General features: G+C 39.8%; 3 protein-coding genes across 11 annotated transcripts; 2 read left to right on the top strand and 1 right to left on the bottom strand.

The window, feature by feature from the left end:
- The first annotated feature begins 4,351 nt into the window (after positions 1-4,351).
- Positions 4,352-65,744, top strand: fcho1 (FCH and mu domain containing endocytic adaptor 1). 2 transcript variants are annotated; one of them, XM_051375802.1, is made up of 27 exons: positions 4,352-4,449; positions 18,425-18,473; positions 32,766-32,859; positions 36,857-36,931; positions 38,214-38,355; positions 38,761-38,913; positions 40,581-40,685; positions 42,371-42,469; positions 43,423-43,519; positions 43,760-43,877; positions 44,057-44,081; positions 46,604-46,664; positions 49,110-49,303; positions 50,038-50,062; positions 50,180-50,236; positions 51,020-51,071; positions 51,691-51,815; positions 53,233-54,330; positions 56,499-56,605; positions 58,245-58,440; positions 58,775-58,889; positions 59,006-59,161; positions 59,402-59,534; positions 60,050-60,246; positions 61,645-61,709; positions 63,859-64,026; positions 65,160-65,744. In XM_051375802.1, the coding sequence occupies exons 2-27, from the start codon at positions 18,449-18,451 to the stop codon at positions 65,186-65,188; spliced, it is 3,711 nt and encodes a 1,236-aa protein (XP_051231762.1). In that variant the 5' UTR covers positions 4,352-4,449; positions 18,425-18,448; the 3' UTR covers positions 65,189-65,744. The 2 variants fall into 2 exon arrangements, with proteins under 2 accessions (XP_051231762.1, XP_051231763.1); XM_051375803.1 differs by lacking the exons at positions 60,050-60,246; positions 61,645-61,709; positions 63,859-64,026; positions 65,160-65,744 and having other exon boundaries at positions 59,006-59,184; positions 59,402-59,464.
- Positions 65,743-92,444, bottom strand: rfx2 (regulatory factor X, 2 (influences HLA class II expression)). Of its 7 annotated transcripts, none has more exons than XM_051375811.1 (18): positions 92,286-92,444; positions 81,589-81,697; positions 80,846-80,935; positions 79,397-79,479; positions 78,367-78,637; positions 77,015-77,089; positions 75,850-76,031; positions 75,530-75,649; positions 74,956-75,077; positions 74,543-74,661; positions 71,013-71,125; positions 70,614-70,765; positions 70,198-70,295; positions 69,682-69,831; positions 69,334-69,542; positions 69,042-69,195; positions 68,900-68,942; positions 65,743-67,935 (listed from the first exon to the last, which is right to left on the bottom strand). In XM_051375811.1, exons 2-18 carry the CDS (start codon positions 81,694-81,696, stop codon positions 67,814-67,816), a joined length of 2,211 nt encoding a protein of 736 aa, XP_051231771.1. In that variant the 5' UTR covers position 81,697; positions 92,286-92,444; the 3' UTR covers positions 65,743-67,813. The 7 variants fall into 7 exon arrangements, with proteins under 7 accessions (XP_051231771.1, XP_051231766.1, XP_051231764.1 ...); XM_051375806.1 differs by lacking the exon at positions 92,286-92,444 and adding an exon at positions 91,690-91,815; XM_051375804.1 differs by lacking the exon at positions 92,286-92,444 and adding an exon at positions 82,054-82,457.
- A 2,249-nt stretch (positions 92,445-94,693) lies between these two features.
- acsbg2 (acyl-CoA synthetase bubblegum family member 2) lies at positions 94,694-116,050 on the top strand. 2 transcript variants are annotated; one of them, XM_051376776.1, is made up of 15 exons: positions 94,694-94,843; positions 103,759-103,894; positions 104,417-104,538; positions 106,152-106,423; positions 108,295-108,383; positions 109,683-109,803; positions 110,378-110,458; positions 110,549-110,698; positions 111,169-111,345; positions 112,197-112,378; positions 112,691-112,933; positions 113,063-113,280; positions 113,494-113,633; positions 113,999-114,245; positions 114,983-116,050. In XM_051376776.1, exons 2-15 carry the CDS (start codon positions 103,782-103,784, stop codon positions 115,099-115,101), a joined length of 2,274 nt encoding a protein of 757 aa, XP_051232736.1. In that variant the 5' UTR covers positions 94,694-94,843; positions 103,759-103,781; the 3' UTR covers positions 115,102-116,050. The 2 variants fall into 2 exon arrangements, with proteins under 2 accessions (XP_051232736.1, XP_051232735.1); XM_051376775.1 differs by lacking the exon at positions 94,694-94,843 and adding an exon at positions 99,381-99,560.
- The last annotated feature ends 271 nt before the right edge of the window (positions 116,051-116,321 follow it).

Genomic DNA, 116,321 nt, shown 5'->3' on the forward strand with positions numbered 1-116,321 from the left:
TTTAATTTGCATGTTAAACAAAGCATACAATAAGTAATGCATACTGTACCCTGGGTGTCAAGTTTGATCTTCATAGAATTCCTACTTAAATGGGAGCGCTGTGACTGTCTGTCCATCTCTTTGCCCTGATGGTTCAAAGACATGAGCAGCAGTATCCCAACAGGCCAACAGGCCCACAGAGGGACAGCCAGCAAACAACAGTAATATCACTGCGACAAGGCACAAAGCACTTATTATCACAGATGGATGTCGTACACACTGGATCTCCAGGGGGGGATGAGAGGACCGCTGAGGGGAGAGTCAGCTTCTTTTTCTGGATCCAAAAACTGTGACGGTGCTTTGTGAGCAGCGGAGGCCATCTTCTGTCTTGGCAGCTTTAATCAGCCAGCCTGTTCAAGCAGGAGTTAAGCTGAATTGAAAGAGCCTCGATGAGAGGCTGAAACAGAGAGACCCACAGGGGGAGAGGTGATGCAGAGCATGTGGGTGTATACACTGCGTCTCATTCAAGTTCTGCTCTTGCCATCTTCAAGTTCAGTGACTGTCTGATTAGGTGCAAAATGTTTCTGCAAAACGGAATAAGTTCAAAACAGGAAATAACACAAGAGACTTAGCCTGCTATTATCATAGGACAAGCACAGCAATTTGTCTATTAGACTTCCTGTGTCTTTGTTTGATTTACATTCAAATCTATAGACATTTGTACTAAACATACTTAATTAGGCAGTCAGAAGAAGATCAGGTAGCTATGGAATGACGTCGCCAGAGAATCCCCTTCATCTGGCGCCTACAGAGATGAAATAATGAAAATGCCTGTCACAATATATGAGTTTACAGGGGATTGATATGGTGAATGAAACATGATCAGAAAGGACCTTTAGAGGGAGACAAATGAGAGCGTATGAGGCTGGTGTCTGAGGCAACACTCAGGCAGGATAAGAATAGGAACACCAACAGGTGGCAGGGACTGATGATACGTAATTAAATTCGACAGCTCATTTCATTTTATTTGGTGGATTTTTTTTCACCGTGGATCAAAGGCTCAAAAGATTATGCTCCGTTTCACTTGTGCATGCAGATGGAAGCAGGGGGGACCCTGTTTACAGAAAGATAGGGTTTGTGTATAACCACACAGCTCTAATGTCACCCTCCTGCATGTCATCTTACACTTAACATATGGAAGAGAAACACTCTACAAGATCTAAATCTTGTTTTATTTACACAGATATATTAGATAAGACATCTTGCCACGTGACTTTGTGGTAAAATGTTCTCTTCCTGGCTGAAGCTCAATTTAAGTCTGGAGGTGGAAGTGATAAACCATCTCAGGTTCTACACAGGAAACGTACACTAACTATAACCTTGTGCTGTGCTATTTCACTGTCTTTGACATTATGTTCCACTGCACCCCGTATTGATTTTAATATTGAATCACTAAGCAGCACGTCAAGCATCAACACTTCCAGCAGAGGCCTCTCACTGCTCATGTCTTTGATGTGTAACAGCACCTGAGAGGACATGTGAAGCTGAAGCAATGAGTCATAACAGCTGTGCTTGTGGCAGGGCTTTCGGTGTCAACCAAGACACCAGCTGCATGTACTTCTAGCAGAAAATGGCCACATTTATAGATTTCAAATAACATTGAAACCTAGTGAGTAGCTATTGTTTAGTATAGGATATAAGCAGGTATATACCCACTTCTAAATCCCCTCTTATGTGCATCATTTTTTTCTTAGAATGGAAAAGGCATAGACTTAGTTGTCCAATTTTCATGAGTGGATCGAGTAAGGAATAAGCAATTGCATCATTATGTAGCTGTCTGGACCGCCTGCGGGCAAGTATCGATTGCAAAATCTGCACCTTTTCTGTAGCTGTTGGTAATTTTATAATGATCCTCACTCTCTGAGGTCAAACAGCGGAAGTTAGGAGACAGTGTGCAAACACACCACCGGCCCATTGTTGGGTGAACTAAATATGCAGGAGTAGTCTTACATGACATTACAGACTTACTTACAGCTGCTGCAACCTCGGTATAAAGAGACGAGTTGTGAGTTTTTGCACAGATATTCAGCGACAACCACTTTATCTCAATCCACTATCTGGTTGTGGGTTGTGAGAACCTAATACAACAAAGTGGATATTTAAATGAATACAAAATTGCCTAAAACACAACTGTCCAGTTATAGAGGCTTGCCTTCATTTGATCTTACCTTTATCATCTAGTAGTCTTTATCCACTGCTCCATTTTCATTTATTCTGGGGACTTTCACTGAGGAGTGACGCTCTCTTTCTCAGTAAACAACCTGATCACATTCTCACCAGGAAGCTGCCCAGTACACCCATAGTCTGATCCAGATTGATTCTGCTGGTCCAGGGGGTAGAACTGACAAGCTTCCAGTCACAAGCTTGCTTCTCTAACCTCAAGGCTGCCACTGTCTCCTCCTGACCACCGTAATCAATCTTCAGCTTTTCTACTGTCAAAAAAATCAATAAGTGAGGGCTGTATGCGTGAAGCACATTAGATCTGCAGCAGGGTAATGTGGAGAGTTGCACCCTTGTTCTGTGTCCTGAGTCATTTAGGACAGACCCCGTACAGACTCAACTGTTTATACCAAGGTGACACATGTTTGTTTGCATCACACTCATGAAGATCTGAGCATCAGGAGTGTATTTTTGCCACCAATCATCCACAGCGGCGTGACTTAACCACCATATGTATGTTACAGGCCTCATTGAAGACTTGATGGAGAGGACTGCTTTACCTCCGCACTGTAAATCAACATGCACCTCACCAGCGCGGCTACATATTTTCCTGTCACTCACCCCCACAAATCCTGTGCCAGTATGACGGGCATGTTGTCTCATTATACTTCAAGCTGCGTTTCATGAATTTGGTGATTTTCGGGTCAAGAGCAGTTACATTAACAGCTATTTCAACAGCATTTTAATGACTGAATGTCATTGTGTAGGTGGTAATATCCAAATAAAGGTAGATAGATTCTTTATTGTCCTTATTGTTGCCACAGTCTGTACATAAACAAATACATATATACACAACATTACCACAGGATAGACATTTAAACACAACACGGGTGTTTACACATAACGGCTACCGGGGAGTTTTGTTGAGTAATGCTATGGCAGAAGGGATGAAACCTCTAGGGATGTGTGTTTACATGTACATACTTCTTTACTGCTTGTACACAACATTATACATTTCTTTATGGCCAGCAAGGAGGATATAGATGTTTCTTGGCCAGAAAAAGGTGTATCGCTCCCTGGCGACCTACAACAATCATGAACCAAACCCTTATTTTCACTGTGCTATGTCTTTTGATTATGTTTGTTAATTTAGTAAAATAAATACATAATCAAAAGAAAAATCATGAGCTGTACTGTACTAGAAATCAGTGCTGCAGTTGTTGTTGTTTATAAGTTTAAAGGACCAGGTTGTGAGCCACAAGTGACTGAAGGTCAAGTCTATCCCAAAGACACAAAACACTTTAACAAAGACATTGTGTTGTGGTTTTAAATAACACTTGTTGTGACTGTATGCAAAAGGTCACATGTATTCGTGTCTTTCTGTATTGGTGGTAAACAACAGGGTATATTAAGAGTCCCAAGAGGCCTGACCGCATAGACATAGATAAATCAATATGAGCATTGATTGAGGAGGAATTCTGTTAATTGAGTGTGTTTTCTCTTCTCTTCACTAAATGATTTCTCCTGATGCTGCCTTTTCTAACCCCTTTAAACCTCACTTAAACTTTATTCTAAATTCCTAGTTGACATCCCAAAGTTTCCAAAGTATAGCTACTGTGCAAAACTCAAGACATGAGTTTGAATATGTTAAAAAATATATTAAAAAATATATACATATATATGTATTTGTTAGATGTTAAGAAGTATATGAATATGGAGTTTGTGGTAAGTGAATCCATTCAAAACCAATTAAATCATCATCAAATGGCTTCATTGATGAGCTGGAACAAGTTGATACATAATATGTGAGATTGTTTTATATTCTACAGTTAAGTGAATTACATAAGTTATTAAATGACTGAACTTTACTTACCCAAATGTTTGATCTCATTAGATAAAGGCAGACTACAGAAACCGTCCTTCAGGTCCCTTATAGTTCATTTCTACATTATGTATTTTGTGGGCGTTGCCCTTGGAGTCGAACACCCAATAGGCTGCGAGTATACGCTCTAAGACCCGCCTTTTTGCGGTTGCTATGCCTACTACGCGTCTCTCGTTCGATTGACGGACGGAGTAGCCAATGAGCGTCGAGCTGGGCGGGAGTTTGCGCGCACACTGAAAAGTGTCTGGTGAATTTCTACTACTATGATCAGACCGCTCAGGGTGCACACAAGTGTCGGACCGCGGCTGCAGAAAGACCCGGGGGGGATGGAAAATGTATATTAAACCTGGTTGGAAAAGTCTATACAGGTAACAAATGATTAATTCTCCCTTTCACCTCCTTCTGTGACATAAATATAATGTATAAATTGTGTCGTAAACCTGAGCTAACGCTAGGCTATTACAAATATCGAGTTGGTCCTGCATGGCTGTGACATTGTTGAATTTGAAACTGGCAGCATTTTAGTAAGTCACGTTTGTTTGACATATGAACGGAGGGTGAATATGTAGCCAGCAATTGAAGGAGAAACTTACGGGGACACACAGTTAATGTGTGAGGTTAAAATCTAATGCAAGTCCAGGGTTTAAACTTTAATAGGTAATGTTCACTCTTAACAAAACAGAAATATGTTTCCATGGAGGGATTCAGAGTTAGCATCATCTGCCCAAGGTGGGCCAGGGTTTTATTGGGCTGCATTTGGGATATTAGTCCTACTGATATGAATTCATTTGGCTCCAACTCAGTGGATATTTCTGTCATTTGATGTTAACTTAGAGTATTTTTTGTGAGTTGAAATAGATAAAAAAAATGTCACTAGTATCCTAAGACTGAGCATGTTTTTTTAGTTTCTTATTAGAGTAGTACAATCATGTGAACCTATGACCTACCAGGATGTTTGAGGCTGATATTGATAATAATATTAGAGTATTAAATCAAATCTCCTATGATGCATTGGCCGTCATAACCTAAACATGTAAAATTAGTTTAAAGCTATGTGCTGGACATTTTAAAGCTGACAAAAACAAACATGTATGCAGATACAAATATATCTATATAATCAATATCTAAGCCCAAACTGACTGACGATATTAGACGTGTAGATGTAACAGTCAGGTTTATTTCTGACACTAGCTCTGCCTTGACTGACTATCCGGCAACTCAGAACCAGTTCTGGGTTTTCTGCTCACAGTTCAGAGACCCATTATGGGCTTTCTAGGTGAGATGGAGAAGAGAGATGGCCGTGCCTGCAAATATGAACTGGTCTGTCCTAGAAATGTGCACTCTAAGAGGAAGTATTTGTCTGCCTCCGTTAGAGAATGGTACCCAACTTGGAGACACTCATGACGCAGCTCTTGTAAACAAACGTCACACTCAGGAAGGATCAGATTAAACTGAGCTTTTGATCAGAAATTGCTGTAATCTTTATAATTCAGTTCGATACTGTCTTGATTTTAAATGTTGTGTCTGGATACTGGAGTGTTTTGGATTGACAACACCCAAAAGGTGCATTAATGTGGTGGCTTATTATGGAGAGGATCAGTCTGTAATCCAACAGGGCAACTCGTAAAGGTCAAATACAGGAGTGGAGCAGCTTCAATTTTCAGATATCAGTAATGTTTGTTAATATCACAACTTGTCTGGTGTGCAGATTGTCTATCATGTGTCAGCCAGTTGTATATAATTCCACTTTGTTTGATTCTACCAACATTTTATTGGTAAAGATATCTTCAAAAGCGAAAGTGGGAACGGTTATTTTGGCTTTCGGGTTGGCACTTTGCCTCATTGCATTACTTTTTAAGAGGTGCGAGTCACTGTCGCAACCGGGCTGGAATTCCCCTCAGACTGACTGGTAGATGTTTTAATTTCTAAAAAGCTATAGCATAAACCACAGTATTTGCATCTCCACACTGCAGCACACAGCTGTCTACATCTGCCGGCATTGTTTTTCTCTGCCCCTGAAAGCAAATGGCAGGAGCTAAGAGCTGCCAGGTCTTTTGATATCAAAGAAGTAAACAACACTCTCCCTGGTGCCTTGGCTTCAACAGGAGATGTACCTTTTTCCTTCCTGAATGCTCAGAAAGTGAGTCAGGGTGAGTGGGATGGAGGGGAAAGGAGACAGAGTGAAGGGCGGCTGTTTCACTTTCATTAAATAAAGAAAAGTGCAACAGTGTTGGGAGGAAACAGTCTTTTCTTCTTTCCTCAGTTGAAGAGGCACAATTTAGGCAAGTAATGTTTGGTGCTGGGTAGTTCTTGACGATCATGGTTCAAAGGTTGTTTTCGAGTACCTATATTTAAAGGTTTGATTATGCTTAGACCACAAGTTAGATCTCGACCTAGAAGGGGCACGTTTATTGGCCTAAATAAAGAACCTTGTTTTAATGATAATGTCTTTAGTCCACCACTTTGGTCCAGATGGAAATATCTCAACAACTATCAGATGGATTGTCTTGAAATTTTATACAGACATTCGTGGTATCGAGAGGTTGAAGCTTAATGATTTTGGTGATCACCTGATCTTTTCTTAAGCACCATCATGAGATTGACATTTGGGATTCAGAGTTAAAAAACTATTGGATGGATCAGTGGTTTTCAAACTGGGGTCCTTGAGTGTTTTGTAAGGGGTCCCTCAGCAAAAAGTGGAATCAGCCATTTTTATTGATTTTAATTTATAGTGATCCCAGTTTGATCATCGATTCACTATAAAGACTTCACATCCTCTCAAACTGGAGGTCCGTTGTCTCATGTGTATCTATTATGGGGGTCCTTGACATGAAAAAGTATGGGAAGCCCTAAGATAGCTGACAATAAGATTTGGTGTAGACATTTGTAGTCTATTTATGATCCTCTGACTTGTCATCTATCTAATACTTTGGTTTATGAGCCTCACAAAACCGCTAGCATGGCTGTAGACTCTAGTCTTATTAAAACTATCCATCATGTGTAGCTGCTTTGGGATGCTGCTGATACATGAATTGTAGCTTTTGTAGAAACGTCTTACAAGCTCACCAAAAACTTAAAATCACAGAATATTAAATGTAAAGATCTAATTTAACAATTAATTATTTTGGAGGTGGACAGTTGGCGAGAGAAAGCCTGGCCATTATGGTCGCTGAGTGAGTGAGTGAGTGAGTGAGTGAGTGGGCGAGTGAGTGAGTGAGCGAGCTCTGGGCTGGATGTTAACATTGTCACTATACCAAAGATTCAGATAAATATTGCATGGTAACATATTGCATAGTTCTACTAATATCTCAACGGTGACCCAGTACTGTGTGCCATGTTTACTGGGTTCACAGTAGTGCCAAGGCTTTGGTGATAACATGTAAAGTTTTTATTTTGGATCAACAACAAGTCGAGGTAATTTTGACTTTAAACCCAGAATCCTGTTAGGACCCATTTTAGGATCAGTGACAGCAGGCGTTACAGTTTCAGACTGGCTGTTTATTTAGATTTATATTATGATTCACTGGTGTTTTTTTGTTCTTGTCTTAGTCAAATGTTGTTGTTGTTTTTTTTTTTTTAGTATTCTGCAAGATATTGAGGCTATCACAGCAACAGAAATGCTGTCTGAAATCATAAAAAGGGACACATAGGATTCACTCCAGTTGAGATATTTAGTTACAGGTTGTCATTTAGGTGGTCAGAGAAAGGGAGGACGCCTGCCAAATAATGAATGACACCCTCAAACTTTTGTTGACTGGCTGCCTCCTCACAGCCTTGCAGCACATAACCAATTACTAAACCACAAACACTTCAAGTTTTTACTTCTCCTCACATCAGCATGGGAGGTTGACAGAAAGAAGCAGTTGAAGAAGAACAACTCCCTGTTTTGCATTTATATTTGAATGAACTTTCTGCTGTCTGTGCGGAGCTGACGGTTTTATCTGACGACAACCTGCTGAGCGGTCATTTTGCTTGAATATTCAAACATGCAAGAACAACTCATGTGCACACGCTTGCAGCCATGTATAGTTAATCAGCCGCACTGTTCAACTCCCCTGATGACTCCTCTTTCTTTCTCTTTGACCCATAAGGATCTTCTTACTATTACTTATTGTGATCGTGCCTCCCTCCTTCCCTATTGGCTCTCCTACAACACATTATATGGTGCCAATGACAGATATTAATAATACATGTGTAGCCTCTCATATGTAGGCTAGAGTGCTGCGAGGCCTCCCCTCGTCTTTGCCAAGCAGGGCAGAACCCAAAGGCAGGAAATATGAGGCAGGAAACAGTAAAGCTAACCTGTTACGTAATGAAAACACAAACAAAACTCTTTGTATTTTCAGTTCAGAGCTCTTGGTTTACACAGCAAAATTCTGTCATCATAAATGCCATGTGCAGTTATGTCTAAAAGTTCAGGTGACAACAGGTGACGTCCTGCTGTTGAATCTTGTACGAGGCCCCCCCGTGTAAAACCATGACCTGTGCCTGAGGTTGTGAATGAGCCCAGCCAAGGGCTCCTCATGGCAGATGGGAGGGTCCTGGGGCAGGATGGAGGAGCACGCCATCCCCCCACTGGCTCTGGTCCTGGATCTATTTCTGGGTTACTGGTTCATTTTTTGCTGTGCTGTGCTCAATAGGCAAGAGGGATGAAGGGAGGTGAATGCTAAAGAACATTATTCTGTTGATTTGCTTAACAGAAGCATGGAGGGTGATTTCAATTTGAGATTATTTTAATTAGCTCTGAGTTAAAAAGGAATCAACCACGGCCCACGAGGAGGGAAACCTCAAGTGTGATCATAGGCTTAAACTGTATTTACAGTTGGAATACAAAATGATGTTAATAATCTAATTTTTTAATGTGCTGCTTTATCTGGTTCCTATTCATAGAACGGATATCAGATAACTAAAGGTGCAAAACATTTCTCAGTGAATCAATCTGCAGGAAAATGATCTGCAGCCATTTTAATAGTAGATAAAGTTATTTATGAAGCAGAGGTGTCGAACACTGGCTGGTTGCAGCTTCTCAAATGTGAAGATTTGCTGTTTTTCTTTGATTTATATAATTGTAAATTGTATGTCTTTTGGCTTTGGGTGATTAGTTGTACAAAACTACAGATTCATGAACTTGTACGAGAACATTTTGATGGGTATTTGTCACTATTTTTGGATATACATATATATTATTCAAGAAAACAACTGGCAGATTAATCGATAAGGAAAACAACTATTAATTCCCGCCTTCTTTGGTTGGTGTATTTAAAATTTAATCAGATCCCTTTTCCTTATATTATTCATATAACAGATATCAGATAAGTAGGTAAATGATTAAGTGAGTATCAAAATTAAGTCATTTATCAAGTTCAAATGCCAAATATTTGCCTGTTGTACCTTCTCGAATGTGAGGATTTGCTGCTTTGCTCTGTTTTACGTCTTTTTTTGTTGTTGTTTTGGGCTGTTGTTGCTCAGACAAAACAAGAAACTAATAGTTAGTTGCTGCCCTAATTGCATTGTTGGTTTGCTTAATAGCAGTATGGAGAGCGGCCAGCAGTGATTTAAAGATGAGATCATTTTTTTAACAGAACAGAACTTCTTTTACAGTCTGAGTACACAGAAGATAAAACAATTCTATGAAGAGAGGGGGCCTTGTTGATGGGTTACTAAGAATATAGTCGAATACAACTGGAACACAATAAACTAGACTCTCTTTTCCAGCTCTGTCTTATTTCACAGCTGCACATCTGCAAACATGTTCATGTCTAGCTGTGCGTCTCTGGACGTCGACGTGTATAGTGAGAGTGTTTTCTGTCACACTGTTCACTCTCTCTGCTCTCTCACTGCTGGTCATGCCAGGGTTTGGAAGTGATGCCCGCCTGGCACGTTGTCATAGACTGGACTGGACTGGGGCTGTATGCTGCAGTGACAAAAGCACATTCAGGCCAGGACAATGGGGAGCTGACGGGCTGGGTTGTGTTGATCACTCTGCTTCTCACTCTGCTTCTCTCGCTCTCTCACTCTCACTGCCTCCTGTCTATTGTTTGCTGTCTCACTGTTTCTCTGGTTTGGTCTCTGGAGGCTCCAGCACACGTTCACCAAGCAGCCTGTTTATCGCTTTAAGAGAGTAGCTGTGTGCAATGTCTCTGGAGCTGCTTTAGTCATTAATAACAGGGTGTAATTTTGTCATCAAGTTGGCGGTGATGTGATTGTTGGTTTTGGCGTGTCATTGTTAAGTGCAGGCTCTGGTTTTAGTGTTTTTTGTTGATGCATTTGGCTTTGTAGGCTCGGCTGAATTTGTTGATGATGGTTGTATCATCTTTGTCTTCACAACAGAGTGATTCACCACCAGGTTACTGTATATCGGGTAAGATCAGGGTCCGATGCAGAAAGCTGATCTGATCTATATTTTAGCTTCATACACATCTTTATTGACTGACCTTTCTATGTTTTTTAATTAATCGATTGATCTTTCTGTTTATAAGATGTTAGAAAATAATGAAAAACGCTCTCAAATTGCAGTCCAACAAAATGCAAAGATATTCACTTCACAATGATATAGAACAAAGAATATGCTTGATTAAGAACTGAATGAATTATTGAAATAGTTTAGAGCTGAAAAGATTAGTTGAATAATCGAGTAATTGATCATCAGACAATTCATCTGTAACCTTTTTGCAAATCACTCGTTCCAGTCAAAACATTCTCAAATATGACTATGCTGAATGTTCTCGGTCCTACATGAAAGTAAACTGAATCATCTTGGACTGATCATGGTCAGAACAATTTGAAGATAACCCATCAATTCTTTAAAAAGTAATCAATGAATTGAGAAAATAATCTGCAAATCGGTCAATAATTAAAACAATCAATCACTAAAATTGTTTGATTTTCATCCCCCTATCACCTCACATGACCAAAGGTTCACGTTTAGGTCACGTGATGACTCCTGAACCAGCTCCATTCACTGAATGAAGACCATGAGATTCATTGAAAGCTCTGAATCATTTGTTAGTTGACCTTTTGAGTTTAGATTCTCCTCACCATATGTTGTACCCAAAGGTCAAGTGTTTCCCCACCACTGACCCTCCCTGGAGTCAATGGGGACGATGCAGACAGGAACTTAGTTATTAATAATAAGAATATGTTGAATAATAATAGAAATGAGTATGCAAAAACGTGTTGTGACTAATAGGAGGAAGTCAGTTGAACGACAGAGGAACTTAAACACTCATATCAACACACATAGGTTTTTATATTCATGAAAGAAACGTCCACAGTAAAGTCTCTCTCTAAATAACCAGCCACAGAAGCAGTGAGTCATCCCACGGCGGTAGATGTGGCAGCGGAGTGCAGAAGACTGTCGGTGGCGGTGAAGGGGAAATTAGGCCTGACACAAAATGATCTCTCCTCCACGCTTCGCCAAATCGGGTTTAAAACTAATACTGAAGGACAGACGAGTCGATCTGCAGTGCAGTAGACTTTCTCTGTGAGGCTGCAGCTGCTCTATAAATCCAGTCTGTTTGTCCTTGTCCTAACTCTCCCACTGCCTCACACCTGCACAAACCTGACTGCATAGTAATGATGGGTTTTAAGAAGTATATACCGTATGTATGTATGGACACTACGGGTGCAACAGATAATCAGGGTAATATCTTCGAGTTTTCCAAAACCCAAAGATTTTAAAAGACAATGAACAAATCAAAGTTCAGCATTTGTCGATGGGTTCGCACCTCAAAATCTCAACAGCTATTACTATTGCCATGAAATGTTATACAGACATTCATGAATGCCAGAGGGTGAATCAGTCCTATTGAATTTTATGATCCCATGACTTCTTCCTGAGGCACCACCGTGAGATTGACATCTGTGCTTTTGAGTGAAATATCCAGACAACCACTGGATGGATTTATTGCCAAGGTAGGTTCTCACATACAAGGAATTTGCCATAGTATATTAGTACATAACAATAGTATGCGAAAAATATAAATAAAGACAATAAAAGAGACAAAATATACAAATACAAAAAGTTTGAATTCGTTCAATCATTTGCTTTGTAACCAAATACCTGCAACACTAATGATTTTCCCATCATCCTCAACTGTAGTTGGTGCTAATTAGATAATGCTAGAATGCTTACTCACTAAGCTAAGACGACAAACACAATAAATATTATACCTTCTTAACATCAGCATGTTAGCATTTAGCTTAAAGCACCACTGTGACAAAGTACAGCCTACCAGAGCAGCTTGTGTGGCTGTAGACTCGTGGGTTTGTTTCTTAATAAATGACTTAATCAGTTATGAAGAAATCTGTCGATTCATTTTTCTCTCATTGTTTCAACACTGATGCAATAACAGTTCGTAAACTGGAACAGATTTAGAAACAGATTTTTAAATAAAATACAAACTGTAATGATCTCTCTTTGATGCTCTGTAACTTTGAATGTACCTCTCTTCTTACAATATTTTTGTCTCATATTTTCATCCTGTCCGCCACCTGTTTGGACGTTTGTTTATGTTTACCTCTCTGCTTCTGTTATATGGCTGTTTTAATCTCTGAGTCTCACCCCCGTAGCCACCTCGCCTCCCACCTCTCTTTATTTTCACCTCTACCTGTCCTTTTTCTTTTTTTGCTCTATTCCTCTGTGTCTTTTTCTTTCTCTCTCCTGCTTTCCCCCACTGTGCTTGTGACAAATGGGCCTGTTCAGAGGTTAGTCAAGCATCTTTATTCCACACTTGGCTGTGTCATTACATTTAACCCAGTTACATTTTTATTTGGCTCTTTGAGATGGAGGAGGAGGAGGAGGCTGTTCGGTGGCGTTTTCACTGACAGTGTTAGGAGAGAGATGGGGAGTAATTCCTGTCCAACCTCTCTATGCTCTTCTCTCACCCAGAGGAGGGAGAGAGGCAGGTGGAGGTGGTGAGGAGGTGGGAGAATGTGTTGACCTACCCTCCCTCCCTTCAGCAAGACATCTGCTAGTAGATCCCATTCTGGCAAAAGAGAGAGGAAGGGAAATAAAAACAGAAATGCTTAGTATGGGCGGAGAGGATGCACCATTTATTTCCTCCAAGAATTAAATGGATTGTGGGTAGTTTCTGTCTGTGTACGAGACTTTCTTTCACCCCTCCCCATCTGCTTTTTGTAAATTCAAATTTTTCATGGCAGCCATCTGTGTGTTGTCAGGCAGCGTGAGGGTGGCAGAGAGCAGGAGAAGAAGTTAGTGTGTGTCCATTGATAAGGCTGATTAGGTTGTCTCTCTGACGGACCTACTGTCTGTCTTTTGATGATAGGATCCTCAACTCAAACGTTGTGTTTCTTTATTTAACACTTTATCTGTGTGACAGTGCTGCGGCGCTGTCTCTCCTCGCTCTCTCTCTGCTTGTGTAACACTTTGACCTGTCAGATAATCAGCTAACAAAAAAAAAACAAGGGTTGATCAAGTGTGATTAAATGCAAACAGATTGGCAGAGAGTACAAGACATAGATAACTGCCATTTTACATTTTTCTTGGATTTAATGGGCAACAGGAGTCAGAATAATCATTTATAAAACAAAGAAAGATATTGCTCTTATCCACGCTGTAGGGATGGCAGTGTTGTTCTGCCATTCAACCACTTTATTCCAGACTGAACTTGAAATCTTCTACAATTTTGTCCTCTAGCCTTTCCTCCTTATCACATTCCTAAGCTGTACTTTGGTACTAATTTGGTACTAACTAGCAAAAGTTAGCACACCAATATGCTAAACTAGAACGACCAACTTTGTGAACATCAAACCTGCTAAACATCAGCGTGGTAGCTTCGTCAGTGTGAACACGTTTGCATCCTGATGTTAGCATTTAGCCCTAATCTCTGTTGTTTGTTATTCACGCCCTGAATGATATACCAGAATAAATAAAGGTCTTTTAATTTACCTTCTCCTTGCGCCTTGCTCTGCCTAAGAAGGCCTGAAAGCTGTTCTATTCTCTGACCCTTTTCCATCTTCTAAAGCAGCTTAATGTTCCCTGGATTTACTGCATGAGAATACTGAGAAGTGAGTATATCTTGGCCTCTACGGATTTTGCATTTGGCCACATATCTTGTCATAAAACGTGCACCTCTACTATTTAAAAGATAATTAAAAAGGCAATCAATTTAGTTCGACTGTTACAGACGTAGAGCTCTGTGCAGAGTTCGTTCCGCACTCGTCCCAGCTCTCGATTGATGACCAGACGATTGACTTCAAAACAACTGTGTTGCCTTTTTCTCAAGACTCCATGGTTACATCCCATTAGCTGTAATTTATTGATTTAGAAAGAAACTGAATTTGTGATCGAATTCAGGATTGAAGTGCTATCCACACAGCGAACAATAGCTTTAAAGAGCATAAACACTACACACACAACAACACACACACATTGATGACCTTGTGTAAACAGTGGCTGCCCGCTCCAGATGTGTCTGCAGCTTAACAGGAAAATGTATATTAATGACCTGTTACTGTTGTACATGGCGCGGAAAACCCAAATGAAAACCAGAAGGATATGGGTTCACCAAGTTCCTCAAAGTTTGTAGCAGTTAGGAGAATCCAACACTCCTACACACTACGAGAGTTATAGTCTTTTGAAGACAAGTCATAGTTGAAGAAATGGCATTTTTATCTGACATTGTACTTTGTCTCCCTTACAGTGCTAATATGCTGCATTGAAACTAATATGAATTTATCTGCTTGCTTGTGACATGATTACACTTGCAGTGTTCATTTTCACTCACAGGAAGACCTGCAGCTATTGTGAGGAAAGGTTCCTCGTTATTGGACGAAATTATTGGGCTGAAATGCCATCATTTGAACAATGGCAACATTTTAATCTTCTCATTTTCTGAGAATAATATATCAGTCACCAATGTGTAAACTGTGTTTTATAGCAGCCTCCAGTGCACTGAAGCAACTCAAAATGTGTATTAGTTTAGTATTTGTGGATGCTGCAGATTAAGATTGGCTGCTGTGGTTTAACCATATGTGCACGGGGGACATAAGCAGCAAGGCCAAAACCTGCGCAGGCATTTAATTTCTGAATAAAAAATGATCTTGAGCATGAGGAATCAAGGTCACAGCGTGTCCCACTTCTTCTCTGGGGGCTTTGTTTGCCTCTGAGCTGATTTCAGCTGAACGTTTAGTTGGAACCAGATGGAGAATGCTGGATGTCAGCTACTTCTATACATCCCACCGTGGCTGGTGTCCACATGGGGTCCCAGTGTACACCTCTCTCTGTCTTTGTGTTTCTGGATCGTGCTGCGTCAGAACCGTGAGGATTAAAACAATATGGCTAATTACCTCAGATCTACAGTGTGTTTCAATATGGCGCACCAGACTGTCACAAGAAGAAAACAAGTGGCTTCTGTTTCCCCTCACCATCACAGTGTGTTTGATTTTTATCTGGTATCCTTCCTCTGTCCCCTCTTTCTGCCTCCCTGAAAACCATCTGGTGGTTTGTCAAGATCAGTGTCCCCCTGCATGAGTATTTTGCCATGAAAATTTCACCAAATCTCACCTTACTGATTACTGTTTAATTTAATCATTGGTTTGTTTGTTTTTTTCTAGAAAGTTTGAATATATATAGAATTAATATAACTATTATGATCAATCATCATAAATTTGGTTATAGTGATATGAAGACAAAGCATTAGTCTTGTTCTGGTATAAAACGCTGCACATTAGAGTTTATTGTTAAGTAAAGACTGTTGAGAATAATGTAAACTGTCTCTAACTGTTCATTCAGGCTGCCATTACAGTGTTTGTTTAAACTAAATGTTATTTTGAGAATATTTAATTCAAAATCTTCTGAAATAACAATGATTCATTTCAAAATATCATTAAGAGTTTATATAAATATTGCGATTGAATACATTTAATTTATTGAATTACTGACTTAATGAATTTCTTACAGTTAACTCATATAACTTTACACAAAATCCTGTGCGATTAAACAGAGAATAGCTACAATAACCAGTGATATAATCAGATGTGCAACTAATTAATCAGCCTGTAGTCCAGAGGTCAAGAATCTTTTGGTAGTAACACTGAATTAATCAGAACTTGAGATTCAGAAATAATCCAAAACAAGCAAATAAATATGATGTGCTGCTATTTAAAATACTTTTTTTGAGTATTGCCTATAATTTATTATAGTTGTGTATAAAATACATATCATGTTCTTGTGGTGCACAGAAATTACAAGCATTCATTTGAAAAACCATAATAGAATATATTATTGTCACTCTGCCATGCCACTGAAAATCAATAAAGGGTAATACTGAATTATCCCCTAACTATGCTCTATGATAATATTTGTGTCTTTCGGCATCTTTCTGTCTTCTGTGCCGGACTAACCCTGTCTGCCAAACAGAACGCTGTCTGCAGGGGCCTCCAGTCCCACTGCTGAGCTAATTAACAAGGTGTGTGTGTGTGTGTGTGTGTGTGTGTGTGTGTGTGTGTGTGTGTGTGTGTGTGTGTGTGTGTGTGTGTGTGTGTGTGTGTGTGTGTGTGTGTGTGTGGTCAGTCTTGCTGTGTGTGTGTGTTGCTGCATGCCTGATGCCAGGTCACCAGGCGTGAGTCTGTGCCAATACAAGGAAAGGGCTGTTGTCAGCACACACACACAGAGTCAGCAGAATAACCGATAACAGGAACCCCGTATGAGGGCAGCCCTGAGGGAAACACTTTCACATTATGGATTCTCTTGAAAAGGCCAAATTCCTGTGTGTGTCTGTGTCTGTGTGTGGGTAGGGGGTCAGAAGATGAATGCAGTGTATTCCCTCCTGCCATCAGCCAATTTAAAAAGTGTCTCATTCATGAAAACACTGCGGTCATGACCATATAAACTTTAATGGTTTTTATTACTTCTTCCTATGAAAGGAAGCTCACAAGATTTTGTGACTTTGTAAGTTAGAACTTTTAGACTTTTGATTCATTTTTGAAAGTGAAAAAGGAGATAAATATAATTCAACATTATGTCCTACATCAGTGGTTCTCAAACTGGGGTCCTTGAGTGGGTTGTAGAGGCACACCAGCAATATTTCACATTTTAGCACATTTTCTTCGAAGGAACACGAGAAGAAATAGAGTTGGACGTTTTTATTGACTTTAATTCAGTGTGATCCCTTTTCAATCACGGATGTACTATGAAGACTTAATCATTTTGAAACCTAAAAATAAAAAGGTTTCTCAAAAGGGATTCCTTAAGATAAAATTCTCTCCAATTGGGGGTTTGTGGTCTAGTGTGCATCTTTTGTGGTGGTCCTTGACATGGAAAACGCTTGAGAACTCCTGTCCTACATAGTGAAATGATGTCTGTGGGCTTATTGCTTGTTGTGTAATGTTATCAAAAAGTAAAGCATGTCTACAATACATGTACTGTACTAATAAATGTATCTTCTGTTAGTTTATTATATTGTTAGTATAGCAGACTTTATTCAACTAACAGATCATGAAACCTGTAACAGTTCCTGTAGTTTCTGTCCAAAACACCTCATTTCAAGGTTGTCTTTTGTATTAATGGAAAACAATTTAGCTGCATAGAGATGTATGTTTGAATCATTGTAAGAGCACCACAGCAGTAATTGTTTTGTATCAGAGGATAAAACGAGGACTTCACAGCCTGCCACATAATACTTGCATAATAATACTTGACATTTTGGGAAATAGGCTAGCTGTTTCCCCTTGTTTCCAGGGTTTGTGCTCAGGTAAACTAACCAGCTGCTGATGGTAGCATCATATTGACTGTGCAGATATGAGACTGCTATCAGTCTAAATCTTGGTGAGCGAATAAGCATATTTCCCAAAATGATCAACCAATCAGACCCGAGCATGGCAAGCTAACAGTTTCACAAGCTGCGATCATCTCCTTTGAGGCTGCCTCCGTCTCTTCTGCCTCCTTCCCTCCATTGATTTATCTCATCTCCCCTGTATTCCCTCACTCTCCTCCCCCATCTCTCCTGTCTCCTCCCTGCTTCCTTCCTCAGCTCCCTCCATCCTCTGAGTTTATCCTTTGAAGTCATTTGTTAAGCTCTCCTCGGTTCTCCCTCAGGACCCCCCTTCCTACACTGAAGGTGTCTCAGGAGTTTTTATAAAGTCAGGACTTTCTGGAAGGTTGTTTTTGTGCAATTTGCAGAGACTTTAAAACTGCAGTTTATAGTCAGCGGGCAGAGAAAAGGCTGAACCTTTTTACAGATTGTTCCAAGGATCATTCTCGCAAAGCACTTAGACTGTGATGTGAAGAAAATGGAGGTCAGGCTGATGAAAAAAGAAAAGTCTTAATGTCACCTTCTCCTCTAATGCAGCCCTATTTCTTTTTCTCCACCTCCTTTACAGATTGCTGTGAACCTCTGAGTGAAGATGGCCTTCTTTCAGAACAACTTCTGGGTAAGTTTCTTTATAATGTCTGGAAATTAGTCAATACAATGGATGGAGATTATGTGGAAGGACACATGCCTATGATGAGGCTTTTGTATCCTGAGCTTTAATTGCATCATATTACGTATTCACCTGTTACAGCTGAATCACAACCATGAGTCACTGAGCTTTTCATTTATATTCTCAGTCAAGCAGCCAAGCTTCTGGCTCTGTGCTGCTCATCAGGTACACGCAGGAAGCGCTTGCTGTCTCCCTCCTCCGCTCTCTTGCAAATAATAGAGATCGATTTTGTGTTCAGCCCTCTGCTTAGATAAAAGGCAGAGATAATGCACTCTCTGCTGTGTTAATAAATAATAAATAAATGTAAAACAGTATGTTTGGAAGCGGTTTCAAAGGCTTTTAACTTGATATTTCTTGATATTTCTTGTTTCAGGGATATTTTTGAAGCTCAAGTCTTTATATTTGTGTGTTTTAACTCTGTGGTACCCAGTATGTGTAACATTGTTTTGTCTTTAGGGTCAGTATGAGATCTGAGTTTTAGTACCATAACAAATTCTTAGTCTGGGGATTATGAATTTGAAGAACCTTACTAAAACAACTAATAACTATTCTAAAGTTTCTTGATTTAGATCAGGAAATATCTGATCAAAGAAAAATTAAATAACCATAAAGGTATGTTCAGACAGCAAATATCATTCAAACATCCAGTGTACCAGACGTTAGTTGTACGCTAGCTAGAAACGGAAGTGTGTCTGCAAGTTGAGGTGAAGTTGCATATTGGATGCATGAATTTTTACTTCCCTGGGCGAGTTTGCATCTAATCACTATATATATGCAAAAATTAGCTTCACGATCTGCCTGAACACACAGAAAGACTCTTAATAATTAGTCAGAAACCTGATACTGGCTCACCAGGTGTTCCCACGTGTCCCACCTATGGTGATATAGCTGATCTATATTAGCCTCGTAAAGTCGGGATTTATTATATTGTGCGAGAATGATTTAGATTTTACACATGTACCCAATAAACTAGTAACGCAATATAGAAATACTAGTTAATTATGGCATTATTTAGCTTAATTTGTGCTGTAATTAATTGCCTCATTAGCAGCTTTCCACAGATGTGTAAAGCTGAGGAGGGAAATCTCTCTTTCATCCCCCTCAACACCACCCTCATTCCCAAGTGCCTTTGTCAGCTGTTACAAGGTCTCTTTCTCTCCCTCATTTTCTCCTCTATCCTCACTTTCTTGTCTTCGCTCTGTCCCCAGCACACCTGGTACATCTATTTCAGGTGTGCCCTACTTCCTCTTCCATCGTGCCTCATCAGACTCAGAAAAGTCCTCAGTAATATTTTAGCAGTTGAACTGAAATGAGACAGATTCACACACAGAAATGGGCACATATAACCTGGAGGGGTTTTAGAACATTTAAAAAGGTTCATACATAAAATAAATTCTCCCCTTATTGATCCTGCGTCCAGGTTTCTGCACCTGAGGCTAAGATGAGGAGGAATGGTTGGCATATCTGTCTGATATAAAGTGAACTCTCGGGTCTCCTTTTGTCTAAATGATGGTCCATCTTTGCTTTCTGCCCTTCCAATCTAAATAAAAAGGTGATTAAATAAGTGTAGATGTTTATAATTTAACACCAAAGCATTAAACAAAGACAATGTTACTGAAAATGCTGGTTTTGCCAGTGCGTTTTCAATGGCTGAGAGATTGTGAGCATAGTAATTGTAGCTGTGTGTTTGTTCAGTTGTACACTGTTCTATGATCAGTAGTGGATATTACAGGCTTTGTGCTGTGGGTAAAGTAGCAGACAAGCAGGTCTGCAGGCAGGAAGGCAAATGGAAAAAGCAAGAAAGAAAATGAGAAAAAACTGTTAGGGTGGGGAAACAAGCAGACAGGGAGGCATGCAGCAGAATCTCAGCCAGACAGGAAAACAAGGTCGGAGAACTGCTGTGTTTCTATCACAGATAATATTTTAGGCTTTATCACAGGGCCTCTGAAATACACCTACATTTTCTTGATCATTGAAGGTAATATTCTGTGCATGTACGTGTTCATAACTGTGTTTCCCAAACCAGCCTGGATGAAAGACACAAATAGCTGTGTAATACAAATCAACCCGTTAGTTAATTAGACGGCACAGCAACTTTGGAACAAGTCACACACAAAGCTTCGTCTTGTTTGGCTCAAGAACATTCACAGCCGCTCACAAAGCCTCCTCATTCACTATATAAGAGCTGTGCTCATGGCCCACAAGGGGGGAAGCCCATCAGCTATAATTAAGTACAACCTTAGTAAATTAAGGCACTGTTAAGTGTTAGGAATAGAATTTCTTTAAGGATTGTTGCTGCTTAGGAATTTTTGGACTATACATACATTATAAAGAAAACTGTATTTCAGCAGCTCTGAGATACTTCCTTAAAGAACGGACAACCAACTCACAAAGAGGGCAAATAATGGGGGACGGCTCGGTCATATACTCTCCGCAGTGTGATAATTTGTTTGGGATCATTTGATTTGCAGGAAATATGGAAATATTCATCACCAAAGCACAGTATTAACAAAAATGATAAAGACTTTTTGGCTGTTAGATGTGGGTGGTGATTCAGAGGAGGTTAAATCAGGCATCATTTTGTATATGTTTTGTATATTTTGCTATACCTCATAAGATACATCTGATAATCCTTTATTAATCAGTTCAAACATGTATATTCACTGAAATCATACATATGTGCCGTCACTATTGTGATAACATCCATGAATCTGGACAGACATGAATGTAAACTGCAACCTGACTTGTTGTTGGAGGCTTACAACCTTTCTGCAGTTATGAACAGCTCCTCCATTTCCTTTGTGGGACACTAGTGTCTTCAACAGCACACTCAAAAATCAAAGGCTTTTTAGTCTGCATTCTTACTGTTTTTACTATTCCTCACTCTATAATACTTAAAATGTTGCATGGAATTGGGACACAATGAACGAGAAGCTCACTCATCCAGAGAAACTCAGATTTTTGCTCTAAATAATGGAATAAAAGATATCATTTGATTCTTGTCTGTTGAGACACCACTGTACATTTCTGGCTGAACTGCATCAGACTGTATCCTCATTCTGGTGGGATTTTAGTCGGTGGAAATTAAAACCACATACAGTAACTGAAACATTTTCAATATTAAGATGACCTGTAGAATCGTATTTAATAATATTCCCATCTCTCTCAGTGCAGACTGTGTTTTCTCTCTCTGCGGTGGGGAATAGACCATGAAAAGTTGTTGAGTCTGCATGATATCCAAGGGGATTTAAATGAACTATTTCAAAGAATAACAGTAAAGATCAGCAAGCTGTTCTGTTTTTGAGGCTGTACAGTATCCAGTATCATCTTCTCTTCGCCCGCAGATACAGGAGTGTATATACAGAAACACACACAAACAGCACCCAGTGGGTGTTTATTACTACCTGTTTCTCAACTTAATGATGCCAACGTTGTTGCCCTCCCATCACTTTGAGTCGTGGTGTTTTCTCTCAGGCTGAAGAACAGTAAACACACAATGCGAAACGTTCTCATGTTATCTCTCCTCCCCTGTTCCCTTCTTCCACCCTTTTCCTTGCTCTCTTTCCTTCTTCTTGTTCTTTGTGGATCTACTCTGTGCCAAGTTAGATTAAGAGCTAGTGGATCTAAGAGTTACTATATTTATGTTCCTGTTCCCGTGTGTGAAAAAGAAAATTATAACGAGGGAAATGGGAAACTTTCAGCATGAAATTATCGTGTACAGCTTGGGGTGGGTCAAAATGTGTAAACCAGAGATTCTGCTACAAGTGATGAGTTACCTCAATTTAGTCTTATTAACTATTTATTTTACTGTATCGGACAAAAACTGATATTGTCGTGTGGTTATTCCACCTATAAACCCTTTTCTGATTTAAACTTTCAGTAAATATACTATATCATTATATCAATATGACAGAATAAGTACATATTTCCAGGAACTATGCATAGAGAGCCTCCTCCACTGAAACAAAGCAGGCAAAATAAAACACACTTAGATTAGCAGAGGTGAATGTCACATCCTGGCCCACACAGCAAATTGGTCTAGAGCCATCAGTGACGACAGGCTGCTGCTGCTGCTGCTGCTGCTGCTGCTGCTGCTACTGCTCTACCTGCTCCTGATGTTATTGACACCTCTCTGCTGTTGAATTGTTGTTCTGCCCCATCAGCAGGAAAAGTTTCTGTGAGTCAGCTAAAACTCACAGCAGCACTGACAGACCGGTCAGCTGGGGGATGGCTCAGTGATATACTCTCCGATGCAGAGGTGGAATGTTTTCTTTTGACAGCTGCCTGATATATGGTAGCTACATTATGTGGCACACAGAGAGCCGGATCATATGCAGTCTGTAGTTTGAATGATCCATGTGCAGCTTGTTAAAATTGCTGTGACAGAGAATAAATGTGATGTCATTTACTTGTGACAGTTTTGGCCCCTAATGGAAACTTGTTCAGCAAGGTAAAAACATTGCAATAAAAACCAAAATAGTTCCTAGGGACATCTGCAAATCAGATGTGTACAAAGGCAGCAGTGGAAACACATTTCAAAACTAAATTAGATGTTTCTATATTTATTGCACACTTGCAACATTTCTGTCAGTTCATTACAATAAAAATTATATCCTTAAATAGATGTATAAACCCCCAAAGGTTAATTTATAGAAATACATTTTTATCTGTAGATATAAACAGCTCATTCTAAGGTAATAAAACACTAATGACAACACACCTATCAATAATATATTACATTTCTGCCAATAGATCAACCTTACTCACTTGACTTTTAATACAGACTGTTGCTGCATTTACATGTATGTTAGTCCCTCTCTGGTGGACCTGCCTATACGTGGAATTATGCTTCTTCAAAGACACATGTAAACGTCTCTGGAAACCTATGCATAGGAGGGTGTTAACCACATATATCATGAAAGTTGTACATACAAGTCTAAAAGAAAACAGCCATGTGCAGCCCTAAGAAGCATAAATCTTGTCTTGTCTCTTTTGTTCTGTTCTGCTCAGTACCTTTTAGTTTCATATGACTGAAGGGCTGTGTTACAGAGCAGGAATGTCCTCAGACACTGGATCCAGTCTCACACAGACTATAAAGGCAGATTTTGACAAATAGCCAGAACTAAAGGCACCGCTCTAGACATTGCTAGAGAATGAAGCACTTTATTATAAAAGCCTGAGCCAAGCTGAGCAACACTTCACTCTCCTGGTCGCGCATATATTGAAATTGGAAGAAGAAAAACACACAAAGTGAAAACAAATGTTGAGAAGAAGCAACTTTTTCTCCTGGGAATGGTTGAGGGTATAGATAAACGACTTTATCTGAGATCTCAATGTAGTCTGCATCATCAGTGAGAAAGCATTGTCTAATCTTCATGTTGATGAATAATTTGAGTTTCTGATCCAAAAAACATTTGGTTAAATTAATGAGACATGAAGTTCTGTGCTCCCATCGGCTAATTCACTGGTGATGAACAGGTTGCACCGGTTTTCTTAAATATCCTCTGTTTTATTCCCTCAGGATGTTGGAGAAGAGACGTGCAACCTGTTTACTAATTTGATTATGATATGCTTGTGCTTGTTTCACTCACTGCACCTTGCTTTGTGTGTGTTCTCAGAGTTAGAAAGTACATACTGTCCTGACACAGAATCCATCAAGTAAAGCCTATTTCAGTCTGATCTTTTTGTGTCTCGCTTCACCACTTTTAGTGCTTTTTATGTAGTTGCGTCCTGGAAAACCTTGAATTATAGAGATAAAGTGTGCCAACGCAGAGTGTCACATAAACACTGACTACAGGTGGTGAGCAAGCGCTGTCCTCTAATGTCAAAAACAAATAAAGAGTTAGTTTATAAATGAATTTATGTGCCTCAAACGTATTCCAAAATCTTGTTTTGTGGGATATTTTATGAGAGATTTGATGTTTCTAAGACATCAGTTCAAATATGGGAAGCAAAGACCACCGTCAGTTCAGTGAGCGGTGTGTTCATCCAGTCAGGATGTAGGAGGGATTCATGCTGAGTTCTGAGTGAGCGAGACAGCTATCACTTATCTATTATTCAGTCTGTTTGAACACACATGCCCATCGGGTCTCAGCATGGCACAAGGAAAGCAAAAGATGTGGGCTTTTGTTGATTTCACAGGGTCTTTGGCTCTAGGTAAAATAGAGCCAGTTTTACTCGTCCAGAATCAGTTTTTATGGATGAAATGTTTGTAAGGCTACAAGGTTTTGTTCACGAGGAGCCTTCAGCAGACGTCCCTGGCCGCCCTCTAGTCCCTCACTGTCGTTTTTTGTGGTCGACAGCACATTTTAATGGCGAACATGCAGATAAAGATATTTTATTTGTTGTAGCGAAGCAGCTGTGAAGCAGGCCCTGCAGCGCAGAGTTTAGTTCAGTCCAGGTTTCCTCGCTGTCTGTAATTAGTTTCATACAAGCCTGAGGGGAAGTCTGAAGATGCGTCTAATAAGAATCAAGTGAGAGCAGTTAGATACACAAAACTCGAGGAGATGCATAAAACACACACAGGTTTCACGCAGGTACAGGCACACACAAGTAATACATTGATTACAGTGGAGAGATGTGTCTGTAGTATAGAATGAGAAATATTATATATCTAAAAAGTGCAGATACAGTAGCAGCATTAAACAGTAGGAAAAATTTGCCGGCCTTGTTCTGTTTTACTCGTACCGACGGTAAAGCTTTGAAAACCTTTTTTGTGTTATTACCAAAATATCCTCACCTCACCTGAGGCACATTATTCTTACATCTTATTTTTTAACAGCAGTTCTGAAGCTCTGAGACCTTCTTTGAGCAGCAATAAAGCAAGTTGATGTTTGGGATCGATGAACGGTTCCATGATGGCCAGATTTGGCCTTTCATCCAAATTATTTAGCCTGTCAGTGAAAGCGGAAACTTTTCTTCATTTGAGCTACATCTAAACTTTTAGGCACGTTTTAGAAATAGACTGTAGATATAAGAGTATAAATCCCAATTAAAATATGATGCCCCTTGGAAATGCTTCAATTCTGTGCCATGTGCTGTTGTCATAGCCGCTGCTAAAATAAGGGCAGATAACCCTAACAGATGAAAAATAAACCCATTTAAATCAGACATTTCTTTCACTCTAACATAGATTCCTCAGAGATAAAGATGCACTTAAAGGGATAAACTGTTCAGCACTTTGCATAGCTTTGAGAGAAACATGATGTCCTGATAAGAAGGTGCTTTCTTGGACTGTAAACTACAGTATTGCTTAACAGAAGCACTTTTTAATTAATCAGACATTTGTCAGTATCTTAAATTTAGGCGTATTAGGGAAAATAAGTTTAAGATGGACTACTGCACAAGTCAAATCTGCACTGAAACTTTAGGTAAATTAATTTAAACATTTTTCTAAATCAATGTTTTTGCGGAAAACCACAAAAACGAAATATTTCGATGTATTAATTAGTTACAAAGGTGTAGAGTGAATATAAACACAACACAACACATGTAAGCCTTCCGTGTCTCCACCACTGCACAGTGCTTAAAGAACTGACCCTTGGCTGAACCTAGTTGTTGACCCACGTTAATGTGTTTTTTCCTAAAGAACTTTGCCTTGGATTTGCATTTTGAAGTGTTTTGGGAACGCTCGGACATTAAATATACTCTAAATGTTAACATATTGAAATTTGTCTTGCTTTGAGATTTGACAGTGAAGAGCAGCACACCTGTTTTTTAAAGCTCATAAAGTTTAATGGCCCCTGAACGCCATAATGGCGAACAGTTTGAGGAAAGGGAGGGGACGAGGGATCCGAACTCCTCAACAGAGCAATGTTGGAATTTGATTTACTGAGATAAAATTATAATCTCCCTGCTGCTTACCCTCCCCCTTAACAAATTTCAGCAGATCCCCCACAGCTCTCAGTGGTCTTCAGAAGTCTTCATGAGAAAGTTGTCCTTGTACAGATTTTACACCTCCCCGTACACCCCCCCCCAACCCTCCCTCCACTCCTCTCTTCTCCTCTCCCATCATTTCCCTCATTGTCATGGTAATGGACTCCATCGTGCGTGACCAAAACGGTCAACTTAATTGATGAAAAAGAGATCACCAAGAGGGGCGAGAAGAGGGGGTTTGCATATATCAGACATGAAGGATTTTCATTCAAAGAAGGCTCAAGGAATACATTACGGCACTTGAAGACACTCGAAGAAGGCTGTCAGCGAGTTTGCAGCTCTCGTGTAATGTGCTATTAGATTGCTTGGCGTGACTCAACATCTCCTAGTACCAGCTCACAGCCGCTTGCTCAATCCAGAACATGCACACTTAAACATGAACAAGTGTAGTTCTGCATCGGTCAGTGGTAAACAAGGACTCGTCAGTGTGGTCACACTCTCATAATGCACATTTCATTTTTGTTGCACCTGCCAGGCATTTTTGTTCCCATACAATGAGCTGTCTTTATAAAGGGGGATTTGACTTGCTGTGTCTCCCTCATGTGACCTGGAGTAGTACATACTTTAAACAGCATATTCATTGTTGTTCGAGCATAAAGCTGATGATATTCTGTAGTCAGTCAATCCAGGAAGTTGTGATGTGGTGATTGCAACAATTAATGCAACTTCAAGCAATCCCTGTGAATTCTCAAATCTCACATTTACCCTCCAAACAATGCAATTTTGTTCCCACTGAAACAAGCCTTCAGTTTTTTTTTATGAATTATTTTACAAAATTGCAGCTATTTCTGCTATTTTTACTTATCTAAAATCATTGCAACATGTAGCAATTTGCAATATTTTATACAAGCTGCCGTGAAATCAGGAATTTTAGGCTGCACAATCCCCAAAAAGCCTATACCTGAATGAAAGCATTAAAACCAACAGTGGGTTTGTCTATCTCTGATATAACAAATAGTGTATATGTTGGGGACTAAGTGTGTGTGTGTATGGCAGCAGAGTGACTGAAAAATAAACTACAAAATAAACTTCAGTGCTATTGTTCATGGCAACGAGGGAACATGTCAACCAGTGCAACAGTGATGTAACCAGCTTTATCAGGCTTTGGATACAAAGAAAATACTTATTATTAGAATAAATGCATTGCTGTTTTTGTTTTGTCTGTTAATGGGATTTGTTAACAATAAGAAAAATACAGAATTATCACCAGGTTTATTCTTTAAGATTTTCCTGTGACATATAGTTTTATCTCTGCACTAAGTCAGTAGTGGTGCATTGTCCCTTTAACTTGTAATCTCTTCAGTGCTGTAGCAGCTTCACCTTTTTAAAATAACATCAACAGTGCTTTCATTTGGCACTTTTTTTTGTCCAAAGTGACTTTCCCTACATACATCAGGAGCAATTTGTGATCCAGTTCAAGGGCACTTGGACAGAGCTGGAGCTGGGGACCGAACCAGCAACTCCTATGATCATTAGTGAACATGTTCTGAACACAAAAGTGTATTTTGAACGCAGCACCACAGCACACAATCGAGATCATATCAGTAAGTGTAAGTTGTGTTTATTTTAGGGAAGAAATGAATGATGCAAGTCATGTGATAGAAACATCAGCATTTGTCATGGACCACACATATAAATAAACTGAGTGAGCATTAATATTGTAGTTCTCAGCCAACACTTCCAGGTACTTGATTCCTCACCTGAAGAGTTAATCAACAAAAGCTGGAAATGTTTGCCATTGCCTTTTTTTCCTCCTCTACCTCAACAATGTGTTTTCTTCGATCCAATGTGAAAGCTACAAGACCACAAAAGAAGACAGGGTGTCATTGATAAGAGAGGAAGAGAGCCGTTTTGAAAATGTGCTGCTTTTTACTGCCGGTTTATACTAGAAAAGTGGTTATTAGAAATCAAATCATTGTACACACCAAATGTGACAGAAATAGTTGTGTAGCAAATGAAATAAAGAGGTCCTGAGGGAGAAGTTTAAACCCTCTCTGCAAGCGAAGTGGGAGTGAAGGTTGAATCGCTTATTTCGGAAAACTACAGACATTGTCAGACATCATTCTCCTAACTCGACAATTGTCGACAATTAGAAATTACTTTATGCAGAGTTATGATTCATGTGTAAATATTAGAGCATTTGCACAAGTTAACGTTATATGTTGAACAGTTGCTGCTGCAATAAAGTTATGGCAGTACAGAGTGCTCATATTGTCTTTATCGAATATTCAACAAGGCTTCTTACTGACGTTATCATTATCAAATTCTGTTTGCAAAACCATTTGAGCACCTTCAAGAAACAATGCTGTATGGGCAAATGTATAAGTTCTATTTGCATACAGCTGACAGACTGTGTGTGTGTGTGTGTGTGTGTGTGTGTGTGTGTGTGTGTGTGTGTGTGTGTGTGTGTGTGTGTGTGTGTGTGTGTGTGTGTGTGTGTGTGTGTGTGTGTGTGTGTGTGTGTGTGTGTGTGTGTGTGTGTGTGTGTGTGTGTGTGTGTGAGAGAGACTGGCAGCTCACCTTTCTGTGGCGAGGGTAAAGTTTCAACAAAAGGCGTCTGCCAACTTCCCAGAATACCCGTCCATTGTTTATAAAATGCTGATGTCAAAGCATTCAACTATTGTCTGAAAATAGGGGAGAAAATAGGATTGAACATGGAAAAGAAAATGGAACTGTCACCCAATTTATTTTAATTATTATTATTATTATTATAAAAGCAGTGGCAGACAGGATGATAGAACCTCAATAAGGCTGCAAAATCATATTTTTATGTAGCAGTCTTTTTAAAACGTTACACCAGAGAGACAGGACTTACATCTTATTTGCATTATAACCTTAATGTTATATAGAAGCCTAAAGGGGTTAGTCCACACTCATCAGACACAAACAGAAAACATGTTATCTCAATATCACTAATGGCATCTTCCCAGATAGTTTTGTTTTTATCTAATAAAGATATAAGTTGAGATATATGAGAAGAAAAACTCACCACCATAATCTACAGCGTAAGAGCTTTCATTACAGTTTTACCATGTTTTGTGTTTTGGGGGAACTGACCTTTTATACTCAGCAGATTTGACATTTGTCTCTAATATTACCCTTCTTATTTTTTGCTGTTTTATTACTGAATAAAACATGCAGAAAGGCAGTCGTAGGCACGTCCTGTACTATATTTAATATGAAACATTGAGAGGAAATTGAGAGCAACTAATGGTTATTTTCATTATTAGTGGTTTGATTCCTTACAATCACATATTCCATCATGTAAGCAAAGACGAGAAGCAAATCCTTACAAATGAGAAGCTGGACCGAGAGAATATTTGACCTTATTGCTTGAAAAATTTAATCTTTTTATTGACTCATTGAGTAATCAACACATTTTTTTCATCCTGCACACATAATTGAACGTTTCTACCAAGTTTTGGGAGCTTTAAACCAAGTGTGCGGACGCATTTTTTTTCCTAACATTATGAAATAAAGTTCAGGGAAAGTGACTGATATCACAGTGAAGCTTCAGTAGATGAGCTCACTTGGTGTTTTGTGTCAAGTCTTGTGTCATCAACCTGTCTGAGACGCCTCTGAAAGCAGCTGTTTCTCCTCCTGACCGCTGGGAGTCTGAAGTCTGGTTCGCTTGACTGTGTCTCTGCTTTGCATTCTCACTGTGTGTGTCTGTGTGTCTGTGTGTCTGTGTGTGTCTGTGTCTGTGTGTCTGTGGTTTTGGGTGACCCTTCCTTGGCATTCCAGCCATTCCCCTGGTACCTGGGAACTGGTCTGTTCTCCTCCGACATGGTATTTTTAGGTCCTAAGAAGCAGCTGTCTGTGTCTCTGTCTGCACAGACGGCCGGGTCGACTGTTGACTGAAAAATGTGGTTGAGGCTCAAGAAACAACGGCCTGTTTGCAGTAATGCTGCATGTCAGGCTTTTTACGGATTATGAAGATTTAAGTTAATGCAGGTGTAGGTGTAGGTAATTACGACAGCGTTGGGTGTGAGGTGGAGCTGTAGTCTGTGTTAAATCTGCTTAGCCGCAAGGCAGGCAACTCTCAATGGAAACCCAGCGCTGTGCTTTCCTCACATTTTATTGAGTCATGTTCGCCTTGAGGTTTTTGTGCTCGACAGATGAACAACAAACAGTGAGATAATTTCCAGCGGAGTGCAGCAGCAGTTCAAAGCAGCATCTGCAGCAGTTGAACCTCTAATTCATCACAGATCTTGTTTAAACCCAAAGCTACAAATGTCACAAAGATTTTGAGAGAAGAACATAATTTTGGTTTAGTTATTTACTAAACCCACATTTAGAGAGCCAGTTAATGGTGTACATCAGATGCACAAGGTTACCAAGCAAGCAAAGTGTTTGCTTTCATGCATTGTGTACTAAGTGGCTAACAGATAACCAGTGTCAATATCTAAGCAAACCTGCTGCTGTTGTTGATTAAGTAATGAACATTCTTCTTTCAGTGTTACACATACAGTGTGCAATTTCTGCTGCTCGGGGGCTCACATCTAAACAATAACAATAACAAAAGTTTGATGATGTTGTGGAGTAGCGTGGGATCATGTTGTCAACACCATTGCTGTCATTATAGTCATCTTCTTAGTTAGGATTCCTTCAGTGTTTGTAGTTCAGGAGGTTTTTACCATGAGCCGAATTATCTGCAGTGGTCTCCTCCTCTTCAAAACAAATGGATCTGGTGATTAAAACTGGTAAAAACACAGAATAAAGCAGTTTCACCGTTAAAAATCAGCTTGTTTCTCTGATTTAAAAACAACCAAGATCTAAAGTGATTGTATTGTAAAGAATGTGGAAAAAAACTGGATAAAAAGTCAAAGTATGACAGTTTCCTGCAGACAACAACGCTGACTCGTGCGCAGAGGGAATATGACGCCATTGACTTTATCTGAATAAAGTTAGAGTTTTCTGGGTTTGAACATAGTTGTATACATTTGAGATAATCTAAGTGCTCAGCTCAGCAAAATACATAACGAAGCTACTGTTTATAGACAATTTAATGCGGAAATGTTATATATTATATCTTTAAAAGCCATCCTATTATTGTTATTATTATTATCTGTGCTCTTCTGTCATAACTCGACTCTGAAACCATGACAGAGAAAGTGGAATAAATCCAGTTGTAGAGGAAAAAATATTGTAACCAAAGTCAATGTGTGTAATGTTATTAGTCAGTAAATCAGTGGTGTCTGTGAGAGGATGGATGAATGCTCAGTGCTGTTTTAAAAAAAAAAAAAGCAATCGAAACAGAACAAAACCAAACAAAAGAAAAGAACGGTGCAAAAGGGAAGAGCTAGTTTCACAGTGAGAGGAGAAAGACTTGGGGATGTTTAATCTTCTAATATATTCTGTATGGACTAGCCAGTGGCACTAATACATTCTCCACCCACCAGGACCCAAATACACAAATACACAAATACATAAGCATCCACAAAGTACTGAACAGATTTATTTTTCTTAATTTGAACTTTGCTGCTTATTTAGACAGGGACTTTGATGATCTCTCAGAATATCTTTCTCCGTCTCTCTCCGTCCATTAATTCTCACACCACACAAATAAGCCAAGTTAGAAAATGACAGCGAGGAGGAGAGACAATAGAGAGTGCATTACGGAGAGCGGGAGAGCATAAAACACTAAACAGTAGTCAGAGGCTAACTTTTGGTTTGGTGGTTTGTGTTTCATTCTGATCACTTACTAAACTAATAATATATCTATTTTTGTGAGGTGTAAAGTGGTGATGGAGGACTACCTCGTGTCCTGATAACCTACTTTAGCTATTGTTGTGTTGTTTATGACAGTGAGTGATAATGTAGCACAGACTGTAGCACGCATCCTATAAAGTTAAATAATTATTATGCAGCTTTTTTTTGATGATTTATGATCAGCTGAGAGAAAATATAATTATTTTTCTTTTTAAAGTAAAAGTTTAGTTACATATATAGCTCACAGAAACCTAATAATATCCCAATCAGTCCTCTACACACAACTTAAAGGTGTAGTATTGATATTGATGAAACTGTCTCTTCAGTTTGTCACCTGGATCCAAAGCTGGTTTCATATAAATGTTTTAAAGTTTTGTGTAAGTGTTTCTGTATGCGACTGATAGTGAAATATTTCCTGGGACGCACTGATAGGTCTGTCTTTAGAGGAATATCAGTGGCAAAATGTAATATGGCTTAAACTCAAATAAATATGATACCAACTGACATCACTCTTAACTTTATAATGCTGGTTTTCCCAGATTGGGTGCTAACAGACGTGTGTGTGTGTGTGTGTTTTATTTGTACCTTGGCAGGGGGGAGAAGAATGCCGGCTTTGACGTGCTCTACCACAACATGAAGCATGGCCAGCTGGCAACCAAGGAGCTAGCCGAGTTTGTCCGCGAGAGGTAAGGTTTGTGTGTATTTGTGAATATCTGTGTGGGAGGTGACGTTGGTGATGGGACTCACGGGTGGAGAAAACTCTACATTCTTGACTTTGTACTTTTTTGGAAAGAACGATGAGAAATTGTGCCAATGTTGGGTGAAAAGGTCAAAGATTATAAATGAACCTTTTTTGGATTTCATCTCTTGCTGTATCTGACAAGATGTTCATGATTAATGCAGTTTCAAAGTCCTGTCAGCAGAATGCAGATTATACACTTTAACAAGTCTTTCTTTGTTAAAGCCGCTTCAGTCGCCTCTCTCCGCTCTGACCCCTCTCCTCACTACTGTGCTACTTTTTGAAGTGCAATCTCTCCAAAACCTCACACACACAAGCCTGAATAGGTGGATTATCCCTGGGCTCCCTGCGGTACAGAGGTGTATCTTTTATCCACGTTTTAAATGTATGGGTATAATCTGAATTCTTTTGATCTGTTCGCAATGTGGGAAGAGTTATGTTGGTTAGGGTTAGTTATCATGTTGCTTTTTTCCAGAGGACAATGTTAGTTGGGTTACTTTTGCTACGTGAAGCTCTCATAGTTAAATCATCAGCCCAAAATATTAACAACTTGGGTACAAAAAACTGGATGGAAGCTCAAAATGACAGTGTTGAGAAAACTAAAAACAATCTGCAGCTTAAAGGTTCCCTCTGGATTTAGACCTTCTAGCAGCGCTATGAAGCTGTTTTTCATGAGTGGGTCCCCATTTTGTTTATCTTGTGCATGTTCATGAGGGCACACCTGCATGCGTGTGTGTGTGTGTGTGTGTGTGCGCGTGCACAGTCCTACCAACGGTGTTACACTACTCCACTGATCAACAGGTGGCGGTAACACACTGAGATATGCAGCAATGTGCCAGCAAAGGCAAGGAATAAGAAGACTGTAAGATAGTAAATATGTATGTAAACAAATGCTGGATTTAAATAGATATGAGGAAGGAAATGTGTCATTGTTAAACCTCAATAATGCACAGAATACATTTTAGTGAGTGACACTGAATCTTAACATCTTTTGTTTGTTTACAAGAAAACTCCCCAGGGCCCCTTTGAATCAATTCACTTTTAAATTCTGGGTTGATTTTGTATTATTTCAACTCAACAGTTCTCTGTGTTCTGCTTTGGATTTGGGGAAGGTCACACATTGACAGCCTCTGAGATATGTTTACCAAACTAAGTGTTACTCCTCATTTCCTCTTGAAATGCTTAGCAGCCAATTATTATTATTATGTGATGTTGGAACTAAATAAAAGTCAGCAATGCTTCTTCTGTATTTTCATAATTTCCATATTTTCTAATGGATCTTAAACTGGTAACGATGGTGAAGGTTTGCCAGAGTCTTTTAGCTATTAAAATCGTATGTAGCCATTAGGTGCATAATTAAGATCCTTTTACAAGATTTTCCTTTTTAAATGAGTCAGCTGCAGACAACATAAGCAACTCAACGACTGTTCCTTATTTCTGCTGGTAAAATCAACGTTAGCCGGCCAGAAACGAGTTTACCTCTTTCTGAAATCAAGGACTTGTTGTTTCGAAAATTACTAAGAATCTCTTGTGGTAAATCTGCCGCTATTGACAGGGGGGCCAGTCTATTACCTAATTAAAATTGTCTTCTCAAAGTGGGTAGTTTGTTAAAATAACTACTCTGTCTTCTAATCAGTGATCAGCAGTGAGTAAATTGAGGGGAATAATGAGGTTCCCACAGGAGTTTGTGCTCTCACAGCTGGAAGTTAACACACACACACAGTGCACTGTCGGGCCAGTGATATAATCCTGACATTGATTCAGAGCGCCTGTGCACATTCCTCGCAGGGGGAAATTCACTTATCTGCTCGGACAGCGGAGGACAACAAATCAGCAGTCAGGAAATGAAATAGAGGCACTGTGAGTAAAATAGAGTGTGTTCCCGCGGGACGGAGGAAAAGCAATTGTCTTGATAAGTTCCCTCCATCTTTCTTTCTCTTTGCTGTCCTGGAAGGTAATTTTGATGTAAGACATGATATGAAATACTTATACCACCACATACTCACTTACTGCATGTTACATTACACTACCCAAACACTTGTACTCAGTTTAATGGACATATATTGCTGCAAAAACCTTGAGCTCAGGGCTCAAATAATTAGTTCATCAAGTACTGTACAAACACAAGATCCATATCCAACTATTTTCATAACAATAAATAGTTTTTCAAGCAAAAACACATTGTGAGAATGAGCTTTTTCTTCGTCTGATATAATAGGAAATGTAATACTTTTTGGGGTTTTGGGATATTCAGGCAAAACAAGATATTAGATTAATGTAATTTTTTTTTACTATTTTCAGACATTTTAAAGACTAAATAATGTATTGAGTGATGGAGAAAATAGTTGGGATATTTAATTGATAATAAATCTAATTGTTTGTTGCCCTAAATCAATTAGTTGGTGCTTAAAGACCATTTTTATAATGGACTCTTCATTAAAATTGTTTTTATCCAGTTAAAATCCCAATTTTGTATCTCAAATGTGTAGAATAAGAGTGTAATACACATCACACTCAGCCCTGTCTCCTAGAAATTACGTTTATATAAAACTAATTTAAAATAGCAAATACATTTTGAGGGAAACGTAATGCAGACAAAATTACGTTTTCTATTAACATAATAATGAAATGTTGTTAATAAACATTGCAAAGTAGCAGAAATGTTGATTGAAGTATCAGTAAAATGTTCACTGATGTATTTCGTTTTTGCCAAAATAGGCAATATTATCCACTTGTAATGGCATTATCCAAAAATCAGAGGTGACTTGAGATATATGATTCTTTTATTTACATTTAATCAACTGTGTGACAGTCCTGCACTTTATACGGCCTCCATCCATCCCTACAACCTCCTTGTGACTCCTCCGCGTTACATAAATGTACTGAACATAATCCTGGCAGGTATTACGTTGTCATAACAGCGTTATTGTGGAAGCAATTGAGTAATAACATAATTTCTAGGAGACAGGGTTGCACTTGTTGTACTTAGGTAAGTATGTTGGAGAACTCACTATACTTTAAAGCTTTGTAAACTGAGAAGAGCTGCAGATTCAAGTGATAATTAATCTGTATTTTCATCCCTACAAGTAACAACTTTTACACTCATATTGGTTTTATTTTGTCATTTTTATGATAAAAATATTGATTATAGCTGCTTTCAGTTTGGAGTGTGCAGGTGTTGCTCATCAACACCTTTTTATATGTAGACAAATACAGAATTCGAAGATCAGAAATTAAAAAATAACAAAATAAAAAAAATAAACAATAAAATAATAAAAAATGAAAATATTTGTTTGTCCTTTTCGTGATCCAGTTTGAGTTCCAACATAATTTCAGCATCACTGCTCAAGACCAAGAGTGTTAGTTTATGACTCTCAGTACGTCTAAGTAGCAACTTGTTGTGTTCACCCTCAGGATATTTGGATCAATGCTCCTTCCTTCTTCCTCTTCAGAGTCTACAGATGCTTATTAAAGTTTTATGACCAGCCTCGCAAAAACAAGTCCATTTATCATTTAAATGTGGCTTATTGCAACATTTACCCGACACTGATGAAAATTAATCTTTATCGCGCTGACTCTGGTGGTGGATGCCCAGAGTTTGGGCCAAAGTAAGCGCTAGATAGAGAACATAACGTATGAGGCCATTAGCGGAGGCAATGGCGTTGTGAGGAAGTGCCATTTGAGTTCATTACATGCAACAGACTAAAGTTTATTTAGAAGAATATACATTGTGAAGAATGCCCACAACATTACTCTTCCTGTCGTGTTACTGACGACTTTAGAGAAACAGAAAGAAAAAGGTGTGCGTCTTCTGCTCCACACACACTTCCATATACAATACATGCAGTAAACAGGTTTAATATTGGTGTGTAAGCCTGAATTAGAGTATTGAGAGAGAGTATTGTGTTGGTTATTCTGCTAATGCTGATGTGTGTGTTTTGCAGTGCTGCTGTTGAGGAGACTTACTCCAAATCAATGAGCAAACTGGCCAAGATGGCCAGCAATGGAAGTCCACAGGGGTGAGTACAACAGGACAGTGCAGCATCCCTTCCTCGTCCCCTTCACCAAATTACAGTTGAATTTATACTGTTGGAAGGTTTTTGTTACTGTAATTATACATGTAATGGTCAGATGGCTACATATGAGATATGAATGAGGACCATCTGCGTCACCAAATGTCCGTATTTATGATTAATTAAAATAATGCCCTCGCCGCTATTTAGCCTATATGGTTTAATACATATTCAATTCCATTTCAATTCAATTCAATTTTATTTGTATAGTGCCAATTCATAACAGAAGTTATCTCAGGACACTTTTCCAATAGAGCAGGTGTAGACCGAACTCCTTATAACATTTACAGAGACCCAACAGTACCACCATGAGCAAGCACTTGGCGATGGGGGCAAGGAAAAACTGCCTGTTAAGAGGCAGAAACCTAGGACAGATCCTTCGGCTCTAGGTGGGTGGTCGTCTGTCTCGACCAGTTAGGGGGAGAGAGAGAGAGAGAGAGAGAGAATGGTGTCTATTATATGACAGATTGTCTCTGAAACAGTAAATTAGGATACTTAGTAATGAAAAGTTGGATAAATTAATAAATAGTGCAGATTGAGTGTAAGTGATGCCATAACAACCACATTTGGACACTAAAGGCACTGAAGACATATTTTCTCTGGTGGAATTAAAAAGCTTTTTTTATTGTTGCACTGTAGAAATGTCTGTATTCATGTCTTTGTGGTCAATTCAGTTTTATTTGTACAGTGCCAATTCATAACAAAAGTTATCTCAGGACACTTTTCAAATAGAGTAGGTCTAGAGTCCGTACTCCTTTTTATAAAATTACAGTCATTACGTTCAGTCAGTCTAATCTGATCAAACATCACATATGAATTCCTGATGAAGCAGAGGAGCTGAATTACTTAATAAATCATGCCTATGAATGTTTTTTCCTACTTTTTTCATTATTAGATTAATTATTTTTGTTTTTTTGTTTCTTGGTCGTGTGTTCGTGATTGTTTTTGGTAGAAAGTTTTTGGTTTACAGAAGATTTTGTTTAACAAAGTCCTGGAAGTCCACAGTTTAACAAACTAAATCTTAAATGAAGACAGATTTTGAATCTGTCTGTCTGTCTGTCTGTCTGTCTGTCTGTCTGTCTGTCTGTCTGTGTGTCTGTCTGTCTGTCTGTGTGTGTGTGTGTGTGTGTGTGTGTGTGTGTGTGTGTGTGTGTGTGTGTGTGTGTGTGTGTGTGTGTGTGTGTGTGTGTGTGTTGCTCAATGCTTATGTTATGTATTTATTTCCTAGGACATTTGCTCCCATGTGGGATGTGTTCAGAGTGTCTTCAGACAAACTGGCCCTCTGCCACCTCGAGCTGATGAAAAAGATGAACGATCTCATCCGGGACATCAACAAGTACGGAGACGAGCAGGTCAAAGTTCACCGTAAGGTACGTACCTGGCATGAGGGAGGTCAGATGCTTTACCGCTGGATTTACTAGCTGTATTTGTGCCTGTGTGTGTGTGTGAGTGTGTGTTTCTGTGAGAACAGACTTGTATAATTTCTCATTACTTGCCCTGTATCGACCCTCCGTCATCTTGATCTAATTTATCTCACACAAAATCCAATTACTTTCTTTCCCCTTCATGGTAATTGCTGAAGTTTCCCTGAAGTATCAAGTTCAAAAATGATCTGTACATTATGTCTATGTGTTGTCTTTGTGTGTGTGTGTGTGTGTGTGTGTGTGTGTGTGTGTGTGTGTGTGTGTGTGTGTGTGTGTGTGTGTGTGTGTGTGTGTGTGTGTGTGTGTGTGTGTGTGTGTGTGTGTGTGTGTGTGTGTGTGTGTGTCACCCAGACAAAGGAGGAGATGGTGGGGACAGTGGAGGCGGTGCAGGCGGTGCAGGTTCAGAGCGGTCACCTTCAGAAGTCAAAGGAGGGTTACCACGCCAAGTGTTTGGAGCTGGACCGGCTCAGGAAGGAGGGAGCTCCACAGAAAGAACTGGAGAAAGTTAGCCACCACTTTCCCTATTTTCAAGATTGTTTCAACAGGCAGTTCAGATTTTAAACAGAACAGAAGCTAATCAAGTGTCACATAAATTGGAATTTAAAAAAAGGCAGATTTTCTTTAGTTGTGTCGAGCCTTGCAGATAGTTTCAGTTGTATTTGATTTGTACCTCCACCCCAGTAAAGTTAAAGCAGTAGAATTTAGTTTGTGATGTTCACAACATTGAAAAATTACACTTTCAGCAGCATCATCTCTTTCCAAAAAGTTAAACAAGATAAGGTTAAAGGAGAGAGTAGTAAAGAATCATCACACTCTCCCTCGTTCACTTCATATGTTTAAATATGCAACTAGTTCAGCTGGTTTGTTCTCTGTATTATAATAGTCCGTTGTTCACATTGCTGTGTCTTAAATCTTTAATGATGCAGAAGAAAAACAAGCACAATGTTTTGGTTGAGTGTGAACCAGTTTACCTTCAGCTATGCACCTAATACGGCATAGTCACTATAAAAACCTTTGACAGTTATTTTGTAGTTTGGAAGAATGAATCCTTTAAAAATAAACTATCTCAACTTAAGGTTATTTTCTGATCAGTGGTTGGAGTTTGCTCAGCTGTCATGTAGATGGATCTGTTGACTGTAGCTGTTAGTGTTGGCTCATACTGTAAATTCACATTTCTCCGAATACTTTTAAATGTACTTGAAGGAGTTTTTAACTGGTTATAAAAAAAAAGGTATAAATTTAATACTGATGCCTTTTATACGCCTGCAGCCGGGTCAGATTAAGTCGGATTCCCCTTGAAATCAATGAAACAAGGCTTTTTTTAGGTAGTCTTTTAATGTGAAAAAACACAGTAGCTTAACATCCATCAGGAGTGTGATAAAGATAGATTAAAAGTACAAAAACATTATTTCTGTGAGTGTTACCTTTCTTTTATTATTTAAGACTCTGCCATTGTTTGAATACCGCCTTTTAATATGAGAACTTACAGTCAAGCCTTGAAGTTCATTCTTGACCTTGGAAATAGTAGTTTAACAAATTACTCTAAACTCACGTTTCATTTACCACTTTTTCTGCTGAAGCAACTATATCACACAGTCAACTTTATGGCCTTTAATTATACATTAGTGTTATTCCTTTGCTATGCACAAATATAATAATATTAGTTTGAGTGAACCAGGCTTGAATTGTGTCTTAATCTCACAATTTCGTAAAAAATAAATCAAAAAGGAGGAATAGTTTCTGTAAATTAAGTATATTCAAGTCAAGAGCTACGATCTTGTGGACAGCTGGATGTAAACTGGATCTTGACAGACGGGATTCAGTGACCTGCATCGATATTTCTTAGTAAACTCTGGGATGTCATGTTATTATTGTCTGTCTTGTGACCTGAAAATCCGTTATTTGCTTGTTTCTTGTGGTCCAATCATGGGACAAGAGTGTCTGTTATATCGAGGTTAAAGTAATTAGATTCATCCTGTCTTGATAATTACGGAAAACAACATTTTATAACTGCTCCGCTCTTAGACCTCCGCTCTGTGAATAAATTGCTGTTCTTGTTTTGCGGGTACGGACTTAATACTGAATGGAGTAGCTGTAATTATTTCAGGTTTTGTGAATGAGAGTCTGTATCTGAAGGCCATTATTTTCCTTTTCCTTATCATACTCACTAGGCGGAGCTGAAGTCTAAGAAAGCGGCGGAGTCTTTCGCGTTGTGCATCGAGAAGTACAACCGTGTAGGAGGAGAGTTTGAGCAGAAGATGAGCGAGTCTGCCCAGGTCAGCTCCGACTGCAGCTGGGCCAAAGGCCACTGGTTTTTTTCTCTCTTCTCCACCCTCTGATGTGTTTTTTATGTATTTCATCTTCTCTTGGGCTTTATCTTTCTCTTTATCTATGACTCACACTCACTGTAACCTCCTTCCACACAAGAACTCCATCTTATCATTTCATTTATTATCCTACATAATGCCTTCCCTAAATATGGCAACCTCAACCCCACGACTCCTAAAACACCCACCCACTCGCACACAGATGCACATCCTGCGCCCGGCGTATTACCTTTAATCACTGCCTCCACACTTCCATGGTTACTGCTGCTGTTTCCATGGAAATCCTCAACAAACCCCAATGAGTGTCTGTGTTTTACATTCGAGATGATGTCTGAAAAACCTTGTGACCAATTATCTCTTGTAATAGATTTAAGGGGGAGATCTGGACATTTTTATGATGGGTACCTGGGAGAAAAACATGTGTCAAAAGACCAAAGAAGAAATAGATAACAGCTCAGTAAACAAGAAACCAAGGTGCTTTTTTTTTATCACACATCAAAAACCAGAGAAGATCACAAGGTAAAATTTGTCATCATCATCACCTCATATAGTCATAAAATAAGAAATGGGACCAAAAGAGGCATTTTGTGTGTGTGTACTGTAGCGTGTCTTTTACCTTTTTACTCATTTTACTCACTTTTTATTTAGGAACTATAAAAACTTCCCTGAGATAACTTTATAATTTGGTGTTATATAAAATTTACCGACTTAAATTTCCATTTGCATTCACACCTCAAAAGAACCTGCAACAGATTACAGGTGGTCTAGGTCCTGATACACCAGATTTCAACAGCCCATAAAAACCGAACTGAATGGGGCAAAAAGGCTAATCTTAGGTGTAAGTTTCAGGAAGAAATAGGTTTGCAGTAAAATCTGGAGTAATGGTACAGGACAGATGGGAATGAAGTGCTCTGCTGAAGGCTGACAGCAGTTGCGAAGAGTCAGAGGAGAACGTTTTATGGTTGCTCTCTCTGCCCAGATTTTGCCCAGTTAATTGGAGGAAAGAAACTGGCACAGCTCACTTCTCGAACAAAAGCCAACGGCACTATATCAAGACGATTCCCCTGAACTAGACAGCGACAAATGAGCCGGCTGAATAAGGAGCAGGATCAAACTCAAATACTAAATCCTCTCGAATTATCGCTGGTTTAAAGACCTGGCAACCCAGAGCCTCTTCTGCTCGCTGGCTGTCTCTCTGTAGCTGAATCCTCAGATCTCATTTAAAGGCTCTTTTCCACTATATTGCATATTAGTTACTTCTCTGAATGCTCCTGAATCTCAAACCAGAAGCAAACAGTAATGACCACATGAATAAATATTACCAAAACACACACAAAAGACTGACACAAAAAACACACAACACCAAAGACACCCTGCAGAGATCGCTTTGTAGCTTTTGATGTTATTTTGTGGGTTTCGAAAGGATTTAATTACCACAAAAGGTCAGCAAAAGATGTCATCCCTACAGAGAATGAGAAATGAATCAACAGTGGAGTTTTGAGGTTTCACATGCTAACAGAGGGGTTTTTTTTTTTTTCTTTCTTCTGTGTGTGTGTGTGTGTGTGTGTGTGTGTGTGTGTGTGGGGGGGGGGGGGGGTGGGGGTGGGGGTGGGGGTGCATGTTTGTGTGAGTAGAAGTTTCAGGAAATCGAGGAGGCCCACCTGCGGCAGATGAAACAGCTGATCAAAGCTTACTCCCACTCCATAGAAGACACCCATGTTCAAGTGGGACAGGTATGGTTTGTCCTTACTCTTCAAAGTCTGAATTCTTTATTCTATATATTCACGTCATTTCTATATTATATTAAAATGAAAGTGTGTGAGTCTGGCTCAGCGTGTCATAGTTTAGGACCCGAGAGTTGAACGACTGAATCATGAGCCATCATCACCAACAGTTTCTTTCATCAGGCTACCCTTGGAGTAATGTTTAGTTATAGCTCAGTGTGATAACTTGGCTCAGCAATGGCTGCCTGGTCAGATTGTCAGAATTGGCTGTTACAATTTCTTTCCTCTTGTTGTGCGATTGATGATTTTAAACACAAACAAATGAACACTGTCTAGTCCTTGCAGACATGTTAAAAGTTGCCAAAGTTATTTCTGATTATTATTAGTATTAGTATAAACATTTCCAACAAGGGCTCTAGTGTCTGCTGAGGGTATTAAATGTGCAACTTTAAGATATAATATGTAAAATGTTCACATTAAAATGTGTATAAACAGTAGACCTGTGTACTGACATTATCCCAAGTGTTTCCAACAATGTTCAGTCTATCACTTTATTCAGGTAAAGGTGCGTTTCACCAGTCACCTGTCAATAGCATCATATCTTCTTTGTGCATGCATCAGGGTTTTAGGCCACATTTTTATGACACACATTTTTAGATCGTAGTCGTCTTTAACTATATATTTTAATCCGAATGAAGGATTTAAGTCATCAGATGTCTCGATTTTAAGTTATAAGATGTACAAACTGAGCTTTAGCAGCCGATCCCTTTAATCCCCTGAGTCTGTTTGTTTTTTGGAGAGGAGGTCAAAAGATTACAACACTGGTGTAAATCCAAAAGTTAACTATAAAAAGGGATCACACTGAGCTTTGATATCAAAAGAAAATAATTTTCATGGCATCCTTTCTAATATTTAATGTTCTTTAAAGGACCGAGTAATCATTCTGTTCTGCTCTGCTGCAGGTCCACGAGGAATTCAAGCAGAATGTGGAAAACATCGGAATCGATAACCTCGTCCAGAAATTTGCGGAGCAGAAGGGCACGGGCAAAGACAGGCCAGGTACAGTCATCTCAGCAGGATTCATTTTTCGGCTCATTTCTGGTAGAGCACACACAACTTGAGCAGCTTGCATAACAATAGAGTAATAAGAAAACACCCACGCTCCAAACAGTGTTGTGCAGGCGGAATATTTCATAGTGACAAAATACAACAGTGAGTGAGTGGTTCAACTTCTCGAGTGTGACTACATGTGTATATCTGAATGTGTTTTATTCATATCAAACTGCCTGTTGTCTGCAGCTCTGGTTGGATTTGAGGAGTACATGACAGCTCTGGCACCTGAGGGTGGGAAGAAGAGCCGAGCAAAAGCCTTCAGGATCCCCGGCCTTGGCAAGAGGGACAAAGAACCAGACTCTACGTGAGTCACTCTACGCACACAAACACACAGACAGAAAAATAACAAACATAATGTGCTCTACAAGCCCCGATTTAATGAAATTGAGTCTTGATCCTCGTTCTTTGCTACTGGCGTCAGTCTGAGTTACTAGTTGTACAAAAACAAAATACATTTATGTGGTTTTTTTTGTGTGTTTGCAGGGACTCAGCGGTAACGGAGGCACTGGTGAGTATCTGATATAATTCACACCCAAACAGTGCAGCTCCAAAACCACTGACTCAATTATCAGTCCTGTCTGTCTCCTAAAGCAGCAGGTATCCCTGCAGACAACTGTGTTTTTACTGTGATCAGAGAGTGTATGTGTTGTTTGTTAGGGGATGGAAGGCAAATCATGAGCTAGTGTGTTTGTGGGAGGAAGGTGAGCGGGAAATCAGTGTGTGATAATGACACGACTGGCGGTGTGGGCTTTCCCAGGTTTATTCCGGTACTTCTGAGAAGAGGTTTCTGAGATACTTTGGCAGCCAGAGGGGAAGTGCATAACTGTGTGTGTGTGTGTGTGTGTGTGTGTGTGTGTGTGTGTGTGTGTGTGTGTGTGTGTGTGTGTGTGTGTGTGTGTGTGTGTGTGTGTGTGTGTGTGTGTGTGTGTGTGTGTGTGTGTGTGTGTGTGTGTGTGTGTGTGTGTGAGATGTATGAGAGAGATGTGTGTGTGTGAGAGATGTATGAGAGAGATGTGTATGTGTATGATGTGTGTGCACGCTGCAAGAAAGCCATCTAACAGACTGATGTGTAGGCAGAGAGTAAACAGCAGATCACAGAGCCACTGGCGCTGCTGTTTTACACTTTCAAGAGCATTAAGATTCTGACAGCAGTGTGGTAGGTATTGAAGCTGAGTACACATACACTGACACGGTCCGTATTATAATAGTTACTATTTAAAGAAGTTACAGTAATACTGATTCTTGCTTTCCCGTTATATTTTCAAATTATACAACATTACCTGAAAGTTAAACCAGAAACCAACCTAGTCTCTAGATCATAATAATGTTTATCCCAGAAACTGTTTGGTGGTTCACAATAAATCAGTCAATCAATACAAAGTGACAGCTTATAATATAATATAATATAATATTGTTATGAGTTATGTAACCTCTTTTAAGTCGTGTTTCTGGCCACCTGATTCTGCTTTTATCTTTCAGTCTCCACCGACTCTTGAGAAAGAGTCTGTTTAGCTGCTAGATGTTCTACTTTTTCACCAGCTAGTTGCTAACTCGTTCTGTTTCTTCTTTGATGTTGAGTTTTTAGATCTTTTTAGGTGAAAACAACCTCCTGTTGTGGCCAAAAACTCTGCTGTCAGCGTGGAAATAGTAAAGCTGCAGCCAGACAGTTAAACAATGAACTGAAACCCTATAAAAAAACATCAAAAATAGCTGCCTTAAATCTAAATGAGTCTGCGCCTGCAGTTATACGTGTCTTTAATGTGAATAGTCTAATCACGTTATCATGCATTAACTCAGTGTTTCCACCAACGCTTCGCAAGAGGTCGTAAGGCCTTCTTGATTTTAAGGGGTGTAACAAAACTTTAAAATTATACACAGTAGGCCTCTGTCTCAGCATTTCATTCATTTCTGTGAAGACACTAAATAAAATAGTTATTTTTAAGGTTAAGATTATTATTCAACATCTAAAGTTTTAAGGGCACAGTGACGACCTGAACACAATCTATATTCAGAGCCTTCACTCCCTGATAAACATTAGAAAAGTACAGTTAAATTTACCAGAGCTAATAGAACAATGAGAAGAAAACACTGAAAAAAGAAGCTTATTAAGTTTGTACGATTGTAAAATAATAATTAATACACACTGAGAACTGTATAAAATGTTCCTAAAATATCTTAAAAAACTTATTTTTGATGTAATATTAACAGGAAATAATCTGCTAACAACTCATCCAAATTGCTCGTTTGACACAAACTTCCTGCAGTTAATTGTGTTCCCAGTTTGGGTTTATTGTACAGTTTATCAGTTATTCTGTATTGTTGTATTGTTTGCATTGAATATGATGAAAATATCCATAAAATATGTCACTTAGTAAAGGGCTGTCAGCTCACTCAGTGATATAAAAGGGGTTCCTGAAGGAAAAAGATTGGGCAACCACTACATTAACTCAGTTCTGATGAAAAAAACATCAATGGCTGCAGTTACACTTGATCATGATCTGTTTACTGAAACCAGATCTAATCAAATACCACCTGTATGTGTCTACACTCTGTCTAAAAATAGCTGCTCCCACATTGGCTGGATTGTAAGTGTGGGCTCTTATTTTGAAGATCATATGACTTACAGCTGACACGTATCCGCACATCCCGGCTCGATGAACAGATTTAAAGCAAACTGAAAACACCCCCGTAGCTTTGTTTGTCCTGTTGGTAATAACACGTTGAACATACAGTTGGAGCAGTTACTGACTCACACCTTTTTAATAGTAGTAGGGTCTGTTTATTCGCTCACGCACTCTAACAGAAAGCTCTCAGTCGAACATTACGGCTGCAGTTACACAGTGTGACAAAGCACTCCTGTGTTTGTGATACGTGGCTGAAGTGCCATTTGTCTCTGTGTTACTGACCAAGCTAGTGTCTGACTCTCTCTCTTTCTCCTGTGTGTCTGTGTGTCTGTGTGTCTGTGTGTGTGTGTGTGTGTGTGTGTGTGTGTGTGTGTGTGTGTGTTGTGTTTTGTTTCCATTCATATAGAATTCACCCCTGGAAGTTGACGATGAGGGATTTGTCATCCGAGCTGACAGCACACAGAATGATATCCTTTTTTCTGCTCACACATGTTCAGCCAGGATAACTCTCACCGTATTATTAACTTTTAACTTTTCTTTCTTTAATTGTTAATTGTTTATAATAATTTTTTGATTTGTTTTAGGTTAATTAAGTCACTGTCAACAGGTGTTTTTCTGGACCAAATATAATTTAAAAAGGGTGAGAAATCAGTGGGAAATAATAAAAAAAAAATAAAATTGCTTATTTAGTTGGGGCAAAGAGGTTTGAGACATTGACTGTGAACCAAAACATTGTCAGCTAAAGTTTGGTCATTTCTCATCTCTTCACCTCCAATTAACTTTCATCTTTCTACCGTCGATTCTCTAATAAGGACGTAAAACTAAAGGTTTATAAAATTGCTAACTTAGGCTAGACCAACTGTCAAAACCCCCCAAAGTATTCAGTTCTATGAACCAGGAAAAAGTAAGACACTATTCCCATTTATGAAGCTGTAATCTGCAATATTTGGCATTTTTACTCCGTGATTACAATGATTTTGAGAAATTAAACCTGTTGGTTGACTGATAAACTAAGTCATCTACTACATCAGTACTGAGCTGAACACAAACATATAAAAAGGAGAACAACTGTAAAAACAACCGCTGGAGCCTTTCGTCGGATTTATCACTTCTGTTGGAAAACCCACATATTTCTGATTTATAAAGATTCCTGCAGGATATCACAAACTTGGTTCCCTCACATGACAGACGCAGCTGCTAAATAGACTCTAAAGATGCCCCTAACTGAGATGGAGACGTTTTTAAACGAAGCGTAATCACAAGGTCGAAGGTGAGTTCGAACCAATTTGTTCATTCAAATGCTTTATGGCTTCATTAACTATAGAGCCAGACAATTATAAAGATCTTTATTCTATTAGTTGACTAAATGCATCCCCCTCGTTAAATACAATATCGTCCTCCTAACTTAATACTGCACTGTCTCAACTCTTCAGCCCTGATCCATTTATCAGTGGTAGCTCTCAGTCCTGACAGCGCTGAGATAACAACTCTTCCTGACTTTGTCTTCCCCCTGTCGAGCCCCCCGCCTGCTCAGAATAGATGGTTCCCGTTTCAGCACGCTGCATGCGTCCTGCAGTTTCTCTGAATCTTATAAACACAAGACACAAACACACCTCACATGACGTGACGCAACACGTCCACGTGCAGCAGAGTGCAGTCCAGAGAAAGAGGAAGGGGAGGGGACTTTCATTGTGTGGGGGGGGGGTTGATGGTGCGGCAGGAAGTGGCAGTTTGGCGGTTTGAAGCTCTGCAGTTCTTACCTCTGCGGTGCTTCTGCGTTTGTGTGTGTTTTGTGTTTGTGTTGAGCTGCGTTTTAATCTCTGATGTCCTGATTTGATCTTACAGTGAATCAAAATGACTCCTTTTGCTCTTCAATGAGCAGGGGTATTAAGATTCACAGCCACTGGTTTGTAATGTAACTCCATGTGTTTGGTCTCGTATTGATTTTTATTTTTTGTAGTGTAGCTTTAAATGAATTTACATTATTGTTTACGATTCCTTTGGCTCAATTTTTAAATTTCCATTTTACAAAATCTCTCAAAATCTTACATAGCACATAAAATGAAAGAAACTAACAAATTAAGTACAATATTATACAGTACGTTTATCAGAGCCTCAAAACATTGTAATATACGTTTGCTTAATATTTATCTTTTGTAGCATTTTGCATTGAAGTATGCAAGACAAGTATGTATGACTGTAAATATAGAGTCTGAGCTTACACTGAAGTCCTACATTCATACAAGATAAAATGACCACAGAAGTTTGTCGTTATTTAAGAAATCAAACATGCACATACACATATTATGTTATTTTTAGGTTTATAGTTACCACCAAAAATTCCTTTGGCTTTCAGTAATACAACACTGTAATCCTGTAAAGAATTACCAGTACAGTAAACCACAGTTTACAGTAAGTAATGTACAGTAACAGACTCTATATTGCAACATTTTAATAATGGAAACAAAAGCAGACACATTTCATTTCAAGATTTACATTAATGGCTTAAATATGGAAAATATGACAGTAGTGCTCAATTAATGAGCAGATATGTTGCAATGCTGCTCACCTTTGTAATGTTGTAAAGGTTGAATTTATTTAAATTCTCTCCAGATACAGTATACAGACTGATGCTGAACTTGTACAAAAACCGTAAAGCGCAAATAATATAAAGTTGAGTGCAATGAATTAAAAGTGTAAAGTGCTTTGCTCTACAAAGAATGAAATGTTAGCTGTTAATATTAGCTGGCTGTATTCGGAGGAATGAGCAAGTATGCAACTCCAGTAAGAACTCAAGTATTGCTTGAAGAGTTCAGCACATTGAAACTTAACATAAGCTTAGAAGGGCTCTCTGTGACAGCATCACTTTTCTTCATGAGCTTGTTCTCCTTGACTGTCCTCTCTGCCTGTACGCTGCTCTGACGAGAAGGAGAACAACTTTTACTCCAGTGACTCGGACTTTGACGACGAGGAGCCGAAGAAGTTCCACATCCAGATCAGACCGGTCGCCAGTAGCAACCGCAGCAACTCCGCTGCCACCGAGAAAGAGCTGAAAGCCACCGTCGGGGCGCTCACTCTGCCGCCCAACAGAGGAGTACGGCAACAGGTTCGCCATTTCTTTCATGTTCTGTGTGTTTTTCTCAGGATTTCTCTGAAGACAAGATGCAGAGGTCACTTAGACTCTAGTTCTAAAAGCATACAGAAGCTATTCCCTGAAGAAGCTCTGGATATAGAGAAATAAGTGGACCTCAAATTTTAGAATATTTACCTCAAGTACCGAATGAATCTCCATGCTCAAATCTTAACCTGTCGATAATGAACGAAGAGAAAAAAACCTCAGCATCTTCAGAATACCACGTACTTACGATTAGATAACAGTTTGCATGGAAAAACCAAAATGAGCCAAAGCTTGGTATGTCTTATTCATCTTCTTCTTGCCCAAAAACTATTAAAAACACATCACTGCTCTACTGGGTGACATGTTCCTTCATTACAGAGAAAATTGGTGCTGTAGAATATTTTGAGTCCATTAAAAATACACCTTCCGGCTTCTGTAAATTCTCAGTAGAGAACCAAATGGCTGTTAATTTGCAGCTGCAAAATAGTCTCAAACAAGCACTATTTACTCCAGTTTGACTAACTATAAACTACTGTCAGTAGGAACCAGTGGGCTTGAAGTTCAGTCCCACAGACTGGGTCGGTGGGGGGGGCAGATTCTTGTTATTTTCAGTCTTTTTATGAGATTGTTTGATGTTAAGAAAAATGTAGAAAAACATCATCCTTTTCCTTTACACGAGTCCTCTGTATTGATCCAGTCTGTCCCTCTCTCTTGACTTTCAGATGTCAATCAAGCGGCATCTCTCCAGTAAGTTCATTCAAATGTGTTCCTGTATATAAAAGAAGAAGAAGAGAAATGTGTTGTAGTATGTGTGCTGCATCTTATGCTACAGACGCCTGAAAGTCTTCTGTTGGGTCTCTGCAGGAAACTCGAGTACTGCAGGAGGTCGTTCAGAAGAGAGCGAGGGTGCCTCCCACAGGGGTGAGTCTGACTTTAATCCCTCATTCTCAATTCAGTTCAATTGACTTTATTGGCATGACTCTGCAATGCAGCGTTGCCAAAGCCAATTACCAGAAAGTATACCTTTTTGTAATACATGTAAATAAATAAAAGGGCTATGGAAGGTAGGTAAGAGTAATTGCCTGTAATGGGGGTTTAAGTTTCTATGCTTTCAATCATTTGTGGTTGTAATTTGAAAAGGATGAAGCCAAATTTGTAGCATTCAAGTGATTATTCCTTCCTGCCTCTCTCTACCTCCAGCCTGTTAAACCCCCGTGTTTCCCTCTACACCGCAAATCTCTCCATTGGCTGACCTTGCATGAACAGCTAGCCTCCATTAGTCACACCTGAGCCCTCTGCTCATGCTCCAAAGCGTGTTTTATCACCAGCGGGTTCGTTAGCTGTCAGTAGGTTGGGCTGGAGCAGGAGGCTACAACCTGCTGTTCCACAGCGGCGAGGAGCCTCTCTCGCTCTTAAATCCAGAGGCAGCAGGATTAACGATGAGCATCTGATTAAAGCAGTTACTCTGCAGTGACAGCAGTGGTCGCTGGAGCTGAGTGAGACCGGGCTAATTGCTGGTATTTATCACAGAGAATGTAATGGCTGATGGGTTTTCCCTCATGTCGTCCTATCTCAGTCGATCTCAGCCTGCCCTCAGCGCTCTGACAAAGAACACCATGCTGCTGATTAGTCCTGATTAGGGAACATTCTCTGCAGTGAGTCACTGTATGTCTCTGTGTGTGTGTACGGGTTGTCTCTTTACAGATGGAGAGCAGGATGGCCTACGCAGGTCCACCTCCAGTCCTGATCACAGCAGGTAAGATTGCTCTGCCCTTCATATTATTTCCCTCCTGCTGTCTTCTATCTGTCTCTGGGCAGTGCAGAGAGAGAGAGATACATTTGGAGGTTCAATTGCGTCATCGCCGGCCTTTTCAGTGGAAGCTGAAGCTGTTCAGGCTCTCCCCTGTCCCCATCCTTATTTTGTCTCACCTTTGTCACCTCCTTTCCCTCGCTGTTCTTTCCCCTTTTATTCTATTCCTTTTCTAGCTCAGACGAAGCATGTGCAGCATTGTTATGTTGAAAAATGGTCTTCCTCAAATTCTTGGAAGCACATAATTGTCTAAAATATCCAGGGATAAAACCAGGAAAAACAACCCTAAAACAGAAGTGTTTGTAACCACTTAGAACGACCTCTCTTGAAGCCAGGTGTTTATCATAAAGAGGGGGCGAGACACGATAATAAAGACTTTGATTGCTGTTTTATCTCCATTCTTCCCAATCCCCCCCAATTTCCTCTTTTCTCACTTACACCCACACTTCTGTTCTCACTTTCCTTCCTTTTATTACCTCTCCTCCTCCTCCTCCTCCTCCTCATCGCTCCCTCAATCACTCCTCCGCTCTCCCTGATTTTCTCTCTCTCTCTTCTTCTTCACCAGGTTGAGTTCGACGGCGTCGGGTTCAGACAGTCTGTTTGGACCACCGTTGGAATCGGCCTTCAAGTCCAAAAGCTTTGATAGTCGGGAACAACTCAGAGAGCAGAGCGCCTTTGGTGCATCTGAATGTAAGAACGGTGTTACGATATTTTCTTTGTCTGTTCAGATTAATACTTTATTGGCCCAAATATAAAATAATCTCTCATTTTCTAACAGCTAGTTTTAACTTATTGATGAAAATAAACATTATCACTATCAGACTCGTTTATTCGATAAAATAGTTCTCATCCGTGAAGCCTTATTTCTCATAAAAAGAGTAAATAAATTCAAGAGAAACATAAATCCCACATTTCTATTACTTGTGTGGGTCTGTTGATTCACTCGCACTCTCTGATTTTGATGAATGATTTTTACTCGAGTGTAAACAAAAACATAAACAGGAGGCTGCACTACACATAGACCCCCACCCTGACATACAATTTAAAAATAAACTTGAATCAAAAGAAAAAACTAGTTGCCAGAGTAGCAAATAATTGTCCATGCAGATGTTTTTAAAGGTGGTTAATATAAACTGTACATTAAGCCACGCTCCAGAGCACAGAAATAAACATACACTACTTTGTTGCAGCCGAGTCATTTGATAGAATCAACAAATTATCAACAAATCAGATCTCATAAAACACATTTACAGTATGAGTCAGATGAAGGGTCCTTAATCTTCACCATAGCATTGCACCACTTCCTAAAACTAGGAGGGGGATGTAGGTTTTCATTCTCACTAAATAACCCTCTTAGATATAAAACCATACAAAACATTAAAGGCTGCTGGGTCTCATATGGAGGTTTTAGGAAGCTAGTACACAATCTGCTTCCCAGTAATTATAATTCGATGAAATATTTCCTTCCAGTTTTTTTTCAACCTTATACAGCAGACCAAAGACGAGTCTCTTACAAATAGTTGAAACCAATGACAAGATCCAATTAAGTCTGGTCTCTGAAACATGAATGATATTAATGAGTTCAAACTGTACCAACCACTCAACCCAAAAGTCATCAGATAACTCACAACATGTCCTTCCTTCAACCCTCCCTGAGATGAATCATAGAAAGTGTGTTGTAGGGGTTAATCTGTCAAACTGAACAAGAAACTAAATGTCTAACCTGTAGGTGACAAAAGAAAGACTACATTTTTGATTGTAGCTGGATGAAAAGAGACAGGACTATTATTGTATTTAAGCCCTTCTTTCACACACTATTTAATCTTTTTTGGTAATTGCTCCATTTAAACACCTGCTTTTATGTAAATGTCTTTGTCCTTGAATTTAATAACTTTTTTAAATGTTACATCCAGAAAAAAATGATGTGTTTGTACAATATTGTGCAAATATGTTAAATTGAGGTTGATACTGTGTTTATTTTTCCTTTTTTTTAAACTGCAGATCATTAAAGTCTAATTAAATTTTTATGGGTTGTTTGTTTCCCACTGGTATTAATAACCTGATTTACTGCTCTGTATTGATATAATGTGTTTAATGTTTGTGTCAGATGCCGCCTTCTCGTCCGATTCCTCCTCCCCGGAGAACGTCGAAGACTCTGGCCTGGACTCGCCTTCCCATCAGCCCCTTGGGCCCTCCCCTGAGCCAGTGGGATGGGCAGCTTGGCCTCCAGTGTCACAGAGTAAAGAACAGATACAAACACTGGGACGACCTGCGGACCCTTTCCTCTCCGCTTTCCGTGACCCCTCCCCTGGTCGGAGTCCTCACCAGAAGGACGACCCAGCCAGTGTCTGGTCCGTCGCCCCCACACGTCCCTCTCGTGTCCCCCCAGATATGGACTCATCCATGCGATTCCCTGCTTTCTCACAGTCCCTCCCACCACCTGAGATGGAATCGTCGGTGTGGAACTGCAAACACATCCCTCCCGAGGACCCCTTCCTCGCTGCCTTTGAAAGGACTGTCACCCAGGAGACTTTAAACCTGTCTGACGCCTGGGCGCGCCCACCGCCTCGCCCGACCCAGGAGTGCCGGGGGGTGGAGGTGCGAGGGGACCCGTTCTCCATGACTCTCGCTGACACCAAGACACTCCCAACCTCATCCTCCTCCTCCTCTTCATCCTCCTCAAATCGTAAAAACAGAGACAGGAAACGAGACCGGAGCCTCCCGCCTCCTGTTTCCTCCGATGACCCTTTTGCGATCACGATGATTGGCAGCCCAACGCACCAGTCGTCGCTGGCTGCAGCGGCTGGGTTGATCCCTCCACACAGCAGCAGCAGCAGCAGCAGCGGCAGCAGCGCTGTCGGCTCAACCAATAGCAATAGGCTGGGACTCGACGCTAACTCAAGCTCTTTGCCCTCAGCCCAGCCCAAGAAGGAGCTGATACACTGGAACTCTCTCCACAACCCGTTTACTGAAGGTGTCTCTGGAGTGCTGAGCAGCTCCAAAACACAGGAAGGAGGAGGAAAAGGAGATGGAGGAGGAGGAGAGAGGAGAAAACATCGATCATCAGAAAGTGAGCCACGCAGGAACGCCCCTCCACTCACGAGACATTCAGGACCACAGGAGGATCTGTGTTTTTCCACAGACAAAGATCAAGACTGCCTGGATCTGAACACTCAGATACCGTGCGCTGTCGGCTCTCACAAGGGTACTGATTTTTATTGAGGTTGGAAGATGGCAGCAAGTCGATCTTTGCATAATTTCAGGGCTACAAGAGTAGATATTATTAATAAACCTGTGGAGAAAGTAAGATAAATACACAAATACAAATACGGGATATACAAAACTGAGATGAAAAATGAAAAGAAAACCTGTCACATTCACGTCTGAACAATCCAAAAAACATCCAATGAGGAAATCTCATCTTCAAAAATCTAAAATGGAGTCATAGCAAAGAGGCTATTTCTCATTTGAACAGATGTTACAAAGTCACCCATAAAACAAAATATAAGATAATTTTTTATAAGCATGCAGAACAATAATACAAACATTTATGTTAATAAAAAAAACATAATTTAAGACACCATTTTGCTACATTGTCGGGAAACACAGAGGCGCATAATACAAGACACATAAAACAACATAATGAAATGATTACAGTTAATAGAAATATGGACTCATTTGACAATTAAGTTATTAACTAACTGAAACATGCAAAGCAGAACCGAACCATACACCCAGGACTTTCATAACTTCGGCCCAGAGCGGTTTAATTAAGATACATTTTCACTTATATTCTGCACTTCATCACTTTAATTCTGTGGAGCAGATTTTTAATGAAAACACACCTCTGCATTGAGACAGCCTTTTTAATTAGCCAACATGAAGCCTAATCTGTCCATCAGGGGTCTGCCTGAGCAGTCGTTCATTACAGGCTTATTCAGCTAAAGTTGATAAATAAGCTGCAAGGACTTTTCTTTGGTAGGAATTATGCATATTACCTGGATGATGAAATATTAGCTGGGATAGTTTTATGGTTATTATTCAGCTGAGGATCTGTTTATTCATATGCTGTCGGGTTGATGGACTGAGTTTAGAGCTGAAATGATGAGTTGATTAATTAGTCAGTCAGCAGAACTGAATCTGCAACGACTTTGATAATGTATTAATTAATTAAGTCAAGTAGAAAATATGAAACATTATGTGATTCTACCTTTTAAAACCTGAACGTTTTGCTGCTTTTCTCTTCTGCCGTGGTGGAAGTGCTAATACCACACACCAGTCAGCATTTTACTAATATATCTGATGCTTTTTGATTCATATTACTGCTGTAGATGTTTAAGGTTGAGCTCATTCGTGTAGTTTAATCTAAAGTAATGCATCACATTCTATAAGATCTTCATGTGTTTTTAGGGTCGCTGTCCTGTAAGAAACCTTTTATGAAAAACAAGCCGGTTTTCAGCTTTGTGACAAAGTGTTTTCCGGCTAATGCAATGAGGACTTTAAGTTTATTTAGCGTAATAGGTAGGAGATGTTTCTCAGCACTTAAAGGAACAGTTCATCCTGCGGTTTATCTTTTTTTCACCAATAACATGGTTTTAGCTGGACAGGAAGGGTATGAGAAATTGTAATCTGAAAAGTAACTAGTAACTAAAACTGTCAGACAAATATAGTGGAGTAAAAAAGTAGAATATTTGCCTCTGAGTTGTAGTGCAGTTGAAAATGTGATCGAATAATCCAAAAATATTATTGCCAATGTGATAATGAAAATAATGAAATAATGATAATAATCATTAGTTGCAGCCCTAAATGATTTTGTTAGGATTCGGGTTATAAATCATATTAAAAATGCCCATTTCATCCTAGTTTTTTGTCTTAAAAATATCAAACTGTAGTTTACAGTTTATGTCTGAATCTGTGTAATTATCTGTCTCAGTAGAGAGGTAAAAAAAATACTAAATAAAGTCCCATTGACGAGTGCATCGGATCAAAAACTATAAAAAACAAAGAAATCCTAAACACCGTCGATCCTTTCAACTCATTTTATTTAGCCTTCATGAGGTAAAAATCACATCATAGCAGCATCATAAATTCAAACAAAGGAATGAAATGTCGCTCTTAAAGTAAGCCAGGATTTCTTTCTCACTGAGGAGGAAAATCTCTCTGAAGACTATTCAGATGCAAAATCCCTCAATTAAACCAGTACAAATAAAATGTTATTAGGTTTTCTGCCAGCGTGCTTTGGCAGCTCGTCTCCGGCTGTTCTGAACACAACGTCTGACTGATTTCAGAGGGTGTCTGTCTCTTTTAATCTTGTTTCACTGTTTGATTCAGATCGGCTTTGAGTCGCTTTGTGTGTCTGTGTCTTTTTGTAAGGGTCCAAGCACAACTTTAGGCAGGACACGACTGAAGCGGTCGTAGCTGCTCCTCCGAGAGCGGCCCGGGCCAAGAGGACTTCAGGCCGACTCAGCGGCTGTGAGAGGGTGAGTATTGGTCATGAGTTATCTAATTTAATAAACTAATGTTCTCCTGATTTTACCGCTTTTTCTGATTAGAACTTTATTTGACTCAATTATGACTAGTCTCATAACATTACAACATATAGAAAAACAAATCTCGTAGTATTCAGATGTCAGAATTAGAGAAATAACCTCACACTGTAATTGTAGATGATTCAAGGAAAAGGAAAACTTAATGAGTGAAAAGAGCGACTCTTTCACTCTGACACACTCCAATATAACATCCTTGTAATACTGTAAATATGACCTTTCTGATTCTGTTTCTAAAATGTCAAAATTATAAATATCATATAATGACATTTGTGTAAACAGTTACTACTTAGTGTAAATGTTTGATCGTGTAGAGCCGTCATCTGAGAGAATAGTGCCAATATTTCTTTTATTTTTATTTTTATACTTTATTTTTCAAGTTTTTTGTACAAAACATGGGCAGCATCAATGCAATAAACAAAAGTAGGTATTATTACAATATGATGTGACACAATAATTCAGGTGCTAACCCTGTAGTGTCCTTATTGATACAAAAGAAACAACAAAAAAGAAAGAAGAAAAACAAAAAGTAGATATGTACACATATGCCTGTGCACCTGAACATATACCTGCACGTGTTCACTTACATCCATATGTCCAAATAATCATAAAAATATCCATATATATATATATACACATGCACATTCACAAAACATGAGAGAACCATGGGGTTGCGAGTAGGTTGCCACTGATTACAGCAATATGGTCATTGTTTTTCTTAACCAAAATATATAAGGCATTAAGGCAGGTTATCGCCTCTTCTTGTGATATAGGTGTACCATTTTTCCCAGAGGGCATCACCTTTGTCCCTTTTGTAATCTGAGACTACAAGTCAGTAGTTCCATAGTTTGGATGTCGTTAATTATGACTTCCCACTGACTAACCGTGGGAGGTTTTGTGTTGAGCCATCTTCTTGTTATGGCTTATTTGCTCGCTGCCATGAAGACTTTTAGGAGGTATCTCTCTTACTTTGGTAGCTCTATGTCCATATTACCCAGGTAGAATGATAAACAGGTAAAATTAAAATTATACTGCAAGACTTCTCTGATAACACTTTGATTTAAGAATGGGACAGCTCCAGAATATGTGTGTATGATCTGCCATACTGTGTCCACATCCTCTCCAGTATGTAGGTTGTAGGTCTGTTTAGACGTTTGCTTTGGTGTCATAAGAAATCTGATTCCAGGAGAAATCTCGTAGTGGTGATTTGTGTGTTAATTATATTTGTCCAGTCTTCAGAAGTAATTACAGTTCCCAATTCTTTTTCCGATTTTGCTTTAATATAGTTTGTTGAGTGACCTCTTAATTCAGCTATATGTCTATATAGTTCGCCAGTGATCTTTCTGGACAGTTTTGTATTATAGGCTGTGATAAACATTTTGGTAATACTTTTCCTGTATAAGTCCTTTTTAATGTTCTTATCAAAGTAGTGCCGGAGTTGGAGGTACCTGTAGAAATCCTGACGAGCAAGGCCGTATCTATCTGATAAGGTTTTGAAGCCTATGAAGTCCTGGTTTTCAACTAGTAGAGAATAGTGCCAATATTGAGCCAGCTTTGTCCCTGTGTGTTTCAGTCCCGGTCTCTGTGCTCCTCCCCTCTGCCGGAGCCCAGCCCCTCCCTCACCTCCTCCTCCTCCTCCAGCCCCAGTGAGTGGGGGCCACAGGCCAGGGACGTCGACTGGGGGGGTCAGAACCGAGTGGCCAGTCCTGCCAGGCCGGGACAAGCATCGCCGCTGCCCTACCAGCACCAGGAACACCAACAAAGACCACGTAAGCCTCGTCACGTAAATAAGTTACAATACAGGAGGGCTGTTTGAATGTAAGCATTTGGGGCAGAAACATGCTTGTTTGCTTTCTTGCAGAGATTGATACCACTCTCATGTCAGTGCAGTAGAAATAAAGCTACAACCAGGAGACGCTTAGCTTAGCTTAGCATAAAGACTGTAATAAAATAGAAATAAAACCTGAATGATTTTTTTCAAGGTCGTAAATACATAATGTGTTGTTTCCCAAAGTGACAAATTGTTCCTTTAAACATCTTAATTCACATAAAACTCACTATATTAACAGCACGAGTCAGAATTACCACATTTGTCCTCCACAGTGCATCTATCGCGAGGTCCAAGTCCCATTTCCCTCAGCACACAGGAGGCCTGGCCGGTGGCAGCAGCCATAACCGAATATATCAACGCCTACTTCAAGGGTGGACAGCATCACCGGTCAGCATGATGCCACTTTCTGACAAAACAAAAAACAGAGAAAACAAATCTTTCACATTCTCTGAGTGCCAGCTGAGTTAACGGGATTCAGTTTGTGTGTTTCCCTCTTTCTCCAGATGTCTGGTGAAGATCACGGGCGACCTGACGATGTCTTTCCCTGCCGGCATCACCCGGATATTCACAGCCAACCCCAACGTTCCCGTGCTCAGCTTCCGACTGGTCAACATCTCCAAGATCGATCACTTCCTGCCAAATCAAAAGCTGCTCTACAGGTCAGCTGCATTTTGAATCAAAGGTGTGTGTGTGTGTGTGTGTGTGTGTGTGTGTGTGTGTGTGTGTGTGTGTGTGTGTGTGTGTGTGCGTGTGCGTGTGTTTTTTTTTTTTTTTTGTGTGTGTGTGTGTGTGTGTGTGTGTGTGTGTGTGTGTGTGTGTGTGTGTGTGGGGGGGGGGGCGGGTGGGGGGCGCGCGCGTGTGCTGTTTACCTTTACCATCGTGCCTCTTTGTCTCTACAGCGATCCGTCTCAGAGTGACCCGGACACCAGAGACTTCTGGTTCAACATGCAGGCTCTGCAGCTCTACCTGCAGAGGGAAGCTGAGCTCAACCCTCAGGCCTCGTACTACAACGTCGGCCTTCTCAAATATCAGGTCAGGGTTTAAAAATCACCCTCCATTACTGATGTTTTCTGCTTATTTGTGACATTTTAATACAATGTCAGACCCTCGGTTTAATCCAGGTACCTTGGATGGCGTTGAGTGAATAAACATTCAACACTGATGCTTTATTTTACAGATCCTTAATAGGTCTTCCTGAATAATGTCCTAATGATTTTGAATATGTTTACTAGAAATAAGAATTTACTTGAAAAGAGCTCAATTTAAGCCAGAGTAAATCTTTATTAACTATTTGTTTATTACTAGAAACTTTATTCTTTATATCTGTTGAATTTTTATTTCCTTGTAGAGAAATTTCCCATTTCTGCAAGTTCTGGGGGCTTCTCTGTGTTACCCTTTTAATTTGAAGTTTATTAACTGAACACAGTCTTTTCTGGCAATTATCATCAATTATAAAGTGTTTTGTAAAACCTATTCCTTCATTTGACTTTAATTAGTTGTAAATGACCTTTAAATGACACCACACTCTGTCTCTGTTGTTTTCTCAGGTGTCATCTCAGGACCCGGGTCGGGCTCCTCTCCTGCTGTCTGCTGAGTGTCAGCGCAGCGGCACAGTGACCCGGGTGTCCCTGGACTACCACTGTTGCCCCGCCACCGCGCCCTCCACCCAGCTCACTGCTGTCCAGGTTCTGCTGCCATTAGACCACACTGCCACAGACCTGCAGTGCCAGCCGCCCGCCTCCTGGTGAGCAGCGCTGATGTGCTGATGGAGGGATAATGAGCAGTTTCTGTTGACTTGCTTTAGTCTGCCCTGTGATTTGCTTGATAAATGTAATCAACAAGATTATTGTGATGCACAAAGTGAATCATAAATGAACCGGGAAGGATAGAGAGATGGTCGGAGGGTGGAAAAATAACACGAGATGCAGGTCAGATCTCACTGACTTCTATCTGCCCACATATAGAGGAAACAGACATACAGGTCTTATCACAGTAGAATGTATTTTATTTTGTGTAGTTTATGTTTTCTATCTGTTGATTAATCGCTTGTTTCACAAAATGAAACGATGAAAATATTGAATATAACACACATTCCAGTTTTTCAGAGCCCGAAGTGACATATTCAGACCTCTTGTTTTGTTCGACCAACATCCCAAAGCCCAAAGATATTCAGTTTACTATCATGGAAGAATAAAATTCACAGTTGGAACCAGAAAGGAAGCATTTAAACTTTTTAATTTTATCTTAAAAACAGACTTTTAATTGGTTATCAAAACTGTTGCTGATTGATTTTCTGTCTGATTGTTTCAGCTCCAGTGTGCTTTCGAATCAACTTAAAAGTTCTACTGCTGATTATTTAATCAGTAAAGCAACAGAAAGTCAACAGTCTTGATAACAGATTAATCAATTAGTCCGTTTATCAAGCAACAAGACTAAGAGCCTGCAGCCATGGTAACGGCTTTATGCTAAATGCTAACTCACAATACTCACTAACATGCTAACATTTGATAATAAGCACTAAACACAAGGTACATCTGACGGGAATGTGGTTGCCAACGTATTGTTCAAATTAAAATGACATGATGGCGCCACATTAAAGGATCATCAAATTGATTATAATTCATCCTGAGATGGACGTTAGTTGTTGAGATATTTCACTCAAAAGCACAGACGTCAACCTTACGATGGCGCTAGAGGAAAACTCGGAGGATCACTAAAGTCAGGAGGATTCATCCCCTGCAGATAATGAATCATTAAACCACATTTCATCGCAATCCATCCAATAGTTGTCGAGATATTTCAGTATGGACCAGCCGACTGATACTGCCGCCCGTAGAGCTGCTGAAAATACCAAATATTTGTTGTTTCCAGCTTCTCAGATGTGAGGATTCGTTGTTATTGCTGTCTGTTGTCTACACTGAACCTCTTTTAGATTTTAGAAAATTCATCAGACAAAAACTCTTTTTCTCTTTTGTCTGGCATTGTACAGTATATACTAAATAAGTAATCGCAAAAGTATTTATAAGATGAATCGATCATGAGATAATTGTTGGTTGTTGCTCTTAAGAATTTCAGCATCACTGTGACGCTCACTCACTGACCTCACTCACTGACCTCACTGACTGTTCATTTGCCTCTGCAGGAACGCTGAGGAAAGACGGCTGCTGTGGAAACTCCCCAACCTCTCCCCGACCAATCACAGCAAAGGTCAGAGCTCTGCTGCTGCAGCTGCTGCTCCTGCTCTCTTTCTACCTCTCTGCTTTCATGTTTTTAGCCCTGATGGAACGAGGAAATGCTAATGCGAATATGTTGTTCACTGGAAAGCAAAGAGAGACAAACTCACTTTGGCATTTATCTAACTCACAGTCTCCCACGCGTCCTGGAAAACCTGGAAATTAAGAGACGAAGGTTCCAGTCATGGAAACACCTGGAAAGTGATCAAAATGACCAAATATCTTGGAAATTATATGATCAGTCAGTAGGATAACCTGCGTGATGTGACACTTCAAGGCAGGTTTAACAGACGTGGAGCGAAAGTCATTTTTTTGGAACAAAAGCTCAGTAGACAAATGTATTGTTTGCGATTAATAAATACATCCACTGCAATGTTAATTTTACGTGAAACAAACACTTTCTACTTCTCCTTTCAACAGGCTAGTATGTGAGAGGATGAATTTTCTTACTTGTGGGCAGTGGCCAAAGTAATGTTACCGTTAGAGGTCAGTCAATTCCCAGCATAGTGTCTCATAAACACTGACCCACCTACCTGTAGTGAACCTGAGACACCTGCATCAACACTGGGCCTACTGGTGAACTATATGAACATTTGTGAGCATGTGCTGTCCTGTATTGTCAAGAAAACTCCTGGAAGAAGTCCTGGAGAGCAAACCCTGTCACAGCCTGTTTTGGGTCTGTTCGCCTTCTCATTAAAATTTGCACCAGAATCTTTCTACTTTGTCGCATTCCCCGTCGAGTTCACATCTCTACATTGTGTCATACAAATGTAAAAATCAGTAATTAAGGGTTGCAATAAGAGATCTTTGCACTCTCATTCTTCTCTTTTAAAAAAAAAAAAAAAAAAAAAAAGCTCAACGTCTGAAGGCGTATTATTACCTTTTAACAGCAGAATTAGCATTTCAACGTGGCAGCTGCTCTCGTCAGCCTGGTGGAGGTGAGCGAGTGGAGGTGCTGCTGAGTATTGACACAAAGACGAGCTGAAAAATGTTCTTTTATTTTGTGTCAAGTTGATTGTTGCTCATATTTCACAACTCTAATGGGGCACCGATAAGAGACGGCGTATAAAAGAGGCTTTTGTGGCTCTAATTTAGGATGGGAAAGTCTGATATGAAATCAAACCCCAGCTCAAGGTTTCCTTCACCTGTGTGCCTCTTTGTACCAGACACCCACATTTCCACTTTTTATTTTATTCTTTCCCCCCCCATCTAATGATATATTATTACCTCGGTGTGAAGCTACAAGCTTGGAGAACAGACAAAAAGAGACTATTCATAGCCGTCAGTGATGGATGGGATGTTAAAGGCTGAAAACGTTTATAGTTGGAGGACGTCTCTGGTTTATGAGTCAGTGACAAAGCATCGAAAGGTCACCATAATTCCTCCCCGTCCTTTCTTTAAAAAAATCTGTTTTTTAGTCAGTAATTCATTTATTTTACCAGACGTCTTGTAAACTTGAAGCCGTCGTGTTTGAGCTGCACAGTATTTTATCAGCGTTTCTCCTCATATTCCTTCATGCTGCATGTCTTTATCACACATAATAAATGTATGAACACGGGAGTGTTAGTGACATTTACATGCAGACGCTGACTCATGCTTGATCGGGTCAGAAAGTGTTTTATAGATACCTTGGTTACACATCCGTTGTTTCAACAGTATTTACTTGGCTATATTTCAGCGTGAAGCAGGATGACCCTAACTGATTGAAATCTAATCTTTAAAATAGATTTGAAACTGATGTTCAACTGATGTTAAATCTAAAGCCAACCAAAAGTTTGGTCTTTTTTTTTCTTTTTTCACGTCGTCCTGTTTAATCTTAGTCTCTCCTTTTGTTTCCATCACCACTGTGTTTCTACAGTAACCCAGATCAGACAAACCAAATGCTCTAGATAAGACCTTTTTGTGAGTTTCACAGCTACTGTAGTTTCTTCTAAAGTAATTGGCACTTTACGACGTGAACCAGCAGCTCAGATTTCATAGTAAACCTGTGTGAAGTGCACAAAATAGCTGCTTCCTTTATGATAATTACACTCATTATCAATGTTGAAAAAGACGCACCAGCTGTGTTTATGATCTTTTTGTCGTTTTTGCTGTAAAGTTTCTAATGTTTATCTGTGTCTCAGGCTCAGGGACTCTGTGTGCCAGCTGGCAGTGCCTGGAGGTTCCCCGTGGCCCTCCGCCCAGCCTGGCTGTTCAGTTTGTGGGCTCCGGGGCCTCGCTGTCGGGGATGGACGTGGAGCTCGTGGGCAGCCGCTACCGCATGTCGCTGGTCAAGAAGAGATTCGCCACAGGTAACGCTGCAAACACTTGTGTTTGTTTTCTTACACTGGCTGAGAATGGGCTCTTTGGTGGAGGATCGAGCTTAATTAACATTTAATAAAAATATTATTTTATCTTATTCTTACACTGCATGTGTATTTATCCCATTTAAATAGAAATGTACCTCTTAATATAAACTCAACAATCAAAATTATAGTAACAATATAACATATCTTCCCTCGGTTGTCAGTATAGAGTCTCATCACATTAGAATATGCTTTTATAATATGGACTACAGCTGATCATCATTTTGACGTATTAATTTTAGGTCAAATGTGAGGATTTGCTGCTTGTTTAATATCATTTTACACTGAATATCTCTGGATTTAGGAGTTACTCAGATAAAACAAACAATATTAAGACATCAAAATTATGATTTATGATGGCATTTTTTATAAAACAGGAGCAAGACAACAACATAAAATGAGTTCTTGCACTACAGAGAGTCTTATAGACAGGTGCATTGACCAAAATAACTCACTTTATTAACTATATTTCAGTCCTCAGATCATTAGCAGTGTAAAAGATTCTTTAAACAGTAGAGAAAATAATTAGTTGCAGCCCTAAAAATAACACTGTTTTCTGTAACAGGTCATTTGAGGCTCTTTTATTATTTTTATGGACTTAATTGTAATAACTTATTTAAACTTTATTAAAGTAGTTGATTTATCTGTGAAGTTACTTTCTCTCCTGTTTAAGTTATAACACCTTTCAAGAGTAGTTGTCACAAAGTGCTTCACGAAAGAAATAAGACGTCGTAAAACAGAAATAAATCAAGTTGCCTTTTAAAAGGTGTTAAACGGTGTCTTCACTGGGATTAAAAACCTATTTTACAAGAGTGTCCTGGCCAAGACCTCATAGCAGATAAAACACGACGACAGACCTACAATAAGGTAAAATATGAAGAGAAGAATAAAAAGATGAAGTAATGTGAGTAGTTAGGTGATTCATTGTTGCATGTGTGTACACTTAATATCCTGTTTGTTCTTCAGTTTCACTACATAATGAAGTAGCTGGATGCTTTTCCACGTGTTCTTTAGGTTGCGGCTTATTTTGGCGGTGCGTTTCCTTTTTGTACGTTCATGCTTTGTCACGTGTCTGACAGGGAAGTACATGGCGGGCTGCGCCTTGTGAGTCGTGTAAAGGACCATCGCTGCGAGTTCAGAGGACTGGACGGGAGGAGAGAGGATTCGCGGTAAGACGGAGGAACCTTGAAGCTCAACCTTGAAGGACGATGTGCACTTAACTTCTGACAGTGTCCTGCTGTTTTAGGACCAAGCCTTTTCTTCTTCTTATCCTCTAATTTAAGTTGTGTGTTGTACACCCTCTGCCAGCCTTTAGCAGGACGGAAACTCTTTTTCTATCTCCTCATCGTGTTCTGAGACTGCAAACTAAGCTACATGTTAGAACTTTTCATGAGTTACAGAAGAAAAGAAAACACGTGTGAATAAAGTTAAAACATATTACTGTCTGGAAATTAGTTGCCATGGAAACTAGGATTTTTAAATTATGTAAATACTGTATGGAAATCTCTAGAGCATCTTAAAAAAAGGACTGAACGAGTCATTTGTGAGCGAAGATCTTCTACCAAACCTTAGAAAAAAAAGAAATGTTTGTAAAATCTGTTGTTTGTTCCAAATAGAGGTTTTGTGATGTTGATATTTGATAAAAATAAATGTGCTCAAACCTTTTTGGTTTACACCAATTTATTACACATGTGACCAAGTACAAAATACAGCTGAACTATGCAGTTTATTACAGACCATCATCTGTCCTTAGGCTAGTTAAAGTGTAGTCAAGAACAGGTTTAAAAATGCACAAAAATAAGGGTTCAGTATACTTGTAAGAAGAACCAAATCTAGTTCAATAAAAAATAATCCTCCGCCAAAAATCTAAAACAGCCTTACAAAACATTACAAAGTACACACAGAAATTACTTTTTTTTCTCCAAAGCACTTGAAGGCAAATTACTGTGACAGGCACAAGTTACAAAAAGCCTTAAATAACTCAAGCTCAAGGATTCCCATCGCTACAACAAAATCATCCGAGGGGGGGAGGAGGAGGGACAAATCAACCAAACTAATTTCAACACAAAGCTGATGTCAATCAAATCAGAATAGTTCATATAAATAGAAATTTCTCTTGTGACCGTTTAATAGTTTACTCGGGTGCAGTAGCACCACAGTAATAATTGAGTTTCATACATTGAACAATTGAGATTGGAAACAAATTTATCACACACGCCAGTCTAATCAATTACACATCAAAGCATTTTCTTCTGATACAATGTGACCAACCAAGTACAGTGTGAGGAGAGAGATTAGGCAAAGACCGAAGGCCACAGAGCACACACTTTCTACATTATACAAAGATATATATATCTATATATATGTATGTATATATAATTTATTATGGACAAATTCCCCAAATAACGCACTGTATTTTTCTATCTAATTCTAACAGAACATAAGACTTTTTTTATCTGAGTAACAGCATGAGGTCAAAGTATCTGAAGTCGGGGAGCGTGTGCTGGCTGTGTAAGGGTTTTGGTTTTACAGGTCCAACTGCTCTAACGTATTGATTTAACTTCCTTAGATGAAATGTACAACCACTTTTTATCAGGAAATGAGGCTCAATGAGACAGACCAGGTTCCAGTTCAGGTTTTAACATCCCATCTCCATTAAGTCAATTACTCTGGACGTATTCCCGGTAGCTGAGTAAACTACCACATGTCTGCACGTATGAGTCACTAAATTAGGACTTACTGAATGCATCCTTAGAGCACACAGAAGGAACTGTCACAGGGTTGAAACCATTTGTGGAGAACTATTTACATTTAAGAAAACGGGAGTGGGAGACACAAACTGAAACAGTGGCTACATTTTTTTTTTTAATACTTGCCATGTCATCTGAGCCGAACGGAGCACAGCATAGAAATCTATTGAGGTATCCATCTTACACAGGTAACATACCGAGTTCCCTGCCTTCCTGACTACTGCGAGACTATGAGGCCCGACAGAGCCACGACTATGGCTAAGCTGGTGGGAACGACAGAGGGAAAGGTCCTTTGGGTCAGTAGGTTGCATGTTGTTGTTTTGTTTGTTTTTTTTGTGTGTGTATGTGTTTGCTGCGAGCTGCAGCAGAGGCAACAAGGAGTATACACACCTACACCTAATCAATGTTAAAGGTGCTTTGAATGTCTGAGGTTTGGAGACGATACATTCATACTGCGGTAGAGGCACAGCTGAGGGACAGATAGACATCTGTAGTGGTGGTTTCAAAGTTAGCGATCTAAGGCACTCAAATGACACTATGGCACAGCTAGTTAAAATTTAAAAAAAAAAAAAAAAAAAGAAGAAGAATCACATAAACACCACACACCACCACTCAAAGTTACACATCCAATAAAAAGGTACTGCACAAAGTCATTCACAGTTGCAACAAAAACAGAAAGAAAATCAGACCTGTGTTACACCCCTGTGAGTAAAAAAAAAAAAACCAGACGTGTGAGTTTCCTGGGAGATAGATTACCGTCCTTATAAACACTAGTGAGGGGAGGACTGACACTGCTACTTCCTTCTCTATGTACATTGCACACACTGACTGCAGAAGGACGCAGTGTGCTCGGCCCAAACAGCCGCAGCGTCCCAAAGGGCCCCGGAAGCCATTTTTAGGGGGTCACCTTTTTTTCTCTTTTTTTTCTTCGGGAGAGATGCTGGTCCTTGTGGCTTTCAGTCCGGCCCCAGTTCAGACATGACTCACATCTCCTGCAGAGGGTGGCTCATTTCAATCCTCTCTCTCTTTACAGCAGGTTCAGTAGGCCCTCTGGACGTGTCGGCATCACTGCCCAGGTCACTCATCTCATCAGAGAACGACGCATCTAGTAGCACAGGGAGGAGAGGGGTCGTTAGAGTGGAAAGAGTTTATGTCAACTCTCACCCTAAAGGCAAACAGGGGTACTTGTAGTTTTCTACAACCCCTCACTGACTTTTATTTCAGTGTGTTTCTGATATACTTCAATCTAGACACATCCTCTGGGCAGGAGTTTGTACTTCCCCAAGTGATCAAAGTGAGTTTTTTTTTAAAATGGCCACAACTGTTATCGTACTTGTTGTTGTTGAATCATTATAAACAATATTATCAGTATCAATCTGTTATTATCCATTTTTAATAAATAAGACTACTACATTACATAATTCTGATCAGTAAGCCATTTTAGGCTCAACTACATTTAAAAAAAAAAAAAAAACTACCTGGTAAGCTCTGGTTCTGAAAACTACTATAGTACTAGAGATGGTTCAGTCCGATTGAGTCAGGCAGAACAACAAGACATCAGCTCAAAATATATTCTACAAGAAGACCATTAAAGGGTTAAAAAGGGTCACAAACAGATAGTTTAATACATTTTACATTTTTTTAAATGGGCTCATTTTGAGTGAGAACAGTTTAGTTTTCTGCAAATCTTACTCAAAACAGAGAAAGTAGTGTATTTGCTAGGAACTATTTTTAGCTGCAATTTAATTTGTGCTGGGGAGTTTTTCCAGCAGCAGGATGGTGAATGTGGGATTGACTCAAAATAAACTGCAGTGTTCATCATAATGTCAGCTACTGCAGCCGTGTGGCTCAGTGAGATGTTTTGGGTTTTTTTTAAATAGTTTTTGGATAACAATAGAGCTCTATAGAACAGAGGAATAAGATATACCAGGCATTGACAATGACTACACAGAAAGATGTATTAGGAATTAATGTGCTTGGAGCCACAGACTGGGGAAGTCAGGAAGTATTAAGATGAAGAACACAGGGTTAGTTTTTGTCTCATAATTAGACTAATATCAATGTCTTACCTTTTTCCATGAGTGATGGCATCATAGAGGTCAGATCACTGAACTGTGATTCAAAAGAAAAGAGCATTAGAAAATTAAAATTTTCAAGATAATTCAAACAGTTTTGAGCAACCAGAGCAGTTTATAATATCTTCTTTCTTACCTCTCCCATGACAGCAATAGGAGTTTCTCCGGTGGCCTGAGCCACACGGTGTTCCACCAGGTAAAACATGTACTCATCATACAGTAGGCGAATCAGGTGGAAAGACCCGAAACTGGCTGCACTACGCAAGGTCAGATCTCTGATCACCATGGAGCTACAGGAAGGAAAGAGAGAGAACACAGATAATCTATAAAATGCTGTTTGGAGTTATACAGCTACACCACCACAGAAACCTACATTTACTTTTTCCCAAAAGGTATAAACAAGACTGATGCAGTCTCATTGTTCGTACCTGTAGAAGGACCATTTGAGCAGGAACTGGCGTGCAGCTTTGGGGAAGCTCGGGCTGCCCTGGTGAGGCTTGAGGACCTGAGAGACCACGTTGTCGAGCCATGTAGCCCACTGGTCCAGAGAGCTCTGCTGTTGTAGGGTGACCTTAAAGTCCTGCTCCAGACGCTGAACCACACTCTCATCACACTGACACACCCATGACGCCTGCTCCTGTTAGACACAACAAACACACCCAAACACATTGAGCAATAAACCACAGCACACAGCGAGAGACTAAACACAGAGAGACAACATTGACACGACATTGGCATCAAGTTAAATAACCAGGGAAGCAGCCAGAAAAGTTTACCTGGACGTTAGCAAAGTCGACCCGGTTGAGGTCAGAGAGCATCTGGTTGATCTGGGAGGTGTTCTGGAGGACGGCGCGGGCTGCCTGGGCCAGGTGGTTCAGACTTGTGTAACGTCTCAATGTCTGAGCAAAGGCGCTGACCACCGCCACCTAAACCATGGAGACAGAACCAGAGAATCCATATTATACAAGTCATCTATGCAGAGATTTACTCACATTCCAGGTAAATAATCCAGGCTGTACCCAATGCATTTACACAAACATGAATAATCTTTAATGCATAAATCCAATCATTAAGATCACTGGAGAGACGGCACTGTGGATAAGACACTCGTGGATCAAAATAAGCCTTGTGAGAAGATCACAGGTTACTGTAAATGATGGAGAGTATGGAAATGTCACAGATTAAACCATCCCCATACTATAAGAACACTAAAGATCTATTTCAGTATTGTAATTCATATATTTTATACGCACATACAATCTAAATGAGGGGATCAGAGATTTTTTTGTTACCTTGGTGCGGATAATCTCTTGAGGAAAGTTGGTCATGGCGTTTGTCAGCCAGCCCTCCAGACTCTTGGCAAAGTTACGGATGGCCTGAGTGAGAGTGCCTGAAGGAAACAGAACAGCCTGGATTACAAACTGACTTTACTACATTTATGCATAAAACATAAGTACACTTGTGCAAACACAGCCAACTGCAGAAGATTCAAGTGGTACAAAATAAACAGCAAAATGTTGGTGTGGTATTACTGAGGTTCATACTGGGACAGTGAGAATTAGATTTAGTTATATTACCTAATCAGTGTGTGTTTGGGAACCAGAAGCACAAAAGTTATGAGTTTTATGTTCATCCTGTGTCTCAATACAGTGTATTACCTCATAGTACCTTATTAAATCTTAATCAATCAAAAATCAATAGTACTGACTCGGGACAGGACGCAGCACATCAGGGATGAGGATCTCTACCAGAGCCTGGTAGAGGATGTGGTCACAGCTCCTCATCCATAGTCTGATGGGTTCATATTTACACAGAGCCACCAGCTTCTCTCTGGGGATCACACCTTCCATGTCGTCATCACTACAAACAGACGGGAGGAAAAGAAATACATATACCCAAACTGTAAATACCGCCGTCTTGCAAATAAAGCTGTTAACTAAACTAAACTCAGCAGACAGTAATTTAATTTAAAGAGGTAAATGTTTTTAAAATGACATACAGTTAAAATAGATTTAATTTAGCTCAGACACAAATGTAAATGTAAAAGTAAGTAGTAGCTTTCTTTTCAACCTTGAAGCCTCAGCTCTTCCTGTTTGTGTGATCTGACCTGTTGGGGATAGTGGTACTTCCGTCACTAGATGGCGGTGTTGAATACCAAAAGGTCTGCCAGAGTTTCTCAATGTAGTGGAACTGGAGGTTCATCACCACATCCAATGTAGCCTGCAGGAGAGCAGCGAGGGAGGGAGGGAGGGGAAGAGAATGAGGGGGAGGGAAGAGAGGAGGAAAGGAGAGGGAGGAAGGGGGGACAAAACATACAGAGCTCAACCATGGCAACCAGACACACAACAAAGTTTCTACAGGCAGGCAGGCAGCCTCTCGCTCACTCTGGGCCCTCCTGGTTAGACAATGAGCCAGCTTAAACACAGCTCCCTGAACATTAATCATCAGGAAGATCCTAAAGGCCACGTTTAGGCTTCATCTGGAGTTTTTTTTTTTTTTTATTTGATTTCCACTCAGTTGTTTTTTTTAAGTCTTGCTTGCCTTTATAAAAGCAGATTAGTCTCACAGATTCATGCATGCATTTTTCTCTTTTTAGTGGCAAGGCGCTGACCTGAACTAACCCATGTGACTTCCTCTTTCCTGTTCATATGTATGAGACTCTTAGAAAGCAGTGTATACTTGCAAACAAGTGAACACTGCAAGTGCGCAAAAGGAAGCAGTGACACGCCAGTGATCTAAAATGATAAACTACAGGGCTCAGAGCTCGGTCAGAGAAAAAGCCATAACCTGTTTCTAAAAAACACACAGAGAGTAAACAGATCAACAATAAAACTCATCACACATATATGAAAGTAGAACATAAATAACAGCAGTGGAGAAGTTGTTGAGGAAATTCACCAGAGGAAAAGTCAGTCTGATTCAGAGGTTTAACGCTCGTGTTTTTGGTCTCAAACAGTATTATCTCTACATTAGAGAGCGTCTACATTAGAACAAGCGTACGATTCACACCGTGACCACAGATTCTCTCTTCTTTCTCTATCTGGCAGGACATGCACTTGCTGCTGGATCTTGTTACACAGCAGTGTAGGCTTCAATCACATGATATGTTTTTGCTTCCTCTCCAGCCGTTGCCATGGCAACCTTGTTTACGGTTGCCCCAAGCAACAGGTCAAACACAGAACTCCAAAACAAAAAGGAGAATTCCCCATCCCCTTCTAAACAAGAGCGTTTTGCCTCCACAGTTTTTCACCACACAGGAAAAACAGCATGCCTTTAAAAATATAAAAATATAAAAAGTGCGGAGGAGAAATAACACATGTTCACGTGCACGGCAGAGATTCCCAAATCTTAATCACACACACACACACACACACACACACACACACACACACACACACACACACACACACACACACACTTTGCAGTTCCATTTATTACCCCAACACTTTTATTAAACACCTAATCATTTGGGCTTAAACATTAATTTAATGTCATGGCTGATACCTGAATATTTGGCTGTTAAATACATGCCCGACATACGGATCTGTTTATACCTCTGATCAAAAAAAGGAGACTAATTTAACTGCATGAAAGTAAAGTAAGAAATAAGTATTGTTTTATGCTGCTTAGGCCAACGTGTTACCTTTATTTTCTCTGTAACTTTAAAGGATGTCAATAATAGTCTTGGCTAATGTGTTAACAGGTCACTGTTGGTTCACAAAAAAAGGAGGGGGAAAAGTGAAATGCATAAACATTAAACACAGAGGCAATGAGAGCTGCGAGAGTGACAGAAATGCGCTGGCAGACAAAGACAGGAGCCCATGTGCCTGTCCACAGACAAGGCAACACAAAGGCCCAAGGGGAGGCCACCACAAAGACACCAAGATGTCCACCCAGCGCGCTGAAAGGTTAATTGGCATGTCTTGAAAGCTGCACAGAGATGAAAAGACGGCTGGAACAAAAGGAGCGTGGTGAGACTGGACACGGGGAGGGCAGGGATAATATGATAAAGCCAGAGCTTCGCTGCTTTAATCGCAGCCTCTCTCCTGCCTGTAAAGCCCCCAAATTTTAATGTTCAATATTATTTCTATTATTCTCATTGCCAATGCGTTTCATCCTGGGGGGTTATTCTTCTGCCTGCTCAAATTCATGGTCCTACCAAGAGACTATGAATTATGCTCTGAAACCTGCGTAATATCATTATTCAATAGACCATTTATTCATACATGCAGTTCTTCAAAGTCAGAGCTTGACACCTGTTGACTGCTGTAGTTTGCTTTCATTGTGCCTCCTGTTTCAGGATGTGTATCTGCCCTTAATAAACCAATTCACCCCAATAAGCCTGGCATTATTCTTTATTTTCTAAATCCAAAACCAACAATGTTTTAGTCTGTTGCACAATGAGTGACAGACTACTTTTTACTTTGCTTTACTTTCCTTTAACGTCTATGTGGCATTCAGCCCACAGCCCATTTGTCCCCACTCAAAGTAAATCTTTAAAAAATAGATCACAAATATATAATTAAATTATTTTAAAAGGCTCAGTAATTTTCTAAAACAGCTGGAAACAGGAGGAAATAGTGTATTGATTGGGGACTGTTCCACTTCAGCAGTGGATTAATACACGTCCAGGGCTCTAGTAAGTATCTACAGAAATACAACAATACAAATACAACCATAAATTATGGGATCGACTCAAAATAAATAATAGTGCCGGTGTTCATGATAATGAAGGAACGTGTGCGACAATTCTCACTGATGTGTTTTTAGTAGTTTTGCTTGTTAGAAGGATCAATTAATTGCTGGTTTTGGTATTTTTATTGGATTTGTTAATTAGGACATAATTATGTCAACACCTCAATATTAGATAATACGTTTATCGAACATGTAAGTGCTGTTACAATTTACAATTTAATTAATGCCACAAATAGCATCATAGAGTGGTTTGGTTTCATTCGTTCTGTAAAACATGCATTACCGACAAATCAAATGCATAATCTAACAAATCTGAAAATATCTATTTTTAAAAACATGTCAAAGCTTTAGAAGTAGTTGAATACGTAAAAAGAGTACCCCACCGATTTAGAACTGCATATAACACTGTCGGACTCACGATGGACAGGTTTAGAATAAAAGGTTCGAATCTGAATCAATGCAGCGGAACCAGACAGATCTTCTGTATTCCACACATTCTTCTTCCTTATCAAAATTTGACGCCTACATTACCCACAGTGACTATCGAATGTCAACAGTTCAATCAGAGATTCGGGTGCGTTGTGCTCATGGAAGCTAATATAGCCTTGAGTCACTAGCTTGAAGCAGAGATGAGTAGTAGGAATGCACTCCTTTCTAACATTAAATCAGAAAGCCCCAGATTTTTGTTCACTTGAGGCAATTTATCAGATGTCACGCAGATACCTCTTGAGACACCAAAGGCTTTATACAACTTTGTCACATAAGCAGTAGTACTTCCCCTGACCTGTAAATAAACTTTATAATCAGTGGAGTTCCATTTTAAAGCTGTTCTGTTTATATTCATATTCAAGCCAATGCTCAAAATTTAAATATTTGTTCAAACTTTCCTAAGGTAATGGAAGGTCTGATTAAAATAAAAAGTGGTGCTGTCATATGACGTACCTCACAGTGGTCTCTGTAGAGTGTCTGCAGCTTCTTGATATCATTCATGTTGATGCGCTCAGGCAGAGGCATGGTGCCCAAGTCAGGAGTGGGAAATGGAGGCAAGGTGTGGGACGTGTCTGCATAAAGCAAAAACGTAGACAGGTGTCAATCATTTTACACAGACAGACACACAGACACAGACACACAGACACACACAGACACACACAGACACACACAGACACACACACACACACACACACCCACACACACACACACAGTCCCCAGTTGTGATTTAACTGGGGACTAAATATAGTAATGTTCTGTATGTAATGGGAGCAGAAAAATTCAGAAGAAAGAAGGAAAAGTGATCTGAAGTGACAAACAGTTATATACAAACCGTTGTCATGCAGCCAACCAGCTCCTGTCCTTACCTATGTACTGCTGGTGGTGTTGGCTCTGAGCTGCCACGGACTGCTCTGGAGTGCTGTTACAGTGCTGAGAGCTCCCACACAGGCTGTCAGACATACCGTCCACCTTCTGTAGAGGTTTGAACCTATACAGACAGTACAGGATGGGACATGTATGTTAGCTGGGTTTGGAAGGAAACAGGAATAAGAAAGAATATGCCATTGAGGGCTGGGACTCTGCAGGTTTTCATTCCAATGGAAAACCACACAGATAGCTCCTAGGTAAGCACAATTTGAACCAAAGTGGGACTACCAGGGCTATGTTTAAAAAGGAAAACAACATTTGCAAACAGTGTGCCACATTTGTCTGGTTCACTGATAGGATTATTCCCATTGGTGGAAAATGTTTTGCCTTTTGTTTGCCCCAGTTTGGTGGGTGTGTCTGGGGTGAAAACCAATACATGCGCGCGCACACACACACGCACACACACAAGCGGCAAAAAATTATAGAGGAAGCAAGCAGCATGATCAAAACCGCATCAAGACAAAAGAAAAGGAAGGAGAAGAGTAAAAATGGCAGACAGTAGAGAGTGCTGACCTTTGTTTCTGGTGGACCGGTTGCTGCCTCATGGCCATGTACTGGGTGTCTTCCTGCAGCCGGTTGAGCGGTGAGTCTGGCTTCACCCGGATGCCATAGTAATGATACTTAGAGTTGCCTCTGGTAGATTCAGTGAGAGAAAAGCCAGAAACCAGTGAGGAGGAGAAGACTTTCCATCAGTGTAATCACTATCATTATCCTCTTCCATCAGCAAGTCTCCAATGCCTATAAGCATCATCATACTCGTCACATTTATAATGGTTACATGATTACTGTTATCAGCATCTTCAGCATCAGCAACAACTCCTTCCTGTTTGTACCTTGTGCCGAGACGGCGGGTCCTCAGGCCCATGAAGACTGAGCGGATGAGCTTGCCGAAGGAGGCTGCGTTGACCGGATCCAGTTTCTGTTCCTGACAGTGCCGCAAGTAATGGTTGTACAGGGAGCACCGGGGCAGGCTCACTCCCTCAGCTGTCTCATAGTTGTCCAACAGCCACTGAAGCTAAAAACACAAAGAAGAAGACACGGTCCAACAATCAGTGAGTCCCAGTGGATAATTTCTGCTCTGTGATAGTCACCTGGCCAGAAATGAAGAGGAGCAGTGCATCTTATTAGCACATCAAAAGACAGATAACACACCGCACACACTATCCTGCACACACATCACATGACCACCTATTTTAAGAGGTTAAACACCAGAGAGACCATTGCACTCCCAATGTGACAATATTTTTGACTGAAGCAGTAAGTGACTAAAGCAAAAGGAATGGCTGATTGAGTGAACACTCAAACATCTGAAGTGAAATGTATTCTATTGGACCAATGTCCAAAACAGTGAATATTGAGGAGGACACAGTCATATCTCTGTCTGTAGCAGCGCAATCATAAGGAATTTGCATAGAAAGCTCAAGTTGCTAATTTGGAAATCAGATTTAAAGCAGATACTTTAAACACTATTCATACAAATGATGTGGAGATGACAGCTGAGAATAACAGTTGAAATATTGGGAAAGCGTCTAAACCCAAAATTTCCCATGAGAGGAAAAGTCTGGATAGAAATACTTCATGAATCTTATTTAAATTGAGTTATAATTGAGTGCCAGCCTCCCAACAAGAGAAAAAGTTATATTGCAATACAATTTTGTGACACTGAGTGCATGTCTTGGTGTATTTAGAAAGAAAATTAACAGAAATCTTGAAAAATAAATTAATTGGAGTGCATGCAGAGTATTACGAAATATATACAAGATGCATTCTTAAGCAAAAAAGTGACAGCAAATGCAAGTTTAGATCAAGGACGAGCACTAATTGAGACAATTATGCATGCCAGTGGGACAGTGCAGAGGGTAAGTAAAGCTAGCAGTGGGTAGTGTGTTCAACAAAAGACAAGTCGAACACACTGCCTAAAGGTTCAGCTTTTAATTTGTTTTTGTTTTTTTCATTTTCTTTCATGTCCTTTTTCAAAGAAATTCCTGGTTGACTTACATGGCTGTTGAGCAGGCTGCTTTTGTGACTTGCAATTCCTTCAGACTTTTGGAGGTTTTCAATCGCCATTTCAAGCTAAAGAAAGAAGAAGCATGCAAAAAAAAAAGGAAAAAGTGGACACAGAAGAGGGAGGAGGCAGGAGAGTGAGAGAAAAAGAGAAGGGGACAGAAATAAGCAGGGGTATATGAAAAAATAAATAAAAAACACACACACACACACAAAAAAAAAAACAGATAAAGGAAATAAGACTGTTAGCGAGCAGCCAGATCTCTGCATTTCCATTAAAATCAGTCAGTGTTGCAGCCAAATCCATTATTGGCTTACAAAAGCATGCAAATCAAGGGACTCATAGGGTTAAGCTGCTCAGTGAAGGTCTGCGGTCAGACACTCTTAATGTATGCAAATAGGAACCACAAACAGGGCCACAGGCCACGTCAAGTTTGGGGATACTAGGTCAACAACGCCTACCCCCACTCTGCCCCACCCCCAAACTTTATCAAACAATGTAACTCAGATCATTTTTTGAAAAACTAAAAATAAGACGAGTGAGTTGTAACTACAACATAAACAAGTGCCATTGTATAAAATACACTGACATATTATTCTGTCTTGAGACAAAACAAAAAATAATTGAGTCCAACTGGCAGGCAAAGTGAATGACAAAACCAGGGACATTCTGTTGAGCTGTAGAAGAAAATCAAGTCAAAAAAGAAAAGACATATGGTATTGCAGCCAAACTGGAGACATAGAAGAAAAGGAAAAAGAGGCAGGCAGCGTTCCAAGCCTTAAGAAGGCTCCAGAGGGCTCATGGCCAAATGGTAATGAGCCCCAGGGGTTGCTTTGTTTCACAGGGCGCTCAAGTGCTTGTGAAAACCTCTGAAACAAGGCAGCGCTGAATTATTTAAGCCGGTGTCCCGATTCTACAGGCTCTTTGCCCTGTACTGCTCTGCTCTCTGTGTGTTACTGCAGAGCCGGGAGGCCCCAACTCAGGTTGCTGTAAACCCTGTGTGTCTCTCCCTGCCTTTCAAGCTTGTCCGGGAGCCTGGCCAGTCTGGACACAGGCTCAGGTGGCAGTGATGACAGTTAGCGCCAGTGTGCATTTGGTGGTAGTGGGGATCTCTGCTCAGAACGCCATGTTGTAGTTGTTAGTACTAACAACTTAGTTACATTCTTTAGAGAATAAAAACTATAAATGGCCACAAAGCAGCATGAGAAAAAACAAACAATCCCCCAATAATCTGGTCAGTCATTCAGTCTTTGGTGGGTATAACCCTCTGACTTATAGTTGATGGCTCATTAATGCCATTCTATTGGAAGAGTACCACAGAAACACTGGTATGCGTGTTGCTCACCATAGCCGAGGAGGAGCGTGATGAGTGTGATATGTGGTTGCGGCTTCCCTCCATACTTCCCCCATGGATCAGATAAGTGCTTCCACTGGAGATGATGTGGCTGCTGCCCACGTCCATAGCAATGCCCACCATGCCATGAGGGGGAACCCCACCGCTGGCAGAGGAGACCACCGTGGTGACATGAGCTCCACCAGCCTGTGAGTCAAAGTAGGTTCCCCCACTGCTTTGCCCATACAACTGAGCATCAGGGTTGTAGGAGTAGGCCGCTCGGCTGGGGAGAGATCATTGCAATTAGCACACAGTGGTGACACTCCATGATGATGCTAAACAAACTACATTTCATGACAACGTTAGGAGGCCATGAGTACAAGAGCAGTTTATGCTCCACCTATGAAGAGCATTTATGATCTTCTGAGTTTCATTTCTTTGTGCAAGGGCACATGGATACAGCACTGCTATAACAGTACATAATCTTGTTTAGACTGACAACAATATAACTGATGTCATCAAAATGTTTGGTTATGCTGGAGTCAAATCAAACATTAAAGTGTGAGAAAGAAAATCACTTTGGCTTCATTTAGGAGTTTTGATTAGAGCCACTTTAAAAGCAGTTGGATGTTAAAATGATGAGAAAAGTGGTCTTGAAAGTCTTATTTGTCATTAGTCTTTTCATCCAGCACCTATTCATACATAATTCAAGATGACTCTGCATTTGGAGTGGAGCCAAATATCACACAATTTGTCCCTTTAATTCGAAAAGCAAAAATGTTTTACAGCATTTTAGCATCTTACATTAACACAGTGGCACATTTTCAACTATGGTAAAGATTCTGAACAAAAATATTATGTTTAAATCCCACAAGCACAATATTAAGGCTTACATAGGTAAACCAAAGCATTGTCAAGTACTAAAACTGTTTATCAAAGGATGAAATACAGTGTATTTTAAATAAATGTTATGCTTTACTGGGTTAAATTAAATGATGACTGTAAAACATCGAGTATCATATTCCTGTAATGTTTTGCTTACATGGTTCCATTAGTGTAAACAGCCTCTCCACTTTCTCCTACATATTGGACCTGGGATGGGTAGACATGTTGCACTTGCTGCACCTACAGAGAGAACAGGAAACAGGAAATCAAAGTAAGAAAAAGGAAAAAACCTTTATTCATGCTTCAGTATTTGTACAAATGTATACAAACTGCAACTACAACTTGAATAGCAACTATCTTTAATCATACAAGTAGTGTGTAACATTAAAATATATCTTTCTGGGTGTAGGTATGTGCACACCTGTTACAGTGCAGACATGAAGTGCAGTGAAAAAGTCTGTACACCCCTTGGTTTTTTCACAATTATTTGTCCAAAAAAGAAGACTCAACAATATCATTTAACATTAAAAACAATGGCTACTGTATTCAGACCTACCACGGTTCTTTATGTAGAGGTTCTATAATATAATATAGGTGCTAAATGAGTAGGTTATTTCAAAAGGGGAATCATGATTAAAAGGTGTTAATGAAAGTTGATGAAATAAGTGAAGCGATTTAAACTTGAAATGATAAAGATGTACATGTGGTTAAAAAAAGACAAGCTTGATTTAAAATAAAAACAACCCAATACAACAGATAATGAACGCTATGCTGAAGGATAAAAATAGGTAAAAGCAGATAATGAACTGTCCATCTGCTATCAGCTGATCTTGTGGCATGTGACACTGGTGCCTAAAATGAGCCAACAGCAGGCAGACATGTCAGTTCCTGGTTTCCACCATACACACTAGACATCACACAGATTTTGTGTTGGGATTTGGTTCAAGCCCCCAGGAATCACCGGGCTTTGCAGCAAGTTCACATTATACCCTGGGACCCAGAGAAGACTTTCTGCCATACACATCATCACAACAGAAACAGCTGTAAAGCTAAGGAAAATCCTCATCATCACACGTATTTAAAAATGACTATTTTCATGTATGCAGGCAGTGGGCCAGGCTCAGCCAGAGAAAGACACAACTATGAGGGGGACAGGAAGCAGGAGAAACATTCTGACACATGCCCTGTGAATGAGCAGCTTTCAGGGGATTGGATGGGCTGCCATGTTTGGGGTCTTTATTTAGAGTTTTTTTTAATACAAAACGTGGTTTAACTGGTTACTGTTTAACTTCTTTATTATCTGATGTGTCAGTCGAAGGCCAAAACTACGATGCCCCAGTCTGACTGTCATTATTATTTAACCTGAGAGTAACTTCTGACCTGACTGAGACGTATGGGCTTTGTTGTAAGTCCTGGTGAAACAGGCTACATTCTTATTTTGCCAACACTGGATTTGTCTTGTTACTTTATTTTAAAAGAAAAAACTATATAGGTATCCAGCTCAGTCGCAAAAGTCAAAATAATTTAATTTAAAAAAGACTGTAAAACATCAAGGGGTGTACAAATATTTTCACAGCACTGTACAAGTATGTACAGTACTGTGTACCTGCTGAGGCACCTGTTGAACCCTGGGTACTGAAAGCTGCTGTACTTGTCCTCCCTTCTGAGCTGAGCCTGTGGCTTGAACCAGCACCCTCTGTGTGGATACAAGACATAACTCAATTACATAGGTATGCAAGTACAATCACATACACACATCATTGTAAACACATGACACGACAACACAACACGGGCAAACATATCAACAAATGCTGCCCTCAAGACTTTAAGCTAGTGCTGAAAGATTTGTGTGTATAATACAGCAGATGGAGGATGCATAAGTGTATTATTGTAACACAAATTTCAATAAATTACATTTCTATAGCTTCTAATGGTTGTGTTAATGCCTGTACGGGTCCAATAAGGCAGGAAGAAGTTTATGGCAGAAGCTAGCATGGTAAATAGATACAAGAGACATCTGTTGGCACAGTGGACGGGTCGTAGCTTCAGTGGCTGACAGGTTACGAATTGGATCCACTATTAAAAATTGTTGTTATTTATTGTAGGTGCTTTGTGGAACATACTGAACTGTAAGTGCTCCCAGGAGAGATTCTGCTGTTAAGATATTTTCTTTTCAAAAACCAGACATAAGCACTTATATAGTAGCTGGTTTGGTTTCCAAAATAACAAGTCTTTTATACATTTGGAACTCAATATTGGGAAAAGATCGGTTGGAGCACTAATGTCATTACAGACTTTCCCCATGTTTCCCGTAATTACAGTAGCGACAGGGCAGAGGTAGGACCCTACCTGCTGGGAGGCTGGGACAGGCTGTACCACAGGGGCTTGAGCTGATGACGATGTCCGCAGCGCTGCCACGCTGGTCGTGGTGTCTGACCCTCCCTCGGAGCTCTGCATGCTGGGTTGCAGGAAGAATTAGAAAAGAGAAAAGACATGAGCAGGGGGGAGTTATACCAGACAGGTAACACCAAAAGCTTGAAAGAAAATAATAAGAGCATTTCAAGTCTATACACATGGACAGCCATACTAAATAAATGCTCCTCCACCCCACACCTTCTTTCTTTGTGCCCCAGGGGGTTTCTGGCTTTGCCAAGTCAAGCTGAGTCAGTGAAGCTCTCAGGGCCCCAGAGGCTGCCCAACTTTGGCCTTAATCAATGGCAAAATAAGCAGCCCAACAGTATTACACAGACACTCGTGGTCTTGCTGACAGATCAGACCCAGGTGGAAAAGTTACAGTACAGGAGTTTAAGTTACCAGCAGGATTGAAATGCTTCCTGAGGACCAAACCCGCTGCTGCGACTCAGCTTTCCACTGGGTGACAATGTGCACAGCATAGCAAAGGGAAGCTAAAAATGGAGTGACACAAAGGCTCTCTTTAAAAAAAAAAAAAAAAGGATAGAAAGGAAAAGAGCGGGAGTAAGGCAGGGACAAGAGAAGAATGGAACTGCAAGGGGGAGTAAGCAGATAAAAAAAAACAACTTCTCCACTCCAAAAAAAGAAAAAACGAAGGGGGAAAAAGATGAAAATGGCAGTGGGGCTCCAGCCCCTGCCAGGGTCCTGATGATATCCAGCGTTTGTTTCGAACGAGAGCCGTTCTCTGAGGGCTCCAATAATCCAGCTGATATGAGGAAATTCCTCAATGCTTTGTAAACGTTTGTCGGTTGCTATGGTGAGGAATCCATGACGACCACCCCCAACTCAACCCCCCTCATCCCCCGCCCCCCCTTTATAAAGCTCTTGCACAGGAACTTTCGAGTGTGAAAGCAAAGAGAAGAGGGGGAGGAGGATTAAGGGAGAGGGAGATATGGCACAGTTGGGGGGGGGGTTGAATTGATGAGCAGTCTTTGGTTTAAAGGAAGAAATGCAGGAGCAGCAGGAAAAGTCAGTAGGTAGAGGAAAGAATACCGGGAGCATCAGAGCAAAGGGCTGCAAGACACAACCTGTTACAGACATGCTGTGATTAGTCATAACACACGACATGCACTACGATATTATTTTAATTTACTGGAAGAGATTTGATGAACACCACTTAGGCTGCAGTGAGATATTAGATATAAGCAACAGGTGCAGCTACCCTCGTCTTTCAGCTTTCTCCAGACCAAACCTAAACTTTCTGATGGGGCTGCACCCTTAAAGGTATTAAACTTGGGATTTCAAGCCACTGCTTAAACAAGAATTAAGAAAGACCTTTGTGACTGCATCTGTTCCATCAAACAAGAAGGACAAAGAAAGGATAATAAAAACAAACCTAACATGACAAACCGGGGCAAAATGAGTCAGAAGCAAGGAAACCCCACTGGCAATGGAGAGGAAGAGGAAATAAATGTAACCAAATCATAGTTCCAACGAAAATGTTGTGCACACAACAAAAAAGGAGTCACATCCTCATTTTCAGAGTTAAAGTCTTAGATGAGGGAACACCACTCATTTAAACAACCACCAAAAACATTGCCACTAAATACAACATGATGAAGCCATCATTGACACTACCACAAAATCCTTACCACCCATAATCAAGAAGTTCCCACAGGCAAAAGGAGATTGTACGGGCAAATGTTTTATTAAAAAATGGTTTCCCTACAGATCTTGATGTCAAAATTAAATCCTAACTCTGGTCTAGAAAATAGTGGTTCTCATTTTACCCAGAATCATGAGGGCCTCGCTACAGATAAACTACTTTTATTTATTTAGTGACAAAACATTTAAACAAGCTTTCCCTGCTAACTAACAGTTTTGAAACTCTACTGTCAAAGTTTTAGACAGCAGCAGTAACTTGGGGGGGTATTGAGGGTTTGGGGGAACTATTGGATGTTGTAACAATATCATAGAGTGTACCTTTAAGATAAAAACAACATTTGGGTGTGCCACCACTGGCATTTTCCATGTGTGGAGATATTGCCACAGGCAAAGACACTGCTCTGCCTACATGACTAATAGACTGAGTGGAGGAGGCCTATGTTGAAATGTATGATATGTGTCAATCTTCAGACAAGAGCCCAGAGTCCATCTTCAATGTATCTGCTAGCACAGGGCACAATTAGCACTTACTTGTGAAGGCGCTCATATTCCATTACAATTTTTCTTCACACCTCTATCCTGTATGTCATTAAATTACCAAAAGAGTATTCTCAGAATGACGCTAACAAGGAGTGAACGTTTTAAAAGCCACTGTAATGCTCAAGCATCTCTCTAAAGCAAAGCATTTGTCTATGGAGTGTCACTTGGGTTATAAATATACTTGCAACAATCCCATCATTTATCTTCAGACTTGTCATTTCCACCAGAAGGAAGTGACACAAGCCTGAGGGGCTTCTTTATGCCATTAAGGGGTGGGTGGCATGGCAAGACAGTAAGATGGTGGGGGGATCAGGAAACAGAGCACTGTCCTGCATGATTTCATCCATTAAAGCTCAATTAAAGTGCTGGCTTTAATAGGTATGGTGAAGTGTATCAAATCATTGGACTGGAGGGGGAGAGACAAGAGAGAGGGGTCTTTCTGCTTACTGTTCAGGAAAGGTTAAAAGCCACATAAATTCCCCACTAGCAGCTATGAAAGGCACAAAGGTAGAACACAGCAGGAGATGTAGCGCACTGCTGCAAAACTGCTACTCCGGGCTGCTGGTTAGGGCCAAATCTTTCTGCCTCCAACCCAGAGACAACTTCACACACACACAAGTCTGTTTTTATGTCAGGTCTGTGAGCCTGGTTTCATTCAGGCAAATCCCAGATGAGCACTTAACAACATTACAACAGCAGCCCCTCCTTTCAAGAGTTACCTGAGTTTTAAAAGCTATACGGAAACAAGAAGAGACACATTTTAAGAACCCCAAAGCCTCACAAACTGTCATTTAGGCTTTAGTATGTAATGTTAACACTGTAGTCGAGATTTAAACATCTGTCACTGACAGATCTAACTTAAACAGGGCTCAATCAGAGAAAAACACATACAGATGTTCAATTAAAAGCAGGAACCCACAGTCTTGGCTCATGTTTGCACTGGCCCACATTGTTTGCAGAGCAACAACGGTTGCTAGTGGCAACACCGTCCACTCCCGTTTCCAGGAGCCTGTTGCTATGCAACCAACAGAATACTTCCCAAACCAAACAATGCCATCCCCCCACCTGATCCCTCTATCTCACGCTAAGTAGAAACTTACAACAATAAATACTATGTAAGCTATTAATTTCAGACACCAGGGGACAAGGAGGCAGAGTTATTCCTGTGTTGCAGTTATATAAAAATGTACAGACTTTATGCTGGTTTAGACTTGATTGAAGAGGACAGGATGAAGTGCTCTGTTTTTGTAACTACTTGGTGGTCAAAGGAAGAGGGAATGTTTAAGTCATCATCAGTGAGACAACAGTCTATTCTTCAAGGTTGCTTTACACTCATGCCACCCAAAAAAAACCCGTCCAAAAGCAATTCGAGTCTTTCCAAAGTTCCTTGGGCAGAGGAGATAGTAAAACTGTTTGAGCAGAGCAATACTTTTTCCAACTCAGGGGAAGATGAAGCAAAATAAAGCAAAGTGAGACACTTGTTGCTTTTAAAAGGGACATCTATGAAGGACGCGGTTGTATCCTTTTGTCACACTTTTAACGCATGTACCGAGAAGAGCAACAGGTCTTTGCAAAGATTCGCTAATTTGAGGATTATAATTTCATTGCAAAACAAATTCATTGTCATTTCGAGCTTGCTTTTCTTTGATTTCATTTAAAAAAAAAAAAAAAACACATAAAGATCACACGGGCACACGCTCTCACACAAAGGGCGAATTAAGATATGATAAGAGATTTCCACAACAGAGGCTGTTCTTCAAGCCTGTCTCATTAATTCATGGCTAATCCAATCAAAGCAGCTCTTGGGGTCTGCAGATGGCAGAGTTTGAGGGGGGAGAGAGAGAGAGAGAGAGAGAGAGAGAGAGAGAGAGAGAGAGAGAGAGAGAGAGAGAGAGAGCAGAAATAGGAGGCACAGACCACTGTCTCTGATCCAAGTGCCCCACCCCCCCCCCCCCCCCACATCCCCTCTCCTCTCCACCTCTGGTCATCAGCACAACCTGTCCACTCCGTCACCATGTGCACTGCAGGCCTGACAGCCACAGAGAGAAAGATCAAACCGTTGCCATGGAGATTGTGTGTTCGCCCATGCTCTACACTAGCAACTTCCTCCCCCAACGCCCTACCTCTTCTAACCCTTTCCAGATTTCCACTGCCCCCCCTCCTCCTCCTCCACCAATCCCCAGCCCTCATCCTTTAACATTTAACATCTCTAGATGAAGAATGAGGATCTGAAAAACATTTTGAGAAGTTAAACTGGAAAAACCTAACAAAGACAAGCAGGAATGGAGCAGGGAGATGGTCACAACAGGGAAATGTGCTCAGACTATAATCATACGTGTGGGCGTCTCTGATGTTCATGAATATCTATCTTACGTGTTTCATGACCGCCATACTGGTGACACAGGAGGGAACTTCAATCAAGTCACCTGGCTGCTTAAGAAGATGGTGCGGACTAAAGAGAAACTGGGAAATTGGTGACAGTTACAGTTTTCTATTTTCTAAAAACATTATTCATGTTTGACACACCACAAACGCGTTACGATCATGCAATAACTTTTTTGATCCTTCACTCACTTCAAGTGCATTACATTCATATCTGCACAGCATGTAATGAATAGCTAAATCCCAATTTAAACACAGTCACAGCTTGATTCAAAGCACACAGTATGGGCCCCTTTTAAGGCTATTACATCACTGAACATATTCACTAAATCAGAAAGAGCCGAGAGAGCACATAACCCTACCAGGGTATCACAGTCCTCTAAATATCTTATTTTAATAAAAGGTTTATTTATATTAAAAATAGAAAATGGGGGAAATATTTGAAAATGCACTTGGGATTTTGAAATATCCTGCATTAAAATAAATTAACTCACTTGTTCCTTGGGCCACACCCTACCTTTCCACCTAATTTTTATGAAACCTGGGAATGGGATTTCCTGCTATCACCCAAACAAAATGCAACCGCAAACATAGCCTTCTTGCCTCAGGTAATGGTGCAGTCTCTTTGAAAATCTTCACAAAGTGACAGCATTAAATCTAAACCACTCACTAAGACTGACAACTTGGGAGCAATCACGTACCCTAATGCTTTAGTCTAGCCCAGACTTGTATCCTACTCTGTAGAAATATAACAATACTTACTCCAGATGCTCACACTAATGTTCTTTACATTTGCTTTCACTTGTTCTCTTAAACAGGTGTTTTTCCAACCTTTGGACTTTTATTTCCCAGGGAATCACATTCTGCAAAGATGACCTAAGATGCTGGCAGCCTGCTGCCTCGATCTTGACCGATGAACCTGAGATAAGAGTTTGTTGCACTGGAGGAGTATGCCTTCTTGGGAAGCATTTACTCTATACAGATATGACCCTAACAATCACGATATTGTATGTACAGTATGCTTACACAAGCACTACTTGACACAAACAATGAGTCATCAGTTAATGCTTGAAATCTGAGACATGTTCTGTTGTTCATACAGTGAATACTGCGCCACGCTGAATACTTGCCATCAAACTCACATTGCAGCTTTTAAACCGTGAAACAAGGGCTCACTTTGCATTTGACAGGTAATACCTGAATAGTGGTCACAGGAAAATGATGGGTTGCTGCCATACACACTAAAGTAAAGTGCTTGTAAATTGATACTGCTGCATTAACTACAATTACAGCATTTACATGTCATTAAATGTGTTTAATACAATGCTCTCTTCACATTGAGCAATGTAAATACAGCAACTTACAGTCAAAACACATTTAAGCATCATTTTAGTCGAATTAGCATGCAACCTAAATCCACTGGCACTGTACTGGGTCTGGATTTTAAATCATCTTCTCCACAGCCAGCAGCTTGATCCAGTGATGTGCTTTAGATATTAAAAATTATGAGTTACATAATATCAGCAGCATTCATACACTAATTTAGCAGATCCTATTCAGTGTCATTTCCAGATCATTAACCACCAAATTACTTAAAGATCTGAAAAGTGTTCCTGCATGCCAATTTGCATCAAGATGGATCATACAGTAAACGGTGGTGACAGGATGCGGCTGACGTCCTGTCTATTGGTCTTTAAGTTAACATTTTCCAAAAACCTCATCTAGTGGTTATTTATAACTTTGCCTTTCATCTTTTTTTCCTTTTTTTTTTAAAACTGACTTTTCCGCTTGGTCAGTGGCAACACTGCTAGACTTCCCTGGCTACAATCTATAACACTCTTCAGTCAGGCAGCACAAATGCAGTCAATTTTTACATGAAAAATAATTAGCATACAACACTGCTTATAAATTAACCCCTGTATTGAACATTGCAGTATTAACATTTGCTCTCTTTTGAAGCTAATGAGTGGAAAGAGAGTGTTCTTATAGATCAGGCATGGGATTTTGAGTGCTGCGCTATATAAGGACATCCACCATTGAGCTGAAACAGGGTTGTTTCCACCTGTGACAATGGTGTCTTCTGCCATTGTCCCTCACTGAATCTCCTAATTAAAGAGCTTCTGAAAGGCTGTGTTACAGACTCAACAAATTCAATCTAAAAATACTGTCTGGGTCTACACCTTTGAAAATCTGGTCAAATCTCACTCCATAAAAAAAAAAAAAAAAGAGGCCTAGGTTTGGTGCTGGTAATTACTTTGTAGCAGGTTTACACTGACAGGAGATCTTTTTTTAAAGCCAAATAAACATCTCTTAACAAACTAGCCTAAAACTCTACAAAAGAAAGGAAAAGTGAGTAGAGGTTGGGGGGGGGTCTGCTACTATCCCTGCCTGAAAGAGGGGAAGGGGGGGGGTCAGTCATTGTAATGCAAATGTCACTGGCTTGTCTGCTGTTTGTGGCAGGAAATTTAATTAGCAGTTGTGTAGCTACGATACAAACAGGTGGAATGTTAAGAATGCTCCTGATGACACACACACACACACACACACAGACAGACAGAAGAGACAGACTGAAAAACATTTCATTTCACAACGAGTTTCAACTTGTTGCCACAGCACGAGGGCCAATCAGTGGCAACATTATTTTTTTTTTTTTTGGTATATGACAAGATTTGTTTCTTTGTATCCTAGCAGCGTAAGCCTACAATGATTTCCAAAATCTTTGTAGCTGGAAGACGCGATGTGAGAGTCACAAGAACACTTAGAAAACTATTTTCCTTTCAACAGATTCTTATAAAACAGTAACAGCACATCACTTTAAATGAAAAGCCCTTCACAAATAAATGAATTATGAAGATTATGAAACTGAAACATTTCATGTGTACAAATGGCACTATTATTTTCCACTTAACAAGCCCCACAAGGCATTCTCCTCTCAGTTTTTCTGCTTTGGTCTATGATTTCCTGACATGCTTTTGACTAGAGTTATGGGATAACCCATTAAAACTGTGTTAATATCAGACAATGAAATGTGCAGTTCAGTTAGCACAGCGGGACGTAAATGCAACTCTATATGGATATGATCAACTGTAAACAACAGTGACAAAACTAAAGGCAGTGACTATGTCTATGTTTATATCTGTAGCAGGCTATTGGATTGAGAACTTCTCCCCGAGGCAACAGTAGGCCTCATCAAGATAAGCTAAATAAAGCATGAGCAAACACACATACACAAGCACATCAACACGGCACACTCATGTATGTGCGCACAACCACACACACACACACACACACACACACACACACACACACACACACACACACACAGAACATGTGACCAAAAGCTGTGTCAGGTCACCCGCTGCCCAAGAGACCACTGCAGCTGTCCTATTGATAGCTGAACTGTACTACACACATGGGTCCATTAAACACTCAAAATGGCACGCAGGCAACGGTGCACGCTGCTACGCAAAATCACAGGAGCGAGACGAGAGATAGCTTAAAGGAAGGCTAGAGGAGAGGACGTAAAGAATGAACATAATTTGCTGTAAATCTCAGGCCAGAATGGCACTCGTTGCTGAAATGAGCCAAAGCACGATCACAGGCTACAGGCCGATAAAGGACAGTCTTGTTATACGGACAGACAACAGAAAAGAAATTTACCTCCCCGTTCAATTATTATTTTCAATGACTATTTTCTGTACTAAAAAGACACCACCTCCACTTTGTTAAATTCTCCTCTCTGAGCACCATTTCTTTCTGACCTGCCTCTGCAAGCCAAAGCTATGCACTCTTACCACAAAGAAGGAGATGAAAATAACCTGATTAAAAACACTGACTTTTAAAAGAATAACATTTCGCCCCCTGGCCCACTCCATCGCCTTTCTTTCCATGACCTGGGTGTATTTGTATATCAAGTTGCCATGTAAACATAACAGTGTCACGCTCAAATTGGGGGGTGGGGTTGGTGGGGGTTACACACAGAGTTTCAGCGCAGTCATCTCTTTATTTTCTTTGTAGCTGTGGTGAGTTGTCTGACCAATCAAAGCTAAGTTTCTTTCTCTGACACTTACTTCCAAACGAGTCTAATGCGTATTTAATTCTCCCCCCAATAATATATTATGCAGCCTAGATATTAATTATGATTTATATAACCATATTCACACCTGCTTTTTTGACCGTTTCACCCAAAAGGAAATAGATATCGGGTTGCATCAATAATACATCTACTTAAATGAATCATTCAGATCTTTTTCTTTTTTTTAACAAGATGAATACTTTATGTAAATACACATTTGAAAGTTATAATATAATTCAATTCATTAGTAGCAAGCAGAGAGGGTGTTAATTAGAGAAATTTTCATGCTGCAAAGATTCCTCCCGATGCTTCAATAGCAAACATTACAAATGACCGAGCACCTGACAGCTGTCTCTGAAAAGATAGTTCATTAGAATTAATGTATCTCTCGGGACAAAAAGAGACAGACTCCCAAAAGGAGAAAAAAGGTATGCAAAGTGCTGGAAACATGCCACGGCCACACTGTAAAACTAATGAAAAGAGGAATTTAAAATCATTGGGGGTCTACTTTCCCTTGGTTTCTAATTATTGCTACAGCTTGATATAAGCTCTAAAGAGAGGTCAAACAGCAACCCTAGTGAGACCTGCCACTTGAACCAAGAGGCAGTACCACTGAAAACAACTTCACAATCAGCTTTTGGGTCTGATCAATGGCTATAGCATCAGTAAAACGGGAAAGACTAGTAGATGGACGTAAAGTACTTGGTGGTGAAATGAGTTAAGGGACATAAATCCAATGATCCATCCAAGTGTGTCTCTCCTAGATTTAAAAGCACATACAAAAAAACTGTACTTTAAATACTCCCACCTCCCAACCAAGACAGAGCAATATTAAGGAACCATCATAGCACCACCTAGCTGTAACACATCCACTTATTCAAGCTATTTATGAAATATTTAAGAAGAAAAAAAAACCACCAAAACTTTGTGAAGTGCCAACTTTGCTCCACGTAGACAGCAAAACGTTATACAACCGAGATTAGTTCATGTTGACAGTTTACTCATGGCTCCCTGACACAGAGAGACCAGTGGAGGCTCCAGGTTTTTTAGTAGCGTTGTAACGGCGAGTTCATGTATCCGTGCTCGACTGCGTAGTGGTCGGTTTTACGGTTCAAATGGTGAGTTTAAAACGACCACACATACACACACACACAAAAAAAAGGGGGAGCCGGCAAAAACTGCGTGCTGACACGAAAGTTACCCTCCCGCTGAGTTCAAGCCTGCGGACGTTATTAGTTTACAGCACCGGGAACCAACGCTGCTAATGCTAAGCTAGCTACGCCCCCCCCTTCCTCCACCACCACTTGCTTGAATTGAACGGTACAGATTAAAAAAAAAAAAAAAAAAAGAGGTGGGCAAGAAGACGAAGACACTACCGAGGACGAAGTTTGTGTCTGTTCGCGGCGAACCGGAGCGAGCAGCCGTTAGCGAACGTCAACAAACGGTTGAACTCACAACCGAACTTGCGCCCGTCGCCGCTGGTTGTCCGATGTTAGCATTAGCTGTAGCCTTTAAACCATCCATCCTACTGGGATTGAGGGTTCACACCTAGACCCCCCCACCACCAACACACACACACACACACAATACATACACACATATATATATATATATATATAGTAGTACACAACGTAGCAACAAGTGTAAAAACAAAAAGGGAGGTTGAATCTTTTCTTTTTGTTGTTGGTAGTTGGAGTAACGTTGACGCTGTGTGTGGAGTAGAAAATAAAAACAAGCAGCAGAGGTGGAAAGCTGTACTTTACGGGTGCGAGGAGAAGCAGCAGCTGCCAGCGTTTTTTGGGTGAACGTCAGTTAAATGGAGAGAGGAAAAAGCCGCTCTCAACTTGGGGCGGATGCCACAAAGAAGGGAAAGTTGTGCTGTTAGAAACCGAAAAAACTACCAACAGCGAAATTTTCCTCCCAAAATTAAGATAAATCCAGCATCTAGATTCTATTAAAAAACCATAATCACCTTCGCCTTGAGAAAAGTTGTGCCCTGGCTCTGCTCTCTTTCCCCTCTCTCCCACTCGCTCGGTGACTTCCAGATGCTGCTGCTGTTGCTGAGTGTTGCGCCCGTTGGTAAGTAACTGTCTCCACGGCTACAGTCACTATGGCGCGAGGGGGTCTCGAGGCAACTGTTGCTACCCTCGAACGCCTACGTCAGGGCCCTCGCTATGCAAAAGGGAGGGGCCAAAGAGGAGCAGGAGTCCCGCCCATAATAAATATACAGCTGTAATGTTCATTTGAACCACTAGGAGGAGGTGGTTGTACATAATTCATATAAAATACAGTTTATCAAGAGCTTAATTTATCTCTTTGGAGGGATATAAATTATGGTTATTATATATGTATTATTTATTATTGTGTGTATCACAACTATCACACTGACATCAGTTCTGTGAAGATGTTTTAAGTTATAGAAATAAACTGATTTATGAAGGAAAACTTGGTTTTGAGCTTGATTTTTCTCGATTATTAGGAGAAACTTACTATTACAGCACATACTCTGGCATGTATTTACATTTACCCTGTATAGATTAGCATATCTTGTGTATATATTTTATTACTTTAAGGTACATAGGCTATTTTTTATTTTTTTTACTTATACTTATATACTGTATACATATATGTTTTAATCTATATATTGTGTTTTCTTTAACATTACGTAAGCACTTTGGACAACTGTAGCAAACTAATTTCCCCTGCGGATCAATAAAGTATTTCTGATTCTGATGTCTATCTTTACCTCAATTTAATTTTAAATTTTAAATTTAATCCCATATATTGATTTATTTCTATTTTTTGGCACAGTTTAAAAAATACATACAAATGACAAGGATAACAAATGGTATACAGTGCAGGGAGAGGCAGAAAACTGTGGGCTTATGCTTAATTTCACTGTTTAAAAACATACAGAAAATAACGTGACTACCTCTCTGCATTATTCTTCCATTTACTGGATTTATTTGTTGTTGTAATTTTATGATTTATAATTTAATCTTGTTCTTATTCATATGTATAAATATATTATACTGTGTTTATGATTGTTTTGAATAAAAAAAAGGTTTAAAACAAGTCTATATTATTCTTTTAAAATGTCTTGCTGCATTTCAGATCTTCAGCACATGGTGGCAGCATGTGTCTACAATATGACAAGGTGGTCACAGTGTGTCAGGTGAATACTTTTTTCCCATATTGTTATATATATATATATATATGTATTATTTATTTACCATATATAATTTTCTTTGGTCTATTTACTGATTTCTATTTATTGGTTTTCTATAAAATATAAGGATATGAATCAGGTTTATTGCCAGTAGGCTTTTTTTTACCTGAGTATCTTTTTGTGTGTAGCATAAAAGGGCTACAACTTCTATTTTATTGTTCAAACCTGTGTTGTAAAATGACAGTAAATTAACCTTGATATACAATTTCCCTTGGTATTCTGCAAAACTATAAATATAATAAGAGACAATAAAAATAAAAAACAACTACTTCAAAAGTCATGAAGCATAAATAAAATAGAAAATTACAATACAAAATATTAAACTATACAGAAAATACATAGTGTATCTTTGAAAATGAAAAGATCTGTACAGAGTTTATAGCATTGGTTCCCAACCTGGAGGTCGGGATCCACACTAGGGGTCGCCAAAGCTTCATGAGGGGGTCGCAATGCCTATAAGAAAACTTAAATATATATATATATATGTGTGTGTGTGTGTGTGTGTGTGTGTGTGTGTATAGCAGGCCTATATGTCAGCCTTTGGTTCACTTCTGTTAAGAATAGTACATGTAAAGTAAAGTAAACTGTCTAATAGAACAATGTCCAAGCATAAGGGACATAAAAAAAAAAAACTAAATTTGTCAGGATAGGATCAGAATCAGCTTTATCTCCAAGTAAGTTTTCACATTGGAGGAATTTGCTTTGGTACATTGGTGCCTAAAAATCACAATCAAACGTAGAAAAAATATAAATGAAGATACAATAAATAGGAGCCACTATATACAAATATAAAGAGTGAGAGAATATGTACAAATATAAAGAGTGAGAGAATATGTACAAAATGGCCAGTACTTAAATAAATGAGTAAAGAGATTTACAGAAATGTGCAAAAACAAAATATGATTGTTAAAAATGATTAAAAAAAAAACAATTGTTCCCTAAATGGGAAATAATCTGTTTAAAATTCATCCAAATCACTTGTTTCACACACACACACACACACACACACACAGACACACACACACACACACTATTTAGGTTCATTGTACAGTGTTTTTTTTTTATATATATAATCATAAAAATAAACAAATAAACACCCATAAAAAGAGTCACTGAGTCAGGAGGTCATCAGTTTACTACAGGGTCATTTAAGGACAAAAAGGTTGGCACCCACTGGTTTATAGTTATAGTGGGATAAATAATAAAGACAGCCTCCAACAGGTGTCACACAGCAGCAGTTCAGCTCTCCGTGGATGTGAAAGGAGCTCCTCACAACCAGACACCGACAATAACTTCTTCTGGTAGGTCACAGCCACCATCGATTGATTGATTATTGATTATTGATCATTGAGGTGTTATTTGTTTGGGCAAATTATAAGTTCATTAACTGCAGCGCGCTTGTTAAAGCTAAATGAAACTTGTGCCACACCGAAGCGCTTTACCATGAGTGAAAAGTGACATATAAAACAACACACAGGAGTTTATAGCTTCACATTATTATCACTTTATCTCATCCATAGCAACCGTAGCTAGCTGCTACATTAGCCTCTATGGCTGGGGTTAGCTCCAAATGTTTTATATAAATCTACATTTTGAAACATATAACTGAGGGTTTCTGCCCATAATCAAATATATATCGGGTTGTAAAGCTGTGCTGGGTGGTTAAATGTTAACAACTCCTCATTTTACCCAAGCTAAAAGATGATTATTATTATATTATTGTTAGCATTTATTCAGCAACTACATTTCCCATGAGTCTTTGCTATTCTTATGCCGTCAAAGCCTTCTGGGAGATGTAGTTTTTGGATGGTAAGTATGTGATTCTCTGTAATTTTACCTGTTCAGGTATTAAATGTATTTCATGTATGAAGGAGAATGCAAAACAATTTTGTTTATTTAATTATTTATACATATTTATGTTTATTTTGTTATTTATACGTTATTTATCCCTTGGTGTGGATACTTTATTTGAGTGTATTTAATTTTCTGCTACTTTATACATTACATTTTTCTTACAGCACTACTTTACATTCAAAACATATGATCCCCTTATAAATGTGATGCATTGTTATGGATTAAACTACCAAACAGGATATAAGATACTTAAAATTACCTCCAAATTACAACATTAACATGCTCGTAATGGTATATGGCATTTATCAAATGATCCAATAATATAATAATACAGCACTCAGAAGAATCCTTTTGATGCTTTAAGTAAAATATATGTGTTCTTCTTTCACCACGGACACTGACTTTACAATGTGATTTAAATATCGAGCTTCAATCAGAAAATATAACAAATTAAACTTTATGTTAAATGTATTTTATGTTTGTGATGATTTTACTTTCAAATCTCTTTATTAGTTTTGCGCAGGTAATATAACACAACAGATAATAGCCACTCCCATCCCCATCAGTTCCTGGTCCCTTCCCCTTGTAGGTAAGACCCTCTTCAACACACACAGGCACACCAGGACATAATAATAAATAAAAATAAGACAATAAAATAAATTTAAACTGCACTAATAAGGCAATTAGCACAGTTATTTGTTGATTCTTTATTTATAGTCAGGGGTTCAGTATGTTCAAAAAACAGTTGCCAGGTTTTGTGGAAGGTCTTTAGGGAACCTCTTTAGAGACAACCTGATCCTCTTGAGCCTAACGCACTACAGTAAATATCACAGTTTAAATAGCAGCTATTTGGCCTTTATCCTATCCTATAAGTAAACAGACTGGAGAATATATGTTATTTGTATATGTCATTTGCAGTGGTGGAAGAAATATTCAGATTGTTATAAATACTCTCCTGTAAAAACATTTCAGGATAAAGTTATACCTCCAAAATTTAACTAAAATATAGACTTACTTGCTACAAAATATAGTCAGTATAGTCATACATTTAAAACTTAAGTACAAAAAGTAAAAATACAAATTTTATAAGAACAGGCCACTTCAGAATAATGCAATATTATATTATTGTAATACTTTAATGGTACAGCTGGTAAATGTGGGCTCAATTTAAATGTGTGTGCATATATACATATAGCAGAAAATGGAAATTCTCAAGAATAAACACCTCAAGAAGTACAATAACTGAATGAATGTAACTGATCAGATAACAGCACTGCCTCAGCGGAGCGTGGGATGAGAGGGAGGATGTCACTGACCGACAGTAACCTCAGTGCACGGTGCATCAGCACTAAACACATCCTGCAGCATTTCAGCGTTTTGCGCATGGGTAGAGCGGATCAGCTGGCCCCCTCGTTTGTCACGTGATGCTGTGGTGTGGTGGCTCTGCGTTTTCGTCTCTCGTGGCAATTGGCTGAGACTGATCTTTCTATAGAGTGGTGATGGCACACACTTTTTGTGAAGTCATTTGAAGCATCTCCACACGTGAGAGATGTTTTTAGACGTGAGCTGCAAATAATAAGCTTATAAGATAATTAACAAATTAACAAAAACAGTTGTTTTAAATTGATGTAATGTTTATATGCTGGCACATTTATTTACATTTCCAATTGTATGGGAATCTTATGGTTTCAGGTTTTTGGGTCGGATGTATTTTAGTTGTTTTTTTACACTGTATGTTGATCTGTTTGAGATGGAAATGTGTACTTTCTACTTCCTCTACTTGCTCTTTACTTGACCTATTGAACGTTGGAGGAGGGAGTTTAGGGGAAACTGTGTAAAGGAAATTCCTTTGGTCTAATCCCCCAGTAAGACAGGTTTTCTTCTTTTCTTTAAACCTCTGGTTCTGTTTGACTATTTGATTAATGATTTTCTGTGTGTATCAATGGTAACTTACTCTCATTTGGATGTACCCACAGGTTAAAGTGAAATTAAATGTTTGTATATGAACCCTCACCCACTACTTCTTCCCAGAGGCTGGCATATTCATGACCTGTTTTTCACTCCTTTTTATTTTCATAGCTGGATTAAAAGTACAGTGTTTGCCTACAACATATTTACTATGGGTAGTTCTTAAGGATTTGTTTCGTTTCCTGCAGTTTCTTTCTTCTTTATAGCTGCTGTCTTTGTTTTTGCACCCTGTATATCAGGTCATGGCTCTAAAGAACAAGAAGTACAGGATTGACTTGTCAAGCTGTGTCACAGTTTTGACTTTTAGTCTGAGGGCTAAGATTAGACTCCCAACAATGCTATGAGTAATGGAGTCAGTGTTAACACTGAAGTAATACAGTCTACCAGGAGAAGCTTCTCATGTTAAGAAACACTTGTTTGGGTGTATTTAATACTGCTGTGGGGCAGTCTGACCTCACTGTGCAGTGAATGCCACAGTCAGGTTGGAGGCAGTCAGCAATGTTTTTAATTTGATTAGCTTCAGCATCCATTGTATGACACTATTTTGCAGTGACGGAGCGAGTATTCAGATACTTTACTTAAAAGCAGAATGAGTAGGACAATGTTTAGATTATAAAATAAAGAATTAATCCCTCTCAATCAACACTTATGACCCACTAGAGGTGTTGTGGTGTCTATATCTGCAGAGACCCTTTTACTTTTGCAATACCTTGAACAATCTGAGATTGACGTTTTTTTTTTACTATATTTTGTCCAAGGGTGGCCTAAAAATAAATGAATGAATGAAACCCGATTTCCAAGACAAACTACAGAAGATACCATATCTTTGACAATGTGAAGCTCCACCACATCTGTAGACTTTCTCTATTGGTAGAACGGGACGACTGCATCTGTAAAGTGTTGTCACAGGTGCCTCTTCTTCTCATATGGGATGCTATGGGAAAATTATTCTACACGTTCTGTATAGATGAGTGGATTGGGGCTGATTTTTTTAATACACCCTTGCATTATAACATTCGTAGTTTTAAAATGTAAATTCTAATGACCTCGTTTAATTTTGACATTTTGTAGACAAAAGGATTAGTGAGTGCATTGAGGGAATAATCTGTTGCATCCTTAATTGGCTTACAGTGGCTTAAAACTGAGCAAGATGGGAAGAAGGAAGAAGATAAATGTAAGGGCTGCACAATGTGGTACAAACATTGCGATATGATGCGGAAATAGTGTGGGAATTATTATTTTTGTGTCACAGTTTTTCAACATGTTCTCTCAAATCTGAAGTAGAAGATTTGTGAGCCATCTCTGCGTCACTCCAGTACGTCATTATCATGCTGCTTTATCACATTTTAGCTTTTATCAAACAACTGCAGCTTCTGTGATTTACATTTCGAAGAAGACCACGTCGATAATATTTCGATTAAGTTGTGCAGCCTTAGATAAGTGTGTAGTATCTCTAATCATGTAGGTCACTGGGTGTCTTTGCAGTGTGCATAAGAATGATTTCAGTGGAAAGTCATAAAGCGAAGCCAGCACAGCTGCACTTGTAATCAGACTACTTTGCATACAGTCTGTCCGACAGTAACCTCAACCAACATAGCTGCAACGTGTGTTTTAAGTGTGTGTGCATGGGAGTATCTCTGTAGGGGGATGGGTTTAAGTTTCATATCATTATCTCAAGTGTGTGTGTGTGTGTGTGTGTGTGTGTGTGTGTGTGTGTGTGTGTGTGTGTGTGTGTGTGTGTGTGTGTGTGTGTGTGTGTGTGTGTGTGTGTGTGTGTGTGTGTGTGTGTGTGTGTGTGTGTGTGTGTGTGTGTGTGTGTGTCACTTCCCCCTTCCTAGTCATTTGGCTTGCGTGGCCTTATATGGAAAACCAGTCTTGTGGTGTGAGCAGTTTAAGCCAATCAGGTTGCTTTTGGGTGATCCAGGAAGAGGGGGGCATGTGTCTGGAGGAAGCTGGCAGGCCTGTCTGGGTGGGGTTTTCAGGGGGTGGGACCTACAGAGCCGGCTGGTGTTTGAAAATGAATGATATGCTGCTCAAGTTGTAGAAACAGCGGACAGGGAGAGTGTGTGTATGTGTGTGTGTGTTTAGCGGAAAACTGAAGCCACCGCATTTACAGAAAACGGGAAAAAGAAAAAGTGGGCGATTTCAGAGAAAACCTTCTAATACAAGCCGGGAATTACTCTCCAGCAATGCAATGTGAGTACCTCACTTTATATTTCTATGATATGTAGCTGAGATGTAGTCCTTTTAATGTCCAGCTTTCACTTAGATCAGTTTATTTTTAAAGAAACCACTAGGTAATGAGAGAGAGAACAGCTTGCTTATGTGTGTATAAGATGGATTTTATATGAATTAATCAGTTAATTTACATGGTTATCGTTTGGTGTAACCATTTCCTGACATTAACTCTACAGCTGTTATTAAATAGAGCTCATTTTTTCCCTTTTTATAAGAGCCCAGCTGTGATTCACAGTTACTGTAATCTGTACATTTCAACACAAGTGAAATGTATGGCTCAATCACCTCCTCCACAACGCGAGCACAGCTGCTCGCTTGCAAAAGGGTGTAACCCAAACAGCAGATCTCTGTGAATTTGCCACATAGCAACTAACAATGAATGAATACATTTAAAGCTTTGCCCCATTTTATTAAAAACATTGGCATTGGATCAAAAATCTTAAGCTTGGACTGATATCCTGTATAGCGAGGATGCTGAGGATCACACCCATGTCGTAAACCGCTCTGACAGGGTTTAGAGGCAGCAGCTGGCTGAGGATGCGGATCATTCAGAGGATGTATTGATGGAAAATCAGGTCAGGTGGAGATGGCTGCTATCTTGGACAAGGAGAGACGACGCAGACAGAACTGGAGGGAGGGTGTGGGGTTTCGTCTGTACTGTTTCACGGGGGATTAACATAACTGAAGTTTGCAGGCATGGTGGTATTGTGTTGGGGAGAGTCCCTTGTTTGAATTTAAGCATTCAGGTTTATAGGGTTGTGATAGACACTACTTCTATATTCAACAGTGATTTAAAAAAAAAGGACGTTATCCATCCAACTGTTGCGGTTTCCCCTTCATGAATTGAGCAGCTGGTGCAACGCATGACTCTGCTCTACATTTATAATCCTCTCCTGATTGCATGCATGCAGTTGCAATAATAATGTCAGTTTGCGCAGTGCTGAACCCATCAGATAATTCATCCTGGGTATTAAGAAAACTTGACAAAGCATGCATCAAATGCTTCCTGTCTTTCTGGGCTGAAAGGGAATATCAAACCCAAGTAGAGCTCAAACTATTAGTCAGTTTATTGATTTGTTAAGCAACTAAAAATTATCAACAAGTTAAAAATATTTAAGTTTTGGTGATTAAACAAATTTGAAGACGTCCCCCCCTTGGGTTCTGGGCCACTTTCATTTTAAATAATTAGACAAAACAATCAATAGATTGGCAGCATACTGAAAATCAATAGTTGCAGCCCATCTGCCTCAGGAGACCATGGATCTACTGTTGAAGTGAATCCCATAAACACATCCTATGGGTGATACCAGTAAACCACAGCATTTGAGGAAATGGATTATAACATGTGAAAGTGATAGTTTACCAGGCAGGAGATTTTATTTTTGGGGAAATTCACAGATGAATAACTCGGTAACCCTTGGTGACAAACGATTGATGTTATAAGTCATTTCATATGCCTGACAAGAAGACCTAGACCTAAATCAGAGACACGCATCTCAAATCTTTATTCTTGATCTGAACGTGTTGGACTCATGTGATGAACGCTCATCAGACCAAAACGGTTTGTAATGAAGAAGGGGAGAAGCAAGAAATAGCCTTGGGTTTTTTTTTTTCCCTTCCCAGTCTGATGTTAAAAGCTATATTTGTGCAGACATCGGTGCAAGTGACTGAACCTTTTCTCAAGATCAGTGTCACGCCCCCCCCCAACCAACCCTTCCCATCCCTTGAACCCCCCCCCGTGCTTGAAGACCAAAACAATGACAGAGCACAAAGAAATAAGAGGAGGGAGGGTGGAGAGTGGGGGATTTAAAATGTCCACCCCAAAACCCCCATACCCCAGTTCATTCCATACTTTTCTGCCTCCGCCATCAATTTATCTCCTTTTTCCTTTTTTTAAATTCTGCTGGAAAACCACATCCACTGACAGCTGTGTGTGATTGAGGCATCTGCAGCTGCATTGAGAGGAAGAGGCGAAGTAAAATGGCAGCTTTGAGTGTGTCCATGTGAGCAGCGGTGAGATCACCCTGTGACATTTGTCCTCTCAGCTGTGAGACCTTCAGGCCTCCGTAGTGATGACGGCTCCTCGGGGGAGGGGGGTCATCTGGCTGTCCACCTCATTACTGAAGTAGGGTGGGTTTTTATTCAACAGTAATGGCATCAGAGTCCAGAATTTAAAGGAATGCTGTCAATTTGGTTTCTGACATTTTAGGTATAATTCACTCATTGAAAGAATCCATTTTATCTGTTTTTAAAAGCTTTTTGAAAGGTGTGGTTGTCAAATATCTGTTAAACTCTTGACTCTTTTTGAAGCGCGATGGAACAAACTTTCTCCCTGGAGCCTGTTTTTTTTTTTTTTCTTTCTTTCCACTTGTTCAAACCCCAATTGTCCCAACATTCATGCTAGACTGCTACCACAATAGGCAGACAAAAAGCCACTGGTATGTGTTTTCAGCTCGCTTGAATAAACAGGCCAGCAGCAGCAGCTCAGACCAGTTATTTACCAAATGAATGAGAGGGAGCGTCATGGAGGTGTTGGTGTGACAGTAGGCGAGCGGTGAGGGTTTATTGTTTGGGAGGATTTCATGTGTTTCCTGTGATGAGGTAATGGTCAGGCCCATTTCAACTCACACCATAACACAATGTAGATGATGCAGGAGGAGTGATGGAGGAGAAATAAAAAATCTCTTGTGTCCTCGTCATCTAAACATTTGGTTTCATAATCAGATTTAGCTTTATCTTCACGGCTTTCATCGGATTTTGATGGGGTGGAAACTTTTTTTTAAAAGGTATTTTGTTGACCAAGCACGGCGATGAAAGACTTTCCACTTTGCCATCTCGGGCTCCATATGTTCTCCACGCTGTTGCCGTACAACCGAATTGTGTGAACAGTAGTAGTTGTACAGATAAAGACAGTGTTTGTTCAAGCAGCTCATAAAAAGCCAGCTATAAAGGTTGATAATAAACGAGCTGCAGCTAAACATAGTGGTGGTCCTCTGAGCGATTTCCTGTCAGCGTGTTGTGCATTAACAGTACGTCGTTTTCTGTGTTTATTCAGCAGCAATCAGCCACCATATAAAGCGTCAATATTTAGGTTATGTCTTAATGAAATGTCCTAACAACTGATTATACGCTGCACAAGAGCCAAAAACAGGAATAGATGTGTAAACTTAACCCCAGCTTCAACGGGGGAAGGAAAAATAATGTGACCCTGGTGTCAACGTCACTCAGATGTTAGTCTTGTGAGTAGTAGAAGCTGCCAGCTGTCACATGTTGGTGTTACTGTCTCGCAATTAGACCAGAGAAGTGATCCTTTTTTCTGTTTTTTAAAAGGCAGAAGGTATCTTCTCAGGAACAAGACCAGGTTTGGATCTTACTCCAAAAGTCTGTGTCTAGTTTTCTTATCAAGGAAAAACAAGCAACCTGAAATAATGATCTCAGGAGTGAACCCTCGGCTGAGCCCTGCTATCAGCACAACAATATCTACACATCAGATTATTTACAATATTTACAACAGAAAACTCCCAAAGAGGACCAACTATTATTAAACGAACTAGCAATAAAGTCTAAAAAATGAACAAACAGTGTCACTCAGAAGTAACTCAATGTATATTAAACAATAAGATGATTGACTGACAGCTAATGGGCAATTATTTTGATAAGTGATAAGCAAAAACTTCAACTATTCTCTGGTTGTAGCTTCTCAGTTGTGAGAATTTGCTGCTTTTCACTGTTTTATATCAGTGTGAACCAAATATCTTAAAATGTTTTGCTGTTGTTGTTGAGTTTTAGGGCATTTATCCACAATTGTCTGACATTTTATAGACTAAACAACACAATTGATTAGTTAAAAATTATTCTAATTGCTTAATTATTTAATCATTGTGTGCAGCCATGATATAATTGAGAAATTAGCAGTGGATTAATCGTTAATGAAAATTATCACTAGTTGCAGCCGTATACTAAATGCTAATCGCCACTAAGTAGCTCAGCAAGAGGAAGACAGATGAGATTTGGACGTGATTAAAAAGGTTTAAACTCCTCGTGGGTTGTGCTTGCACTACTTTGTGTATCCACATGTGGCTTCTGTCATCTTCTTCATCATCTGAAACTGCCGCCGTGCTTGTTAAATGTACTAACAAGCCCTTCTCTCTTCCAGTGACTGTGTGTGAACCCACCGCCATGTCAGAAGCCGTGGTGATGGAGCCTCCCAGAGCAGGCGGCCTCCTGGAGTCGTCCTGCGGCACGGGAGACAGCGCGGCATCCTTTGATGACGTCCTTGTGGATACAGCAAAGTAGGTCCACACAAACACATCCTAAGATACCTTGACACCGCTGTCTCGAGGGCTTTGGTTCCCAACCAGGGTGCTAGGAGGTGAATCTGAGGGGGTCACAACATTATAATGAGTTACAGAAGAAGAACAAACATATTTTTCTGCTCCACGAGGCCACATTAGAGCATTAGTTGCTCACATAATGTTAGTAATTGTGATGATTCCTGTCAGTGTGTTTAAAGTGGTTTTATCACTTTTTCTTTCTTCTTGAAACTTTAATTAAATGCACTAATGATATAAACTTTACGTAGAACTATTATTGTGAGGGTTTACAAGACCTACGGTTGAGATGAAGGTATATTCTGTACTTTCAGGTTGATTATGAGTTAACGGTCTGTTGGGAGCCCTAGTTTTCCCCCTATGACTCAATTCAGGGTCAAGTTTCTGCCTCTGGTTTTCCCCTAGAGTGTCACTCAGTCACTTTGGGAATCACCTTTCCTCTGTTAGGTGACATGTTTTTTTTTCCTTTCCTTTTTTCTGCAGCGAGTCCTCAGAGGAAGAGTCCACAGGGGAAAGAGAAGAGGACATTGGTGCACACAATGAAGTCACACGCAGCACCAAGACTACAGAGGTCTCTGCTGAACAGACCTCAAACACACAGACAGGTGAGGGTTGGGAAAAATACCACCAGGTCGAATGTGTTTACTCTTTCTTCGCTCCTCCCTAAACTCTAACATTTAGTGAGGGTGGTGCAACCAGATTAAAATTATGCGCAATAAACAGACACAACTGGGCTATATGTTCTGAGTTGGATCCAGTCACTGAGGTCAGCATTAGTGATGGTGTGTTTTTTCTCAGGAAGAAATTTCAGAGAGGAAGTGGGGCCAAACAGAAGTTCCTGCATTTTTCTGGCAGAACAATTTGACTTTCCTTTTCCTGCTTTCAGTCTCCACTTTGACATTCCTTCCTGTCTTAGTCACCGAGTGGAAAATACGCATACATCCCATTCCTTGATATTTCTTTAGTTTTGACTTTGATAACGCTGATCTAGTGGTTCAGGGACTGCTTACTGGTCCCTTTTTTATAATTACGTGAGCTGGAATCTGTTTAATATGTTTTTATATTCGTTTGGATTCATAGAATTATACATCTTTTTAGTTATTGTTAGATTTACTCACTGAATGAAACATCATTTAATTGAACTATCGACGTCTGCTACTGGTGAAAAGATTCCTTGTCCTGCCTTCTCGTCTGCTCCGTGTCCTGATCACCAGCTGCTTGTATTCAGTCATAAATCCACCATAATTAAGTTATTCTGTCCGCAATATGACACCATCGTACATTGAAAGTATCTCGCTGGCTGTTCGGTCAGTGGCACATTTTTCTTTCTGATTGTAAAAAACACACAAAATGGAAGTTGTGCTTCCCTATTTTCTAATCAACAAGTAAAAGAAAATCTCCCTTGGTTCTCTGAATGTGGCAGCATTACATTAAAAGTGTGTGTGTGTGTGTGTGTGTGTGTGTGTGTGTGTGTGGCTGTTGAGTTAGTAAGTTAGTTTAACAAGGAAGTTGTTCTGTAAATTGAAACAGATGTTTACACTGGATGGGGTTGGGGTCGTTTACTGTTTACTGTTTGGCTGACATACATTTTACAACCTGTATGAAGATCTGATGGATCATATTTTGACAACTCGACAGTTACGTACAAAGTTTTTCTCTAACAAAACTTTAAGATAATTTAAGATGTGCAGATGTGCTGTTTTATATTTATAATAATGATGATAAAACCCTTTATTTACAGAGTGCTTTTTAAGGTACTCAAAATGGCAGTTTACATGAAATATAAAATAACTTAAACACAATAAATGTGCATTTTGTGTTTTAAAACTGTTCAGCAGCCTATGAAGTTGATATAATGGTGAGATAATATTGACTTTAAACTACATCTGGTCAACCTGAAGTCAGACTTTGTTTTCTTCATGTGTGCGTCCACCGTGAGTCCAGCACTGTTGCCAAGGGCTCGGACCAGGATCCCTCATCTGCTTAGTGGTCCGTGTTTGTTTGTAGCTTTAATGTTGTGCCAGACAGTGAGAGGCATCTCGTCTAAAATGACAAAAACAGGGTGTTCTGTTGCAAGTCACATGGAGATTAGGGAAACAAAAATATTCCAGCAGAAATTTTAGTTCTGCGTGCTTCTTTGGGGAAAGAGGTCTGAACTACGATCTCTTGGAAACTTTGAACTTATTTTTCTGTCTTTTTAAAAAAAAACATTTTCTAGTGAAATCCCAGCGCCCAAACTCGCTGTCGGTGCAAGCTGCAGGAGAGCCCGGCCTGTGGACGTCACAGGGGGAGGCAGACGTGAAACTGAGGATGGGGGACTCTGGCCTGGCTGCAGAGACCCCTTTAACCGTTAACCAGATGTTCACTTCAGCTGTCGAGCGCTATGGCAACTATACAGCTCTGAGCTGGAAGGAGGGCGAGCAGCAGAAGAGCCTGAACTACAGTGAATACTACCAGACCTGCCGCACCGCCGCCAAGAGCTTCCTTAAGGTAGTAATGTTTTTATCTACTGAGTAATCTACTATAAACAGTGGTCATATATGAAAGGATCGATGCAGATCCATGTGGAATATGTCACCTTAAGTGGCATCTAGTGGGGTTTAGTGGCAGATAGTAACTTCGCTGTTTCACCCTCCTCTTCCAAGCTACTGTGGAAATATGGCAGATGTCTTTTTTTTATCGAATTAAGGCGATCCACGGCATCTGTAGATGAATAAGTCTTCATTCTAAGGAAACAAAAGCAACAGTTCTTATTTTCAGATCATTATACACTAATGAAAACATACCTATGAATATGACATGTAATGAGATCCTCCTAAATGTTACACACTGGACCTTTTTATAGACACAACAAACAACAAATAACTGGCCATAAAATCTCAGATGAATCAATAATGAAAATGATTGTTGGTGCAGCTCTAACACACACAGTAGCGGTAACTGTGGTTAATGTGTAGCTCAGCTTCATAGATTTTATAATAGATATGTGAGGAAATCAAATTATTTCAGATCTATGAGTTGTTGCTTCCTCAGGTTTACTGGAAACCCAACCCAGAACATTTCAGTGCTGGGTAATTTTAGGACACGGTGTTGTGCAATTAGAGCGTTTCCTCAGGGTAGTCTCATTTCAGTTTCAGTTACACAACCGCCTGAAAAGTAAGAGAGAGTTATCTGTAAAGACACACTTTGTTTATATACACCCAGAGCAACGATTGTCCTCCAGTATCAAAAAGGTCTAAGATGTCTTTTTTAGTTTTAAACAATCGACTTTTGTTGTCATTGTCCGGTCTTGTGGCATTGAATTTGACTTTATGCCAAGTCAGTCTAGACGACGCTTGACGCAGCATGAAGGAGTCAGGCTGAAATGTCAGTGAGACAGCTCTGGACAGGCCTCAGCTGTTCAAATGGGACAGGGCACGTTATTGTTTGTTGTGAAGCCCAACGCAGTTAGTCAGCATGGAGACTCAGCAGGAGTCACACACACACAAAGACATACTTAAACGTGTGTTTTTCTGTACTCGTACATTCAAACCAACATGAACTCGGTGCACCCACACGCGCTATGCAACAGGAAACTTGATATAGGTCAAAAGTTTATGATGCACAGCTCCCATTGTAACAATGAAGTCTTCTTTGGCTCTGTGCAGTTAACGAAGCACACTTAAAACCCACAATGGGGTCACGTTTCCGTCTGCAGGAGTCGAGCCTCAGACATTATATTTCAACTACTGTTATTAAAGACTTTATGAGTTATTTAAAGCTCATGGCAGTGTTGAACGTGGTATCAGTTTCCATTGTGACAATCTCGCGTACATTTCACTGTATGTCTGTTTCTACGGTAACGGTTGCCGCGGCAGTGTGCTTCAAACAAAACCCTGAGCTCTGATCACTCCACGTTTTCAGGAATAAGGACAAATTTATGTTTGAGACTGATTTTAAATGTGTGTGTGAAGAGTTTCATGAGGAAAGAGGAAACTTGCAGATTCATCTTAGAATAACCACTGACTTCAGTATATTTACATTGTTTATTTCTCCAAACTTTAACAAGTAAATTAAAGAGGGGGCATTACAGAGGCTTAGAAAATGAGACATGTACTGCACAAACTGCAACGTCCCCCAGCTTGAATCCAGCTGGGGGCCTTTGTATGTCACCCCCCTTTCTCGCCCCACATTTCCTGTCTGCCCCCCAAAATGAAACCGAACAGCTTAAAGGAAAGGGAGATTACACTGTACCTGCAATGTCCCGGCTAATTTATAAACTGGAAATGGATGTGCGGGATATAACCCAATATTATTTCTAGGATTAATTAACAGTGTGTTATTTAATTTATGCTTAAAAAGTGTGTGTTGTCTCTCTGCAGCTCGGTCTGCAGCGCTACCATGGCGTCGGCATCCTGGGCTTCAACTCCAGCGAGTGGTTCATCGCTGACATTGGAGCCATTCTGGCAGGGTGAGTTCCTTCATCATCTCTGAAGCTGTGTGGTGTTATATGACTGTCTGCAATTAACTCAGTGTTGCCTCACTTACATCAGGACTGCAAACTATGTGTTTACGTGTGTAATGAACTGCATGCGTGTCTAACATACCTAAGTGGTGCAGAGCGTGACTTGAAACTTGAAAAGTACACTGGAGCACAACCTCTGGTGTCACCCCCTTCAGCACTTAGCCACTTAGCTTAAAGGCATCTTGATGGATAGATTCCAGCGCTATGTTTAACAGTAAAGCTGATGAACTGCAGCAAAGAACATTCACTCAACTTCTTAAATATAATTTTGAGATACTTTTACTTTATTTGGGTGTTTTTCAAAGTTCCACCTCAACCGTCTGCAACAGTGAAATGCTGCTTAGTAAGGATGCACTGATACCAGTATCTCTATATTCTCTATCTATATTTTCTGTACTTGTGATTGTAATCATAAAAGTATGCTGATACTACACCTGATACCACTTTATGGCAGTGTGACATTATGTAACCTCTCTGAGCAGGTAGGCAAAGGTGAAGCAATGGGTAATACTATTTAATTTTACTTAAATTACGGAGTATTTATACACTGTTTTATTGGTACTTTAACTTAAGTACATGTTTGAGTACTTCTTCCACCACTGATGAGCTGTGCAGATGACATAACAGTAATCAGACGTCTCTCTTCTGCGGTGATTGCATAAATGCTGCAGCCCCCCCCAACAGAAATCAAAGGTTGTGCTTCCTTCAGCGAGCTAAAATAGACTGAGAAACTGAGTGCATATGAGAAACCAACACACATACTGATGCTGTTTGTGGATTCTATAGGTCTCCCACACCTACTATCTGCTCATTCAGTGCTTATGCATGGCATTAAGAGTGTACTGATACTACCATCAACCAGTCAAACCAGTACTGAGCCGGTGACGAGCCAAATCAAAGGTGTAGTGTATAAACTCAGTGGTAGACTGTGAGTGTTTGCTGCAGATCAAGTTACTGGAAAGCAAAATGAAAAGCATTTGAATGCCAGGTCAAATAGTTTCTATTGTCCCAGCTTCACTAGGAATGTGAGAAAACAAAACATCAGACAAAAATGGAGAGAATACAGAAAGTTAGAGACGATACTTCAGCTTGTAAAGTCAGTGCAGATGATTGTAGTCTGATCAGACACAGTGGAGATGGTTTTGGGACGTCTCCTACAGCAGGGTTACTACATACAATCTTCCAAAGTAGCAAAAAGGGTGTTAGGATACGAGAAGTCTGACTGATCCTTTTTGTGTGTTGCAGTGGGTTTGCTGTGGGCATCTACACCACCAACTCTCCCGAGGCATGCCAGTATGTAGCAGACAACTGCAAGGCCAATATCATTGTGGTGGAGAACCAGAAACAGCTGCAGAAGATCCTTCAGGTGAGCTCAGAAATGGTTGAACCATAATATAAATACAGTTATAATAAAGTTTCTTCTGTGTCCCAGTTTCATATTAAATATGTATTGATGTTTACAGTGTGAATAACCTTCCAGTCTTTATCGGTCTATAGTGGTTTTGCTGTTAGTTTACAATAAATAAACACACTTAATGATTTTCTATTACCAGGAAATGATACAATACTTCCTCTGTCACTGATAATAAAAAGTTATCCAGCTGTGAGCAACTCCATTTATACACATTTACTCTTTAATCTGCATACTGACTTTCTCAATAACTTTCTCAATGTGAGCACATTATATACTTTAAACCTGAATTAGAATTAGTATGCACTATAGATTTGGGACACAACTATAGATTTTTTTCCACCTTTTTAATCTTATTTTTTTTAGCTTTATTTTTTACATTTTCTGTAATGAAATAATTACAAATATTTATAACCTGTTGTGTAGAAATGAAGTCTCCTTGTTGACTGTGTGTGTATGTATATGTGTATATATATATAATATAATATAATACTATGTACTCTTTCGACTGTATCCTGTTTGTTCGCAGGTTGAAGACAAGCTGCCACACTTGAAAGCCATTATCCAGTACAAAGATGCACTAAAAGAGAAGAGATCAAATCTGTATACAGTAAGCACATTTATCTGCGTAAGAGAAACACGAAAGGATTCACGTCGTTCGAGGAGCATCTTCTAAGTGATTTTTGTTTGTGCGCTTCAGTGGGCGGAGTTCATGGAGCTCGGACGCGACGAGCCCGACGAACCCCTCGACGCAATCATCTCCAGCCAGAAGCCCAACCAATGCTGCACGCTCATCTACACCTCAGGAACCACAGGCCAGCCCAAAGGAGTCATGCTCAGCCATGATAATGTAAGTTGTATAAGCCAAGTGTGTTTTTGTTTTTTTACCTCTGAGAGAATTGAGGTGTCACATGTTCGTCTCCTGACACTGACAGCATGAACTCCTGTTTCGTAAGGGGGGAGAAAAGTGCAGATGTTGCTGACAGCCGGGCGTATTGCTCTGCTTGTTAGGCAGGTTTCTACTCGGGTATCTGTTGAAATATCTTAAGAAAATAAAATCACTTCCCCTTGTGTGTTCAGGACTCTGGCCCGAACGATGTGCTTTAGTCCTGTTGAACTATAAACTTGTTAACTTGGCACCTGACTGTCTGAAAACAAGTCTTTAATTGATTCATACACGTATTTTATTATTGTCAAAGTTCACTGACAGAGCGACAAAACACTCATATACATTCCCACGCTGTGTCTCTATATGACCTCTCCTACATAAAACAATTAAGATGCATCATATTGACGGTATTCCTCTCCGCTTCCCCTCAGCTGACGTGGACCGCGCTCTCCACCAGCCGCCACGTGCATCTGACAGACGCCACTCAGGCCCAGGAGTTGGTGGTCAGCTACCTGCCGCTCAGCCACATCGCTGCTCAGATGGTCGACATCTGGGTCACCATGAAGGTCGGAGGGGCGACCTACTTCGCTCAGCCGGACGCGCTGAAGGTGAGATACATCAGTTCTGTAAACACAAAATATATGGGCCACTTTTTACTGCAGAGATTGTGGATAAATACTTAAATATTTTTTCATCAAAGGAAAAACAGGCTATTTGAATTAGAATCAGCACATCAGCAGCCATCACGATTACATTAATTAATGCCGTACATCTTTGATATATTATACATTTGTACAGCACCTTTAATGCAGAAACAAAGCCCAGATAGCTTCACAAAAACAGGATTAAAACAATGCTTAGCAGAGAACTATAAAACGTTACAAACGATACAAATAAGAGAAATAAGAAACACAGTTCAGAGAAATTATGATTATCCGAAATATAAAGCCTGATTTAAAAAGATGGGTCTAAAAATAGGAAGCCAGTTTGCCACTCTAAGATCAAGGGGGAGGGTGTTTCATAGATGAGGGGCATAAAAACAGAGGATAAATTCATTGGATCATCATGAATCAGCAGTCATCAAAAACATATCTCTGATCCTTGAACCCGTCATGTGCATCTTCCATAACGTCTCCTTTCATAGGAATTTATCTGCGGTGTAAAAACACGTATGGTATGCTGCTGCTGCCTTTCAGGGCTCTTTATTTCTTAGGGCTTTTCCCCATCGTTATCATCGCCCCTACCCATTTATTAGTGTGTAATGTAGTTAGGAGAGGCAAATTACAAGATTAAGAGTTCCAGTATCCTGAGGGTGGACATATGAGGGGGAAACATGGGCATGACAAAGCTTCTTTTCATGTAGTATTTTTACTCGTATTGCGGTCGGAGACTTTCCTACTCTCTTCCTCTCCATGTGAGCTGTACACTTTAAAGTGATATTTGTGTTTCTTTTTATCAGGGCTCTCTGGTAAACACCCTGAAGGAGGTGCGTCCCACAGCCTTCATGGGCGTCCCACGTGTCTGGGAGAAGATGCAGGAGAAGATGAAGTCTATTGGAGCCAAGTCTTCGACTGTGCGCAGGAAGGTGGCTGCCTGGGCCAAAGATGTCGGTCTGCAGACGAACCTGACCAAGATTAATCAGTATGTGCACGTTATGAACTTACAGCTTTATTTAGAAATGGTTAAATCGTTCCCGTTTCCATTCTCTGCTCCTGTCTTTTTACTGAAATGTTATTATCTTCTGTTGTACTTCTGTATGTATGTCATTTTTGGATATTATTGTGTGTCTCATTTATGATCTGTTTGACACTGACACTGTTTAAGTCATTACACAACAAGAGTAAGTAAAAAATATGATTTTAAACTCTCAAAAGTCAACCTCATGGTGGCACTAGAAGTAAAGATAGGGAGGATTCATCCTTGGCTCTAAACACAGTTTTTGTCTCTCTTCAGAAACGCAGCAGCTGGCCGCACACCGCTCAGCTATCGCATAGCTAAAAAGCTTGTGTTCAAAAAGGTGCGCAAGGCCCTGGGCCTGGACCGCTGCACCAAGTGCTACACAGGCGCCGCACCCATCACCAAAGACACCCTGGAGTTCTTCCTCAGCCTGGATATTCCTCTGTATGAGCTGTACGGCATGAGCGAGAGCACCGGACCTCACACAATCTCCCACCCCGAAGCCTTCAAACTCACCAGGTACATTTCTCTTTTTACTACTTAATTTAATTTAATTTGAGTCAGAATTTCCTTGCTAATCAAAGCCAATTCAAAACACGTGCGTGGTGCTGAATTAAATAGATGTTTTGGTGTTTTTTGTCCCTGCAGTTGTGGTAAAGAGCTCCCAGGGTGCAAGACGAAGCTGCACAACCCGGACGAGGAAGGAAACGGCGAGATCTGCTTCTGGGGCCGTCACGTCTTCATGGGTTACCTCAACATGCCCGACAAGACGGATGAGGCTCTGGATGCGGAGGGCTGGCTGCACTCAGGTGACCTGGGAAAACACGACGAGAACGGATTCCTCTTCATCACCGGAAGAATTAAAGGTACTTATTCTGTATTTCTTACAGTCAAACAGGTACTTTGGTACTGGATGAAGGAGAGAGGCTTAGATTCTCCTTTTTAAAGCCTCCAAAAATATGGATTAAATGTCCTGTCGGAGGAAATTGAATCTCTTTAAGCCTTAAGGACCTTTTTTGTTTATCCGTGATTAATTAAACCTGTCTGTTCATTAACCTGTCATTGTGTTTGATCTGTAGAGCTGATCATCACAGCGGGAGGCGAGAACATCCCTCCTGTTCCAATCGAGGATGCGGTGAAAGAGGCCGTGCCACTGATTAGCAACGCCATGCTGATCGGAGACAAGAGGAAGTTTCTGTCTATGCTGTTAACCATTAAGGTAAGTAAGCAGGGAAGCTGTACTCGAGGAGATAATGGAGAGTTGTGCAGGGTATCAGATGTAACTGGTTAGCAATCTGAGATGTGAATTTGCAAACATGTCTGGCTCTCCGCTTTGTAAACATCCTATCTTTTAATACCCTTTTATCTAATATCAGAAAGAATCATTATACTGATAGCAAAAAGAGCAGCAGTGAAAAGAGGAACACTGGTTTCTTTTCAGATGCTGCCATCTAGTGGGCTTTTTAGGGAACTGCATATAGACTGACCCTAATTCCAAATTTTAATTGTTTTAAGACAATTTAAGTATAAAAAAAACAACAACAAGGCAATCAAATTAAAACCTTTCAACTGTTTTCTCTCCAGTGTCAGGTAAACGCAGAGTCAGCCGATCCAGAGGATGAACTGATGCCAGAAGCTGTGGAGTTCTGCCGGAAGCTGGGCAGCAACGCCACACGGGTCTCTGAGATCGCAGGCGGCCGAGAACGGGCGATCAACGCCGCCATCCAGGAGGGAATCAACCGGGTCAACGAGAAGGCGACCTCCAACGCTCAGCGCATTCAAAAGTGGATCGTTCTGGATCGGGACTTCTCGGTTACAGGAGGAGAGCTGGGTGAGTGGGAAGAAGAACTCAGTTGATGCTCTAACTCAGTGGTTCCCAACATTTATTAGCTTTATACAAAGCATCATATTCTGGATGTCTATTGGTTGTGAACAGTTAAATCAAAGTCTTAGAGCTGAAACAATTAGTTGATATAAAATCAATCAACAACTTTATTATAATTTATTGAAAAAAACTAACTTTTACTAATTCTTTAAGACTTTCTGCTCTCCTTTGTCCTGTATACGTGAATATCTATAAGGAAAACAAGCTATTTTAATAACTCACATTGTGCTCTGGGAAGTTTAAATGGGCACTTGTCACAGTTTTCTTACTTTTTATATTAATAAATAAAATAATAATCAGATTAAATTGGTAAAATAACAGCTAGTTGCCTTAGAAACCATTGCTCATTACAAAAAGGCAAATTTCTATTTTTTTAATTTTATTTTCAGTGCATCTTTAGTATTTTCTATATATTGTGTATTCTGTAGGTATTATTTAGATTTATATCTTATATTTATGGACACTGTAGCTTTTTGAATTCATTTTATTTAGTGTTTAGGTTCTTTTGATACACATTTCTCTTTTTTTTAGTGCTGATACTCAAGTTAAACCTCCGATTTAATGACATCTAGTGGAGTTTAGATAATTTCCACAGGACTTTAAAAAAACATAAACTGAGCTCAGTAACAACATCAAGATATTTATTAAGATAAACAATCTGAATTCTTACATTTGCTCCACAGGCCCCACCATGAAGCTGAAGCGGCCGGTGGTGATGAAAATGTACAAGGAGCAGATTGAGAACTTTTATAAGGAGCTGGCGACTCCAACGACCCCCGACAACCCTCTGCCTCCCAAATAGAGCTGCTCCTCCAGCGGCAGACAGGGGGCGCTCTCCACCTCATATATCCAACCCGCTCCCTGCCGCCGTTCCTTCTCTTGTAAAAATGTTTTCGATTTGCCTTAAGTTTTGGTCCTTGTGTCTCGGTTTACATTTTGTGGGTAAGAAGAAGCCATTGTAACATAGCTTTATGATTTTGAGGAAGAATTCAACTTATTTATTTGGATGAACGGGAATATCGGCTAGCCGGAGCTGTCGTTTATTGCACTGCTTTACTTGAGATAAACAGAAGGAGAATCCAAAAACTTTTAAAAACAAGTTTATAAGATGTTTTTAAAGTCATTTGATTTTTTTTTTTTTTTTAAATGTTCTTCTTTTTATTTATTTTTCGGTTTGCCAAAGTTTGCGTGGGCCAAAAGAGCTTCAAATGAAACATTTCTAGTAAAAAGAGTTCATATGAAATTCAGCAAATCATATCCAATGTTTACTGGCCTTTTACATGTAACTGGTGGTTTTCTCTCGTAGTTGTCAGCCTGGTTTCAAAGAAAATAAGTCATTTATTTGGACATGTGTTGGGGGGGCAAAAAAATGTTGCAACAGTTGCAGAGTTATATTGAAATCTATCTCATAACTAAGCATTCAAATTTTGTTTTTCATGCTGTAAAAACACGCCATTGAAGCCATATCTATTGCCTTTTTTAAAATTGTTTTGCTTACATCATCTTTAATTTGTTGTTATTTAATTTTATCTCTCAGTTGATTTTTTTTCTGCCGTTCATTCAGAAACACAGAAATCTCCTCTCATGCATAATTTCTTGCACTCAAAACATGTAGAAAAAATTGTGACACGGGTGGAAAATGTATATAAAGTTAGATTATATTTAGGTTTATGGCGAATATATGAACTGCATTAGAGTTTTTTTTTTTTTTTTTTTTTTTGCCACATTTGGTGCTTCACACATATAAATGTTCAAACACTCGAGGTTTTGATCTTTGAAGACATTTCACACACGTTGAAAATAAAACATTTTAGGAAGCGAAAGAGGTTGTTGCACTCCAAAGAGCTGATCTTGTAAATGAAGGAATTGTATATAGTTATATTGTTGGTATTTGTAGCACTCTGATAGTTCAATGTGAAGGTTTTTTTTGTTTTTTAAAAAATAAAATAAAGGGAAAAAAAAAAGAAAATTTTTTTTTTTTTGTTTTTTTTTAAAAAGTTAATAAAGGAATTGGTGGTGTTT

Source organism: Dicentrarchus labrax, unplaced genomic scaffold (assembly GCF_905237075.1).
Source record: "Dicentrarchus labrax unplaced genomic scaffold, dlabrax2021, whole genome shotgun sequence".
NCBI classification, from domain to species: domain Eukaryota; kingdom Metazoa; phylum Chordata; class Actinopteri; family Moronidae; genus Dicentrarchus; species Dicentrarchus labrax.

Bases quoted from the DNA above. Each gene is read 5' to 3' on its own strand.
- fcho1 (XM_051375802.1), top strand. From the start codon at position 18,449: ATGGCCTTCTTTCAGAACAACTTCT. The intron at 38,356-38,760 runs GTACGTACCTGG...TGTGTCACCCAG, and splicing joins AGGTCAAAGTTCACCGTAAG to ACAAAGGAGGAGATGGTGGG. The intron at 40,686-42,370 runs GTCAGCTCCGAC...TTGTGTGAGTAG, and splicing joins AGATGAGCGAGTCTGCCCAG to AAGTTTCAGGAAATCGAGGA.
- rfx2 (XM_051375804.1), bottom strand. From the start codon at position 82,133: ATGCTGTGCACATTGTCACCCAGTGGAAAGCTGAGTCGCAGCAGCGGG. The intron at 78,638-79,396 runs GTAAGCAAAACA...ATCTCTCCCCAG, and splicing joins GTTTACACTAATGGAACCAT to CCGAGCGGCCTACTCCTACA. The intron at 71,126-74,542 runs GTACGTCATATG...GCTCTCCTGCAG, and splicing joins TCTACAGAGACCACTGTGAG to GCTACATTGGATGTGGTGAT.
- acsbg2 (XM_051376775.1), top strand. The intron at 103,895-104,416 runs GTAGGTCCACAC...TTTTTTCTGCAG, and splicing joins GTCCTTGTGGATACAGCAAA to CGAGTCCTCAGAGGAAGAGT. The intron at 113,281-113,493 runs GTACTTATTCTG...TTTGATCTGTAG, and splicing joins CATCACCGGAAGAATTAAAG to AGCTGATCATCACAGCGGGA.